Source organism: Schistocerca gregaria, chromosome 2 (genome assembly GCF_023897955.1).
Source record: "Schistocerca gregaria isolate iqSchGreg1 chromosome 2, iqSchGreg1.2, whole genome shotgun sequence".
In the NCBI taxonomy this organism is placed as follows: Eukaryota; Metazoa; Arthropoda; class Insecta; order Orthoptera; family Acrididae; genus Schistocerca; species Schistocerca gregaria.
In genome coordinates, this window is record NC_064921.1 from 657,701,355 (window position 1) to 657,811,655 (window position 110,301).

At 41.8% G+C, this 110,301-nt stretch overlaps 1 protein-coding gene across 3 annotated transcripts; it reads right to left on the minus strand.

Moving 5' to 3' along the window:
* Window positions 1-16,818: 16,818 nt before the first annotated feature.
* LOC126334700 (macrophage mannose receptor 1-like) lies at window positions 16,819-92,421 on the minus strand. 3 transcript variants are annotated; one of them, XM_049997204.1, is made up of 7 exons: window positions 92,333-92,374; window positions 74,980-75,081; window positions 69,799-69,951; window positions 55,524-55,554; window positions 41,697-41,948; window positions 22,992-23,384; window positions 16,819-17,129 (listed from the first exon to the last, which is right to left on the minus strand). In XM_049997204.1, exons 3-7 carry the CDS (start codon window positions 69,934-69,936, stop codon window positions 16,975-16,977), a joined length of 969 nt encoding a protein of 322 aa, XP_049853161.1. In that variant the 5' UTR covers window positions 69,937-69,951; window positions 74,980-75,081; window positions 92,333-92,374; the 3' UTR covers window positions 16,819-16,974. The 3 variants fall into 3 exon arrangements, with proteins under 3 accessions (XP_049853161.1, XP_049853159.1, XP_049853160.1); XM_049997202.1 differs by lacking the exon at window positions 74,980-75,081 and having other exon boundaries at window positions 92,333-92,421; XM_049997203.1 differs by lacking the exon at window positions 74,980-75,081 and having other exon boundaries at window positions 69,799-69,954; window positions 92,333-92,404.
* Window positions 92,422-110,301: the final 17,880 nt, after the last annotated feature.

A 110,301-nucleotide genomic window follows, 5' to 3' on the forward strand; every position in this document is an offset into this window, starting at 1 on the left:
GTTGGGGCGTGAGCGGAAGACGGCCTAACGGTGTGCGGGACCGTAGCCCAGCTTCATGGAGACGGTTGCGAATGGTCCTCGCCGATACCCCAGGAGCAACAGTGTCCCTAATTTGCTGGGATGTGGCGGTGCGGTCCCCTACGGCACTGCGTAGGATCCTACGGTCTTGGCGTGCATCCGTGCGTCGCTGCGGTCCGGTCCCAGGTCGACGGGCACGTGCACCTTCCGCCGACCACTGGTGACAACATCGATGTACTGTGAAGACCTCACCCCCCACGTGTTGAGCAATTCGGCGATACGTCCACCCGGCCTCCCGCATGCCCACTATACGCCCTCGCTCAATGTCCGTCAACTGCACATACGGTTCACGTCCACGCTGTCGCGGCATGCTACCAGTGTTAAGGACTGCGATGGAGCTCCGTATGCCACGGCAAACTGGCTGACACTGACGGCGGCGGTGCACAAATGCTGCGCAGCTAGCGCCATTCGACGGCCAACACCGCGGTTCCTGGTGTGTCCGGTGTGCCGTGGGTGTGATCATTGCTTGTACAGCCCTCTCGCAGTGTCCGGAGCAAGTATGGTGGGTCTGACACACCGGTGTCAGTGTGTTTTTTTTTCCATTTCCAGGAGTGTAGTAGAACTGACATGCGGTTACATTTTCACGCAGTTTGGGTGGATAGATGCTGAGAAATCAGTACCCAGAACAACCCCCTCTGGCCGTAATAATGGCCTTGATACGCCTGGGCATTGAGTCAAACAGAACTTGGATGGCGTGTACAGGTACATCTGCCCGTACAGCTTCAACACGATACCACAGTTCATCAAGAGCATTGACTGGCGTATTGTGAAGAGCCAGTTGCTCGGCCACCATTAACCAGACATTTTCAATTGGTGTGAGATCTGGAGAATATGCTGGCCAGGGCAGCGGTCGAATATTTTCTATATGCAGAAAGGCCCGTACAGGATCTGCAACATGCGGTCGTGCATTATCCTGCTGAAATGTAGGGTTTCAAAGGGATCGAATGAAGGGTAGAGCCACGTGTCGTAACATATCTGAAATGTAACGTCCATTGTTTAAAGCCGGCCAGTGTGGCCGAGCGTTTCTGGGCGCTTCAGTCTGCAACCACGCAACCGCTATGGTCGCAGGTTCGAATCCTGGCACGGGCATGGATTTGTGTGATGTCCTTAGGTTAGTTAGATTTAAGTAGTTCTAAGTGCTAGGGGACTGATGACCTAAGATGTTAAGTCCCATAGAGCTCAGAGTCATTAGCCACTGTTCAGAGTGCCGTCAATGCGAACAAGAGGTGACCGAGACGTGTGACCAGTGGTAACCCATACCGTCACGCCGGGTGATACGCCAGTATGGCGATGACGAATATACGCTTCCAATGTGCGTTCGCCGAGATGTCGCCAAACACGAATGCGACCATCATAATGCTGTAACCAGAATCTGAGTTCATCCGGAATAATGACATTTTGCCATTCGTGCACCCAGGTTCGTCGTTGAGTACACCATCGCAGGCTCTCCTCTCTGAGATGCAGCGTCAAGGGTAACAACAGCCATGGTCTCCGAGCTGACAGTCCATGCTGCTGCAAACGTCGTCGTCGAACTGTTCGTGCAGATGGTTGTTATCTTGCAAACGTCCCCATCTGTTGACTCAGCGATCGAGACGTGGCTGCACGATCCCTTCCAGCCATGCGGATTAGATGCCTTTCAGCTCGACTGCTAGTGATACGAGGCCGTTGCGATCCAGCACAGCGTTCCGTATTACCCTCCTCAACCCACCGATTCCATATTCTGCTAACAGTCATTGCATCTCGACCAACGCGATACGACAAACCACAATCGCGATAGGCTACAAACCGACCCGGAAACCTGATGGTACGCATTTCTTGTCCATTCACGAGGCACCACAACAACGTTTCAACAGGCAACGCCAGTCAACTGCTGCCTGTGTATGAGAAATCGGTTGGAAAATTTCCTCATGTCAGCACGTTGTAGGTGTCGCTACCGGCGCCTACCTTGTGTGAATTCTCTGAAAAGCTAATCATTTGCCTATCACAGCATCTTCTTCTTTTCGGGTAAATTTAGCGTCTGTAGCACGTCGTCTTCGTGGTGTAGCAATTTTAATGGCCAGGAGAGTAGATTGTGTAGAAAAATGGCACAACTGCGGCGAACTGATCGCCGTTGGCATCATGTTAACCATCAGATTCAAGCAGGGAGTTCACCAAAGATAAGAGAGATTTATCAGTTACATGATAATGTTTTATTTCACAGAAGACATCCTCAGGCAAATAACTGGTGACTTTCCATTCCTAAAGGCTGTGTAGAAAAATTAATATAGTATGCACATGTAGTATAAGGACACTGTGGAATTTATAGATGAACGTAAAAGATTTTGATATATTGTCATTTTCCTAATCTTATAATAGGTGTCTTGCAAATAATAAGGACATGTTAAACACGTCAAAAGGCTACAGCTTCAAACAACAATGCTCGATGAATTTTACATCCCATCATCATAGTAAGACCACTATGGGTTTGAGTGTTGATGTAATCGTGCTTACTCGTGTGAGAGAAAATGTTAAATACATTGTAGGTTTTTTTCCACATATTTTCCTAATAAGTAAAATTGTATCCTATCAAGATATGTGCCGCGCAGTCGATCATCAACAGGCTCGCAAATTATTATATTCCACATGTTCACAAGCCACACATATTATTGTCAGACAATACTCCAGATATTTACTAAGCAACGGGATTTGGAAAATTTTGATCTCCAGGTTCCATCCGGAAGCCAACACAATAGGGAAGTTGTGTCATGAACTGAAGAGATCTATCCGCACATATTGCCACCATAAACAAACGTTGTGGGTGAACTGTTTATAGTCATTTGAAGAAGTATACAATAATTTGAATCATCAACTGAGGCTACGACAAATAAGCTTCTGTTGAATAAAAAGGAAAATAATTAGTGGATTAATTGTTTAGTGAAGATGACGGTTGTAGAAGAATCAGTTGAGGCTAATATTCGTCGGGCATTAGATACTGTGATGGCAATACCGCAACAAAGGAAGATGTACAATGACCAGTAGCTGAATACCCAATGGGAACAAAGGCGTTACTAAAGAGTCACCCACAGGCGTCATTACTTAAGAAGAAACACAAACAATGGTCTCTTGTGTGCTCACAACCGTATCGGATTATAGCAATGCCGAATCCAGGTGCATACGTCTTATGTTATCTCACTAGTAACAAGGTGAAGAGGATGTACCCTCATCATGATCTAGTCCCATGCTACTCTAAAGACTGATGTAACCAGTGACAGTGTATTGTGGTAAGTTTTTGATTAGGTATGTATTTTGTTGCTTATATCCCATTCATATTAACATTATGTATATGTGACTTTCTTGCAACAATATTATTATGCAACTTGTTTCTTTCGTATTATTACGCCAGTGGTGTGATACAATTAGTAAATGAGGCGGTCACTAAAGGCAATCTGTGTTCTCATAAAAATCGTAAGAACATTGTTCTTTGAAGTTTTCACTAATTTATGTGGACCAGAGGCTACATTTTAGCTGTGTTAATAATTTCTAAGACTCTCGGGGGTAAACCTGAATCCGAATCTCTAAGAACCACAGATCCGTCGTATGAGAATGGATTATATAGAAGATGTCATCCATTTCTTACAGACACAATTAACAGATATTTCAAGTCGAAGTGCTAATACCATGTTATGATGACAGTTCCATGGCACAAAAATCTAGCCGTTTCCTGTACCAACCGAGGGAATATTACGGTCCATCTCCAGCGCCCATCCTGGAAACGTCTTCTTTCGATCCAATTTCTGGCCTACTGATCTACCAATTTCATCATCATCTGTCACCGACACGACAACAGAAGACTAGAGATGTATATTCAGGAGAATGTAAAGTTCAATGGTTGTGGTGTCAGACATGCATCTCAATAATTTGACTAATACTAGGACACTGAAAAGTTTTTCGAAAGTTATTCAGAAAATATAATTAGTTCAATCAATATACACAGACGCATACGTTGCAGTTCTCAATTCTGAAAGCCAGATGCGTTTTTCTGGTTTTCCCGTTCATCCATGCTTCCGTCTACCGAGGAGATGGTGCAGTGGTTAGCGGATTTGATTCGCATTCGCGAGGATGACGATCCACAAATCACAAAAATCAATAAGTAGCCATATGTGCACCTCTGCTGGCTCGTCACCAACTGGCTCGTGAACAACACCGACCATTCCTATCCTCTGTCGGTTGTGGTGATGACAATTGAGGAAGTAGTGGATGAGCGCAAACAAAGCGAGAGTTAGCCATACAATGACATGTGCGGCTGCACAAAAGGTAATCGCATGCGTCTGGTGGAACAGCGATGGTGCGGTGCACTATGATTTGCTTTCCCGAGGTGTAACCATCACTGCCGATATTTACTGTCAACAACTGAGATGTCTTGCAGAGTCAGTCCAAAAACAACTACCGGAATGACTGCGTGAAAGGACGCTGCTCCAGAACAATGCCCGCCCACATCTGTTAGACAGACTAAAAACGCTACACAGGAATTGGGTGGGGAAGACATTCCACACGCACCTTATTCACCTGATCTTATGCCCTGATTTTTACCTTTTTCGTTCTCTATCAAACAGCCATATGGAACTTCTTTTCAATGCGCTCCGAGGATGGCTCGACGGGTTGTTCGCCTCAGGTTCGGAATCGAAAAGTTACCCTAGAGATGGCAGGCAAAGTGTTGCAAATAGTGAAGGAACATATACTATTGAGGACGGAAGTTACTGTTATATATATTTATGGGAAACGCTACGAACTTATGCGCCAATCTTATTTTTAATTTTTTGTTTTTAATGACTTCCTGGTTTTTATCGTATCAGATGAGCTATTTTTGTCAGAAGTACCCAACAAGACAGAGTCCGAATATAAAGAATGCAAAATATACATAGACACATAAATCAATTGGGAATTTATGAAAAAGAAATTAAAGCAGAATGGTATAAATTTCTGCAGACCACATAACTGGACTTAATTAAGTATTTATACAATATACTAAGTCTATACAAGCTGTGGCCAGTATTTGGCTACACTGAAGACACAGCTTTCAGCCCGTGCTAGTTCCAACACTGTACACGAATTCCAAAAGAGGTGGTACTTCATGAGATGATTAGAAGTTTCTTCCTCCCTTCATTCGTAAAGTGAGTACTCATCTTATACGATGCCCCATTTCTTGGCGATATCCTTGAATCCTGCAACGGCCAGTGCACAGTCTGTTTAAGGAGTTCCACGTACATCGTCCCTCTTCATGACCAGGTTTCAATTTTTCACTTTTATAAGTACCGTATTTTCAAGATAAGTCTGTTTCCATAGTCTAACCCTGGCTCTTCTTGCAGCTGACTGAAGAGCAGAAGAATGTAAGAAACTCATCCTGGACTTCAGACGAACTGGTGGTGGCTGATTTTCCTGGTAAGGATGGTGTCAGATGTTGTAGACCTTCTGTACCTCTATATCAGCAACCACTTCACGTCTGAAATTAGGGTTGGGCTATGTCTGCAGCCTTTGATTAGTCTGCGGATTTCATTCAGGGCAATATCGACTTTTTGTGTGAGAAGATTTGTACCACGCGGGATTAGTACATTCAGCAGCAGAGAAGCATATTGCCCTTACTGTTCGTGACTGTCATGGTAGCTTTAAGAGAAGCTGCAACATCAACTTAGAAAACACTAAGCGTCAAACGGTCTACCTTTCAATAATCGAATACTTCGCAAGTGAACGTGCGTTAACGTCAACAATTCATGTCACTTCACTCTGTGGAGACGATGAGTTTTCGTCAATAGATTCCTGGTTTTCCGATATAAACTGAAGATATTTGCTAAAACGAAAGTTCTTGAGCACTTTCTGATACTCTGAATCTGTGGCGTGACGCAATGTGTGTACCTCAATATATTTCTTTATGAATGGAAAAACACACAGCACTGGTGTAATATCCTATCTTATTTATTGCTTCCCAAATCGATTTTCGGACGTTATATCATCGTCAGGTACAAAGAAAATTATATGTTTCTGTGAAAGTATTGTGGCAGCAACGGTTTTGAAATAGTGAAACTGCACGGCATCGAAGTTGGTTTCCTAAGGCGACAAGTGTCAATGTTTAATTTAGGCCTAGAATTAGAGGGCTTACATCAGCAAACATGCGATATAAAAATGTAGAGATTAGATTAAATAAGTGACACATCAAATTCCAAACTCCCTGACAAATTACAATTACTCAATGAGAAAATAACTGGAGCGATGTATAGCAAAATTTGGTTATATGTTCCAATGGGGTGACTGAATAAGATGCTTTTTTCCTTTAAAGGTCAAATATTACAAACACGTACAGTATAAATAACAAATGCGACTAAACAGGTAAATAAGACATCTGTAATAACACAAGAAAGGGTATGTGAAACAACAGTAGGGGAAATGAAGGAACAATTGGGGCGTGTGTGTAAGATGGATAATTTACGAAATGGTCTGTAAGGGGTCTTACTATTCATTACTAATCTCGAGCAAGTGGACCAACTCTATGTTTTTTTAGTTTCCATCATTCCAGAAGAGGCCCTCTGATTTTGATAAGAATATAATAAAACCAGTTCCAAAGAAAGCAAGTGCTAACAAGTGATATATTACCGAACACCAGTTTAATAAGTCATAGTAGCAAAACACTAACACGAACTGTTTACAGAAGAATGGAAAAAATTGTAGAAGCCAATCTCGCGGAAGATCAATATGGATTCCTAAGGTATGTGGGCAAACCACCCTCTCGATTTACCTTAGAAGATTAAGAAAAGGCCTCCGTAAGTCTGTAGATTTGCAGACGTAGTGAAAACTTTTGACAACGTTGTCTTAGAATTCCCTTTGAAGTTCTGAATGTAGCATGGTAAAATACAGGTAGCGAAAAGCTATTTACAGCTTCTACAGAAACAAGGTGGCAGTTGAAAGATTCGAGTGGCAAGAAAGGGAAGCAGTGCTTCAGAAGAGTGTGAGTCAGGGATGTAGCGAATCACTGACGTGAGTCAATATTTACATTGAACAAGCAGTAAAGAACCCTAAGGAAAATTTGGAGTAGAAATTGAAGTTCACAGAGAAAAATAAAAACTTTAAGTTGAGCCGTTGACATTGTAATTGTGTCAGAAACATCTTGGTAGAGCAGTCGGACAGAATGCAACGGTGTCTTGATAGAATTATATAACACCAACAAAAGCAAAACAATACATGGAATGTCATCAGATTGCTTCAGGTGATGTTGAGGTAATTAAATTAGGAAACGAGACACTTAATGTAGCAGATGACTTTGCTTATTTTGACAGAAGAAGTAGATAGGATATAAAACGTAGATGGGCCTTGACAAGAAAAGCGTATCTGTAGAAGAGAAATTTCTTAACATCGAATATAGATTTAAGTCTTGAGGAAGTCTTTCCAGAAGGTATTTGTGTGGAAATTAAATATGGACGATAAACAGCTTCAGACAAGAAGAGAACAGAAGCTTTTGAAATGTGTGCTAAGGATTAGGTGAAATTTGTGGCGCAACCTGATTAGACGAACGGATCTGTTGGTGGACGCATCTGAGACATCAAGGGATCACCAAACTTAGTACTGTAGGGAAAAATGGTGTGGAGGCAGCAAAATTCTTAGAGAGAGACCAAGTGATGAACACAGTAAGCAGATTCAGAAGAAAGCAGGCTGCAGTAGTTATTCGGAGACGAAGAGGCTTGCACAGGCTAGAATAGCATGCGTAGTTGCATCAAACCAATCTTCGCACTGAAGACCGTAACAACAACAACGACAACAACAAAAGAGTTCACCTTACTTCCTTTCTGAATGTTAAATAAGCGTATTGTACCTAGTTACTGTGGCATTCTTTAAGCAGATCGTCTGCAAAAGTAGAGTCTCATTTTATAAGTCTATACGTTCTGTGGTATTCCTTCAAGTGGACTGACCAGTATAGAAACTGCCACAATTACAAATGATTTTTCATATTTCACACTTTTCAAAGCTCAAGAGGTGTCTTTACCAATAGCTGAAAAGTGCCCAGCTGCGTTGGGCATTAAAAGTGATGTTTTAAGATTCCAGGATTTAAGCTTTTTGACCACATTCAGAGAGACTTTTTCTAACTATGGATCCCTGCATCTTTTATTAAGGTCTTGAAATGGAGGGTCAAACACAGGGTGAAGAAGACAGGAGACCTGTTATTTTCGTTGTATGCGTTATGCAGCTCAACAAGGTACGGGTGTAGCCTTTGCTTGATGCTATTCTTTAGACTGTAATTCAGTTTGGAAGTGGTCATCACTCATCGGGATGGATATTAGGCGATTTATCATAGAAGGCAGCTTGTTTGTGGGCCAATGGGTATTGATAATTGGCTTCTATAATAGTGTCAGTGGTGGTAGGGTTCCTTTACAGTTTGAAAGTACAAATATGATCACTTATATCTACAGTTGAGTATAAATAATTTTTCGAGTTAGCACAATCCCATTGTATTGTAAATTTAGCTGCTTGCAGAGCGTTTGAAGTCGTCTGGTAGTACCTGTCCATAAACATATCACCGCAGTTGTTTTATTTACCTGTTTAGTTCAAATGGTTCAAATGGCTCTGGGCACTATGGGGCTTAACTTCTGAGGTCATCAGTCCCCTAGAACTTAGAACTACTTAAACCTAACTAACCTACTGCTTTATTTCATACTCAGTGATGAAATAAAGCAGTAGGGCTTGCCAAAAATATCCACCCTTAGACAATGTGACTAATAGTGTATTTTAAATACGACAGTATGTCATCTTCGGCGCTGTATAACACTTAAAACACTTGATAATGGCACTTTGAAGCCGAAATCATAATCGTGTATGTGTAAATGTAATACTGTAAATAAACAACAGTCCAATGGCGGTACTGACTTTAAACAAACATGAACAGTCGTCATCTTCGAAAACCAACTGACATGCTGTTACCTACACTACTTTAAGGGGATATAAAAGGAAAAAAATTCACATTTTCGGATTTTTATCTCATTATAAAATTTGCAATTTTCCGACATATATATCACTTATCAACTCAGACGGAAGTTTTTTTTTTTTTTAATATAATCTACACCAGTTGAAGATGTTAAAATTTTTACGTGTATTTCTTCAAGATCTAATGTAATAGGTAATGTTGGTCATGTCCAGAAGAGGATGCACGCCACTTTGAGGAAGTTGAAACAAAGTTTGAGAGACAAGAAACTTCCTGATGGTAAACCCCTAATAGGTTGGCTGACAGACAAAATGATTGATGGACTACAGTAGTATTTGGGATGGCGATTACAAATAATACTGAGGTTTTTGTTGAAAAGGAAGCAGGCAGTGTCGGCTACCTTCTTCCAACGACTATCAACTGATGAAAAACCAGTACACCACGTTTGCCCTCCTGGACTTGATTTGTGGTGAAATTGCCGCAATGCCCAGTACTCACACAGTCATCCCAGCAGCAGTCATTGATATCATAAAACCTATTTACAGAGACTTGGAAAATTCTTAGTTACTGGTCAGACGCAAAATATCTATGAGTCGTTCAGTAATCTTATATGGGCTCACTTACCAAAAAAGTTTTTGTTGCAATGAAGACACTAATGTGTGGGGTCAATGATGCTGTTACTGCTTTTAATGTTGGCAACTTTGGCAGGATGGAAGTGCTACAGCATATGGGAATTAATCCTGGAGGAAACGGCATCAGATAATTTGAACGGATGTACAAGGTACGCATTGATAAAGCAGAGTATACAGCACAGTTGGCCACTAAGGAGTCCAGAAAGAAGAAACGATGAAAAAACTTGGAACGAGATACATAGGATGTTATACAGTATGGTGCAGGGTGCTTCTGAGTGGCTAAAAATAAACAAAAATTAAGCATATATTATGTGAGTTACAGTCTTTTGAAACTTTACAAGTTGTTTCGGAAAATTGGCATTTTCTTTTCATTTTTCCCTAAATCTTAGGAACCACTTCTAGTAGAATATTCAAATTTTCAAGGAGTACTAACATACATAACCTGAGTCCACTGAACTAAAAGAAGAACATAATGTTACGTATAATTAAAATTATTTAGGATAACATACAAAAAAGTACACAAAATTTTAACTGTGTAATTGAAAAATTAAATTTCTGAAAGCAATGGCTGAAATGCAATTATTATAGTACAGTAGACTCAGAACATAATGTTTAATGTGCTGTAAAAGTTTCAAGGTAAATGGCTACAGTGCTTCCTGAAATACAGGGAAGGCAAGTCATTAAATTTAACATTGTCGAGATAGGGTGTTTCAAGCCCCCTTAAAACCTTAGATTACACGAAACTTTCATGGCTACACATATTTACCTTTATTGCTGTCGATGGCACTACGGTCGAAAACCGGTTGGTGAAATAATAAATGCTGTACAATATTGCATCAGTCTCAGGTGTCTTTCCATACATAATATACAAAAGAACATACTGAACAGTCAATTAATGTAATACTGTTCTCAAATACGATTCTATACTCTTGGTATCGAAATGAGTCGGACTTAAGTTGAAAATTATTCCTTACACAGAAGTGAGTGTTTGGTCTGTGATCTGTCACTGTTCATGTACATGTAACACACCCAGAAGAACAATGTCGGGGCACAACTGAACAGTACTGAAGTCCGAGGGTGAAGAATAAAGTGGCCATTCTTGTTGTCAACAGCAAGTAAGATGGCTCACTGGAACAAGTTGGCTTCCAAAGAGGACACATAGTGCATACTGTCGACGGTTATAAAGTTGAGTAGATATCATCAGTGCAATACAGATACAAAGGTAAAAAGGGCAATAAATCAACGCAGTTTCCCTGTAACGAGCCACCAGGCATCATTGGTCATGGACCTTTATACCGAAATATTCTGAAAAAATAGTTCCAATTTTTGAAGTGAACAACATTAATCTTGTTTGGCAATCTAACGAAAAATACATAGTGTAGACGACAACAGGTATTTATTTTTCTGGTAACTGGTTTGAGTAACAGAAGGACAATCTTCATATCGGTAAGTAGTAAAGCCAAGACTATATACTATGCAGTTAACAAATTAGAGATACGTTGAGTATGTAGGTTTTGAATACAGTTAGATGAACAAGAACTTCTGTTTGTTTCGCAGTATACTAACCTTTGCTAGAGACTGCGCTAGATTTACTTCTTCACAGTACTTAAACTGCATTCAAATTCTGTTACAATTAACAAATTTCGAAATCAAGCTTTCGAAGCATTTCAAGAGGATAAACTTTCGGGTAGACTGACAAATGATAAACCGTCTTAGCAGTGTTGTGTATTCTCACAAACTCTGCTGAAGTGTAAGAATAATAAACAACTTGGAATCCATGTGGTTTAAAAATGACCATAGTTCTATGAGTCATTGTGTCTTGGGATACTGACTGTCAGTAATGTTAAATTAGGTCTGGGTCTAGCAACACTAGAATTGTTTATCTGAGGAGGAGGGTAGATATTGTGTTTAACATAAAATTTTGATATGTTTTAATTTTTATTGTATAGTTTTATCATTAAAATAGTCTAGTCACCATTTGTATGTTTAAATTAATCTGTTTGGTTATTTACACAATTCTAACTGCATAAGTAACCTTGATTATTGTCACTGAAGGAGATAATAAGACAGATTTCCAAAATCAGAACATAACTGAGTTAAGAATGGAAGTTGTTGTCTGAAAACGAGCAAATTACGCTAATTAATAAACAGGTAACATCAATCAGAGGAGAATTAAATGAGGTTCATTAACAACTTACATTAATTAGTGGAATGTTCGATTCTGAAGTAAGTACGATCGAAAATACTATTGGGCCAGTAACTGAGACAAATTTTTCTTATTGAAGATGATACAAATGAGCAAAGAACGATAAAGATCTTAGGTTTGAAAAACGTTGCAGTGAACCTTTAAAACGCTGTAGAAGCGCATGCAAAAGTATAGGAGAGAAAAGAAAGCAAAATTGAGGTGACAGCTGAAAATGCTACCGAAAATCTGTGCTAAATCTTTAAGACAGCATTTGAAAACCGGACCAGTGTTATATCAATAACGGTATGCGGTGCTGAACCTCTTTTAAAGGAAATGTTCGACCCTGAGAAGCAACAAGGAGGATGACATATTTTCGATTTTATTAAAAACTGTGAAAGACGTCTGCTTATCGAAATGAATGACAGAGAAAAAATCAGTATAGTTACTGACACTATGACACGAAATGTGGAGACAGGGTGATTGATTTCAGATATTTCAGATTTAACATTTCTGCCTTTCAAAGGCAAATTTATTGCAGAATTTTGGCCAAACAGCGAAAGCAGCATAATTTTCGGAGAGGTTTCGTTGACGTTTGTACGCCAGAATCTCATGAGAGAAAATCTGTGAAAGACTAACGTGAAGATTGCTTTCGTAAACTTGAATAAATGAAAGAGAGAAAATAACAAACAAAAATAATTTTAGAGCTGTAAAAAATCTAATGACACTAAAAGGAACGCTGGAAGTAAAAAGAAATTATTTTCTGCCTTCGTAGAGGAGAGTGGTCGTAATAATTTCGACAAAAGGCAGTATCGAATCATGAATGGAGTAGGTGAATGGGAATAACCTGCGGATAAACATGATATTAGGACGTGGAAGAGGAAATTGTGCAAGTCATGGTCACAACCACAAAGAACGTGCTATTGAGGGAAACTAAAAGCGGCGCAAGACATGGTAACTGGCATTATGAGAGAATGGGGAGCAGAAACAAACTATACGATAATATGTTCACTGGAATAACTAAGGAAGCTAACTAACAGTAGAAGGAACACGCAGTTCAGGAAACAGTACACAGTACACAGTGTTAGGGAAGATGGCAAAAGTGGCAATGTGAGAGACGTTAAATATGACTTCTGCAACTTATTAGTAAAATTTCATAGTGAAGGGAAATAGTTTATTATTGATGGCAGTAACAGAGAACAGAACAATGAAATCATTTGGGTTAAGAAACATCGTCATAGGCTGAGGCAGATACATGCAGAGTTCGAAGAATGGGAGTCGGAGGTGCAGCAGTTTACTATTGGTGGCAGAAACAGCAAACGGAATTGCAGTGTCAGTAGTTCTGAGGAATATATTGACCAAGTGGGGCAGATGGTAATAAGAGAGGAAGGTGGAAGCACAGAGATAAAGTAGTCACCTAAGGGAAACACCACCAAAATTGAATGTAGAGATGGAGAAGAAACCAAAAATAGTGTGCAGTGACATGTGTGGATGAAATTCAAGAATTAGTTTAGAGTGATTTATCCAGTGAGTACACGGAAAGTCCATTTGATGTAGAAAACTGAAGAAGTAATACACCATTTAAAATAGATGAAATAAGTTAGCAATGAAAGGAGTACTACAGAATCACGGGTACCTGAAAATATACCAAATGTTGAAGCGATATTTTTGAGAAGCCCAGGGGTAGGGGTTAATGTGGAAAGTCAGACACCGAAACAGGGAAAAAAAGAATAAATGTGCAACAACAATGAAAGGCAATTAACAATGTCATGATCCCAAGGAGTAAACAGGCAGTGTATATATATATAAAACGAGTGAAAGCTGGACAGAGGACTCAGAACGACTTAACATTTATCAATGGAATGAACAGAGAAAGAGACGAATAACATTACATGTCCACACGAATCTGTCAGTATATTTTAATTTCAGGGGCAGATAATGCTTTAAGAAGTCTAAAACTTCCATAATCATCAATGATGGGTCAAGCTTTATTGGGCACATGAGGTGATAAAAGTATGGGACTAACGCCGAAAGGAATTTTGTGGGCAAAAAGTGTAAAATTTCGATAGAAGAACTTTTAGACTCTCTACCTAGAAAGGAACATAGCATGAACAAAAATAAAGAAAAGCTCAGAAGAATGAAAAAACAGGCAGAAGCTCATATTAAGCAGTGCTTTAAGATCCAAGAATGACGAAATTTATAACAGGGGATTTGCTACTTGCCAAGACTCATGGCAAGTCCACTGCATTGCACAAAGAAATTTTTTAATTTAACTCCATTTATAATAGTCCTTTTAAAATGACAGACACACCACTTACCAATACTTACTTTCTAGAGCACCCCATGTCCAGTATATCTCTTGGCTTTATGTGTGTCAATGATCTCATGGAATTCACTGCCAGAACTCACAACGAAATGGCGCTGGGGAAAACTGTATCATTTTTTCAATTGTTTGAATATAATGATGAAATTGCTACTGGAAAGTTGATTGTAAATAAGTTTGTAATATGTAACGAATATTAATGTTTAAAGAGTACCTTGCAAACAATTACAAATGAAATTTTTTTGTATAAGTCATAATCATTTAGTTCATTTAGCTTGTTTCATGTTCCTTTAAACAAAAGTGGTTCTATTTATTTCTCTGTTCATTTTTCTTTAAATTTAACTTAATGTATAATGACTGACAAACCACTTACAAATGCTTACTTTCTAGAACACCCCACATCTGGTAAATATCTTTGCTTTAGGTGTTCCAATGATCTCAAGAAATACACTGCCAGAACTGATAATGAAATGGCATTGGGTGAAACTGAATAATTTTTTTAATTGTTTGAATATAATGATGAAATTTCTACTGGAAAGTTGATTGTAAATATGTTTGTAATATGTAACTAATATTAATCTTTAAATAGTAACTTGCAAACAATTACAAATGAATGTGTTTTCTTATAACATTTGTATAAATGTATAGCAAATTAATACTAAATATGGAATATGAGATGAATTAAATAAAACGAAATATTGTAAATAGTTACATTGTTGTATTGGACGGTGTGTAAGTGAGTAACAGTGTGAGCAATAAAATGAGGGACCCTGTGAGATTACAGAGTACAATACGAATAGAAAATAAAAGGTAGTATAATAAATAGCATCGATTTTGTTTAAAGGAAGATGAAACAAGCTAAATAAACTAAATGATAATGTAAATAATAAACACCTTGTATGAAAAACTGTTGAAAATTTCTTCTATTTCACTTTTCATGGAACAGTAAATAGTGTATACATTCATAAAAAAAATTTGCTGTGTAGGTTTCTGAAATTTTATTTTGATGTTATGCTCTATAAATGATGGGATACATGATGTGAAATCTATGTTTTGTGGGAAATTAATGTTAAATATTGATGTACTTTATTAATTCTAACTAAAGAAAATGTGATGCAAAAGTATAAATGTAACAAAGCATGTAAAGCTCTTGTCTTGCAGTTGAACATACTTACTTCTTTATGGTTACCTTTCTCCAGTATACCTAAAAGAAATGTGGAGCATGTGTAATGTATCTACACTAAATATACACAACATACCATAACATCTGTTTTGTCATAGCTACATTTACGTAATTTAAAATTTTTTCTAAACCTATTTTAAACAATATCTTAGTAATATATTGATTGTAATGTTAGTATTTTTATTTTTTGTTTGATTTCATGTAATTTTGTAACATTATTGCTATGCTAAAGTGTGTAAGAGTAATCGTTACTTTCAGCTATTGTGTAATATCTTACACTGAGTATAGATTAAATCACATATCTTTAAAATCACATGTCACAAAGCGCCCACTATATAAGTGTCATGCCCACTGAATTCCCCCACTGTATTAGTTCCATGCCCATTGAATTAGTAAGTCGGTACATAGGCAGGGAGTCCCGAGCGGCCAGGAGATCAGTATATAGCCAGTCAGTTGTTCCTGTTGGCAAATGAATCAGCACGTAAAAGAAAATCGTCTGTATGTGAGGAAATTTCAACAGTGGACTGTAATATTGTAGCTAAAAAGGTGATTTGTAGTGATCAGATGGGCAGTACCTTGTATTGTTCATAAGGATGTGGATTTCTTGAGATAATAGGTGAAAAAAATGTTAGAGGACACGAAAGGTGGACGTGCATTGACATAAAAATATCATAACCACTCTCAAGTTGACAATGTATCGTATACAGCTGTTGGACAAGGAAATACATGAAACGTCATATAGAGAGAAGAAGAATGTGGACTCACTATTTGATCTGTACTTATGGCAACAGATTCACGAGAAACCGCTAAAAGAGCACAAACTTCGTTGATTTCGCCCATCCGAGGCTAGACCTAAGTATTATGTTAATTAATCGTTGTTACAAGGTTCGGCTCACTCACTGAGGTTATCATGAGCAAGAAAAAGTATGTTAATTTGGACTTTCGGTTTTAGGATTTTTTATGTATCTTTAGTTCGGCTCACTCACTTAGGTAACGATGAACATGATTGATGATTATAATTAGAATGATCTCGGTGACCAAGTGATGTGTTTCATTGACGTCTTCTTGAGGAACATGCTACGGATCCTCCCGTTGTTGAAGAAAACAACAGTCTTGTTTACAGAGCAGAACAGACAACTTCACTCTTTGCCCAATACCTAGGCATCCTGTCGCACCTCAAGCAACGCCCCCTACAGCATCCGATCCTAATTCTATAGAGTATGTTCGGTACGTTTTGGAAAAGCAGATGGAACGCAGTAGCTGACATCCAAGTACTATGGTAACTTAACAAAGTCTCACCATCTATGGCCGGCTGCATCTGAATACGGCGTACCTAAAGAAACTTCTGGAATCTCTTCTTCGCTGATGTATCAGCGCTAATAGTGGCGTTACACGATATTAGCTTGCTGTCTTCTGTGAGATGACTGATTTTGTTTTTGTGGTGAGCTTTATAGTAAAGGAGAATACAGAAAAACGAAATATCCTATTGTCATTTATTAAACGTCTGATGTAACAACTATCATGAGTTAACTTCGTACTATGTCACTATTAATTTGTTTTGAAAAGTCAGAAGCCTCGTCCTACACTCGCAGCCACTCTCGACCGCATCTAGCAGCCGACCACGCAATGTCGTCACTAGGGCACGATCTCGCAGATGAAGGGCCGCTCCAATTCGCAGGAAATGTCAGTGTAGTAGCCCTCGCCATTCAGAGACAGGCAGTCTTCATCCTTCCTGTTCTTGGGCTCCCCGTATCCCCACACTAAGAACTCCATGTCATTCAAGTGCCTCCCTGGAATCGGAAAAAGTATTTCAGCGAGTTACCTTAGAGGTAAACACTTAAAAACATTGAGTGTATTTAATACTACTGTTGAGAAGAGTCAGGATTTCTATGACAACACTCTTCCTTCAACAACGTACTTCTTTCCACCACTCAAAACAATCTCTCTCTCTCTCTCTCTCTCTCTCTCTCTCTCTCTCTCTATCTCTCTCAGCCCCTCTCCCTCTCTCTCTCTCTCTCTCTCTCTCTCTCTCTCTCTCTCTCTCTCTCTCTCTCTCATACATACACAAATTAATCCATGTTCCATTGATCAACAATACGACATTTCGTTATGAGGAGGAATGTGCCACTGTAACATAAATATTCTTTAAACAAATTATTTTTTTAACATTTACTTCTTCATATCTAAGAATTCATCTATTGAGTATGTGGAGTTGTCATTCAGAAATTCTTTTAATTTTCTTTTAAATGTTGATTGTCTATCTATCAGACTTAATACTATTTGGCAAACCACCAAAGACTTTTGTGGAAGCATAATTCACTATTTTCTGTGCCAAAGTGAGATTTAATCCAGAATAGTGAAGATAATCCTGTGTTCTAGTGTTGTAGCTATGCACTTCACTGTTATTTTCGAATTAGGATCGCTTATTAATGACAAATTTCATAAGTGAAAATATGTATTGCGAAGGTACTGTGAATATCTCAAGTTGCAAGGTGCTGTTGTGTGCGCTACAGCTATTACTCTGGGCACATGCTTCTGTACCATGAATACTCTTTCTCTTAACGACGAACTGCCCCAAAATATGATGCCATATGAAAGCAGTGAATGAAAATAGGCATAGTTGGCTAATTTACTAAAATGTTTATCACCAAATTTGAAATAATCCAATAGCATAAGTACTGAACATAACCGTTTCAGTAGATCATCGATGTTTTTCTTCCAATACAATTTCTCATCAGTGCACACACCCGGAAATTTTGAGTATTCTGCCTTAGCAACAGACCTCTGCTCATAGTCTATATTTATCAATAGTGTTATGTCATTTACTGTACAGAATTGTATTAACTGTGTTTTCTCACAATGAAGTGAGAGTCCATTTGCAGAGAACCACTTAATAATTTTCTGAAATACATTATTTGCAATTTCCTCAGCTGATTCTTGCTTGTTTGGTGTGTATATTATATATGTATCACCAGCAAAAAGAACTAACTTTGCATGTTCATGAATACAGAGTGGTAAGTCGTTAATATATACAGTAAGAAAAATAAGGGACCCAAGACAGAACCTTGTGTTTCACCATTCTTGATACTTTCCCATTTAGAGAACTCTACGGGTTTTTGCATACTATCAGTACTGTTTGTTAATTTCAACCTGCTACATTCTTCCAGTTAAGTATGAATTAAACCATTTGTGCAGTGTCCCACTAATCCCACAAGACTTAAGCTTACCTAGAAGAATTTCATGATTCACACAGTCAAAAGTCGTTGAGAGATCACTAAATATTCCAATCGGTGATGTTCGGTTATTCAATGCATTAAATATATGACCAGTGAAACCATATATAGCATTTGTTTAAAAGCCTTTCCGAAAACCAAAATGACATTTTGTTAGTATATCATTTTTACATATATGTGGTGCTACTCCTGAACACATTAGTTTTCCACGAATTTTTGATAAAGCTGTCGGAAGTGAGACTGGGCGGTGGTCGTTAGCATCAGATCTATACCCTCTTTTATGCAATTGTTTAACAATAGGGTGTTTTAGTCTATCTATAAAAGTGCCCTGTTTCAGTGAGCTAATACATATGTGGCTCAGAATTCTACTTATTTTCTGGGAAGAAGCTTTTTGTAGTCTGTTACAAATGCCATCAATTCCATGTGAGCTTTTACTTTTGAGTGAATTTGTTATTTTCCTAATTTCAGTAGGAGAGGCAGGTTGAATTTCTATTTCATGAAATTTTACAAGTACTGCCTCTTCCATACACTGCCTTGCATTTTCTAATGAATAGCTGGATCGTAGTTTGTCTTCCACACACACACACACACACACACACACACACACACACACACACACGCATGCACACACACACACACACACATACACACGCACGCACACACACACACACACACACACACGCACACGCACGCACACACACTGACAGTGTCAAGAAATTTTGGGGTGACAGGACGTAGTGCATAAAGACAGGCCTGCATAAAGACAGGCCCTTGGAGAGAGTTCTTGATTTACAGCTTGTGGAATTCAGAAAGGGATAATTACATTAAAGGAAGGTGAAAGATCGTGATCGAACACTGTTTTTGGTTCCACAAGATCTTAACATTGCGTCGTTGATTTTCAGTGTCACTGAGATCATGCTCTGGTCCTGATTAAGAATAGATATGCGACTCACTATTTTTAGAAGAGATGTCTCCTGTGAAGGACGATTTGGACTGAAAAAGTGTATATTGATGGAGAGTATGTAAATGTTGGTATGCAGACGTAAACCCCGCGAATGCCTAAGGACCATTACAAGAGGAAATCTTTATCCACTTTCTGTGTTGTAAGAATATTTCTATGGAACATAACAAAACATCGTTTTACGTAAAATGTCGAAGCTAAACAACTCATAGGAAACGAGCTTAAAGTGCAGTTTATCGAACCATTTGCTAATGACATCCTAGTCATTACTCCAATTGAAATAGTTATCGGATGGTGCGCTTACTGTCTTCGACAATAACTGCATTTACAAGACCAGTTTTTTCCTAAACGGAAAATGGAATCGAAACTGACAGATGAACATTTCCGTCAGCTTAGCAGGACAAAAACTAAGACATAGCTGATGTCCAAGATAATAGCCCAAGTGTCTCACTGACTGTACTTCTCAAACTATCAGTTCCTTTTTGACTGTAACATGCCAGTGTGATTAACAGTCTTTTATTTTTCAAATCAGGTACACAGGCCTATATTTCTATGCAACGATTTCCAAAGAAAATTCTTTTTCACTGTAATGCAAAAGTGAGAGCATTTACATTTTAAATTATTTTTAATTACTGAGACGAAGACATAAACTAGTGAATGTAGAACATCTTTATGCCTTTTAGACAGTTTTGTAGATATTGAAACAAAAGGTAAGTTCATGGAAAGAGGTAAAGACTGTGATGTGATGAAACAGACTAAAGGAAGAGCTTCTCTCTATTTACGAGAAGTCACAGAAATGTGATAGAGAAAGGCGCAGCACTTTTCTTATTAATCAGTTATCGTTGGCTGCCTCAAACGGATGTAATACAGTTAAAAAGCCATCCACTGAGCTCGGGTGGACGAATCACTTTTGAAACCCCATCTGTCAGCCACGAACTTTTCTCTCGTTCACAGAGCTTCACCTGAATTTGAAAGCTATCTTTTTCATTCATTATCCTTGTGTGTGGTCATACCCTGTCGCCCGTAGTGAGCTATTTCATAAATTTTGAAAATTCGTTCTGCTTAAGCTATTTTTCGTTCATAGAAATTTCACTCAATCTCTGATCACGTGAAATCGAACTATTACTACACAGCTTTACCTATGGTTTACATAATATTTAGTTCTTTACTGGAAAAATGGATAGTAGTATGTCGTAGTTCGTCAAGTTACCTTCTGCATTTATTTACTTCTCCTATGTTTTGTTTGTGAGACATCAAAATTTCCAGCCAGAAAACGCTTTGTGTCATGTAAATGTTCAATAACATCACAAATTGTTTTCGTCAGTGCAGCCGACATTGAGGTCATGTACCGCGATTGTGAACAAACTTTCTCTCTAACCTTATACTTTGCATGTTACTTAAAAACCGTCTTGATTGCAAATAATTTTATTCATATGACCGGTTTCGGTTCATTCAGAACCATCTTAAGATCTGATATTTCGGTTACAGGAGTAACCCGTCCAAATCCAGCAGTTTTCACATGCTACGTCACATTCTTTTCATAAATTCCACTAATAATGGCTTACACGTGTAAAGCATTAAGTTACTCAGTAATGGAATTATTTCAGTGCGTTAAGTTAGTAATAAGGTTATTTCAGGGTGTTTCTTGTGTTACTGGGTGAATTATTTCTTTCTCCTAGGTTTTTCCTCCTAGTTACTTTTCTGGGAAGATCCCAGGTGGTAATCCGTGACTCGGTGTTCATAAAAGCGCCATCAATGAGCTAAGAAACTATTCTCCAGAATATGGCCAAGTTCATTTAAGTACTTTCCGTATACCATTTCAGGTGGATGATGGGTAATTTTTCTTATCTGTGACCAATTTGCTTCCCCTTTCACAGGTAATCTCAGTTTTTGCTCCGTTTTCAAGCATCTCAACAACGATTACAGGACGAGGTGTTAAGTGTGTACCTGTTTTTTGACGTAGGCTAGTGAGTAATAGATTTTCCGGGGTGGATATAATGAGAGTGGTTGTTGCGAACTTCAGAGAAGTTTACGAACACCAAAGATATCAGTACGTAGTCTGCTGAAGAATAGCACGTACCAGGTATGTTTAAGTGTTTCCCTCAATATAGGCAATGTCGACATTTTCAAAGCTGTTGGGAAATGTTATCCAACAAAGACAGGTTCCCAGCAGTGGGATCAACGTTTTGAAATCATCTATACGGTGATGTAAGCTAAGTTCGGAAGTACCACATGCTGCTGCCATTCATTCTTGTGGGCCCTCGATTCCGATTAGTCGAAGAAAAAGAAATAGCAATTTCACGTGGTGCTCTTCAGCTTTGGAAAAGGAACATTTATCAATTTGGTTACGGTACATGTCTAACGGACAGTAGGTTGTTGGTTGAGATCTTGTCACGTGCTTTCAAATTTTTTATTTTTAGATCTTTATCGAAAGGAGTTTGGTCATTATTTTTATTCATTTCATTGGGTTAAATGCAATTTTTTATTTCTATTCGTTTGTCACATGTAAACAATGTAATAACTTTTTCAGTGCTCTCAATTTTTTCTTCCTATCATTCTTTTTCAATTTGGTATCGGAATGTAATTATTTTTATTTATGTACCATAGTATTTAAATATTTGAAACTGACGATGTATGGATTAAAAAGTAAAAGATAAAATAATCTGATTATATTGACTGTGCAATGATGTCAAAAATGTACTTTTCGTTAGAAGATACCATTTTGTTGGATGTTAAAAGTGATATCAACATTTAAAACAGTCTTATTCCATTAAACACAAAGTAGAGCACATGAAGATCTAAACGAAATAACACACTATAAATAAAACGAAATTCAAGGAAAATGAATGCAATGATAGGGGCAAAAGAGTGGGATGATAAAATGGAAGAAATTAAATCGTAACTAATGATAAGGACAGCAGTATGAGATGGTAAAATGGAAGCAATTAAATCGAAATTAATATATAAAAGTAATTAAGACCGCGTGCACAAAGATTTCAATTGGCAAAAGAATGATGTCACAAAAAATGAGGAAAATTTGAAGAAGTTGGTATTCTGATTAAAATGGTGTGAGAAATAAATGGTAATAAAAATCACATTTAAACCTATTAATTTAATAAGAATAGTTCCAAAGTCACTTAGACAAAGATATAAAAATAAAAAGTTTCAATGCACTTACAAGATTCCCACTGACAACTTCTAGCACATGAGGCTTGTACCGCAACCTTTATGTTTGGCGATTAGCGTTTCAGTTGTTTCTTTCTTAAAACTAAAGAGCATCACTCGAAATTCTGAATTGTTTTCTTAGACTACTCAAACGAGGGAACACCAGGGTCAAAGGATTCCTGGTGTGAAACTTGGGACATTACTATGCATCACCATTCACATGATTTCAAAAAGTCTCACAGCTGATGATCACTCCTTGTAAGACTTATTTTGAGAGGTATGTACGTACGAACCTGTATCCGTAACGAAATCGCCTTCGACTGCCCGATCGGTGAAGCCAATGTGGTAGTCGAGGCTCTCCGGCGTGATAAGAGTGCGCAGGAGGGCTTCGCCGCGGCGCCACGTGTCCGTCACGGCCAGCGTCGCGTTCTCGGAGCGGCACACCACGGCGGCTTCGTTGTGCCTCCGCTTCTCCTTGTGGACCTTGTAGAAGCGGCCCGCCTCCTCCAGCCAGCGGTACGAGTCGGGGACTCCCACGGAGAGCAGGCGCTCGCAGAAGAACGGCGACTGCCAGTCGCAGTTGAGGTCGTTGTACAGGCCGTCGTTGCGGGTGTTGACGCAGTTCTCTTTGCCTTCGTGATCGCTTGGCTGCTTGGGCTGCCACGGCAGGAAAGGGGCTGGCCGACCTGTAGCAAGACATGTTGGGATGACTGCGTGCACAGCAAAGCGACAAGTACGCTAAAATATCGAGATGCAAATTCCTGCTGGTTTACAGAGATGTAGGACTCGTTCAGACAGAAGGCTCGATTTTCATATTTAATTATTTTGAAATTAGGTTTTGGCTCCACTAGTGGTTACCTACTGAACTGCAGTGCTGGGTTTTTAATATATACCACAACTGCGGATGTGTACAGTACCTGCGAACAAACAAAAAGGTAGTTAGGTAACTTCATCTTTTCAAGGTGGTAACCAAAAAGTCATGACTACATCTCGCACAGTTGACATTCCCGTCCACCTGGTCCTCAACCACTTCAGGTGAATATTCGAATGGTTGTTTCAAAAAGGATGGGGTCAGATTTCTTCCCCATTCTTTTCGTCCAGTTAAACTTTAGCTCCATTGCCCCCCTCGCTGACATGACAAGAAACCATAACAATGATTGTGTTGTAATTTTCAAGAGCGTATGAATAATATACACTCTAAGATACAAAAAGTGTAGTTCTATCGAAAGGAGATTCCCACAAATATCATTATAGCAAATGTGGAGCCAGTAATCCATGTGTTATCACCACAATCCACTGATGAAATTAGGACATAAACGGCCAGAATATTAGGCCTACGCAAAGCGAAGCCACTTAGCAGTAATTTGTACCAAGCGGGAAGGAAGGCTCTCACGAAGATCAATGTGGATTAAACCATCATTGAACTAACAGCTGACAAAGTAAATGCCACAGTTTTGATGAAGACAGAACGCCACCACAAGAAGATTACTGAGCTTTTGGATACTACTACTTATAAAAATCTTCTGAAGGATCTTCTAACGAAAGTTTTGAGACCCATCAATCAGCTGGTAAAACAGACTTCTTCCGCTTCGGACGATAAAAAAGAACTCTGCAGAACAGTCGACTATCCACCCAGACTTTTTGGCCTACAGAGATGCATAAGCCAAATGTTCCTCTGTGAGTGCCATAGGGTCTACCACTCGTTAGGTGCCTCGATATCTCGCCTCCTTGCGTATGTTGGTAAAACCGACAGTTACATTAAGAACTGAAGGAGATTAACGTCGGCCCAATTGACATCCCTGTCAGCTTTGACGTTGTGCCCCTGCTTACTACGGTACCTGGAACGAAACTATTTTATACCTAGCAGTTATTTTTCCGGCTAATATAATGGCTTTATTTGGACCCTGCCTTACCACGACTTATTCCCAGTACAAGAAGAAATCGACGCGTTGGCTATGGGCAGCTCTCTTACTCCAGCTGTTGCCAATTTATTGATAGATTGCTTCGAACAGTGGGCGCTGAGACGGGCAGTAGAAGATCAGCTAAGTCATGCCTGTATGGGAACGATACATTTATACTTCGGACTCACGGTGAAGAGCAGCTGGACGTCTTCTTAGTGCCTCTCAATGGTATTCAACAAAAGATGTAGTTTATAATGGAGAAAGAGAGCAACGGGTGACTGGGACGCGGTCCATAAGGTATAAAGACAAGATACACACACTGATAGATACTTCCGGAAGTAATCAAACATCAACCTCTCGTCCTAGATCAATATCAGATGTCATTAGAACCTTGATGGACAGAGCCAACAAAATCTGATATCTGGTTTATTTGAAGGATGAATTACACAATTTGCTGTCAGTGTTCAAGTAAAATGGATATGCTAGTAAGTAGACTGATCCATCAAAGAAGAGAAGAAGCTGGAAATAGCAACAACGACCGCCATCTGGAAAAAATGTCCTCCCGTTCATTAATAAAACTACGGATCGAATCGGGAAACTTTTGGCCAAGTATTGGGTTGAAATGACCTTTTCACCTAACAATAAGATTAATGAGAATTTAAGAACGTCAAAAGATGTACGGCACGCGGACAAGTGTATATTGAAACTACGAAAGAAAGTTGTAACATCCGAATAGCCGAACACAAAGGGAACTATCGACCAGGACAGACCGAAAAATCAGCCCTAGCAGAATCTTTCTGTTTTTTCTTTTTTTTAGGCAGGAACATCGATGTACAATTCAGCGAGACGAGCGTTTTACCAAAAACGTAGCATTATCTTGCACGCACGTATAGAGAAGCAATAGAGATTCACAAACACCATAGTAACTTCAAAAGAAAGGAAGAGGGTTTGAAGTCAGATGAAATATGGATGTTGACTTTGCGTCAACAGAACGACAGTCAACTGATTGTTTTTAATCGAGAATGATGACGCCATCCAAAGACAGTCATACAGTCGGCATAACGTGACGTATGGTGGTGCCCCATGTGCTTTATAAATGTGAGAGCCCTCAAACCTTAGTGCTAGTACCAGTTTTAGCGCGGAAGACGTCCACAGCATTTGGAGACGAAACGTTAGGAAACTGTTTCATACATCGACAGCGGCCTCTCACCCCGTAAGTTGTAACTGAAGAAGACCCCGGTCCGTGAAAGCCCACATTGTCTAATTATATGCATTGCTTCTAAATTTTTAGAATTAGCGATATACACCTTTCGTCGATGTTTATCAACTGACAATTTTTTTATACACAACTCCCCACCCTGGAGTCCTTTCACTTTATTTTCGACAGCCATTGGAAACTTCAAACAGTAGTCGCTGCCTCGATAATGCCTCTTTAATAGCGGTTATTTCATCATCATGTGAGTTATTGACTGCCGCTTTCTAAGGTAACAGGAAAACTTACATCTCTACAAATTCATTCGCGTTTTTCCAATGTAAGTAGCTCATATACGTTAACGTTTTCTTTTCTTCAAAAATCTTCTGTAGTCCATTAAGCTTTGTTTGGCTTTCGTAAACCATCTAAAACATAAAAATGATGGGGCAACAATTTATAAATAATGTGCTAAGTCTTTGATAAGCAACTGTGTGATACAAGAGTTCAGCTTGCCTTGATGCTACACAATCGTTAAGGTATCAGCAGAAATAGTGACATACGGAATTAGTTGTCATTTTTGTTATGAAGGAAAACTGGAGCACAGGCTCGGATTATGTCAAGTGTCAGAAAGGAAATCGGACGGGGCCTTTCAAAGGAACCATCCCGACATTTGTGCGGAGCGATTTAGGGAAATCACGAAAATCCAAATCTGGATGGCCAGACGCGGGTTTGAATCGTCGTCCTCCCAAACGCGAATCCAGTATGCTAGCCACTGGGCCACCTAGTTCGATATCTGCACTAAGGATTTCCTTAGTACAAGCACTGTGTCACTTAACATAAAAAAGCGCCACGATGGTAACACTACGCCCCTTCAATTTAGGAGGCTGCTGCTGGGCTGTGCTCGTCAACATGAATCGTTACCAGTTGGCAGGTTGGCCACCAGTTGGGTGGGGCATCGACGGTCAATGATCGTCTAAGGGGGCTGTCATTACCCGCTGCTCCCGGTACTATTTTAAGGCAATGATGTTACGTTCACAAGACGATTAGCGTTACCGCGGATACATTAGGGTGGGGCACGGATATGCAGTTTATAGGGAGGTGCAGTGGCGGTCATTTTACAGTGTGACTGTCAGCATTCAAAATACATGGTTGCATCCAACAATTAAGAAGAAAAGATAAAGGTTTCGTAACAGTGGGTGGTGTTGGAGGTCAATACTGCAGAGGAAGAGTAAAGGATGGCTACAGTAACTAGACTAAAACTTACGCAGGTTGCAGTAGTTATGCAGATATGAGGAGACTTACAGTGATCGATTAGTGTGGATAGCTGTATGAAACCTGTCTTCAGACTGAAGCCCACAACAACAACTGTGGCCTCTGCTTCTGAAGTAATGTAGTTGCAAGGCTAAAACCTATAGCGTTGCATTATAGAGATGGTTACACTAACGAACATTGCTGGGCATTCTGAGATGATAACGATGGGTTCGAGATTTATTTCTTGTGGGTTTAATGCGCAAGTTATGTAAGAGATTTTAAACGGGTCTTCACGACACAATAGCCAATACACAACTAACTGGAGGGGCAGGCTCTGTACCACTTTCTTTCAGCTGCAAAAATAACCAAACTAACAATGCACTGTACCAGGTTTTTGATAGAAAACAGATGTTCATGAATTGGATGATATTCATAAATTTGAAAGCATTGTGGTTTTTTATTTTCGTGTTGCTGTTACGACTCGACTTCTAGTTTCTAGTTCTGATGCTTTATTTTCGAGGAGCTTATCCCCTTATAAATACAGACTGTCCTAACCCTTAGTTATAGGCTATTATCAAACTCCTAACTGCATCAACACTGCTCTCTGTAAATTGAGCGTTGACTTCGATTTACGAAAGTACAATTAGAATAATGGTTGAAGACTGTTAATTCGACTGTTTATAAGAGTTCCTAGGTAATTGCTGTTAGCAGTGAATACTGTAGCAGTTCTCCATACACATGAGTCCTCCATAACTTGTAGTGAATTTACGTAGTGACTGATACAAAGTAAATCTAAACAGTGGTACTGAGATTGAATTCCCTTTTTTAACTGATCTTTTTTGATGTGCTGCATGGATTCAGTAAAAAACTCCTTTTTCTGTCTTTGTAAATTTGATACCAAAACCAACCTTTGTAAATAAAAGGTGACAAAAGTTACGGGATAGCGATATGCATATAAATTATACATATGGCGATAATACCGCCTAGAGACTGAAAAACTGTGGCCATGTCAAATGTGTCCGATTTCGGGCTGATGGTTGGGTTTGAGTCTGACTCAGATCCCACGAAGCACTGGGCCCAAGTTGCCACTAAGGCACTGTGAATGTTTTTGATGACTCCATAGTGGCGTCCACTGTATATACATAGAATTTAGTAGGTCCTATGATCCAACTGAACCGATCATTGACTAGAAATGACAATGTTTAGCTACTTGGAGACCATTTACAGGCATGCATGGATTTCGTGTTCCCAAACATGTTACTGGAGACAGTAGCACTATGCAAGGGAAAAGGAGATCAGACGTGATATGAGGAGGTACCCTATCAGTTATCACTTATGTCATCTCACTGTATACTCTTGCGATTATCAAATGATTAGGAATGGATCAGTGAGAACCGTGGGGAATTACCTTTGGCTAGTAACTTTGCTCATGGCTTTCTGAGGCAGATGGCCATATAACAGTTGTGTACATTAAGTAACATTGTAGGCCCCTCTGATCTTAACGGCATATACCTGCTTACGTTCAGGTTGTACCTGCAGTCGCTGCACGGATTGTCGGTCCTTTGCGAGTGTGAATGTTACTGCATTTTGCTGAGGTCTTCTAATGTTGCTATCTTCCTGTAGATAACAGCTCCATCCGCGAAAAGCCTCTTATAGATTATGTCGTTACCAGCTAGTTAACAGTTGCAGAGCATCAAGGATGTACTCCATATTTCCGTTATTTTCAGACACAATCAGAAGGTATTCCTCATATACAACAGATCTCAGCTGAGATATGCTTTCTTTATATCACGGTCAGAGACAGAACTTAGACTACTACTGTGTTTTATGTTGGTAACCACGTTTGTCAACGGTTGTTACATGTTACGCATAGTCATGGAGCATATACAGTTAATGGCGAAATCTGACAGAAATGAATGTACATTCCGCAACACAGGCGGGAGATCGCGTCTTTAAAACCTCTCGTTTTGAAGCAGAAGTTCCAGATTCGGCTCAGAGGTGTCTACAACCAATTCCGCCAACGGTGCAAAAGTTTGGTGCACTGAACCGTCATCCTTGGGCTCCGAGGGCTTCAAACAGCAAGGTATCGATCGACAGATGCGAAAAGAAGGCCACAGATCAGAAGTTCGTGTGACGTGTATGGTGCATTAATGCTGTCACGCTGGCACCAAGTTCTCACCACACTTCTGCCTAGCGCCATCGCGGACGTTTTAGACGATGGGAACGTCGTCACACCCCCTCTTATCCACATTTCACACCTTCTTTTGACGTCTTTGCGATGGTATCAGAACCGTGACGCCCAGCGTTCAAATCTGGTGTACTCTTGAAGTTAACAATCCATCTAATTGGAGAGTTAGTTTTGTGCCATTGATTGTGATGAGTTTGGGGGCAGTGGATTTCATTAATTAGTAACATTTTACTTATTTATCAAACAGGAGAAAGAGAGTTTAAGCATTACTTATATTTGGAATTTAGTGGTTGGATTGTGATTCAATTTAATAATTTTGTTGTCCTCTATGCAGGATTACTATGGAGTTTCATTTATCCAACTTGTGCATTAAGGTTTTGTTTCAAGTTTTTCGAGATTTCGTTTGTTTTTGTTTTCTTGCTAAATAATTTCATCAGTAGTATGTGCTAAGACAATTAGTTCTTTATGGCTTCAGTTGGCCATATCTGTAGCTTGCTTTGTATTTCCTATAAAGTTGTCTAACTTATGGTGATTAAACATTAGTCTGATATTTATAAGGCCTTTAATTTGTTCTGTATTTGTGAAACTAATGTTTCTTTTTTTTATAAATCTTTCATTGAAATTCTATGTATTAGAAGTTAAATTACTATGGACACGGTGATTTTTTATTTGTAAGGGGCTCAATTTTTTTCTATGTTTATCAAGTAGAGGAATTCAAATTTTTTTGCGTAAGATTGTAACATAGTCATCCATATAATTCATTTCTAGCATATGCAGCATTTTAGTTAACTCAAGATGCAGGTGCTAAAGGCAACTATTAAGTTCTTGTTTCTGTTTGTGCTGTAGCTTAATTTCTTTACGTAATCAGACTTTCTCAAACTGCTGCTAACTATTTTGGCTGCTTGTTAACAACATTTTCTCATGATGTTAGCATAATTTGGTATTAAACTATAAGATGCACATTCTTTGTTAAATATGATGCGGAAGGCCAGTTTGGTTATCTTTAGTTTCGTGTTTTTAAATGAATACACTGATCTTAGTGCCTGGCTATACAAATATAACGTAATTTTATTCACTGTTGGAAGTGTTCCTTTTGTGACTGTATTATTTTTGCAAAATAAAGAACAACTACCTTCAATCACAATCGTGATTTTTTTTCCAATGCCACGCGGGATTAGCCGAGCGGTCTTAGGCGCTGCAGTCATGGACTGTGCGTCTGGTCCCGGCGGAGGTTCGAGTCCTTCCTCGGGCATGGGTGCGTGTGTTTCTCCTTAGGATAATTTAGGTTAAGTAGTGTCTACGCTTAGAGACTGATGACCTTTGCAGTTAAGTCCCATAAAATTTCACGCACATTTGAACTTTTTTTCCAATTTATGATGTATTTCGAGCTCTGAGGGCTCGTCTTCAGATGCTTTGACAGTCTTCATAAATTTTTTTCATAGTTAGATGATTTCTGGTCCTCGCAAAATTACGTTTGTATATTACAAATAGACCCACAAATTTCTTAGACCTCACTATTGTTAATTGATTCGAAGAACATAATTTTTACATTTACAAGAAACAAATCTACACTGATACTATAATACACAAATTATCACACTAATATTAAAGTATCCGTTTCTCTTAACGAGACATTCACAACTGTTGATTTTCATCATCAATGATAAAGTATTCCACAGTTGTATAAATGGTTTCAAAAAGGAAAGCACCCAAACAGAGCCCTCTTTCAGGGTCTGTGTCCTATTATTCAGGTGCAACTGCAAAATTATAAATTAATAATAACACCCGTTCACATAGTAAAAATAAGAAAAGCAAAATTCTTAGAAAAAGCCTGTACGTAAACTGAAATGTGAGTACATTAAGAAATCATAACTGATGTTAAAATAAGTTAAAATATGTTAAAATAGTACATTCCTGATACATGACATGCAACAGGACATCCTCTTCAAACCTAGACCTGCCAGTAAGCCTCTCGAAGAGGGGGACCTGTGCAAAAGGACAGAGTTATTCAATTATTATTCAATTAAATGACCGGAAACCACCGTTGAATGGAACGTAAATATATTAACAGCCCGAGATCCCATACCCCCTTACAAAACTTGCAACGGTCCGGAAGTAAGGGCCTGCTACACATGGATCCACTTGAGGACATACAGGGGGTTATATGGACCGTAGTCCAGCAGGCATGTGTCAATGCAGAATGTAACTCCATGAGCACAGTTTTACATTCATAAGTGATTCATACACACCTATCAAACCCATACCAAGCTACACAGAGTTAAAATGCAGGCGCGAGAGATCGTATACCTGTAACATATGCGAGTGGGCTATTCAGTCTGTCTGACGGTAAAAATATGAATTAATGTAACCGCCAACAACAGGTCTAAGAAACCACACACTAGCATCTGCTGCAGTGAACGCTAACTTCTTTTATGTACCAGCGAGGCACCAATTACGTATTACCATGTTTGTAAGTGGATACATTGCACACCAATCAATAGGGTCCACCCAAAGTAAATTCACATAATTCGTCTAATGTCACCTAAGAATTCATATAGCACATTTAGAGAGCATAGTCACTAATTTGTACCCACACAAAACTGTGGAACAACTAATGAAAACCGAGCGAGGTGGCGCAGTGGCTAGCACACTGGACTCGCATTCGGGAGGACGACGGTTCAATCCCGCGTCCGGCCATCCTGATTTAGGTTTTCCGTGATTTCCCTAAATCGCAAATGTCGGGATGGTTCCGTCGAAAGGGCACGGCTGACTTCCTTCCCCGTCCTTCCCTAATCCGATGAGACCGATGACCTCCTGTCTGGTCTTCCCCAAACAACCCAAACCAACCCAACTAATGAAAATGGAGAGAAACCTCTAAAACACTTATGTCCTACCACCAATTTAGCAGAAGCAGCTAAGTCAGAGCAATACTGATCACATTAAGAATATCCATAACAATAAATAGCTGAGTGAAAGTTTTTTAAGGAACATTAGTCACAGCAGAATTGGCCACACCAATAAAATCCGAAATAAGTCCAAAATAATGAATAAGTGAGAACAACCAAAGCAATAGAAAACGTATTAGTCAGGAATAACTGATCCCATAAACGGGATATGGCCCTAAGAAACCAATCCTCCCTAAGAACTTTCCGTTTTAGAAAAAAAGAATTTTTAAGACTGTAGCGGATTTTGCCATTGAGACGGTCGTGGTGGCTACAATCTGGAACCGTGCGACTACTATGGTCACAGGTTAGAATCCTGCCTCGGGCATGGATGTGTGTGATGTCCTTAGGTCAGTAGGTTTAAGTAGTTCTAAGTTCTAGGGCCTCAGAAGTTAAGTCCGATAGTGCTCAGAGCCATTTGAACCATTTTTTTTGTCATTGATGATCAAAATATCCTTCTCCACAAACAACGAAATTGGACACCACTTACCTCTCACAATACAGTAAACATAAACATCCCAATAATAGATAACATTGGAATATAATAATTACAGTGTAACAGTTGCCCTGCATTTTACACATGCCAAACAGCAAGAATTTTCCGTACACCTTAGAAATAACACACTGACGTTTTTATTCTTAACCACTTTCACAAATCCACAACAGCCAGCTGCATACCTCAGGCACAGACTAAGTGAAATCCACAAGAGTACTCCGCACAGAAAACAATGGTAACAATCTTGACCCATGAGAACAACCAGAAATGAAGTTATACAAAGAATAACTTTTGAAAACGTGTTAAAGCAACAAACATTTATGAGACGTGCGTGTTTACGTAATTTTTGATAAATAATCGAATACTTTGGAACTACTTTGGAACAGTGCAACAATTTACGGAATTGAGATATAGCTTACATGTCGTAAGAAAAATCCTGTAGGAATGGGAATATCTTGGATAAGTAATTATATACTTTAGAAGATGGTGGGTTACATTTCGATTGACTGTTCCATTTTGAAGGTCTCCTTGGTATACTGTATTGTAATTGGTTGTGTCATTTCATGAATGTAAAACAGTTATTTAAATACTCATAGTGCTATTTACACCCCTTAATTATTTTGACCATCATCATCTTGGAGTTTTAAAATTTGCTCTTCGCCATTTTGGACTGAGATATCATGCATTTTCCCCCAGTCTACACCCAACCTCCAGTAGCACTTTCATTTTTCAAGGTCATTTAAGAGCAAGCTGCGTCATTTTCAGCATAATTGCACAATTCATTTAACATATTCTAACAGTTGCAAAATAACTGATAACTTGGTTTTGGAAACCAGCGGCAGTTCTGCTGATAAAATTGTCTATCCAAACAAGAAAGACATATTTTATTTCCTGCAGATAGGTTGTAACTGACAGTTATGTTTAACAGGTGATATGATGCTTGACTTAAGCAGTAACACATGCAGAAGGGTAATAAATTGATAATGAACTACAGAACAATATAACTTTTGATAATTCCTGTTAGTAAAGGATTATGTTGCAGCATTTCCTCAACGGATAGCCTACAACAGTTTCTCAGGAAAGGGAGAGAACGGGGCGACTAGTATTCAAAATGCTGCCCATGGCATGGAACGTAGTGCAGCACACAGTTCAGACTTCATTGTCTCCGCTCTATGCGGAGATTTGAAAGTGACCCTGTCCTCAAACTTACGCTGGTGTGCTAAACTTCAAGACGAAAAGTATCTTCCGTATTAAGTGTCACTCCCACGTAACACAGTGTCCTGAAACTTGGATCATCAACAGAAAGAGCTGCGACTGTAAAGTACAGAACGCAACTGTAAGAAATACGCAATGAGACCAACACAAATGATACTTTTAATCAAATACAATAATTATATTGAAGTCACCGCGGTTTATGATACTCCTCTAACCAGGGATTCCCAAACATTTTCTGTGACGAAGTGCTTGAAGAATCCTGCTATTCTGATGGAAAAACCTCCTTTATTTTGACTGTTGATAGAATTTTTAAAAATGAGAAAAACTTATTTTATTCAAGATTAATTCGGTTTCAGATTATAACTAATAACACAGCAGTCATGATAAAATTATTTTAAAAATCGGTATTGTCGAAATATCTAAAAACCAAAAACGCAATATTATTAGGAAGTTTTTTCTCAGAGCACTTGAAGAGCGATGTTCCGTGGAACACAGTTTCGTAAACATGCCCGAGACAGTAGAAAAGGAGGGACATTTATCTTAATATGGTGTGCTGACCAGTGGCAGGTGCATGTGACGGGCTACAATATGTTTCCCCAACGCGTTTTACATGTGTTCGATGGGATTAAAGTCGAGGGAACGGGGCGAATAGTGATATCACCGAATACCCTCTCGCTTCAAGAGCTCCACCGCGTGCACTGTTCGTGCTGTCGTCCACAAAAATGAAGTCAGGACTGAAAGATCCGGAAAACGCAACGAAGTTAGTTAGTCGAATGTTCCATCGATCAATAGCACGGAAAAACCGTTATGAAATAGAACGTGTGAAGTACTGTTATCAACGACTGTGCCGCTAAAGCGGAGTTACTGAACGCAGTTTTCCGAAATTCCTTCACCAGGGAAGACGAATGGAATATTCCAGAATTTGAAACACGAACATCTGCTAGCATGAGTTTCTTAGAAGTAGATACCTTAGGGGTTGCGAAGCAACTCAAATCGCTTGATACGGGCAAGTCTTCAGGTCCAGATTGTATACCGATTAGGTTCCTTTCAGATTACGCTGATACTATAGCTCCCTACTTAGCACTCATATACAACCGCTCGCTCACCGATAGATCTGTACCTACAGATTGGAAAATTGCGCAGGTCGCACCAGTGTTCAAGAAGGGTAGTAGGAGTAATCCATCGAACTACAGACCTATATCATTGACGTCGGTTTGCAGTAGGGTTTTGGAGCATATACTGTATTCAAACATTATGAATCACCTCGAAGAGAACGATCTATTAACACGTAATCAGCATGGCTTCAGAAAACATCGCTCTTGTGCAACGCAGCTAGCTCTTTATTCGCACGAAGTAATGGCTGCTATCGACAGGGGATCTCAAGTTGATTCCGTATTTCTAGATTTCCGGAAAGCTTTTGACACCGTTCCTCACAAGCGACTTCTAATCAAGCTGCGGAGCTATGGGGTATCGTCTCAGTTGTGCGACTGGATTCGTGATTTCCTGTCAGGAAGGTCGCAGTTCGTAGTAATAGACGGCAAATCATCGAGTAAAACTGAAGTGATATCAGGTGTTCCCCAGGGAAGCGTCCTGGGACCTCTACTGTTCCTGATCTATATAAATGACCTGGGTGACAATCTGAGCAGTTCTCTTAGGTTGTTTGCAGATGATGCTGTAATTTACCGTCTAGTAAGGTCATCCGAAGACCAGTATCAGCTGCAAAGCGATTTAGAAAAGATTGCTGTATGGTGTGTCAGGTGGCAGTTGATGCTAAATAACGAAAAGTGTGAGATGATCCACATGAGTTCCAAAAGAAATCCGTTGGAATTCGATTACTCGATAAATAGTACAATCCTCAAGGCTGTCAATTCAACTAAGTACCTGGGTGTTAAAATTACGAACAACTTCAGTTGGAAGGACCACATAGATAATATTGTCGGGAAGGCGAGCCAAAGGTTGCGTTTCATTGGCAGGACACTTAGAAGATGCAACAAGTCCACTAAAGAGACAGCTTACACTACACTCGTTCGTCCTCTGTTAGAATATTGCTGCGCGGTGTGGGATCCTTACCAGGTGGGATTGACGGAGGACATCGAGAGGGTGCAAAGAAGGGCAGCTCGTTTTGTATTATCGCGTTATAGAGGAGAGAGCGTGGCAGATATGATACACGAGTTGGGATGGAAGTCATTACAGCATAGACGTTTTTCGTCGCGGCGAGAGCTTTTTACGAAATTTCAGTCACCAACTTTCTCTTCCGAATGCGAAAATATTTTGTTGAGCCCAACCTACATAGGTAGGAATGATCATCAAAATAAAATAAGAGAAATCAGAGCTCGAACAGAAAGGTTTAGATGTTCGTTTTTCCCGCTCGCTGTTCGGGAGTGGAATAGTAGAGAGATAGTATGATTGTGGTTCGATGAACCCTCTGCCAAGCACTTAAATGTGAATTGCAGAGTAGTCATGTAGATGTAGATGTAGAAGTGCACAAGAAATGCGCTCAGGAAACAAGTGTTTTTTTTTACATTATAGTGTTATACCTAAATATTTCTATTATCTATCCCATTCCCTTAAATGGCACGAAATGCATATATTATATCTCCAGATTTATTTACTCATATTCAAGAATTCATATATGGTATAGAAGGAGTTGCCAAGGAGGTATGATTTAAATTTGTTTTTGAAATTTTTACTGCTCTCTGTCAGACACTTTATTTCATCTGGTAATTTATGATACAGTTTTATAGCAGCATATTTTACCCCATACTGGGCCAAGGATAGGTTAAGTAAAGGGTAGTGTAGGTCTTTCTTTTTTCTGGTATTGTAATCATGAATCTTGCTGTTGATTTTAAACTGGCCCATGTTGAGAAAAAATTTCATTACTGAGTAAATGTACAGTGAAGCAGTTGTAAGGATTCCTAACCTTTTAAACAGATGCCTACAGAATGTGCGACTATGAACCCCACACGCTATTCTAACTACTTTCTTTTGAGCAGTGAATATCTTTTGCCTAAGTGTTGCGTTGCCCCAGAATATTATTCCGTATGACATCAGAGAGTGGGAGTATGCAAAGTATGTTAGTTTACTAATTTCTGCATCCTCAAAATTGGCAATTATTCTGATTGCAAAAGTTGCTGAACCTAGTCGCTTTAGGAGATCCAAAATATGACTTTTCAAATTAAGATTCTCATCTATGTGTCCTCTGGCTCCTGATATCATTACTTCATGTGTTATATTTATTGAAGGAATTATACTTTTTGCAGCAAAAAATTGGCTGTACCATATTCAAACACGTGGAGGGCAGCATGGCCATGCAACACTATGCCTCCCCACACGATAAGAGATGGATCACCAAAACAAGTTCGAAATCAACCCGTCCTTCGGACGGCAGTGCCAGTGCTTCGGAACGCTTCCAATGTACGGGCAACGATGCTGTGAGCAGCACCAAACTCCTGCACTACGCTCGTCACAATTCATCTGTCTTCCACTTACCCGATGGCTCTTCTCCATATCAGGTCACCCACATGTTGTCTCCGGGCCATGAGCTTGTGATGAAGAAAACAACCACAGTGCACCGTTACCACTTGCTGATTGACACAAACAGTCCCTTTCCGTGCTTTCAACTTCCTCGTGTTGCGGGGCCAATTCCATTTGGCACTGTAGTCACGCTAATTTCATTCCATGTGGCTTAAGAATTTCTGTATACAACTGGGTGACCTCCAACGACATGCTCTCACACTTTGATTTGTTTCCACTACGTTTTTGGTATGTTATGTTACGTTATCTAGCTCGACATGTGTTTCAGAAATAGTATGCTGTACATACAAATGGTACATTCCCGGACATTGGTTCCTCATCAAAACATTATCTACCGAGCCCCTCAACAGCCCCCAGAAGTTTATAATTTGAATCTTGAAGTAGCCTGTGTAATTTGCTCAAAATCTCTCTACTTTTGGAGCACTGTGAGAGTCAAATTGATTGCTTATTTTCTTTCAAAGCGCAGAAGTTATCAGGAACACTATTGTAGTGGTTGGCTACACACTGAAATGAGGATGTCATACAAACTGAAGAGCCAGAGAAACTGGTACACCTGCCTCATATCGTGTAGGGCCCCCGCGAGCACGCAGAAGTGCCACAACACGATGTGGCATGGACTCACTAATATTTGAAATAGTGCTAGTGGGCAGTAACACCATGAATCCTCTAGGGCTGTTTATAAATCCGTAAGAGTACGAGGGGGGTGGAGATTTCTTCTCAACAGCACGTTGTAAAACATTCCAAATATGCTCAATAATGTTCATGTCTGGGGAGTTTGGTGGCTAGAAGAAGTGTTGAAACTCAGAAGAATGTTCCTGGAGGAACTCTGTAGCAATTCAGAACGTGTGGGTGACGCATTGTCCTGCTGGAATTTCACAAGTTCGTTGGAGCGCACAGTGAACATGAGTGGATGCGTAACTTTTGTTCTTTGAGGCCCGCAGTGAAAAATATGTCTTTTAATGACATGATGATTATTTATGAATAATATCCAGCTACACTGCTATGTAAGTTGTTTATGTTTTATCTCATTCACAATGAGCCCAGTTCGTCAAACTGCCATCGTCAGGTGCTCTGTAAACACATAGGTAAGCGATGGTCTTAATATTAGGGTTTTGTAACTATGATCTGGAAATTTATAATATATCATTAGATGTTTTACCTTACTCGTAACATCGTTGCTGTCATGTCCTGTCTGTTTTGGATATATTACTGAACAAAAATGCGACCACATTGATGATTCACTACTGGGGCTGTGACGAATTTCCTCATTTGAGAAAGTTCACGATTACCAACAAAAGCTACTGATGAAATTTATTTATTTAACAACCATTTTCGGTCCACAGACCATCGTCAGATACACAGAAGCTTTTATAACAGGCGATATAAAGTCATTGGTGTCAGATAGTGAAATCCATGAATTCGACTCGGACATCAAATAGTAATATAAATTACATCGTCAGACATAAACAGTGCGAGCAAGTGCACTTAAAGATGCTACATCCGTCACCTACGACTATGTGGTAACAGTGATGAACTCATGAATTTTATTGTCTGATGCCAATGACTTTATACCGCCTGATTTTTGTAAATTCTTTTATGAATCTGAAGGTGATCTGTGGGTCGAAACTGGTTATTAAATAAAGAAATCTTTTCACCATCCGTTGGCGGTAATCACGACATATTTCAAATATTTACGAGCTGTGGACACAATCTTTTGAAAATATTTGAATTTCCTCATATTGCACGCATACCTCTTTTTTACGACTGTCATGGAATGACGGCACCGAAAATGTTTGCCGGCCGACGCTAAAGCTAAGAATGTCAAGGGAACGAGCATTTAAGGACAACAATCGACAAGATGGACGTAATTAATTCTCACACTTTGTAACGGCGACCGAGGCATAGATATTCTACGCTAACGTAAAATCATAAAAAATTTCAATCCAGTGGCACCATTCAACTTCGGATGAAACCGAGAAAGTTCAAATAACTTAGTTACTCGAAACGAATGATTATGACTATGGTTTTCTGATAGCAAAATGGCGTTCTTTTGGATGATTTCATGGAACATAGTTCAACGCGTAAGCTGATGTATAATGCGAAAATCCCACAAAAAAAGCCGCATCAAAAATCTACAGCACGAAAAACTTTCGTGGAGGGTAGCCATCCAAGGCAATACACGTCCACAAACAGTTACCTTCATCGATGGTAAGGTTTACTATTTCCCTTGGAAATATATTGGCGGCCCACGATACAGTCGCAACTTCGCAGTCAGGCGTATGACCCATTAGACTGGTGTCCAACGGTTTGACGACAACGTGAAAAATTAAGACTGAATCGTCGACCGATTCAGTTACCAAAGGAAGAACTTTTATGCAGACGGACTGAAAGGGAGAGTACAACATTAAGCAGAGGGCTCCGAAGTGAAAGGAGATTTATAGAAAAGTGTAATAGGTTTGTAGTAAATTAAAAGAGTCACTAAAGACTTATTCTAACAAATGTATATTCCTCATGACTCAACACCTTTTACTTTTTCAATAAGGTGTTCCTAAACTCTCTCCGTATATCTTCGTTTCTTATGTACGGCAGAATTTTTGCACCAATTTTAGTCACAGTATTGTGAAGCTTTTCTTTCAGTGCGCCCGAGTTTCCGTTACGCATTAATCGTTTAGACAACCATTGTATTAGTGAGATTACCTACGTTTCATTTCCGATACAGTAGGGGAAATCAGTGTAAAGGCATGGATATCTGCAAGATAATCAACATTGTCGGTTGGATAAGTTGTTCACAATTTATATGCGATAGTATGAATTCCAGTATATCGACAGATGCAACCAAATGATACTGCATGTGATGTAAGCAGCACAGTAGATAAGAAGACTTCAACGATTCAGGTGGCAGAGTGTGGAACTCTGTATAAAGACAGCCGACTCAGTGCGGTGTTAGTGTGTGGTAACGTGGCTTTCCTGTAGATAGGAAACAGATGTCATTAGCGCCAGTTCGTGTTGGGTACGTAAACCACGATCGACACAGTGCCGCGAGGAAAACAATTACCATATGATGAAAAAGCGTAAATTATTACGTACAAGAAAATGAGACACTCTAATAATCAAATCGCTAAGCAATTGAAATGTTCATTGCAGTGATTAATAATCTCGTTACACTGGGTGCACTATATGGACAGAACGGAAAATGTGGGCAAAGGAGAAAATTATCTGAGGCATAGGAAGGACTACTTTTGATCAAAGCAAGGGCCACAAACCATTATTCTTCTCAACTTCATGCTGATTTACAGTCGCCGGTAATTGCCATATGACAGAAACCTTGCACTCAAGAAACAACTGCAGAAACCCTATCTGACACTCAAATGCAATCAGCGTAGAATGGAGTCAGCTGAAAAACATACGCTCCCGATCTCAGAATGGGATAAAGCGATTTTCAGGGATGAAAGGAAGTCTAATTTAAATGAGTCTCATAGATTTCAATAACATTGGCATGATCCGACAAAAGAGCAACAGATAAAGGTGAACAGAGATTTACTGGAATGTTAAGTCAGGCATTTATTAGTTGAACACTGAGATACTAAAGACATAACTGATTAGAATCTATGAGGACCTAGGTGACGAAAGTCTAACATTTCAAGAAGATAATGCAGCTCTGCATGTTCCTGCTACAACAAAAAAGTTATTAGAAAATAAAGATATTGGTGTTTTGTTCTGGCCTGCACGTAGCCCGGATGGTAACCCCGTGGAAAATCTTTGGGGAGTATTTTCAAGATGTGTTTTTCGCAGTAGCTGGCAATTTGAGTCCGCATGTGAGCTGAAAAGAAGATACGAGGAGAGTGGGCGACAATTTCCCTGCAAGAACAATAAACCCTAACAAAATCAAAGGCAAAGATAATTTTTATGGTAATTAGTAAGAACGGAGGTTAGATAAAGTGCTAACAAGGTAATAACACAACAGGACAGTGCATGCATGTATACCCATTCCCATAAAGAAACTGCAAACGCCTTATTTTATTTCTTGTGTTATGAAAGGAACAATGTAATTCCGTCGTGATTGTTAATGTCTTATATGAGTCCACTACTTTCACAGTTAATTCGATAAATGTATGCTTCACACATTGCACTATTAGTTTCGTGAAACCCTGCATTTACAGTGATTTCCACTACTGTACTGTTCCACCGGATGGCCAGGTAATCTTGTTAGTCTCAAGTGTTATGTTTCACCTTCACATACTAATCACCTGATGACAGCTACAATCGATATCATTCTTACCGTCAACTCCAACGAATACGCCCTCTCTGGCCTCGTCCGAGATGCCAACCCAGGCCCACCAGAGTCCGTTCTCCTTGGCGAATATCTGGTTCAGTCCGTCGACGGCGTTACGGTCTGGCGGGATCGCCAGCCGAGATCCATCAGCCTTGCAGGCCTCCTTCGCCGCCCACCACGTCTTGAACGTGCGATAGAGCTTCACCAACCCGTAACCAGGCACGAACTGGTAACCTCGCGGGATGTCCGACACTTTGGCTGAAACGCAAGTCACATTCGTCACTCCGGTAGGTTATCCATAGTTGTTCTACTACCTATGAAGTGTGTTTTCCACTATATCGTTATGTACAATACTGTTATAAGTTCTGCTGCCTCTCTTTATTATCTGCTTGGTGTCCGCAATAACTTCTGTAGCACAGTTTCCAATCACTTCGAAAATGACATTTAATTTTCTATTAATTAACAGAAAAGTATAAAATACCAAAGAAGATTATAAATCTTGTAAAAATTACACTTGAAGTCTCGAAAGAGAAAGCGGAAAAGCAAGATGGACATTCCATGTCTTTCGACATAAAAACAAGTGTCATGCACGGAGATGGAATATCACCACTATTGTTCAAGTTAAAACTATAGGATGCACTCGGTGTAGCATACAAAGCAGAAGAGGGAGTTAGCACATAATGTAACATTAATCACGGAAAGTCTAGATGACCTTAAAATACGACAAAAAAGCTATTCAGAAAAGCATGGTAAGTGGGATTAAAGATAAATGACGAGGAAACAAAATGTATCTCCAAATGATTCTAAGCACTAAGGGACTTAACATCTGAGGGCATCAGTGCCCTAGACTTAGAACTACGTAAACCTAACTAACCTAAGGACGTCACACACATCCATGCCCGAGGCAGGATTCGAAACTGGGACCGCAGCAGCCGCGTGGTTCCGGACTGAAAGCGCCTAGAACCGCTCGTCCACAGCGACCGGCGAAATAACGGGAAATGACGTCACAAAACTCGTGCAGCTCCATATCTGCGCTAGCTAACACGTTTCGTGTGAAGACGGCTTTAGGAACACACGATAATTCCCGGTCGGTGTTACTGTCTAGAGAAGGAGCGCGTAATAGAGACCCCTATAAGGTGTCTCCGATATTTTCTATAATGTATGTTGTTGTGACACATGAATTCTAAGCACTAAATTCTTACTACAATAATCTACTTCAAACAATGTTTGTCAAAATAATATTATTTTGAACAGATATGCTAAAGCGGTAAACATCACCGAAGCCTTGGAAGGCTAAGCCCTTTATTTTCTCTTCTGTTGATTCTTTGACCTTGTTCAAGAAGCAAATGAGTTTAAATACATGGGGGTTGTAGTGAAAACCGGAAATGATGAAAAGCAAGGAATGGGAGCGAAGATGAAAGCGTCTCCAAGAGTGTCATATTTACTAAACCAATTACTATCGTCCACATGACATTAAAGATGTTCCGAAATTAGGATACACTACAATGAGACGAGTTTTGTAGTATTGGCAGAAATAATACGCCGACAAACTTCGTGGGTAAGTAGCTGGTTTTTTCAGGAACAAAAGGAGGATAAGAATCCGTGTCCCGAAACTTCACCCAACGATGGTACAGTACGTCAAAGTTACAGGCATGGGCGCCTGTATACGTGTATATCGAGCTAGGAGGCGCAGTGGTTAGCACAATATTCGTATTCGGGAGGACGACGGTTAGAACTAGCATCCGGCCAATCTTATTCGTGATTTCCCTAAATCGCTGCACACAAATGTCGGGATGTTTCCTTTGAAAGGGTAGGGCCGACTTCTTTCCCCATCCTTCCCTAATCCGATGGGGTCGATGACCTCGTCGTTTAGTCCCCTCATCCTGAATAAAAAAAAAAAATGTTCAGATGTGTGTGAAATCTTATGGGACTTCACTGCTAAGGTCGTCAGTCCCTAAGCTTACACAAGACTTAACCTAAATTATCCTAAGGACAAACACACACACCCACGCCCGAGGGAGGACTCGAACCTCCGCCGGGACGAGCCACACAGTCCATGACTTCAGCGCCCTAGACCGCTTTTTTTTTTTTTTTTTTTCTTCACCAGGAACAGGGTAAATGAACAAAAGATCTTTATTGGTACAAACTTAAATACAAGAAAAATGCCATCCTTCCGGCGAAAATAACACAAGACATGATATTCGTATAAGGTGAGCAAGTTTTTTTAGTATGAACAAGGTGTAGGAAAAAAAAACTAATAATACTGATGGAAGCTAAGAGGTGTAAAGCAATTTACAGTGGAGTGAGTTAAAAGCCAGTGTTTATCTGGTGTAGTGCATAAAAGAAAGGAGGCGTGTGTCCATGCCCCTACTCCACTATGGGTTACAATGTAGAAAGCAGCGCGAGGGGTCTCAGATGTCAGCAGGGGGAGCGGGAGTGCTGTCGGCGTGTGGTACCATCCAACTGCGCGGGGGTGACGTAAAGATCGCGTGTAGGTAATTAGCGAAGAAGGCGCGGTAGCGCGGTCGCTGTTCGACTTCGCTGTGGGCGGTTTGTAAGTACTGCCAGAAATCAAGGCGTGATTTGTCGCCATCATTATACATGTAGGTGATGGTCCTTCCCTTGACCCATACAATCGCATGATTTTTTGTGGCGGGGAAATAAGTATTCTCAGGATGGATAAAAGTCCATGGGTCAATCGAGTCCGGCGGAACACGGAGGTAACAGGCAACGAACTGTCGGGCAAGTTTCCAGACGTCATTGGTGGCAGCACAAGTCAGTTGATGGACATCGTCATCCATGAGGTGGCACATGGAGCAGAGTGGAGAGTCCTTTAGTCCTATGGCGTGAAGACGATGATTTGTGGCGAATTTTTCATTTGCGACCTGGTACCATGTTGTCCGGACTTTGGAGGGAAGAAAAGGCTGGTGGATGTGACGCCAAACCGTGGGCCACCGCGTGGACGGATGTCGCAGTTCGATATTGTTGCTGGATATGGAACGAAGGAGTGGGGTGTAAAAATCTTTAGGTCGAGGAGAACGCGTGGTCGGTAAGTGTGTGTGAGCATAACTGAAGTCGACGATGAAATCAGAAATGTGCGTCAGATGGTGCTTGATGTGTCCGACTGGTACTGGTGGTGTTATGGTCGCGGGCACAATAATTTCCAGCAAGTTGCGCGTAAGGGAGGTGCCCCCGTGCCACTGCTTGTGCATGGTGGACATGTACAAGGACGCCGCGCGGAGTCGCACATTGACAAGACCGAGGCCACCCGCTCGCGGGGGAAGGGTGAGCGTGTCGTAGCGGACCTTAAAGAGCGTACCAGCCGTAAGGAAGTATCCGAAGGCAGCCTGGAGGCTACGTCCAATAGTTGATGGCAGCGGGAGGACCTGTGCAATGTGGACCATTCTGGACGCCACATGTTGATTGAGGTATTGGACACGTTGTAAAGAATCGAGTCGTCGGAGAAGATTTTGTCGCACCGTCGTGCGGATGGTTTGAAGAGCACGCCGAAAATTGATGGCAGCGGAGCGGCGCACGGTGGAGGTGAAAATGATACCAAGGTATCGTAGTTTCTGTACACACGGGAGAGGTGCTAAGTCGTCGTGTGAGAGGCCGCGTCCAATGGGCATCGCCGCGGATTTAGTCACATTTATGTTACTGCCCGCTGCAGTGCCGTACGTTGATATCAAATCAAGTACCGTGTGTGTTTCACTCCGTGAGCGGATCAAGAGGAGGAGGTCGTCCGCATACGCACGACATCGAAAACTGTGCTGTCGCAAAGTGAGACCAGAAAGGTGGCTCGTCAGACTCCCGATGAGTGGCTCCAGGCTGATGGCAAAGAGTGGGGTCGAAAGTGGGCAGCCTTGCCGTACGGAACGTCGGATCGGCACTGGTCCCGCCACACGGCCATTAACCTGAATCAGCGATTCGGCGGTGCCGTACAGGCGCCGGATTACGTCGATAAAGGCTGGTGGAAAACCCATGCGGTTCATCACGGAGAACAGAAAAGGATGCCGCACTTTGTCGAATGCGCTGTCAAAATCAATGGCAACCACTGCGGCGCGGAGTCTGCACGCCGCTGCCAGTGCAATTAAATCGCGACATTCTCCTGTGGCCGTTTGTACATTAACTGACCCGCCCGGAGTTGTCTGTTCCGGGGATAGAATGCTAGGCAGGACCTTGCGGCATCGCGTTGCCAGGAGGCGTGTAAAAATTTTACAGTCTGCGTTAAGCAGAGTCAGGGGACGGTAATGTGCTGTCGTCACACCTGGTGTCGGTTTGTGGATGGGTATAATAATTCCCGTGACGAAGGACGGTGGTACGCCGTTCCCCATCGTCAGCAGTTCATGGAACATCGTTGTCCACCGTGACGCCATTAGTGTGAAGAAAGCGCGATAAAATTCTATCGGCAATCCGTCGACGCCAGGTGACTTATTCAGAGCACCTTTTTTGATTGCATCGTGGATTTCGTCACGCGTAATGGGCTCCATCAGCTCATCCGCTTCGTCGCTGGTGAGGGTGCGAGTTACGTGTGGTAACACAGACTCCTCAGCGTGGTTGTCGGTAGTCTCCTCCTGGTACATTGTGCGGTAGTGGTCAACAAAGGCACTGACGATTTCGGCCTGGCAAGTGACGTGCTGGCCGCGACAGGTTGTGATCTCGGTGATGAGTTGTTGTCGCCGATGTTTCCTATCGGAGGCGATATGATGCATGGTCGGATGTTCCTGTTCCGCCGAATCTTGATATCGGGTTCGCACCATAGCCCCCTGCAGTCAACGGCGTGTCAAAGTTACAATTTGGGCCTTAATCCTGCTGCGTTCCCCCTGGGTGTTGGGTGTGGGCGGTTGGGCGTCCAGGTCGCGGAGAACGGCGTAGAAATAGTCGGTAGTGTGCCGGCGCCACATAGCAACTTCCTTTCCATACTGAATCAAAGTACGTCGAATGGCAGGTTTGGCATATTCCAGCCACCAGGTCAAGGTCGTGCAGTATTTAGGTAAGCGACGTTCACAGGTGGCCCATGTCTCGGTGACACGTTGAAGACATTCGGGATCATGAAGATGGGAGGTGTTTAGCTTCCACGGTGCACGACTACGCCAGACCACTTGCTTGGGGAAGAGAATGTTGCAGATGTAGGCACAGTGGTCCGAAAAGGCCAGGGGCCAAAGTTCTGCACCTTGGACTGCAGGTGTGAGTTCCCGAGAGACGTAAATTCTGTCCAGGCGGCTCGCGGAGTGACTCGTCTGGTAAGTATGTCCAGGGGTGTCGCCGTGCTGAACTTCCCAAGTGTCGCGGAGCAACAGATCTCGGACGACAAGACGCAGTTCTTGACAGGTGTTGTAGTGGGGCACTTGATCTTTAGGGTGCAAGACACAATTAAAATCACCCCCAAACAAGTAATGGTCGCAGCGTCCAAGAAACAGAGGAGCGATTTCTTCTGAATAGAAGAGAGCCCTGTCGCGTCTGCGAGTGGAGCCCGACGGAGCGTAAATGTTGACGATACGCGTCCCCATGACGGTGACGGCCATGCCTCTGGCAGATGGAAGGTATGTGATATCGGCCACTGGAATGCCTTCTCTGGCGTAGATGGCTACGCCGCGTCCCAGGTGGTCACCAGGAGAAGGATAAGTGTTATATCCCGCGACGTCTGGAAGTGTGGCCAAGTGTACTTCCTGTAGTAGTGCTATATCGACGTCTGACGCCCATATCATCTCTCGCAGCAGTTGAAGTTTCACGGGTGAGCTGATGGTGTTAGTGTTGATCGTCGCTATTCGGTAGGTTTGGAGCCGTCCCCCGCCGTGAAGGGGAACTCCACCGGCGGAGGATGAAGAGGGGCGAGGCAACGGCGAGTCGTGCCGTGCGCCACCTGACGGCGTTATCAGCGGCGTAACGATGCTTCCGTCTGGGGTAACTCTGTCCCCAGCGTGTGGTCCGGGTCCTCATCGACGTCCTCACTCCACACCATTGAGGGCGCTGTCGATGTGATGGTCGTACGTTCCACTTCGGTCGTAGAGGCGGAGGACGTCTCGGTTGCAGTAGCATCGGTGGAGTCCATTGGTTCAGGAGCACCTGAGCGAGCCAGTAGAGTTGGCATCGAAACATCCACAGTCGGCGTCATGTTGTCGTCATTCGTATCGTCGTGTAGGTTCTCTGAGGCCTCGTCGTGTCGGACGGCCTCTGGAGCATCAGGGGGAGGTGATCCGTCTCGTTCCGAGACCGTACGACGCCTCCTCTTGCGCCTTTTAGGTGAACGTTGTTTGCGGGTTCGTCCCTCTGTGTCGGAAGACGGAAGGGAGTCGCGTCGCTCTGAGAGGAAGGCCGTCGCGGGAACGTCAAATGAAGGGGTGTCCATATGTTCAGGCTGGTGGGTGTCGGAAGTCGTCGCTGTTGGTAGTGGCGCCGTAGTAGCGTCTGGCTTTGAGCGCGACGTGTCGGCCCCGGCGGTATCCATAGCAGCTGGAAGGGTCACAGGTACATGGTCCGATGAGCGGCGGCCGGTGGGAGGAGAAGAGAGTGCCGATGCGTAGGTGATCGGTAAAATCGTCGTCGGAGCCGTAGGTGCCACGGTAGCGCCTGGCAATTGGGTGATCCGTCGCTGAAGACACTCAGATCTGAGGTGGCCTTCTTTTCCGCACCCGGAACAGGTCTTGGGTTGGCCGTCGTATATGACAACCGCTCGGCACCCGCTAATTTGCAGGTAAGATGGCACGTGGCGATGGAGGTCGATGGTGATCTGCCGTACACCGTTAAGAACGGGGTACGTTTGGAATTGCGCCCAGCGTTCGGCAGTGTGGCCATGTACAGTACCATAGGGGCGGAAAGCCGCGATAACGTCTTCCGCCGGTAGCTCGAACGGGAGTTCGGAAACTCGTATGGTGCGCATTCCTAAGCCGGCATGGTCGATAGTGACCGCTCCGACATTGCCGTCGGCGTGGCAAAAGCGTAATCCATGGTTGGTGTCACGAAGTATTCTTTCACACACCGCGTCGTTGACAACTTTCACGTACACAGTACTGCTTAATATGGACAAATGGATGCCCAAGATGTCGGAAGGTGGGATCTTAGCAACGTCGCGTAGGAAGCGTTCCACTTCCAAGGCCTTTGGTCGTGCGTAATCGTTGCAGAAGTTGAATCGTAAAGTTGATTTTCGAAAACGATTGGCCATGGCTCTAGTGCACGTAAGCGACACGTAAGTGACGGCCGCTGAAATGTAAACAACAGCGAGCGCGCACGCTCCGCAGGCGGAAACAACAACACGTCCGCACTGCACGGCGGCGAAAGCCGGACTGGCTCGGCTAATCACACTGAATCAACCAACCAATGTGTATATGTGTATATGCAGGGTGATTCCGTGATAACTTTTAGGGATGGTGGAGAAGGATAAACGTATCAGTCTGAGGTAAGGGACCATGGCCAAATTTAGAAGCGAAAATCGTTCTGATATCTCTCTGACAGTGGAATACATGCACCGGTGCTGTTGTTACTAAGATTGTAGGACGGTCAACTTTCAGAGGTGGTAGTATGGACCAAAAGAAGAAAAATTGCCTAGTAAGTATGTGTTCTAAAATGCTTACTTCATGAGCTATGAGCGATTGTTCAACTACTGTGAAACACATCTGTTGAAGAAGTGCTCATATCTCTTCATGTATGCACTTTTTCGTTGTTTTGCTCCATACAACCACCTCTGAAAGTTGTCTACCCTACAGTGTTAGCAAATACCGGTGCATGTGTTCTAACGTAAGAGTTATAAGAATGATTTTCGTTTATAACTTTCGACTGGCACGTTTCTACACAGTGGTCCCTTACCTTTGACTGACCCACTTACCTTCTCCATCATCCTTGAAAGTTTGTAACATCATCACGGAATCATCAGCCGCGCGGTCTGCAGCGCCTTGCCACGGTGCGTGCGGCTCACCATCGCAGGATCGAGTCCTCCCTCGGGCATGGATATGTGTATGTTGTCCTCACCGTAAGTTAGTTTAGGTTAGGTTAAGTAGTGTGTAAGACTAGGGACAGATGAAATCAGCAATTTGGTCCCATATTAACTTACTACCACCATATACAGCCACAAGATCGGTGGTGTCGTTGGATGACACTTACAGACCCGGGTTCATATCTTCATTTTGTTCCTGGTGACAAGTTCCACATACCCTCGAACTTCCTAATTTTGAAACAACTTGTGTAATGAACCAGATATTGTTGGTATAGGGAAAACAAAGGAGAGCGAGATAGTCCAGCCAAGTGTCAGAGATGAAACCCGAAAGACCTTCAGGTTGGCCGAAAATAAGACTTTTTCAATACTTGGAGGAATAGAATGCCAAGGACGTCACGCCTCGGAGGAGGCTACATTACGACGCCAAAACTCAGCCGGCCGTTTTAACCGAGCGGTTGTAGGCGCTTCACACCGGAAATGCGTTTTTGCTACGGTGGCGGGTTCGACTCCTGCCTCGGGCATGGATGTGTGTGATGTCCTTAGGATAGTTTGTTTGAAGTAGTTCTAAGTCTAGGGGCCTGATGATCTCAGATGTTAAGTCCCATAGCGCTTAGAGCCATTTGAAGCCAAAACCCAGCAGCTGTTTGTGAGGTTAGGAGAGTAACGGTAAGAATTAATTTTTATATCCAGTTCCACTACATAGATTTATGGTCACAACAATTCGACTCTTCTGTTATCAGGACAGATAAATCTATATTCGTATCTTCTGTCTTCTTATACATATACAGGGTGGGTCACTAACTAATGTCGACTAGAATACCTCCCAAAGTACGTTAGTAGGTGGAAAGTTTATGGGACAAATGTTGCATGGGACAATGGGGCCATAATATGACGTTCGTTTTTTGTTGCTAGGTGGGGTCGCATCAGAGATATGAAGATCATTTTCTTTTTAATGGGATGCTATAGTTTGGTACATATTTTCTGACAGCGGCTATCGAGACGAATCCAATGATGTGTACAGTAAGGTATTTGAAGGTCAACTACGGTCACAAAGGTGGCATGAACGTCCATTCACAGAAGATGTTCTAAGTGATGACCATTGGTATCAATGCAGCACTGAAATCATCTTATCATGGATTGAGTGGTATTCCTTGTGACTGTGGCACTTATTGAAGCACATGCTCTGACAGTGTTCTCTCGTATATCGTGCAAATAGTAAATATTCACCGAAAACGGCGCATCCATCTAACGTACCATTGACCTGTAAACACCATTCGACGGTTTCGCAATACAACACTAATAGGAATGGTAAGACAGGTATCGCCGAGTCAAGCGAATGTGAATGAGGTATTCCTTCGAACAAGTCGAAATGCTTCTCATTTACGGCTAATGCCAACGAAATTCAGTGAAAGCTAGAGACTTATACGTTGAAAGACATCTTCAACTCACCCTACACGTCGTACATTTAAATATGTGTATGATAAATTGAGAACAACTCTATCTTTAACGCATCAGAAACACATTCAGCAAAGGAAAGTCACTAACGGGGAAACGGAAATTAGTACTCTTGCCACTGTGATTCGAGATCCTTGTGTTAGTTCGCGTAAAATCGCAACTGAATTAGGCATGAGCCAGAGTAGTGTCGTTCGTGTTCTGCATCTCCATAAATATCATCCTCACCATATCAGTCTCCACCAAAAGTTGACTGGTACAGATTGTATGCGTCGTATTGAATTCTGCCGATGGGTAGAACTCAGAGGGATGACGCATTTATTAATTTGAATTTATTTACTGAGGAGGCTACATTCACGAGCCATAGAAATGTTAATTTGCATAACATGCATTATTGGGCAACTGAAAATCCATGTTGGCTGCGGGAAGTTGCAGACCAAAAACCGTGCTCGATGAATTTATGGTGTGGGATTCTGGAGGACAGAATTATAGGCCCCTATTTCGTCGAGGATATCTTAATAGGTATACCTGCTTAAAGGAAGTCCCTCTAACTAAGGGCTCACCTTCAGAGGACGTCATGTTTCCAAGTAGAGAAGAAATTAGCATATTTCATCAAAATATAAGATTTATAAGAGATAAAGTTAGTGAACAGCTTATAGATGTTGTCTCTGAAATTGCTAGTACATCGGAGCACCACTTAAATAATTTGACAATTCAGAGGCCAGGATACAGATTAGATGGCTGCTTTTCAAGGAGTTCATTGCGGGGTAGGGGAGTGGCCATGTACATAAAATGTCAGAAAATCAATCAACAGCAATAGAGAGTTTTTTAAACATCGTCAAGGAACAAGAGTAGTAGGATGTTTATGGTACCGATAGATGACAAATATAATGCTTTCCTTAACACATTACTCATGTTCTTTGAGAGTTGCAACCCATTAGAACGTTCTAAACAGGGTACTAGTAGTAAAAGGGAGCCCTGGTGGCTGACTAGTGGGATAAGCCTATCATGTAGGACAAAGTGGGTATTAATATAAAAATGTTAGAAGTAATCACAATAAAGCTGCGGTATACCATTATAAACAGTACTGTAAGGTGCTTAAAATGTGATTAGGGAGGCAAAGAATGAGTGGTATGCAAATAAAGAAGCTAATTCACAGGTCAGAAGCTCCAAGTTGACAATATAAAGTCAGTTTGCAGTTGAAATATTTCTGTTACTGATAAATCAGATATATGTACAGTATTTAACAAACATTTTATGAGCACTGATGGTGAATTAAATAAGAATTTAATTTCTACAGAGAATGATATAACTCTCTTGTCAAATGCCTTTCCGAGATCGATGTCAGAAATACTCTTCTGTGACACAGACAAGGAAGAGATTGAGTCAATAATTAAATCGCTGAAGACTAAGGACTACCATGGTTATGATGGAGTGCCCATTAGAATATTACAGTACTGTGCTGCACATGTTAGACCTGTATTTAGCCATATTTGTAAGTTTTCCTTTAGGAATGGTCAGTTTCCTGAACGGTTAAAGTACTCAGTAGTAAAGCCGCGTTTTAAACAGGGAGAAAGTAGACAATTTTCGACCTATTTCTATGCCATCAGTGTTTGCTAAAGTTATTGAAAAAACTGTGTATGTAAGGATAGTTGATCATTTTATATCACACGATTTTCTATCAAATGTACGAGTTCGGCCTTAGAAGTCGTATAACGACTGAAAATGCTATAGTCTCTTTTCTGTGTGAGGTATTGGATGGTATGAACAAAAGGTTTTGAACGCTGGGCAAATTTCTTTTGATTGAACTAAGGCGTTTGATTCTGTTGATCACAAAATATTGCTCCAGAAGTTGGACCATTTTTGGCTCAGAAACGGGCGATTCGGGGAAGATTTTCAATAAACTACCACAAGAATTCAAAAATCTTTGCAGTTATCCACTTGCTTTCAAACCGAAACTAAAGAGTTTCCTCATAGGTCACACTTTGTATTCTGTAGAGAAGTTAAATGAAAAATTAAGCTGATTCTCGTTGTATTGTTGATTGCGTTTACTTAAACTCTTGGCTTGATTTTTCGGTTTCAAAAATATTTTATTTTTATCTGTTATTACTTTTATGTTGTGATATGTACTGACACGTTCCATGACCTTGGAGATTTGCTCCTCAATTTGCACTGACGGAACTTGAAGTGTAAATAAAATAAAAATACGCCGCATTTATGGAAGAAACATTACGTCTGTTATTGGAAGAAATAACGTTAGGAAGAAGGACAGGATGCGGCATGAACACTATGGGTGCCCGGCACATTTTTCGCTGATGGCTAGAAATTAGTTACAGAGACAATTCCCAAATCGTTGGATTGTACGCGGAGTCGTTTCGTGCCCGCGCGTTCGCCAGACTTGACGCCTCTAGATATTTTCTTGTGGGGATTCGTAAAAGACATTCTTTATAAAGACGTTCCTAGTACACCTGAAGATATGCGAGAGAGAGAATTGTCAGGCCATGTCCTTCGATAAGTGCCGATATGATAAGGAATACCACTCAACCCATGATAAGAAGATTGCAGCACTGCATTGATACTAATGACCATCACATTGAACAGCTTCTGTAAATAGACGTTCATGCCACCTTTATGAATTTTGTTGACTGTTAAACATCATTGGATTCGTCTAGATAGCCGCTATCAGAAAATAAGTACCAAACTATAGTATCACATAAAAAAACGAGTTTCCCTTTATATCTCTGACGCGACTCGACCTAGCTACAGAAAACTAACGTCATATTATGGCCACCGTTTTCCAATGCAACTTTGTCCCACAAAAGTTTCAGATCCTATCATACTTTAGCAGTTAGTCTTGGTGGCAGTAGTTATCAACTCACCCTGTATATCTCCTACATATACCAATAACAAGACGGCATAGCCGTTGTGTCCGTATGTTTGACCACACTAATCTCCAAAGCTACTAGAAAAGTGTTGATGGGGTTCACACAGATAACTTGAGCGTAGATCGTGGCAACGTATAATCTTCATTTCATCAACATCTTATCACGGATATTAAGTTTTATGGAAAACTATCGTGGCATTCTGTTTCTCTGTTTAAAGATGCTAATCTCCAAAACTACTAGATGATTGTTTGTAGGGTTCCCACAGATAATTTGAGCGTAGCTTGGGGCAAGATACTACCGTTATTGGGTAAGAATCACAACACTGTAAAGAAAGATATCTCATTTATAGTTCCGTAGAAAATCGTCTGCTCGGCTTAGTAGTTCGGTTATTTAAGCGCCAGGGTGTAGTACACCAAAGAACCATTAGATAGTGCTGTTAATTTAAATAAATGTAACTCAGTGTTAGAAATATTTTCGAGAGTGAAGTCAGTGTAAAGAATTTAGCGCCGCAATCTTATCTTACTTGATAAGGATACTGAAACACCAAACGAGTCTGTGAGTTGTAACTAATGGCCCCCCACCCAATGCAGCCTGGTTTGCTTGTGTGTCCCAGGTGAATGCATTCTGGAATAAGTAGTTAACCAGTTCTACGCCATACACGTATAGGTCCATCAGAGCGCCATTGCACTCTTCACTCAGTTCTTTCATGACGCTAACGCAGCCATCGTTTGGGGGTCGTGTTGTCACTGATAGCCTGGCCAGAGGCATACCTGATTCAAAATCCGCTGCAAGAAGACAGTTCCCAGAGATCCGAATTTCCTTGCTGGATGACGTTCGGTCGCCTGCCGCAGCTCGCATTACGAGTACGTGTCGACCTGGCGTCTGTACTTCACAGACGTCCATCACCTGCTCCAGAGGCGTGGTAGTGTGCCACATTCCACTGTTGAAAGCAGTACGCGTCACCGATACATTGTGCTCAGCATGTGCAACAATCCACCTATACGTCCACCCAGCTTCCCGCAGGTTCACAATGCAATACCGTTCAAATTGCTGCAGCTGTTCAGCAGGAGTATATACTCGTCCGTGGAGCATGGTTGTGCCCTATACAGAAAAATGCAAACGCTGTTCACATCTAAACTCACCACCGTCAAAAATGATGGTGCGCAGATAGGCGTCTTGAGCCCCATCTGAGCGCCGATGACGACGACAAATGAATATCTAACACAACAACACACAGTATATAGGTATTGTACCTTGATGCCTCTGAACACAGTCCTTTATGGTATTGCATTATTTTTCGTCAGTATATTATCAGATAAAAAGATTATAAATGAACATGTGTGTGTGTGTGTGTGTGTGTGTGTGTGTGTGTGTGTGTGTGTGGTCCTTAGCGTAAGTTAGTTTAAATAGTGTGTAACCCCAGGGACCGATGACCTCAGCAGGTTGGTCCCATAGGAATTTACCACAAACACAACACAATCCAGCGTGCTGGATTTACATTGCAGTGAGTTCCCCGCTGTGATTCTAAATATTACACCTTTCTTGCAAGACAAGGTTCATACTCACATTTTTGGCACGAAACTTCAGACGTCGGAGCCTGAAAATGGGCAAAAATGGGCTGCATTATAACTCAGTCAAATGTCCAGAAAAATAATTTTTTGCTTTATTGATATTACGATTAGCTAAATCATTTTTGATATTTTTCATAACAAATGGAAACTGGTAACATGTACAGATTTACTAGTTTACAATGAAACAATGAAATTAAATTATTAATAGATTTGCTACACAGATTTCAAAATTCATATTCAATCAACTAACTGTGCCTGTAAGAGAATCTTATTGATATTTTCACTACAGTGTTTTCAACGGTTAAAGCAAATTGCTATCCGCTGTACTCTTTCTCCCAAGTTAGCCCCCCAGTCAAAGAAACGCTGTTTGAAGCAACACAGGTTGTTCTCACTTAATTCATTCCGGTACTCAACTTTTTTTCCTTTCTTGGTAAAACTTACCTGCTTCGAATATTGCGCTCCGTTCACACATCAATAAACAAAGAAACTACAACTCGGAGACCGCCTGTTTGTTCTCTACACACTGTTCTACATACACTGAGGGACAAAATCCATACCATAGCGATAAACACACATAAAATAGCTGTGGTATCGCGTACAGAAGGTATAAAAGGGCATTGTATTGGCGGATCTGTTATTTGTATTCAGGTGATTCATATGAAAAGGTTTCCAATGTGATTATGGCCACGACGGTAGTTGGAGCTAGAGCATAGAACATTCCATTTTTGAAATCGTCATCGAATTCAATATTCCGATATCCACAATGTCAAGAGTGTGCCACAAATGTCAAATTTCAGGCATTATCTCTCACCAATGACAAAGCAGTGGGCAACGGCCTACTTAACCACCGAGAGCAGCGGTGTTTACGTAGCGTTGTCAGCAATAAAATACAAGCAAAAGTGCTTGAAATAAGCGAACAAATCTGTGTGGGACGTACGATGATGGCATCCGCTAGGACAGTGTAGCTAAATTTGTCGTAAATGGGCTAACAGTGCGGCAGCACCTGCAGCGCGTCTCCTGGGTGCCTAATCTGTATCTTTGCGCCATTGTGCCAATCGTTTCGGTACTCAAGAGCACCGAACGGTCTAGTACTCGAATTAGAGTCCCTGCATTATTCAGTATGCATTTCGGTAGCGATACCGTTCGGGTCTAGAGACCGAAGCGCTGATGTCGGTTCGTGTCACGCAAGCCAATCAAAAGCAAGCGGCCGCAGATCGGCGCATGCGTACTGAAACGCGCACAGCGCCACGAACATAAAGCGGCTAACAGACGACACAGGCGTGCTATTCTTCAAAGTACCGAAAAATGCGTTTACGTTGCCATGACGCATGACGCCGCATTCCATCGAGCTGCCGGGCCCGCCTTCATCGCCCTTGCCTCCTCCTTAACAGTATCAGGTGCAGTAAATCCATTTCCATGATTCTCAGCTGAAATGCATAAAATTTTTTACAGTTTTTTCTGGCTGCATATTTCTATACATGCTTAATAGCGATAGTGTATTTCACTCTATTCTGCAGATTGTCATAAATGCCGCATTCTCATCTTATTCTCATTCACACTGGAATCGTGTTTTGGATTTTACGTTTCGGAAAACGAGTTAGGAATAGTGTGTAGTACCACATAGTACTAATACATCTATAAAAACACCCGAAATATTTATTCTGAGAGTTTCAAAGAATAAGAAGATAAACAGAATGTGGTTATAATTCGCTTCCAGAGATCCAAATGATTAAGTAGCCCACTTCCCTATATGATGAGTCAACGATTTGGGTCTTAAAACAAAACGAAAAAAAAAAAAACACATTTCCGAGAGCTCCTGCAGTTCGTGGAAGTTTATAACATACATCTCATGAATGAAAATGTTTCGTATATGATGCTACAGTCTAAAAACATTATGGCAGAGACCTTTCATCTCTGTCTCCTGTGGTTGAGGATTCGACTGCAGAGAAATGCTTATGACAAGCAAGAATACGAAGTTGACTGCTGCTAGTTATATTCCAGTATTTTAAGTTGTGCTCTTAGATTCCTGTCTAACCGTATATTCGGCAATCGCTACATATTCATCAAAAAATGGTAAATTATTTCTGAATAGGATATTTCGATAAGGAACCGAAAATGACGTCACTACCGAGACTAACCTACTACACCGATCGGTATGAACTATACAGAATAGGGCCCCTGACCTCATGATCATATCGGCCGGACCCCTGACCTCTGGAAATCTTGCCACGGTCAGATGAGTACCGATTTCAGTTGCTAAGAGACGATGGTAGATTTCGACTGTGGGGCGGACACCACGAATCCACGGAACCATTTTGTCAACAAGCCACTGTGCAAGCTCTGGGCTGTGTTTATATTGAATGGACAATCCAATTTTGTAGGAACCCAAGAAATGGGGGTATGCATCCTAAGGATAAGAGTCATAAAACTATTATAAATTTAATTTCAGTTTTTGTGTTTCTCGTTGGGTAGATTTGGTTTATGAAGAACAAATTTGTTTGCTTAAATAGTAAAACTATAATAAACCTTAGTAGAGAATAAATAATAAAATATAGTTCTTAAGTGTTTTCTGTAACGGTTAACGATCTAATTATTCGTCCTAAATCTCTAATTGAAGAATATGCTAGAAGTTGTCGTACTGATGTTTGATTTAAACCTATGGTTCAGCTTAAAACCGATCATTGACTGGAAATGGCTATGATCGCGGACTTGGTGGCTATTTGCAGTGAAACAACGATCTCATTTTTATTCATGACAATGGTCCATGTCACCAGGCTCCTAAAAGAACATTCTGAACAGTTGGAGGAAATGATTTGACTATTTCCAACGACTTACCGAGTCCACGCCACGTCGAGTTGCTGCACTAAGATTGGCAGAATCACGTCTGACACGATATTGTGAGATATCCCATGACTTTTGTTACCTCATTGTAAATCGTGGAAGTTCTACACCTGCACTCAAACAGACGCTGTGAGTTCTGTGAACAGCATTCTAGCATAAGAGCGGCCTCAGTATGTTATTTTATCTGTTCCTAAATAGACTGCGAGCGAATGACTGCTGTAAAGATATACAACACCACCTGTCCCGTGTTACAGTCATCCTTACGTCATCGACATGTTTAACGGCGTTTACAAGTCCAGCGGAGGTGCTGTCTCTACACTTGTCACGCGAGTCAAAGCCACCGTTCTCACACGGGACGAGGCAGCTAACGTTGACGTGGACGCAGACGAGAAATCCAATTTGAGACACAGCACTGGCTGGCGCCACACGGGACGTGTCAGTTAACACGATCCGCGACTGTAGCGCTCTCCAGCGGCAGCTCTCGGCTGTATCTGGCCCGCAAACAACACAGTTTTTTTTTCGAAACTGGACTTGCTTCAAAGTACATCACCTGTTGACAGCAACATTGTGTTAGCGTGTTAATTGCTAGAAAGGACTATCAAAAATCAAAAAATCTAAATGCTGTTTTACGTAATGTGCAAAAAAACTGGTTATTTCTCAAACTGCGGAACAATCAGTAATGGGGTGCCTCAAGTTTCGGTCTTGGGTCCTCTGCTTTTCTTACTATATACTAATGACAGCTGGTACTTTTTGCCGATGATACAAGTACAGCTATCACACCCAACAGACAAGAATTAAATGGTGAAATTGCAAACAATGTCTTTCAGAAAATCATTAAGTGGATCTCTGCAAATGGGCTCTCATTAAACTTTGACAAAACACAGTATATACAATTCCACACAGTAAATGGAATGACACCATTAATAATATAGCTGAGGTAGAATATTCAAAATTTCTAGGTGGATGTATTGATGAGGGGTTGAACTGGAAAAAACACACTGAGGATCTGCTGAAACGTTTGAGTTCAGCTACTTATGCTATTAGGGTCATTGCAAAATTTTGGCGATATACATATCAGTAAATTAGCTTACCACGCCTATTTTCATTCTGTGCTTTCGTATGGCATCATATTCTGGGGTAACTCATCATTGAGTAAAAGAGTGTTCATTGCACAAAAACGTGTAATCAGAATAGTTGCTGGAGCTCATCCAAGATCATCCTGCAGACACTTATTTAAACAGCTAGAGAACATCGCTATAGCCTCACAATATATACATTCACTTATGAAATTCTAAAGTTATAGCAGTGTACATGGCTACAACACTAGGAGAGTGGATGATCTTTACTACTCAAGGTGAAATCTATCTTTGGCTCAGAAGGGGTAAATTATGCTGCCACAAAAGTCTTGTGTCACTTACCTAATAGCATCAAAAGCCTAACAGATAGCCATACAGCATTTAAAAGGAAATTAAAAGATTTTCTTAATGGCTACTCATTACATGACTTTTTGAATATAGTAAGTGGGTAATTTCCCCAACACCTACGCACAAAAGTAATAATTAAAAATATTAAGTGTTACGTAATATTCTGTGTAATGTAATATCTTGTATAGACACCTTTCATTAACCTGACACGTTCCACATCATTACGAAGTGTCGTATTCATGATCTATGGAACAAATACTAATCTAATCTAATTTAATCTAATCTATTGCATTAATGATAAGATTGATATACTAGATAAGAGAAAAGTATTGGAAACGGGCGAATTTATAGTTCAGTCTTTAACCTCCTTCCACCTCTATCTACAGTTTAGTGTCTGTATCATTTGCGGGCGACACGTGTTAATTTAAGTGGCACCATTTAACAATGTTTTCACGTGCGAGCTAACAGCAAATGGAGGTAGCCAAGGACAATTTAAGTGTTAGGAAACGTTAAAAAAAGATACCAGAAAGTGAAAAAGAGTGGTTTGTTGAAGTAATTAAGTAATGAATTTAAAATGCACGATCTCAACTTGCTAAAATGAAAAACAGATACGCGCAGAAGCTCTTACACAATCCTCACAAGAAGAGCTTACAGTAATTTGGAAGGACATGGAAGCGAGGCGAAGAAACTTAAAGCTAAATGTTGTAGAGAACAGTTCCAAACAGGCAGTTGTTGGTTGGCTGATTTGGGGGAAAGGGACGACACAGAGGTCACCGGTCCTGTCCACAATGGGGAAGGAAATTGGGCGTGCACTTTTAAAGGACCCCCCCCCCCCCCCCCTGGCATTTGCCTGAATAGATTTGTTGAAATTACGGGAAGCCTAAATCAGGATGGCCAGACGCGTGTTTGAACGGTCGTCCTCCCGAATGCGAGTCCACTGAAAGTGGAGTGGTTGAGACGAAGATAAATAATATAAACCAAATGGTTGTAGATGTGATCTCTCAAGTTTTCGGACAATAAATGGAACTGAGGACAATGACACAACAGATAACAATGTGATCCTTTCAAGCAACATCGATGACAATAACCATTCCGTAGATTTTAATGGAAGGAGAAAATTTATCCCACAGTCGTGAAACTCGCCTTTTTTATTTGGAGCTTATCAGAAATCATAAAAAAAGGCGGTTATAGTGTAGAACAGGGAGTTTTTGAAAAAAGGAAGACGAGCTTCATTCGTTGAAAGTGCGTTTAATACGAGAGGAATAAAGTGTAGAAAAAATGTTGATTGAAAGACTAATCTTTAGACGAAGAGCATAACCTCAAAATGAAAATTAACGAAAAACTTCAAGAGTGGAATGGAACAAAGTTCAGGTTCCAGTTCTACATGCAAGTACTCGAGCAATTTAGGAATCTGTGAATGAATATGATTTATATACACTCCTGGAAATGGAAAAAAGAACACATTGACACCGGTGTGTCACACCCACCATACTTGCTCCGGACACTGCGAGAGGGCTGTACAAGCAATGATCAAACGCACGGCACAGCGGACACACCAGGAACCGCGGTGTTGGCCGTCGAATGGCGCTAGCTGCGCAGCATTTGTGCACCGCCGCCGTCAGTGTCAGCCAGTTTGCCGTGGCATACGGAACTCCATCGCAGTTTTTAACACTGGTAGCATGCCGCGACAGCGTGGACGTGAACCGTATGTGCAGTAGACGGACTTTGAGCGAGGGCGTATAGTGGGCATGCGGGACGCCGGGTGGACGTACCGCCGAATTGCTCAACACGTGGGGCGTGAGGTCTCCACAGTACATCGATGTTGTCGCCAGTGATCGGCGGAAGGTGCACGTGTCCGTCGACCTGGGACCGGACCGCAGCGACGCACGGATGCACTCTAAGACCGTAGGATACTACGCAGTGCCGTAGGGGACCGCACCGCCACTTCCCAGCAAATTAGGGACACTGTTGCTCCTGGGGTATCGGCGAGGACAATTCGCAACCGTCTCCATGAAGCTGGGATACGGTCCCGCACATTGTTAGGCCGTCTTCCGCTCACGCCCCAACATCGAGGATCGCGCCTCCAGTGGTGTCGCGACAGCCGTGAATGGAGAGACGAATGGAGACGTGTCGTCTTCAGCGATGAGAGTCGCTTCTGCCTTGGTGCCAATGATGGTCGTATGCGTGTTTGGCGCCGTGCAGGTGAGCGCCACAATCAGCATACGACCGAGGCACACAGGGCCAACACCCGGCATCATCGTGTGGGGAGCGATCTCGTACACTGGCCGTACACCTCTGGTGATCGTCGAGTGGACACTGAATAGTGCACGGTACATCCAAACCGTCATCGAACCCATCGTTCTACCATTCCTAGACCGGCAAGGGAACTTGCTGTTCCAACAGGACAATGCACGTCCGCATGTATCCCGTGCCACCCAACGTGCTCTAGAAGATGTAAGTCAACTACCCTGGCCAGCAAGATCTCCGGATCTGTCCCCCATTGAGCATATTTGGGACTGGATGAAGCGTCGTCTTACGCGGTCTGCACGTCCAGCACGAACGCTGGTCCAACTGAGGCGCCAGGTGGAAATGGCATGGCAAGCCGTTCCACAGGACTACATCCAGCATCTCTACGATCGTCTCCATGGCAGAATAGCAGCCTGCATTGCTGCGAAAGGTGGATATACACTGTACTAGTGCCGACATTGTGCATGCTCTGTTGCCTGTGCCTATGTGCCTGTGGTTCTGTCAGTGTGATCATGTGATGTATCTGACCCCAGGAATGTGTCAATAAAGTTTCCCCTTCCTGGGACAATGAATTCACGGTGTTCTTATTTCAATTTCCAGGAGTGTATAATAAACCTTTTGATGGAATGGCTTACAGTATGTGCTTGTGCGTGAAATGCATAGTGGTAGATGTCATTCACCTCCACAGCAGCAGGGTGAAACAAATCTCCAATCTCTTTAAAATAATTTCGCAGAGCTGCAGCAGCCACAATAACAGTCCCACATTTGTGTTGTTAATATCACATTGTTTTATGAGAATCTCCTGAACAACGAAGGTACGCACTATTACATATCTGGTTGCAATATGGGGTCTATTGTAGCACCCTCCGGCTCCTTTTTAAGGTTCAAAAACAGAAGTAATATGGTGGCCGGAGGGAGCATATCCGCTCTCTTCAACTAGCAACCCATTATACTCTCCATTTTCAAAATCTGCAGCACCATGTTGAAAATCTTCATATTGCCATCACAGATGATTGGTGTGTATAGTTAAGAAATTCTTGTGGTATCTGTATATTTATGCTAGTGCTCCCGAAGTACAAGGTATGGTTATAAGTACATAGTCAGCACTAGCATCTTAAATTAAAATAATAAACTACTGTTTCCCCGCTCTGTGTCTAATTCACGATATAATTATTCAAACTGTCAACAAATATCTGTACGAACATGATGTCCACGGAAAATGGCATACCGTTCGACGGACAACCACATCAACGATGACCTCACCAGACCTGTCAAATTGTATAATGTTTGCCGGATAGTCCCATATCCATAATTGCTATGTACATAGTCACAGACTGTGCTGTACGGCACAGAGAAGGTGCCAACCGAACTCTCTGCAGTGGTGGGCCATTAAAGGAATGGAAATAGGAGAGTCGCAAACTGATATGGCTTAATGTCACTCGTTTGGTTGTTTCTAGGATTGGAGAGATCGAAACTGTATCCCGAAGACCAGGGCAGATACGACCACGTGTCACATCAAACAGAGAGAACCATTATTCGGCTGTAAGTCCCTGGCATCGCACAGCAACTGGCATCTGAGCTCGCAGCATTCACTGGACGTGTTATATCGAGGCAAACGGTGTACAGAAGGCTTCAGTAGAGTGACCTTTATTGTTGGAGACCTGCTGTATTTCTACCTCTGATGCGTCTTCACAGAAGGGAACGTCTAAAGAGGAGTCGTCAAAATGCCAACTGGACGGTCGAACAGTAGACATGTTCTTTTCACAGACGAGTGCCGATTAGGTCTGGAAAGTAATTATGGGCGGTTTCACCCCTGGAACACATTTTCAGGGCCAAACGTTGTGGAAAGAGACTGATATCGAGAAGGAGGGACAGAGATTATGTTGACCAGTCGAATGCCTCTTCATGAAATTGTGCAGGTAAGTCGCCAAGGTTTAACTGCTATCATATATCTTTGAACATCAAGCGCGGTTGTTGCAAGGTTCTGTGGGCCCAGACGTCGCACTGATAATGGGCAACGTCATAAACCACGGGTAGTTGATGTTTCTCCGGAAACGGAAGATATTACATACATGGCTTCGCCTGCTCGCTCTCCCGAATTGAACCACGTAGAGCATGTCTCGGATGCACTAGGGAGATCGGCTGCATCACGTCAGCATCCACTAACCATTCTCCACGAGTTGTGAGCAGCTTTGCTGACAGAAGGGGCGTTATTGTCTCACATAGGATTGATGTCATCATTCACAGGATGCCCCTTCTTTGTCAGGCCTGTATTGTTGCCGGAGGTGGTCACACTCCATACTGAGCACACTAACCAGTGGTCGGGATGTGTGTGAAAATCCGTTGATTCGAGGAAACGAAGAATATTTTCATTCTCTGTTATGTAAGTTGCAGTTGGTTAGGTTCTGTATTCTTTACGCTGTTTCTACTCTACTACCACATGTTTAAATTATTTTGCGGCAAAATAAACGTAACTATGGATAATATCCGTTTGTTGCTTTAATTTTGCACACCAGTGTATGGCCCCAATGAGCCCCGGGAGTCCACCAGTGCATAGAATTCCCTTTTGTTTCTGATATATTTTCTTTGTTCTGTCGCATTGACATACGTAGTGGCTCTAAGTCAATTAAACTGTTTATTACACAGTTAAAAGCTTTTCCAGTAGTAGTACGAGGGATGTTAATGAGATTCCCTGCTACAAATTCCATAAGTACGAGTGAGAAATATTCGCAGTCTCCAAAGAAGTCGCAGCTTAGAAGACATGGCATAGTTACTGTCAGTATTATGCTACGGTAACAGCTCCAGTTTACCAAGAAGTGACTCAAAATATGCCCTACTGAACCTAGCAAGCATTTTGAAATCGTTGTCGATATACACAGCAAATGGCTCTCTTCCCTCCAATAAAAACCTAATTCTTGAGATGTCTACCTCCTCCTCTACTACCATATATTCTTCGTAGCCGTATAATTCGGTATTTAACATGCAGAAACCCAAGAATACACCTTATTCTCTATCTTTAGTTCTACGACTGCTTAGGGGCAGATTTTGGTCTTATTTCCTCCATAAGGTACAAACGTAGTAGCGTATCCTTTGATGGTGCTATCCATCACTTACAGAACAAAAAAATTTACTTTGTGAGTAAAAGAAAAATTTACTCCTATAGTAATTTACTCTTTTAATTAAGTACCCTCGACTGGACTTCATCGATTTCCTTGACTCTTAGTAATTTTCTACTTTAGTTTCGCTGAGTGCTGGCTGGTGCTGATCACACTGTGAAAAATGTCGGGTACAGTAAATCGCAAACGGACAACACCTTCTTTTGTACCTCGCCTCCCCCCCCCCCCCCCCCCCAACTAACTGCACTGCGCTGAATCTCGACTGATGTTCGCCTTGTATTTTACGTTACGATCTTCTGAAGGTTTTAGTCGCCGATATGTTATTGGTGGCATTTCATTATAAAAAATCCTACCAAGAACGACATGTTTTTGACGAAACTTCAGTGTGCCCTGGGCTTAAAACGGCGTACCTTTAAAACACGAAAATAATTTAATATGAAACTGCATCCCTCCCTCTCCCCGCCCCAATCTACTCCTTACCCCCACCCAGTTGGCTCTCCCAACACGCAGTGCTGCTTCTACCAGAGACTGTAGTCATGTGCATGTGATGTGACGTGAGTTGCGTTTGCTTGACTCTATGTGTGTGTGTGTGTGTGTGTGTGTGTGTGTGTGTGTGTGTGTGTGTGTTTGTCGTCTATTTCTGACGAAGACCTTGTTGGCCGAAAGCTTATTTTGCGACAGTATTTTCGTTGTGCCTATCTGCGACTCACCTTCTCCGTTATATGGTGAGTAGCAACTATCCTATTCATAATGTTACCACCTATATGACTTTTCCACCACTTTATTACAGCAAATCGTGACAATAACGACACGTTATCTAGAGACACTCAATGTACTCGTGTTTAGAAATAGCACACATTCGTACGAACTTCTAAAATAAACTTAGCACGTATAGGCTTTTAGCGAATACGACAAATACGGTACGGCGTGTCGCAAGCTCTGACTGTGACATAGAGGGCGTTTTTGCCTCTATTGAGGCACGCTGCACTTACTGTATGTATCACGCGAGGTTATAGTTCCTCAACATGAAATAACAGGAAGCGGCATCACAGAACTTGTACAGCTCCAGGCCAACGTTAGCCAATTCGTCGCGTGTGAGGACGGTTTATGACTCTGTTATTCGTCACGTTTTCCCTCTAAAATGTGTCTTAGTGTGTTGCTGTACTTTTCCAAATGTCACTGCCAGCCTTGTGGTGAGTTTCTCGATATTGCCTTTAAACTAATTTCTATTTAATCTGTATCCTTGGACAACCCGAGAGCTAGGTAGCACATTGGTAAGGCACAGGACTCACGCTCGAAAGTTTGGCGGTTCCGCCATGCCTTCCAGGCTCGTTTCGTAGTTTCTCTCATAGCTTGAGGCAAAGGACGGATGGGTCCTTTGGAAAGGGCACGTCCCATTCTCTGTCCTATACCTCCCCAAATCGGGGTGGTTCTCCGTCTCTAACGATCTCGGCATCGAAGAGTACTAAATGCTACAATTGTTTCTTATTCTAATTCAGGAAAAACCATGGTTCACGTTTCGAAACTGTGTATGTGTGTTCCTGAAAGTACCGTAACTCTTGTCAGGCGAATGAAACTTTCTGCCAGCTAATGATTCTGCACTCCTCTTCAAGCCTTCACAGAGGCTCTCTAATTACTCACGGACCAGTAGCACTTCCGGAATAAAGAGAGGGTTGCAGAACATTGTGATACCATACAAGGTGTTCCAAAGAGATTCATCCGATTTCACAACGCTGTACCGTGCGGTGTATTTTGACTTATGCATCGAAGCTAAAAGATTACCTTGGCTGCAGCTATAAGCCGGCGTTTTATGTGGTTGCTGATGCGTCAGCTAACTACCTAATTAGCGCCTTCATTACCCAATGTGGGTCGTGTCGAGATTGGGGATAGCGGTTATCGCTGAAACAACCGCTTTCGGATTATATCGGTTTTCTCGCATGCCAGTTGTTCCTGAATGTTAAAACCGTTAATAATCCTGTTTCTGAAATAAACGATTTGCTGTTTTTTTTCTGTTATTTCCTGTAATAAACATGGAAATTGAACAAAGATTGAAAAATTGTAACTCACTAAGTTTCAAGATACATAGAATCAAAATATTTAAATACACAAACAAAAGAAAACTTAGTCCATCCACGATGAACAGCTTTTCTCTAAAAGTTACAATTGACTAAATACTAGACCAAATGATCAGTATTCTCATTTGAAACTATGCTCAGTAGTTATGTTGTAATTAGGGATCATAACACTATACGGGCATTTCTGCTAGTGAGTGCTAATGGGTGAAAACTGAGATTGATAAACTACAGTTTTCATGTTAATTTGTCCGTTTTTAAGGGCTGCAAGCAGATAAGACTTGTAACGTAGACAAGGGAAGCAGATCAGCTAATTTCTACTTTTATTGCAGACAAAGAATGAAATGATGTGAAGCTTCTAATTTATTACTGTTTCATGAGTACCTTCCTCTTTCGTTATTTCATAGAAATGACAGACAAATCTTTAATCCTTTACAAACAAACAAAAAGTTGTACTTCATAGCAACGTCACTTGGTAAAAACATTTGCAGACACCGGATTGGTGCATTTCTGCAACACAATGGATGTCCCTCGACGACAGAAACTACCGTATAGACCAGGTTGAGGCAAGTCTGGCATACTGCACTACACGCGTTCCTTAAGCCATGACGCACGGTGGCATGGACACTATCATCTCAACAATGCTGTACCAATTCTTATGCCGTGTGTTTCTTGCTCGTTTCAATCGGAATTGTTATTAAATTAGCGCTGGTTGCTTTTCATGTTTTCAATACTAAGGAATAATTCAAAGCAATGCAAGTCTTAGAAATAAAAATTACTCATTGAAATAACGTTAATTAAAAAACCAAAACCGGGTACGATTCCCGGCTGGATCAGGGATTTTTTCTGCTTCGTGATGACTGGGTGTTGTTCTAAGTTCTAGGGGACTGATGACCAGAGATGTTAAGTCCCATAGTGCTCAGAGCCATTTGCCCCATTTGAAAAAACCAAAAATCTTCGCACTGCTGCTATGGCTACCTGGTATTTCTTTTTTCTGCTCGCTTGTTAGTAATAACAAATATTAGTACAAAATTGAAAGTACCTAAAACTTCCTAGGAGATTGAAACTGTGTGCCGGACAGAGACTCGAACTCGGGACCTTTGCCTTTCGCGTGCGAGTGCTATACTAACTGAGATACCAAAGCATGCCTTACGACTCCTTCTCACAGCTTCAGTTCTGCCAGTACGTCGTCTCCTGGGTTCCAAACGTCACAGAAGCTCTTCTGCGAAGTTTCATATCAACGCATACTTCGCTGCAGATGAAAATCTCATTCTGCAAACATCCGCCATGCTGTGGCTAATCCATGTTTCCGCAATATCCTTTCTTCCGGGAGTGTTAGTTCTGCAAGGTTCGCAGAAGAGCTTCTGTGGAGTATGGAAGGTAGGAGTCAAGGTACTGGCGAAACTGAAGGTGTGAGGACGGATTGTGAGTAGTGCTTGGGTAGCTCAGATAGTCGCCGGCACGGTAGCTAAGCTTGTTCGGTCAGAGGGTTAGCTACGCTCTGTAATAAAAAACTGAGTAACTAGATCAATGATGAACGTAAACAGGTGTCACAGAACGTCCGCCTAGAACGAATGCAACCAACAGAATGAGATCGGCAAGAAAAAAAAAAGAAGAAGTTGGTAGAGCACTTGTCGAGTTCGAGACTTGGCCCGGCACACAGATTTAATCTGCCAGGAAGTTTCACATCAGCGCTCGCTCAGCTGCAGAGTGATAATCTCATTGTTGAAAATACCTATTACAAACGAGACACACCAAATACCGAAAAATACTAGTTACTCGGTGGGATTTTCCCTTCGTCGTCGAGATAACGATAACACAGCAAAAAGACGATGTGCGTTCTTCGTTTCAACAATTCAGTTACGCCTACATGTAAGGGCATTTATTAACAGTTGATATGCCTCAAACATGGATCGAACGTAAAGGGCGTAGAGAACTCCGAGCTGTTTTTTCCCCTTGCTTTTCTGCCTTCGTTCATATTCATGTGAGGCGACGTGGACTATAGAAAACTGGTGAATCTTTGAAACATCTGTAGATCTTTCAGGTATGTAGGACGGAACTTTCGATAGGTGTCGCTATACCGTTTGAGTGCTAACTTTTTTTTCAAAAAAACTAATGAATTGTTATTTAAATTAATGTTCCAGTCATTGGGAACAATATGAAAAGAATGTATCCTACCATTTAGTTTTCCAAGGAGTTTGGGGAGCGTCACATACGGGATTGTCTGCCGGCCAGTGTGACCGAGCGGTTCTAGGCGCTTCAGTCCGGATCCGTGCCACTGTTACGGTCGCAGGTTCGAATCCTGCCTCGGGCATGGATGTGTGTGATTCCCTTAGGTTAGTTATGTTTAAGTAGTTCTAAGTTCTAGGGGACTGATGACCTCAGATGTTAAGTCCCATGGCTCTCAGAGCCATTTTTGAACAGGATTGTTAATAAGTTAATAAGAATCCCCAGCGTTTCAGAAGACGACTGCCCAGAAACTACAAATATACATACGTAGTCAAATGATTAAGAAGAGAAAGATGTGCCCAAACGAAAATATCCCACTTGAGCCAAGAGCAGATTCGTACCTCTCTTCTGGAGCAGTGGAGGCTGATCGAGGGGTCTCGCAGTTGCCACATGCGGCAGTCGCACGTCAGGTGGACGGTGGCCAGGCTGCGCTGAGTGGCGACCGTCGCCAGTACCGTCCACACAGGCAGCAGCTGCATCTCAGTGGCGCCCGCCTGCTGAAAGGACACAGCGATCCTCAGCTCTCTTACGGAATCGGCAGAAGGCGGCGAAGACGTGATGCCACTACTGTTCACTCTAGTATCACACCGATTCTGGCTCCGGTATCTTGACTTATGGGGGGACGTTCATGAAAAACAAACACTACTTAAAAGATGCACCAAATCTATAATTTCTAAGATACGGCAACGAAATCTTGTACCATGCTTTACATGAAATTAACACATGTACTGTTAAGATCCTTGGATTACATATATTTGACTCTTTTTTTCTATTGAATATAAAAGTTATATTGTCAAGAATCAAGGTAAATACCTCTTTCTAGGAAACTATTCAAAAGATTTGTAAAAACTTATTTCTGTTTAATGTACTTGCATATAGTAAGCGTTTCTCATGAGATTTTATGATGAAATCGTATAGGAGAATTTTAATAAAATTTAAAATATCATTCTGTAGGAATAACATAAAATGCACACAAAATTCCAAGCACTTGCCTCATATCTCAGCCTACACTCAGAATTCTAAAATTGACTCTTGAGACAGCATTCATAGGGTTTATAGAAATAAGTGTACAAAATTTCATAATTATAGCTTTCATAGATTTTGAGAAAAAGATATATTTACTTAAAAAAAGTAATTTTAGGACATGCAGTATGACGTTCAACCTAACGTTGTTTCTTAAATGACCTCTTTAGAAGGCCCCAGATCTGTACTCAGGGTCCTCTTTCCCTTCAAGCCTACTCTTTGTGTTTCTTCTTTTCTGCCGTGTTTCCTTTATCAGGTGGTCATCTAACTTTTCAGCTGCAGAGAGACGCTATATTTCTATTTCTTTCAAGATGTACTCAGTGAAATTTCGTATCTTAAAGTCCATTCTCTTTAATATCTACATCCTCCATACCTTTCCATCATTAAATAAAGAACTGTATCCTACTTTGCGATGTTGACAGCTGTAGCAGATGAATATGTGGTTTTAGATCGTCGTTTCTATATTAGTGACTTTAGAAACTACTTTGGATTCTGGGTTTTGGCACGAACACACATTTATAGAAGTTAAGGATCGGCCAGAAAGCTGTAAGTGGGGTTGACAGCATCCAGGATACAACTTGGAAGCCTCTACTAGTAAATGTAGGAGTTGTTATCTCCCTGAGCCTGGATACACTTACCTCAGCTAATGTGGCACACAAGATGAATGGGATGTCCATATGTTGTCACCATGTGGAAATAGGTGGCCCATCTGCACTTTTCATGTCACTTGAAAGGTTCCGTCTGATAATCTTCCCATAACACACTTGAAGAGTGTCTGTCATGTTGTAAGTGAGTTTGTTGTGATCGCCAGTCCCAAATCCATCGTAGAACTTTTTGCCCTTTATATCACTGACAAAAGTCACAAATAATATACGAAGCCCAAGTGTATACATCACAGCCGTTTAAATGTATCCTGTGCAAGTTTGCCTGAAAGTATTCAGTGGAATATCTATTCAGCGAGTAAGTATTGAAGTACTGCTTCAAAAAGTGTGTGTGTCATGAAGGTCGCGTCAGTCATTTAATTTCTTTTCAGGAACATCTGTTGCGATTTCATCACTGAAACTTTGAGAACTTATTGTTCATTAATTTCTACTAATATACAAAAAATAAATATAAAATTGACATTTTCGTTCAATTCCATTAACGTCTCTCATTACGATAGTTCCCTCAATTTACTTAGTTACGTTTTCGATTTAGACCATAGTCACATAGACAACAGTAATGTCTGTGATGATTCTGCGTCTGATTTACACAAATGGCTAGTTTTCCGGCTCCTCACGTGACAATGTCACACTTTGCGATGATCAGTGAAACATTTCTAATTCGTATTCATAGCTGATTACATCAATTCCTTTGTTTTCAAAGTGAATCAGTAGCTGCAGTGCAAGTGTGTTGTAATTTGGTATAATACACGTTGTTTCTCTCTTTAGATTTTTGTGCTTTCTTCTGTCCTTGTGGAGGTGGGATAAGCTGTGATTGTATGGCACGAAGTTTTCCTGTTTCATGCGGGCTGAGAGGTTTTGATTCGATTTAACTGTGTTTTAAGATATTTTATTGCCCATTAGTGTAAGCCTTCGGTTAATTTCGATACCTTTCCAGATAATGATATATCCTATTAACATCTATATTAATGGCCAGAGGGACTCATGAAGTTATCTCCACTGTTCCTGCAAAACAATAAAAATTGTAAATACTGGCTACCTTATTTTCTGCTTCACAAAGACAACTACAACCACAATTTCCCTTCATCAGGACATGCGCTTTATCTTTTGAATATGGGTAATGTATTTCAGAGCGTGGCAGTGTTGCTTCGGACATATGAGCAGTAAAGATGAGTAATCTCATTTCTCACTAAGAACATTTCATCATATTCGTTTTCTTAAAACATCGAAAACGCTTTGTATCAAAGGCACATTGAATCTTGTAATGGAGTGAGTTTAATCACGCAGAATCATCCAGGAGTATTCTTCACAGATGAATCGCCTAAAACATGAACCGCAGATTTTGTGGAAATGAAAAGTGTTATTGATGTGCAGTTTTCACGGAATGAATTGGTAGTCAGGATCTCGAATTGTTAAGCCGAACAACAAATTGTAATAATACTTAGAAACGGTATTTTTTGTGCTAGCATATACTTTTTAAAATGGAACAATGCCTGTTGACATCAACAAACTAAAAAGTACTCTAAATTAGATTTCCAGTGATGTTTATTGCAGGAATCTAATGCGAGTTATTCACGACGTATCGTACACTGGAAAGCTTCCACTTCGACATTTGTTTGTGGCATTCAATCTGTGTTGTTGGTAGGTTCGATGTGGCTACGTCTGCTTACAGTGTGCTTGTGTGTTCCTTGAGTGCAATGCGACTTGCTAGTGTGTGACAGTTCAAGCAATGAGTCTTAAGTGAACGATGTGGTTAATCAACGCAGAAAAAGCCTAAATGCTTATGGAGTATGGAGAGTGTAGGAAGAATACAGTTCGTTATTGTACGAAGACTGCGGCAAGCTATCAACGTCAACCAACTCGGCACATATTCATCAATGTCTACAACCAGTTACGTGAAAGTGATAGTGTAACACCTAGACAACGTAACAGAAGGAAATAAGTGACGCTAGAAGAGTGGAAAATTAATATTCTTGCTGCTGTTGCAGTCGATCTGCGCGTTAGCTCAGCGAAATCACATGAGGAAGTGGCATGAGTCTGGTAAGTATCTTACTAATTCTCCATCGACATAGGTTCCATCCCTAACACATCTCTCTCCATCAAGAGGTGCTTGGAAACGATTATGAGAATCGTGTTAATTTCTGTACATTTCTGACATTAAGACAGGATACTCCAGATGTATCATGTATCTTGTTTAGTGATGTAATCATTGCTACCTATCAGGACCAGGTAAAGTATTGGTATGATGACGATCCTCGTTGGCTGCTTCAGGCGTAGCGTCAGTGCCCATAGAGTGTAAACGTGTGTTGTTAGCGAACCGTCAGCTAAACGGACCGTTTTTCATAGATGAAACACTGAACACTCACAAGTATCGCAGCCTACTGACAGATCATTTTCCACGAATGCTACAAGACGTTCCTCTGCAGCCTGGAAGGAACCTGTGGTGCCAACATGACTGCCGTCCAGCCCATAGCGCACGACTTACTACAGTATGCCTACACGAATTATTTCCTAATCGTTGGATTGAACACATTGAACCTTGGCCTGCCCGTTCGCCGGATTTTAGAAACCTGTGGACATCTTTCTCTGGGGAAAGCTGAAAGACGCTGTCTACAAGTGAAGTCTAATGATTAGATCAGCTTAACAGATCGCACGTAATACTCTATAAATTCTGTAGAACTCAAAGGGTAAAGAAATCTGCTACTAAAACACAGTTACAAAACGAGCTGCAATGCATAGGCCCTTTGGTTTTTAATACCAACTGCACCCGATGATATGCAACGATGTATTACTATCCCCTTCTTGGACATCTCCACTGAAATGCTAACACGTGTGCAGAAGTCGTTCCATATCAGACTGGAAGCGTGTATTGCCGCTGCCGGTAGTCAGTCTGAACACAACCGCTGCTGTCAGCTGTCTCGTTACTGGTCAGAATTCATATAAATAGTGTATGCATTAGTGTTATTCTTTAGTGTACAAGTGTCTGTGTAGGAAGTTTTCAAAACACGATATCTCTCAAACGACTCGCACTAGACTCCTGCAACAAACACCACTGACAGTTTGATTTACCCCACTTCTAGTATGTTAACGTTAACAGACAATGATCCATTTATAGAAGTGTATCTCTGCATAAAAAAAACTTTCTCAATATTAATACAATCTGTTTTTTGGCTAACAATACGAGTCCCTGATTAGCAAGCCATTCTGCGAAAACGGTGCATCAACAGCACTTTCCACTTCCGCAATATTTGCAAAGTAAGGTTTACGTGACACATCCCATAAATGGTCGATTGGCATTAATATGACCACCACATGTGTGCGACGTCAACTTGTAATAACCACTCACAGACGAAACGTAGCAGCACTAGCAGTGGAGAGAGTATATAAAGCGTGCCGTGAGGGGGGGGGGGGGGGGGGGCACGCGGAAAACAGTGCTGTAATTCTCGTGACGCCGAAACGGAACTGTTTATCTGACGTTCTTCAAAAGGATGTAATAATTTACTTTCGCTCCACGGGTGGAAGAATTTCTGAAATGGATGATTCCATAAACTGTTCCCGTACCACCGTAGTTAAAATATACCGTGCATGTTAAAATGGTTTTGTCGAAAATGGGCGCCCAGGCGTGATGTAGTACGGACTATACATGACATAGGTGAACGACAATTGCGGAGATGTGTACAGGAGAGTGGAGTGCAACTAATGAGTAACTGGCCGCTCGGATGAACCAAGCGGCTACCAAAAGTGTCTCCAACACCATTCAGCGCTTATGGGTCTATGCATTAGGGGCCTGGTTCGTGCATCCATTCACAAAGAAGGCTGGAATTATCACACCAGTACCTCGGCTGGTCGTCCACAGGCGGCTACAGGTGGCTTTTGTAGATGAATCACGTTTTATGCGCCGTCATACAAACAGCTGTTGGCGCGCACGACGTGAAACATCTGTAAGCAAGTAAAGACTGGAAAGTAGCACTGGTCACACCAATATTCAAGAAAGGAAATATGAGTAACTCATTGAATTACAAACCCATATCAATGACCTTAATTAGCAGTAGGATTTTGGAGCATATACTGTACTTGAACATTATGAATCACCTTGAAAAAAATGCCTTGTTGGTATATAACCAACACAGATGCAGAAAATATCGTTCTACGCCAATACAGCTAGCTCTTTATTCCTATGAAGTAAAAAGTGCTGTCGACAAGGGATCTCAAATCGATTCCATATTCCTAGATTTCCTGTAGGCTTTTGATACCGTCTCTCACAAGCGACTATTAATCAAATTGCGTGCATATGGAGTATCGTCTGAGTTGTGTGATTGGATTCGTGATTTACTCTCGGAGAGGTCACAGTTCGTAGTGATAGATGGTAATTTATAGAGCAGAACAGAAGTGATATCTGGCGTTCTTAAATGTAGTGTCATAGGCCCTCTGCTGTTTCTGATTTACATAAATGATCTAGGTGATAATCTGAGCAGCTCCCTCAGATTGTCTGCAGATGACGATGTAATTTACGGTCCAGTGCAATCATCAGACGATCAATTCCAATCACATAACGATGTATAGAGAATTTCTCTATAGTGCGAGAAGTGGCAATTGGCACTAAACAAAGAAAAGTGCGAGGTCGTCCACATGGGTACTAAAAGAAATCCGATAAATTTATGGTATACGATAAATCGCACGGATCTAAGGGCTGTCTATTCGTCTAAATACCTAGGAATTACAATTGTGAGCAATTTAAATTGCAAAGACCACATAGATGACATTCTGGGGCAGGCAAAACAAAGACTGCGCTTTGTTGGCAGAACACTTAGAAGATGCGACAAACCCACTAAAGAGACAGCCTACATTACCCTTGTCCATCCTCTGCTGTAATATTGCTGCGCTGTATGGGATCCTTACCAGGTAGGATTGACGGAAGACGTCGAAAAAGTGCAAAGAAGGGCAGCTCGTTTCGTGTTATCACGGAATAAAGGTGAACGTGTCACTGTAATGAAACGTGATTTGGGGTGGCTGTCACTGAAACAAAGGCGGTTTTCTTTGCGGCGAGATCTATTTACGAATTTTCAATCACCAACTTTCTCTTCCGAATGCGAAAATATTTTGTTGACACCCACCTACGTAGGGAGAAACGACCACCATAACAAAATAAGAGAAATGAGAGCTCGAGCGGAAAGTTTTGGGTGTTCCTTTTTCTCACACGCCATTCGAGGGCAGAATGGTAGAGAAGGAGTATGAAAATGGTTCGATATACCCTCCGCCAGGTACTTAAGTGTGAATAGCAGAGTAACGATGTAGATTAGATGTAGATGTAGAAGGAGCAAACGTTATGTTTTGGGAAATTTTTGGGTGGCATTTCCAGGATGATTTTGTCATTCTGGAGGGCACAATGGATCAACACAAGGGTACCACGTCTACCCCTAAATGCAGTTTGTTTTTGCTGGGCACGAAGACATCTACCACCAGGGGCACTGCAACATGTTGCACAGCTCAATTTGTACGTGTGTGGGTCGAAGAGCACCGAGATGTTTCTGACGTACTCCCTTGCCATCACAGTCCCCGAATTTAAACGCAGTCCAAAATCTGTGAGACAATTCCGATCAGGCTGTTCAAACCTACATCAGCTATCCACCGGCCTGGAGTCGGCTTGGCTCCACATCCCTGTCGGTACCTTCCAGAACATCTCTGTCTTTCTTCCTGCACGTCTCGCAGTGATCCGCGCTACAAAAGATAATTATTCAGGCCATTTGACAGGTGGTCACATAAAAGTGCCTGGACAGTGTACATTATGAATAATAAGCAAAAGGAGTACCATTTCAAAAGTAATCCATTTTTTCGGCCATGTTCTTACGAATTGTATATCTAAAGAGATCGAATACCGTTGAAAGTTCAGTTATCTTTTTTGTTTCAAAAAAAAAAAAAAATGGTTCAAGTGGCTCTGAGCACTATGGGACTCAACATCTTAGGTCGTAAGTCCCCTAGAACTTAGAACTACTTAAACCTAACTAACCTAAGGACATCACACACACCCATGCCCGAGGCAGGATTCGAACCTGCGACCGTAGCAGCCCCGCGGTTCCCGACTGCAGCGCCAGAACCGCACGGCCACCGCGGCCCGCTTTTGTTTCACTAACTAAAAGTGACCGAATATAAGAAAGCAATTACAGCCAAAAACACAATACTGTTGATAATATTCATCTTTAACAGTTCCTCGATATTCTAGGAAATGAAAAATGTCAGGTGATAAAAAGAGTAGTTGCTTTCATTGCTCCAACAGTTTTCTAAGTTCATTTGGTTCATAGTTTGTTTTTTTTCTGTCTGAAGTTAGTACAGGAGACTGCTATAATGTAATGTATGACACCTTCAAACTATGGTGAATTTCATTTACAGAGTTAATAATATATGTGTAGGCCGTGCGACGGCCGTTGGCGATGAAAGAAATCAACGTTGCGAAGTAGAGTTGTGTACTGCATTCATGAGCCTGTAATTGCACAGGCGCAAGAGAAGTGCAGTTAGTTCTCACACGCTCCTCGTGAACAATCGAGATAATGCGAAGTAACTATCGAACAATTTTGTATCGGTACTGACGAACTGACACCAATAATGCTCAGTCGACGAGGACAAGAATCAAAGACACGTACAATGCGAGATCGAGGTAATGGGACCAATCGCATTTCAGTTACGACCTGTCGTTGCTGAAAATGTCGGAAGCGTGATATTATGGACTACCACACACATATGTTTCTGGACGGTGGTATATGCACTAGACGAACAACTACATGCTTAATGACCTATGAGGAAATGTCCACACATATGTGTTCGCTGGAGCACACACAAGCGAAGGCGTGCTTCTTCGTGGATGGGCCGACAGGCGATACGAAAAATGAGGGCAGGTGCTTTTTTAATCTGTCAGAATGGTGGAATACGCTACCGTACACCAAACATTAGCGTCAGAGTCCATTCCAGACAAGTAAATGTATACGTGTAGGGTCCCGCAGTCTTCCGTGTCTTTGCAATTGGAACTGTAAACAAGAGAGTTGGATTAAAACTTTACGTATCGTTGTCAATTATATATTTGTCGGTGAGTCACTGGTCAACTTAGCCAGGAATGCAAAAGATCCTTCTATCTAGCCAACAACTGGATGAACCTTACCCAGTTTCTGTTGCCTGAAAGAAAACAGATCACTGAATTTGGAAATGCTAATTCTTCTCCTGTTACTACGTTCTTCACACCTCTCTCGCTTCCACCAGCTTGTTCATCCGTTCATATGGGATATTTCTTTTAATTCATTTTCTGGGCCTTCTACAGTTTTGATTTTCTTAGTTGTGTTGCAAACATTTATGTCTTATTATACTTTTCTCTTTTAAGAAACTCGTCAGACCCACTCAACGATAGTTCACGACTACCATCCGCAAAAGCAGTGTAAACTGGTCGTGAGTGCCCGATAGAAGTAGAATGAAACAGCACAGTTCATCTCACAGACCGAATTAAGAAACAAAGGTCTTATGAGTTGAAGCGCACTCTCCGATTGTTTTAGTGGCATATTTCTTTGCCTTTATTTCAGTTCTACAGCATTTCTATGGTATTACGTGTGATCTGTTAAACTGATGTAAGCAACAGACTTCACTTGTAGCGTAAGAGAAGAAGAAACTGAGTGAAGTACTGGCCTCTAGCAACATAACATATGAAATAATTCTCTAATGGTTTTCAGATTAAAATATTTGAATTCAGAAAGTAAGTCATTACCGTTGGCGGATAAATTTTTATTAGAAGAGATCAATGTTTTTCGCAATAAAACTACATATTTCAGAGAAATATCTCATTAAAGACAACTTGAGACAGGAAAGATACTTCTTTCAAGAAAGCCTGTTACACTATGGGGAGGTTTCATAATTGTTGGCCGGCCGAGGTGACCGAGCGGTTTTAGGCGCTACAGTCTGGAACCGCTCGACCGCTACGGTCGCAGGTTCGAATCCTGCCTCGGGCATGGATGTGTGTGATGTCCTTAGGTTAGTTAGGTTTAAGTAGTTCTAAGTTCTAGAAGACTGATGACCTCAGAAGTTAAGTCCCATAGTATTGAGAGCCATTTGCACCATAATTGTTGGTGCATGCAATTTTACACAAAGACGTCTGACTTTGCTCATAACCACTTTTGGGATCACTAACACACAAAAACCTAAGTCACCGGGAATTCTGCTGTAATTAAAGAACACTGAAGCGAGCGTCTTCCATGTTGGAATACGACGAAGCAATCAGGCAGCTGCTGGCAGACAAATGCATTTACGCTACTATCGCTATGGATTTCGCTTTGGTGGTCGCAAACCTTGGTTCTTCGTAGCTGCCTTTACTGCGCCGCTGCTGTTTCTTACACTGGGAAACGATGTCCACTCTCATTTCTGTAGATCGGGCGCACAAGCCGCTTGTGTGCCGGGGTCCACGAGGAAATGTTCACGACCCCCCCCCCCTCCCCCCCCCCATCCGCGCAACGAGCTTGTGACGTCACACTATCCGGCTTGTCCGCCACACTTCGCGAAAGCTCGCCTCCGAGCAAGAAGGCCCGCTGCAAGTGAATACGTAACTGCAAGGGTATCCACTGAAGGTCAAGGTCTCAACTTTGTCGAGTGCTGTGGAGACCTTACAAGCATTTCAACGTGCAGTGTGTAAAGTTTTTACACTCGTCTGTGTTACTCGCTCCCCGTCGGAGACGGCTACTGGCACTCGTACAGCCTGCAGTCTCACGTGCTGTGACGCACGCGCCACTGCCTGTGCTTCTCGTGAGCCTCGGGTGCGCGAAGTGACGTCGACTACGACTCGGTGCTTTTTTGGCGTACGGCGCCGCCACGCGGTTATTCCCCTGTCAGAAGTAAGTCTCACAGTGCTAGCAGCGGCGGTTCAAGGCTTTATAGCGAAGCTCGCCTCCTGTTGGTGGCCTTGCCTGTCGGAGAGTTCTTGCTGAGCATTCGCAGAGTAGCCAATGAAACCCTCCGCACATATATTCGTAAAAATTGATAAGCACGAGATATCTTAGCCAAAGTTAACTGTAACATTCCGTTTAGGAATGTATGTGACATGGCTTAGTCACACCTAAAATACACTACTGGCCAATAAAATTGCTACGCCAAGAAGAAATGCAGATGATAAACGGGTATTCATTGGAAAAATATATTATACTAGAACTGACATGTGATTACATTTTCACGCAATTTGGGTGCATCGATCCTGAGCAATCAGTACCCAGAACAACCACCTCTGGTCGTAATAACGGCCTTGATACGCCTGGGCATTGAATCAAACAGAGCTTGGATGGCGTGTACAGGTACAGCTGCCCATGCAGCTTCAACATGATACCACAGTTCATCAAGAGTAGTGACTGACGTATTCTGATGAGCCAGTTGCTCGGCCACCACTGATCAGACGTATTCAGTTGGTGAGAGATATGGAGACTGTGCTGACCAGGGCAGCAGTCGAACATTTTCTGTAACCAGAAAGGTCCATACAGGACCTGCAACATGCGGTCGTGCATTATCCTGCTGAAATGTAGCGTTTTTCAGAGATCGAATGAAGGGTAGAGCCACGGGTCGTAACACATCTGAAATGTAACGTCCACTGTTCAAAATGCCGTCAATGCCAAAAAGAGGTGACCGAGACGTGTAACCAATGGCACCCCATACCAATCCGCCGGGTGATACGCTAGTATGGCGATGACGAATACACGCTTCCAATGTGCGTTCACCTCGACGTCGCCAAACAAGGATGCGACCGTCATGATGCTGTAAACGGAACCTGGATTCATCCGAAAAAATGACGTTTTACTATTCGTGCACCCAGGTTCATCGTTGAGTACACCATCGCAGGCGCTCCTGCCTGAGATGCAGCGTCAACGGTAACCGCAGCCATGGTCTACGAGCTGATTGTCCATGCTGCTGCAAACGTCGTCAAACTGTTCGCGCAGGTGGTTGTGGTCTTGCAAACGTCCCCATCTGTTGACTCACGGATCGAGACGTGGCTCCACGGTCCGTTGCAGCCATGCGGATAAGATGCCTGTCATCTCGACTGCTAGTGAAACGAGGCCTATGGGGTCCATCACGGCGTTCCGTATTACCATCCTGAACCCACCGATTCCATATTCTGCTAACAGTCATTGGATCTGGACCAACGCGAGCAGCAATGTCGTGATAGGATAAACCTCAGTCATGATAGGCTACAATCTGAACTTTATCAAATGCAGAAACCTTATGGTACGCATTTCACCTTCTTAAATGAGGCAACGCCGGTCAACTGCTGATTGTGTATGAGAAGTTGACTGGAAACTTTCCTCAAGTCAGAACGTTGTAGGTGTCGCCTCCGGCGCCAACCTTGTGTGAATGCTCTGAAAAGCTAATCATTTGCATATCGCAGCATCTTCTTCCTATTGGTTAAAATTCGCGTCTGTAGCACGTCATCTTCATGGTGTAGCAATTTTAATGGCCAGTAGTGTACGTCGCCAGAAAAGAAGTCAGACCAATCGTACCAGTGGTACATTGAAATGATAATTCTTCATTGTTTGCAAACCGATACTTATATGTCCATTTGCTTGATGGCCATAACGCTCATTTACAAACAAGGCTTGTACACAGTAATTATTGACGTAAAATATTTGATGTAATGGAAGGAGAGATGAATCAAGTGAGTTGCCGGGATAATCTCATTAGAATGACTCTTGTAAACCACCTAAGAATGTTCCGCAACGGGCTCGGCCGTCTGCACAATTACACAAATCGCTCCCGCCTACAGATGTTGTTGCACAGCCCGCATCCTGAAAGACACCATTTCTGTTAACCATAACTTCGTCGGCTGGTCGTCGCGAGGACTTCAAATGTTGACTGCGTACGAGATGGTGGTAGTAGGACGGTCTCTCTTGCCATTCTCACTGTCAATCCTTAAGCTCTTCAAACACATCATGTAGTATATGCAGGTCTCATTGTCTTCAGCTACTGATTCAGTGACAAATTATTCCTTGGGTGGCGTGATAGGCAAATATTTGACAGAAAAGATTATAGTTACGGAATCCATCGAAATATTCCACTGATAACTTCATAGTTTCATTCTACCAGGGCAACAAGTGGAAACTTCACAAGCCAAGAGCGCTGAATGAAACATTTCTTTGGGTGACCTGTTTGGACAGAGTTACGCTGCCGTAATCGGATCTTATGCTTTAAAATATTACAACACATTGACCATCACTGTTGCAACTCGTTTCACGTTGCTTGCACACTTCCCAGTTCCATACAGATCTCTACATATACTTGCACGTACTGGGAAGTGTACATGCAATATGAAACGACTTGCAACACCGATGGACAATATGTTGTAATATTTTAAAGCATAAGGTCCGATGACGTCTACGTAGCTTATGTCGAAACAGGTCATCCAGTAAATTGTGAGGTTTTCTTCAGTTATCAGATCGCCCTCGTACTGAGAATGGCAGGAATCTGCGACTTCTGATCTTTAAGGACCAAATCATGCTGATTCCGCGATTCAGTCTGAAACTGCTCATACACATGCCAGAAACAACGTTTATGAGAGGAATGGAGGATACAAATAACTTAAATGCTGAAGTAGCGATGTAAAAAAAGGGAGTGGGAAGAAAACAATAGGAGCGAGGACTCAGATAAGTGTAAAGCCCCCTACGATTCTATTACTTTTTGACCTCATGGTAACCATAACGCATGGGTGAACGTCTGTTCAGTCACTGTGCTGATCTACGAACTCAGTGATATTACTGAAACGAATTAACTATACCTCAAGATAGATTCACAAGGAAGCACTGAAAACACAACGTAAAATGAAAAAGAAAAAGAAGGAAATGTGTTCAACCTGGGGTAACAATTAAAAAGCGAATTGTTACCTAAGAAAGATTTTCTTAAATTTAACGTGCTAACTATATTAAAAACAAGGAGGCTGCGTGAAATCCACATAATCCTTGAAAACATTTTCCGTATTCTATCGACTAATGTATATCTTAACTCACTGGTGAATTAAGTATAACGATACTCCATAGGACACCAAATGTGTGTCACGTAACATATACAGTGTACTATACCACTTCCCGTACCCTTTCATGTAGGATGGAAAACTGACAATACCCCTCTCTAATAATTCGAGTTTCACTTACTTTATACTTTTGGATAATAGATACCGAGTCCGTTGTAGGAAGTAATGAGTTTCTGCACTCTTGGAACTTGTACTCTAGTAATTCTTCAATCTAAAATTCTGTGCATGCACCACGCCTTTTTACTTGTAGAGATCCTATCCTAAAAGTGTACAATGTGAGTTCTGAAGTAGACATTGTTGCACATGCACAGTAACCATTTGCCAAAGGAGAATTCCACTCAGCTGTGTTATTATTCGCGAAGTGGCCACACTGCTTACGACGTTTTCCATTATTGAGTTAGTGAAGCCAGTGCTGTTGTCTCAGAGCAGTCTGTAATTAGATGCAGATTTAGTAGTACATAGACGTTGTCTTACAAGAATGTGGTATCGACGCTTCCAGGACAGTCAAAGTGAAAGGAAAATATATCGGATGGATCGCAGATTTCTGAGGAAGACGATAGGACAATCTGGGAGTTTTTCAAGCAGAGCACACAGACACCTAGTAGTCGATGTGTTATCCTAAAACTCAATTTTTGGTTACTTACGTTGTTGTTGTTATGGTCTTCAGTCCTGAGACTGGTTTGATGCAGCTCTCCATGCTACTCTATCTTGTGCAAGCTTCTTCATCTCCCAGTACCTACTGCAACCTACATCCTTCTGAATCTGCTTAGTGTAGACATCTCTTGGTCTCCCTCTAAGATTTTTAACCTCCACGCTGCCCTCCAATACTAAATTGGTGATCCCTTGATGCCTCAGAACATGTCCTACCAACCGATCCCTTCTTCTGGTCAAGTTATGCCACAAACTTATCTTTTCCCCAATCCTGTTCAATACTTCCTCGTTAGTTATGTGATCTACCCATCTAATCTTCAGCATTCTTCTGTAGCACCACATTTCGAAAGCTTCTATTCTCTTCTTGTCCAAACTATTTATCGTCCATGTTTCACTTCCATATATGGCTACACTCCATATAAATACTTTCAGAAATGACTTCCTGACACTTAAATCTATACTCGATGTTAACAAATTTCTCTTCTTCAGAAACGCTTTCATTGCAATTGCCAGTCTACATTTTATATCCTCTCTACTTCGACCATCATCATTTATTTTGCTCCCCAAATTGCAAAACTCCTTTACTACTTTAAATGTCTCATTTCCTAATCTAATTCCTTAGCATCACCCGACTTAATACGACTACATTCCATTATCCTCGTTTTGCTTTTGTTGATGTTCATCTTATATCCTCCTTTCAAAACACTATCCATTCCGTTCAACTGCTCTTCCAAGTCCTTTGCTGTCTCTGACAGAATTACAATGTCATCGGGGAACCTCAACATTTTTATTTCTTCTCCATGGATTTTAATACCTACTCCGAATTTTTCTTTTGTTTCCTTCACTGCTTGCTCAAGATACAGATTGAATAACATCGGGGAGAGACTACAACCCTGTCTCACTCCCTTCCCAACCACTGCTTCCCTTTCATATCCCTCAACTCTTATAACTGCCATCTGGTTTCTGTACAAATTGTAAATAGCCTTTCGCTCCCTGTATTTTACCCCTCCTACCTTCAGAATTTGAAAGAGAGTGTTCCAGTCAATATTGTCATAACCTTTCTCTAAGTCTAGAAATGCTAGAAACGTAGGTTTGCCCTTCCTTAATCTAGCTTCTAAGATACGTCGTAGGGACAGTATTGCCTCCCGTGTTCCAACATTTCTACGGAATCCAAACCGATCTTCCCCGAGGTCGGTATCTACTAGTTTTTCCATTCGTCTGTAAAGAATTGGCGTTAGTATTTTGCAGCTGCGACCTATTAAACTGATAGTTCGGTAATTTTCACATCTGTCAACACCTGCTTTCTTTGGGATTGGAATTATTATATACTTTTTGAAGTCTGGGGGTATTTCGCCTGTCTCATACATCTTGCTCACCAGATGGTAGAGTTTTGTCAGGATCGGCTCTCCCAAGGCCGTCAGTAGTTCCAATGGAATGTTGTCTACTCCGGGGGTCTTGTTTCGACTCAGGTCTTTCAGTGCCCTGTCAAACTCTTCACGCAGTATCGTGTTCCCATTTCATCTTCATCTACATCCTCTTCCATTTCCATAATATTGTCCTCAAGTACATCGTCCTTGTATAGACCCTCTATATACTCCTTCCGCCTTTCTGCTTTCCCTTCTTTGCTTGGAACTGGGTTTCCATCTGAGCTCTTGATGTTCATACAAGTGGTTCTCTTATCTCCAAAGGTCTCTTTAATTGTCCTGTAGGCAGCATCTACCTTGCCCCTAGTGATATAAGCCTCTACATCCTTACATTTGTCCTCTAGCCATCCCTGCTTAGCCATTTGCACTTCCTGTCGATCTCATTTTTGAGATGTCTGTATTCTTTTTGCCTGATTCATTTACTGCATTTTTATATTTTCTCCTTTCATCAATTAAGTTCAATATTTCTTCTGTTACCCAAGGATTTCTACTAGCCCTCGTCTGTTTACCTACTTGATCCTCTTCTACCTTCACTACTTCAACCCTCAAAGCTACCCATTCTTCTTCCACCGTATTTCTTTCCCCCATTCCTGTCAATAGCTCCCTTATGCTCTCCCTGAAACTCTGTACAACCTCTGGTTCTTTTAGTTTATCCAGGTCCCATCTCCTTAAATTCCCACCTTTTTGCAGTTTCTTTAGTTTTAATCTACAGGTCATAACCAATAGATTGTGGTCAGAGTCCACATATGCCCCTGGAAATGTCTTACAATTTAAAACCTGATTCCTAAATCTCTGTCTTACTTATATAATCCATCTGATACCTTTTAGTATCTCCAGGCTTCTTCCATGTATACAGCCTTCTTTTATGATTCTTGAACCAAGTGTTAGCTATGATTAAGTTGTGATCTGTGCAAAATTCTGCCAGGCGGCTTCCTCTTTCATTTCTTTGCCCCAGTCCATATTCACCTACTACGTTTCCTTCTCTCCCTTTTCCTACTACCGAATTCCAGTCACCCATAAATATTAAATTTTTGTCACCCTTAACTATCTGAATAAGTTCTTTTATTTGATCATACATTTCTTCAATTTCTTCGTCATCTGCAGAGCTAGTTCGCATATAAACTTGTACTACAGTAGTAGGTGTGGGCTTTGTATCTATCTTGGCCACAATAATGCGTTCACTATGCTGTTTGTAGTAGCTTACCCGCATTGCTATTTTCCTATTTATTATTAGACCAACTCCTGCATTACCCCTATTTGATTTTGTGTTTATAACCCTGTAGTCACCCGACCAAAAGTCTTGTTCCTCCTGCCACCGAACTTCACTAATTCCCACTATATCTAACTTTAACCTATCCATTTCCCTTTTTAAATTTTCTAACCTACCTGACCGATTAAGGGATCTGACATTCCACGCTCCGATTCGTAGAACGCCAGTTTTCTTTCTCCTGATAACATCCTCTTGAGTAGTCCCCGCCCATGAGAACGCCATCATCATTTAATCATACAGTGAAGCTGCATGCCCTCGGGAAAAATTACGGCCGTAGTTTCCCCTTGCTAACTAGAGAAAAATGAGACTGCACAGATTACAGCTTCTGCAGGCACTTGCCTGTAATGCCAAAGGGAGCAAATACAATGAAGAGCCAAAGAAACTGGTACGCCTGTCTTATATCGGGCCGGCCCTCCAAGAGTACGCAGAAGTGCCACAACAGGACGTGGCATACACTCGACTAATGTCTGAAGTAGTGCTGAAGGGAAGTGACACCATCAATCCTGCAGGGCTCCCCATAAATCAGTAAGAGTACGAGTGGGTGGAGATCTCTTCTGAACAGCACGTTGCAAGGCATGCCAGATATGTTCAATAATGCTCATGTCTTTGGAATTTGCTGGCTAGCGGAAATGTTGAAACACAGAAGAATGTTCCTGGAGCCACTCTGTAGCAATTATTGACGTTTTGGATGTCGCATTTTCCTGCTGGTATTTCCCCAGTCCATCGGAATTAACAAGGGACATGAATGGATGCAAGTGACCAGACAGGATTTTTACGTACGTGTCACTTGTCAGAGTCGTATCTAGACGTGTCAGAGGTCCCATATCACTCAAACTGCTCACACCCCACACCACTGCAGAGACTCCACCAGCTTGAACAATCCCCTGCTGACATGAAGGGTCCATGGATTCATGAGGTGGTCTCCATACCCATACACGTCCATGTGTGCGAAGCAATTTGATACGACACTCATCCGACCAGGCAACATGTTTCCTTTCATCAACAGTCCAATGTCGGTGTTGACGGGTCCAGACGGGACGTAAAGCTTTGTGTCGTCATCAAGTCTACACGAGTGGGTTTTCGGCTCAGAAAGCCCATATCGATGATGTTTCGCTAAATGGTTCGCACGCTGACAGTTATTCATGACCCAGCACTGAAATCTGCAGCAATTTGAGGAAGGGTTGCAATTCTGTCACGTTGAACGGTTGTCTTCAGTAGTCGTTGGTCCCGTTCTTGCTGGGTCTTTTTCCGGCAGTGGCAATGTCGGAGATTTGGTGTTTTACCGTATTCCTGATATTCCCTGTCACTCGTGAAAAGGCCGTACGGGAAAATCCTCACTTCATGCTAGTTCGGAGATGCTGTGTGCCACCGCTCGTGGTTCGACAACAACACCACGGTCAATCTCACTTAAATCTTGAAAACTTGCCATTATAGCAGCACTAACCGATCTAACAACTGCGCCAGACACTTGTCTTAGATAGGCACTGCCGACAGCAGTACCGTATTCTGCCTGTTTACATACTTCTGTATTTGAATACACATGCCTATTCCAGTTTTTTTGGTGCTTCAGTGTAAAACTGCGGAGCTGTCCTGGAGATGATATAAGAAGGCCTTCCTTTCAACTCCAGTTCTTGTTAATGAAGCCACGGTTCAAGCGAGTGGTCAGGTGAGGGATTAACATGTTTCGCTCTTGGAAACAGTTGCTCATATGGAAGAAATGAACATCAACGATGTGGGATCTGTTTTGTTGATACGACTACAACTGTGTTTTCCTACTTTACGAAGTCGAAATCACAATCACACACCGAAACCTCACCACTGAGTTTCCTGAATAAATATGGACATCAGCTAGCCTTCTAGCAAGATGACGAACAGCATCATTGGTATGGCATGAGCTGTCTGTTCATTTATGAATGCAATTTTTCCGCAATGATGGATTCGTCAGAGATATGTATGTCACCGATTACAGGTCACTGGAGTCAAGATCCCTCACATCTCAATCGTATGCCTGTTTATGTAAGCAAAGCTCATGCGCAGATCTTGGGTTCAGGTTCAGTATTCACACTTCTTTACTACTTCGCTGCCCCACAAGAACACTTTGAAGACAATAAAAAATTACGATGCACCACTAACCAACAATCCGAATGGGAAATCGGTAGATGCGACGTACACGCAGAGATAAACAAATGAGTACAGTTTCAGAAATATTCGATTATTTATTCAAGAGAAAGTGCTTCAAAAATTGAGCAAGTTAGTGAAGCGTTGGTCCACCTCTGTCCTTTATTCAAGCAGTTGTTCGGTTTGTCACTGATTGGTAGAGTTGTCGGATGTCCTCTGAGGCACATTGTGCCAAAATCTGTCGAGTTGGTGCATTATATCATCAAAATTCCGAGCTGGTTGGTCTTGACCATAGCGCTCGAAACGCTCTTAACTGGGGCGAGATCCTGCTATTTTGCTTGACAAGGTAGGGTTTGGCAAAAACAAGCCAAGCACTAGAAATCTCACCATTTGCGGGAACGTGTTATCTTGCCGCCATGAAGGACAAAAAAAATGGGTCTTAGATTATCGTCGATGTAAAACTGTGTTCTAATGGTGGCACGCACGACAACCAAAGGGATCCTCCGAGGAAATGGAACGGTACCCCAAATCATCACATCTGGTTGTCGGGCCGTATGGCAGGTGACAGGTTAGTACCCCTCTGCTCTCCACGACGCCTCCAGACGCTCCTTCACTAGTCATTGGGGCTTATTTCGAAACGGGACTCATCAACGAAGACAGTTGTAATCCAGTCAATGAGATTGTAGGCCCCAATAACTGCCAAAGCCGTATGTGAAGGCTCCCAGGAGAACGGTGGGATACCAACTTGACTATCACCTGCCATATGGCCCAAAAACCAGAAGTGGTGGCCTAGGGTGCCATTTTATTTCATAGCATGACCGCTCTGGTTGTCATCCGAGGCACCCTTACAGCGGTACGTCGACGATATTCTACGCCCAGTTTTGTCGCCCTTCACGACAAGCCATCCTGGGCTTACATTTCAGCAAGATAATGACCACCTGCACAAGGCGAGAGTTTCTTCTGTTTGTCTTCGCGCGTCCCAAACCATGCCTTGGCCCCCACGGTCGCCGGATCTCTCCCCAGTTGAGAAGGTTTCGAGCATTACGGGGAAGGTCCTTCAACTAGATAGGGTCTTTGGGAATCCAACACAATGACTGGACAAAATTTATCACGATATCCCTCAGAACGACATCAAATATTTCTATCAATCAGTGAAAAGACGAATAACTGATAATGCCAGAGATGGACCAACGAGTTATTGACCTGCTTAATACGTGAAGCTCTTTCTCTCGAATAAATTACACAAATTTAATGAAATTGTAACCATTTTCTTGTAAATCTACAGATTTCCGTAGTGTTCGGATAATTCCTTCGTTGTGTGTCGCTTTATTTGTCTTAGACTGTATAACTTGCGCCAACCCACATCAAAATTACACAGATATCTACGATTTCAACAATATTTGTGATAAAATATCTGAAATGTTTTAGTATAGTATTAATTTCTATACAGCAATGTATATTATATCGCTGTAGTATGGCTTACAAGATATTTAAATTTAGAGAAATCTAGCAAATGAACATTACATATATCCGAAAATCTGAGAAGTAGATGTGGCATACAATTAATTTGAGAACTGTAATAGACACAATCTCGCATTACACTGACAATGTAATTATTTCCGCAGTATGCATCTAAGTGAGTGCCAATCATATCCAGTACATCAGTAAGCACTATGGCTGTGAACACAGATTAGTAGTGAATGGCAATGAAGCGTGTAGATGAGGGGAATGCGGTTTCTTTGAGTTATTTCAGCCTACGGTTAGGAGATCATACTTGTTTTTAAAGATCCGTGCTTCAAAAGGTCAGAAGGAAACGCTGACAGGGCCACTTTATTGTCCATTTTTCTGTCTGTCCCTCTTTTAAAACCCGTTTTTCCAAGGAACGGGTAAAGGTATCAATTTGAAATTTGTATCAAACAGTAAGTTTATTGGCGTAGTAAATAATTTAAGCTTATAAGTTAATGCAATAAAAATATACGGCCATATAGGTCCCAAATTTTGATACCCACAAACTAATTCAACGTGTAGATGAACAACATGTATCCTTGTCGAGCATGATCATGTAACTGTACCGGCTCGGTAGTTCAACGTGTTGCCATGGGTCTGGTAAATGAAATGATCGCATGGCATTGCTGGTCACCTAGTGCAAGTCTTATTTCAGTCGGTGCCACAATAGGCGACTAGCAGCCGATGATGCTGACAACACAACACCTACTCCCAGAGCGGAGAAAATCTCCAACCCGGCCTGGAATCGAACCTGGGTTCTGGGCATGGAAGGCAGGTACTTCATCACCCAGCTAAACAGGCGGACAGGGGTCTGCTGACCCTCTGTAATAAAAAGAAACTGAGTTAAGTATTGAACGCTCAACTAGGTGTGTTGTCATGTGACATCCTCCCAGACCAAATGCCGAGAACAATAACGAACAGAATGGGAAAAAATATTAAGTTCCTGACCGAAAAGAGAGGTCGCTGGATCGAATATCGATAGGACCAAGAACGTCTTCGTTTTAACAGAGCCTTCAACTGTTAACGACATGAGGAACTGCATGAAGCAACGTGTAGTTCGAATTCCACATTAAACTGTGAGTGGCCTTACTTCGGTTCAATGCTTGGGTTGTTAGGGACAAGCAGTTCCCCCAAGTGGCGTCGGATTTGTTGTTGACAGCACGAACAGTAAGCCTGTGAATGCGCTCCTTTACCTACCTAGTATGTGCGCAGGACATTAACTGTAAAGTACCATGTGAAATTTGGAAAATTGTGGATACAAAAATGCAAAGTCTTCTAAAATGTTTTGCCATTTCTTGGATGGGGAACGGGGTGGTATAAACCACCTCATTACCCCCACTCCCCCCATCCCTTCCACTACGGATCGGTCCCTGGGACAGTTCACAGAAAATGCTTGTGTTTTGCTGGCCGTAAAGAAGAAGCGACAATACCCGATGAACACTGTGTATCACCGTAAGGTGCAATGCACTTGGGAGGAGTTCTTTAAAATTTGATTTTCTCTAAACAATTAGGCGGTTATACTGAACTCAATCGAAGGCTTTCCCGACGTCAAGACTCACGTCGTCAACTTGGGCTTGCCAGGTCTCTGTGTTCTAGATCACGTTATAAACATGGCTCTGAGCACTACGGGTCATAATATCTGAGGTCATCAGTCCCCTGGAACTTAGAACCACTTGAACCTAACTAACCTAAGGACACCACACACATCCATGTCCGTGGAAGGATTCTAACTTGCTACCGTAGTCGTCTCGCAGTTCCAGACTGCAGCGCCCAGAACCGGTCGGCCATACCGAATGAAGAGAGCTATATTATCTTAACGTGGCCTGTGGCGCAGGTGATGGTAATTCTTCATTTCCTGAACTCTATAAGTAAAGTGACAGAAAAATGTATGTAACTTGTTCGGAATGGTGTTCTGCTTATCCCTAGCAACACGCAGTTTCACGATAGCATTCTTTCTAACTAAATTTGAAAGATAAGGTTATTAAGGCCTTGCATTCACGTCTGAAGATCACAAATTAATTGAGTGGTTGGTGATGAACGTAATCTGAAAGTGAGGCGTCTACAAGTCTACAACTTTTGGGAGATTCTGACGCACGCATAATGTTGGATGAAACAAGAGGTACATGGATTGGGCGGCTCAAAGCCCCATACCACATTTCGTACGCCAAAGCAAACAGCATGTGTACTCACGGGCTGATGTGGACCGCAGGCGTCGCCTTGCTACCTGCGTCTGGTGCGCTGCTCCTCGCTGCCAACCTGTTCTGACGCTCACCCGTTGCCCCCACCATTTCGCAGAGCAACAGCGCTGCGTTTATCTCTTCCCGTCTTTGGCCACACTTCCCGCTAGCGACTGAGCCATACCAGCGTTCAGTGAAATGTTTTCTTGCAACAGGTTCTTCAGAGCGCTGGTGCGATGATGATGATGTTTGGTTTGCGGGGCGCTCAACTGCACAGTTATCAGCGCCCATACAGAGTCCCAATTTTTTCACAGTCCAATTTTTTTTACACACTCCAAGCTAGCCACTGTCATGAATGATGATGATGATGATGATGATGATGATGATGAAATGATGAGGACAACACAAACACCCAGTCCCCGGGCAGAGAAAATCCCCAACCCAGCTGGGAATCGAACCCGGGGCCCCGTGAGTCCAGATGTAGACACGCTAGCCACTACACCAGGAGCTGCGGACTGCAGGAACGACAGGTGCATATGAAGAGAAAAGCTTATGTTGATAATTGCAAATCCTATCGACATGTAATGTGTTTACAGCTGTAACACCCCCTTTATAGAACCCGTAATGAACTCCCTTTTCTTGCAAAAAGAAGCAGAAACATCAGTCATCTTGACAGTGATGACAGCTACTGATAACCAAATTTACACTCTTGACAGATTAACAAGAATGTTAAGTAAATACTAATGCTTATCATAAAGAAAGGACTTGATGGAAGAATACCATATGATACGAAACAGAAACTTTAAAAAAAGAATTCAAAACTTGTTATTTACGAAGGTTAAAGTCCAGATCATAAATTGACCAAAGACAACATTTATCCTAGAAGAGAGTTGTAGCCGCATCGAGCTGTAAGTTCACTGTGACTACAGTTTAACTCGGCAATGGAGATGTTAACTTCACTTCTCTCTTGTACTTTGGCAACAGTGGTAAGTATTAATCAGAAGTCGGACTGAAGTAAATCATCTTTACCGTTTAGACAGATAACGGGATAGATGATATACGTGACAGAAAAATAACTCGTATGATTTTTGATTTGTGATGGGACTTAACCTTCGTGATAATAGTCAGGAACATAAAAGGACACGGAAAGAGAACGATCGCCGACGTAGACTCAGTTATTAGACTTGAGTAGCCAACAGGTAAACGCAATCACGAAGAACTTACAATTGCGCCGCGTTCTCAGAAGCTATCGTCAAAGTCACAATTGCTGATGTTAAAAGACGCAATTCCCTGAATGAAAGAGTAGTGCGTATGAATCAGTTTAGGGACAAACAATTACGAAAAACAATAAACCTTAATTCAACTTTAATTTTTCGTGTGCCGGCCGGAGTGGCCGAGTGGTTCTAGGCGCTGCACTCTGGAACTGCGTGACGGCAGTTTCGAATCCTGCCTCGGGCATGGATGTGTGTGATGTCCTTAGGTTGATTAGATTTAAGTAGTTCTAAGTTCAAGGGGACTGATGACTTTACAAGTTAAGTCCCATGATGCTCAGAGCCATTTGAACCATTTTGAACCAGTTCTTCGTGTCGCACACATCGTTTAATGGACATTTAAAGTGTATTTGTGGAATTAACTGATTCTTCGTACAACATAAAAGTGAAAAGTGATTTAGTGACAATTTAACTGTAAACAGCAATAAGTTTACACCGAAATATGACGCATTATGAACATTGTTCAAGGGTGTGTTATCTCTGGAATTACGTCATGTAGATGTTGAATACGCGACGTAGTGACGCCTTGACGACGGAATAATAATTTACAACTCAATATTCTAGCAAAACTCATGATGTGCCATTGGCTTGGATGGTGGATTGATGATTGAAGACATTATATTTTCAACGGTCGAATATCCATTCCCAAACCGACATAAGAACTACAGTCAGCAAGTTCGCGTAATCTGAAAAGTCTGTCGAACTTTTGGTTATCATTTCCGATCGAGGGAGTCATGGCGTTATCGATTTGTGCAATCGCTGTATTTATAAGTGGAGAAGAACGATAGACATCGAACACCAGTGCTTTAATTACAAGCAAGGGCGGTGCACACACTCCTGCGTGCTGCTTCATCGAGACGTTGAAATCAGTTTTGGGAGGGAATATCTGAAACATAACCACACCGCGCGAGGAGTTTGTTTCTATAATAGTTACAGATTGGCGTTGTCGTGATCGACGGACGCCGTTCCACGTCATCACGACAGGGACACCCATCACCATCGAGCCGAGACTAAACGAGACGTCACACAGCATCTTCGTCGGGGCAGTCACAACCACTGCCTGCAGAAGTATTCGAGTCACAATGTTTCCTCTCTCCCCGAGGAGCCTCGAAGAATGTAAAGTGCAGGATTACCTCGCTTCTTAACGTCCTCTAGCGCCTGCCCTCTCAAGGTTGTTGTTACGGCCAAGGCCTTCTGAGGTCACGGTTCCCACAGGTCTCCAAACCGATCAGGATCGCCGCCAGACTGCTGCCGAAACAACATTTTCGTTTGTACTTAACTCACTGCCATTTTAATGAAGGAGTGAACTAACATCAAATACAGCCCATACCGCACGCGCAGGCTGCTGTGACATGACTTGTGAAGTATGCATGTGGCGCCACGTTGTCAGAGTAAAAAGGAGAATGGGGTGCCGAGCTATGGGAGAGCCATTCCGTTAAAGAGAACCCAGCCAACATCTAGTTATTTAACGAGGATGCTCTATTTTTGCTTTTCAAACATAAACGTCTTTTTAAAGCAGGAGGCTGTGTTTCCAGTTGATGACAAGTGAAGAAGAATGTACAGCTTACTTGCTATAGACTCTTCAATCCGTTTGCAGTTTGACTTGTCAGTCCATTTTCAAGTTAAACTCCTTTTTTACCAAAAAAATAATAGTCAGGTTGCACGTATCTACGTCAGTACACCAAAACCCACCTAACGGTGGGTGTCGGAGAGTACTTCTGGCACTACCAACTGATCACCCTTTCCCTGTTCCATTCGCGAATGGGGCGTGGGAAAAATGATTGAAAGGTAGCCTTCTGCCTTACCTCTAATTTCTCGAATTTTCTGTTGTGGTTGTTCGACTCTTCCTGGAAAGTACTCTCTCGAAATTTGAACAGGAAACCTCTCTGTGGTTCACAGCGCCTCTCTTGTAGCCTCTGCCGCTGGAGTTTGTTGAGCATCTCTGCAACGCTCTCGCGTGGACTAAACGATCCTATGACGAATCATGCAGCTCTTCGTTGGATTTTCTCTGTCTCATGTATGAGTCCTAAATGGAAAAACTCCCACGCTGATGAACGACACTTGAGAATCTGTCGAATGAACGCCTACTAAGCAACTTCTTTAAGGTATGAGTTGCTTTACTTTTGGTTCTTCTTATGAATACCGTCAGTCGCTCATCTGCTTTTCTTATTATTTGTTTTACGTGATCATTCGGCCTAAGGTCACTCCAGATAGTTATTCCTAGATATTTTACTTTTTACTGTTACCAGTAACTTGTCGTCAACAGTTTAGTTGTGCAGTAGCAGATTTATTTTGCTATTTATGTGCAATATGTTACATTTACTTACGTTGAGGGTCAACTGGCTCTCCTTGCACAATTCATCAATCCTCTGAAGGACTTTTAGCAAATCCCTACTGTCTTCCGGAGTTGCGACCTTCTTACAAACAACCACACCATCTGCGAACAGCCTTAAAGACCTTCCAACGCATTCTACTACACCTTGTATATACATTCTTAACAGCAACTGTCCTATCACTATCTTTACATCTGTCAGTTGTGTTCCATTAATACCGACCTGTTGAATTCTATCTGGAAGGAAGTCTTGAATGCAGTCTCAAATCCGATACTCGGTTAGGTCGTATTTTCGCACTAATCGGCAGTGCGTGACGATGTCAAATGCACTCCTTAGGTCCAGCAACAAAGAATAAACCTAAGTGCCGATGTAGTAACAGAGCGAACTGAGTTTCGCAGGATCTGTTTCTGCGGAATCCCTGTTGATTTTCATAGCGGTGATTTTCGTTCTCCTGAAACGTCAGGATACATGGGAAAATACAATGTTCCATAACTCTATATCTGATTGGTGTCATTGAAATAGGCCTATAACTGAGTGCATCTGTTCTACCGTTCTTGAAAACGGGAATGACCTGCGCTTTTTCCAGTCGCTATGTCCCCTTCGTTGTTCCAGCGACCTACGAAAAGCTGCTGCTAGAAGGGGAGCAAGCTCTTTAACTTAAACTCTATGGAATCTTAGAGGTGTCTCCTTTGGTCGTGATGATTTCTGCTACAAAACGATTGTTTTTTCTGTTCCGGGATCACTTATCTCAACATCTGCCATCTGGAAATTCGTACGACGATTGAAAGGAGAGATCGTGTTACGATGTTCCGCCGTAAAACAGTTACGGAAGAGCGAAGTCTGATTTCGTCCTTCTCTATGACGTACTCCGTTTCAGTGCAATAGGTGTCAGTGAGTGTCTGGATATGTGGTTTCGAACCGTTTACTGATTTTACATAAGACCAAAACGTCTTAAGTTTTCAGTCAGATCAGTTGACAACAGTGAACGCTTTTCTCATTGCTCTCCTTTCACACATTTTCATAGTCGTTCAGCTTCTATTTTTCTGCTAGGGTCTGACTTCTACCGGATCTGTGATGAAGGTCTCTCTGTTTACGTAGTCATTTTCTAACTCTTCTATCAAATCACAGTGCGTCTCTCCTATTCTTTAAGACTTTGCTGGAAACATACTTGTCGAAGGCATGTTGAACGATGCTTTCGAATTTTTTTCCATTGGTATTACGGAGATAGTTGTTCTATTGGTAAGATGCTGCTCTTTAATAAAAACCAAAATACGTTAACGAAACTTATTTAAGAAACTCAATACCCGAGTTGTCGGAACATATTTACCCTTTCCTTTATAATAAAACTCCACTATAATGAACAATAGCAAATAATATTCTTGACTAGAATGAATTTAACTAAAAGCAAGTCCAAATAAAAGCAATTATTAAACTATTAAAAATTTTAAGCTAGTTAAATAAATTTTGCAGCAAACGTTAGTGCTTGAATATGACAAGAATCAATGTTAAAAGATGTTCTTTAGAAAAGCAAATAACAAATATTGGTTTACAATTGTAATTTCCAGAATCCGCGGTCTTGCAAGCTTTCATGAAGAAAGTAAAAACCGAGTGACAATGTGGTCACAACGAAACACCTTTGTTTATTACGGTATACGATACAGGTTCCTTGTAACCGTCACTGGACTCGTATTCGGGAGGACGATGGTTCAATCCCGCTTCCGGCTATTCCTAATTTAGGTTTTCAGTGATTTCCCTAAATCACTCCAGGCAAATGCTGGGATGGTTCCTCTGAAAGGGCACGGCCGACTTCCTTCCCCATCCTTCCCAAAAACAGCCCAACCCAACCCTTGTAAACGATAATATTTTCAAGGCTTTTCAATCAATAAATACGCTACCTATAATACACCAAACTTATACACTGCATGTAAGCACAAATATAGACGCACACATACAGTAAGACAACTCTTCCTAACTTCAACAACCGAATGTGCTTGAAACAGTCTTTGAATTATTATACAACAACCAGAGCTGAAAGAGTCACCAACTTTAAAGTACTTTACTTGACAAACTTCAGAACAAGAAGCACTGTTTATCTGTTACCATACATATTCGATCAGAATTTTACAGCAACTTTTGATAAAATACACTCCTGGAAATTGAAATAAGAACACCGTGAATTCATTGTCCCAGGAAGGGGAAACTTTATTGACACATTCCTGGGGTCAGATACATCACATGATCACACTGACAGAACCACAGGCACGTAGACACAGGCAACAGAGCATGCACAATGTAGGCACTAGTACAGTGTATATCCACCTTTCGCAGCAATGCAGGCTGCTATTCTCCCATGGAGACGATCGTAGAGATGCTGGATGTAGTCCTGTGGAAGGGCTTGCCATGCCATTTCCACCTGGCGCCTCAGTTGGACCAGCGTTCGTGCTGGACGTGCAGACCGCGTGAGACGACGCTTCATCCAGTCCCAAACATGCTCAATGGGGGACAGATCCGGAGATCTTGCTGGCCAGGGTAGTTGACTTACACCTTCTAGAGCACGTTGGGTGGCACGGGATACATGCGGACGTGCATTGTCCTGTTGGAACAGCAAGTTCCCTTGCCGGTCTAGGAATGGTAGAACGATGGGTTCGATAACGGTTTGGATGTACCGTGCACTATTCAGTGTCCCCTCGACGATCACCAGAGGTGTACGGCCAGTGTAGGAGATCGCTCCCCACACCATGATGCCGGGTGTTGGCCCTGTGTGCCTCGGTCGTATGCAGTCCTGATTGTGGCGCTCACCTGCACGGCGCCAAACACGCATACGACCATCATTGGCACCAAGGCAGAAGCGACTCTCATCGCTGAAGACGACACGTCTCCAATCGTCCCTCCATTCACGCCTGTCGCGACACCACAGGAGGCGGGCTGCACGATGTTGGGGCGTGAGCGGAAGACGGCCTAACGGTGTGTGGTACCGTAGCCCAGCTTCATGGAGACGGTTGCGAATGGTACTCGCCGTTACCCCAGGAGCAACAGTGTCCCTAATTTGCTGGGAAGTGGCGGTGCGGTCCCCTACGGCACTGCGTAGGATCCTACGGTCTTGGCGTGCATCCGTGCGTCGCTGCGGTCCGGAGCCCAGGTCGACGGGCACGTGCACCTTCCGCCGACCACTGGCGACAACATCGATGTACTGTGGAGACCTCACGCCCCACGTGTTGAGCAATTCGGCGGTACGTCCACCCGGCCTCTCGCATGCCCACTATACGCTCTCGCTCATAGTCCGTCAACTGCACATACGGTTCACGTCCACGCTGTCGCGGCATGCTACCAGTGTTAAAGACTGCGATAGAGCTCCGTATACCACGGCAAACTGGCTGACACTGACGGCAGCGGTGCACAAATGCTGCGCAGCTAGCGCCATTCGACGGCCAACACCGCGGTTCCTGGTGTGTCCGCTGTGCCGTGCGTGTGATCATTGCTTGTACAGCCGTCTCGCAGTGTCCGGAGCAAGTATGGTGGGCCTGACACACCGGTGTCAATCTGTTCTTTTTTCCATTTCCAGGAGTGTATGTGTAAGCAGCAGAATACATATTACTTAACATTCCATTTCGTTCTAAATACAGCTTACATTGCGTTAAACTCTCAGTGAGCTCTTAGTAAACGACAATACAACAGACTGGAAACTATGGTGATGTACACTGGTTGGCTCTCTATAGAAAACGGATAACTTGTTGAAAGAACGTACTAAGCCATATGCCCTCCATTCTATAAGCAAATCAGTCCGCTCAAAGTAATCTGGTCATATATCATAGTAGGATCTACAACGAGACAAAGTGCAACATTGAGTACGGTCCACGAGCCGTAATGGATTCGCAACGGCTCCTGACGAGGGACGCCACTGTAGAGGTAAGACCATTCCGTCTGTCCCTAGCTAGCGAACCATCTCGAAGAACCACTTCTCATCACGAAAGCTGTTGCTTGCTGCTGACTATCAACTGCACTACACGCTACACTAGGCATCTCCTGGACTATGTCAAACCCGGAAACTCTGCCCAGTGTTTTTGTTGAGAGCCCGGTGCTCACACTGGTTACAGACCAAACCACGATATCATCTTACTGCTCGAAGAGCACTGTCGGCAGACGGCCACGGCTCATGCCCCACATGTTCGGGGACGATCCCAACACTGGACTTTTTATGTTGACACTTTGCAATTTGTATCCTGTCACTCTTCGTAAGCAAAAATACTTTCCTCCTTTCCTTAACACTCTTTGTATATATCCTCAGTCATAGATACTACAACAACTTCATGATCACTGATACCGCTCTCTGGTTGAACTATATGGAGAGTTCAGGTCTTTTTGTTGCTAGAAGGTCTTAGACGTTACCTTCACGAGGTAGTTCTTTATCAGTCCGAAGTAATTTTTGAACAAGACATTCAGAATATTGTCATATCAATCCCTGCCTCTGGTTCCTGTTTTGACAGCAACACTTTCTCAACCTATAACGGACAATTTGAAGTCCCAGCCTTATTACAATAGCATGGCCGGGAAACATAGTCACGAAATTCTGTAAGTTCTGTCAGAAGTGCTCTACCACCACACCTCCTGACGCAAGTAGTCTGTAAGTCCATAAAAGTATCTAAATACCATTTATGGCTCACCTCTGATGCTTCACGTCACCTAGATCAATTCACAATCGGAGTCGGTGATAACCTCACTAGATGCTATCCAACTCTGTATTGCAAATAAATGCGTCGGTACATCTTGCGACTAACCTATGCTGATAAATACTCTAATCTAAGTTTAAGATTTTTTTGCCACTCACTTTCAGTTTCAAGCAGCTTTCGGTCCCCAAACCTACCTGAGCATTATAACCATCAATGAGCGATACTAGTTAAAATTGCTCTGAGCACTATAGGACTTAACTTCTGAGGTCATCAGTCCCCTAGAACTTAGAACTACTTAAACCTAACTAACCTAAGGACATCACACACATCCATGCCCGAGGCAGGATTCGAACATGCGACCGTAGCGGTCGCGTCGTTCCAGACTGTAGCGCCTAGAACCGCTCGGCCACCCCGGCCGGCGAGAGATACTAGTGTTGGGACCTTACCGTGGATGCCCCTGCAGTTTACTAATATCATTTTAACCTTTTCTACTTCAGATATGCGACAACGAGCATTCTCCGAGAATAATGTGACAAATGCATCTTCGATTTTGGCCGACAAATCACTTCTGACCTCAAAGGTGGTAGGGGTTTCCTCTAACCTAAAAATGGCTAATTTGCTCGCCAGACGTACTCCGCTAATAGGCCTGTTGATATTTTTAAAAATATAGGGAATCCAATACATCGATATAAAAGAATGTCATTTGCTTTCGATATATCGAAATTAGTGTCGATTAACTGCTGAATAAATATCGACGGCCTGCCCATATGAATATCGGTTGCACATTGTAAACATGCTGCCGGATATTATAGTACTGATTTATTGTTAGATATTCTGTAAATCAACAAGCCTGCCTATCCCCTTTAGAGCAAGAATTGAAAGGAAAACAATATATGTTCAAGCTTTACTAACAATGGCTATTGCATGTAAGTGGCGCAATAAAATGTGTCTGATGGGTCCATCGTTCGGTTTCGTCACATATCGTGTCTGTCTGGAACACTTCATGATGACTTGCCTGTTTTTTTTTTTTTTTTTTCAATTTCTTCAGACGCCAGGAACCTAGCGGTAGTGGAGTCAGAATTGCGTGGTGAAGCTAAACATTGGAGTTTCTGCAGGTAGCGTAGAGCACCGATTACGTCAGCATTTTCCCTCATACGTCACGTAGATCATTGTTCATCATTTTCAGCAACTGTTTTCGAAGAATGTCGATGTGAAGAAATAGCACACTAGGTGCTTTAAAAATTATTTTTTTTAACACAACTGGTGTGCTGCTTCTTCATATCGAAAATCTTGTTATTCCACTTACACTGCTTCCCCCCAGTGCAGTCGGAGTACTTCTTTTGTGCCACATGTAACTTCTTCATATAGTCAAAGAGAAAGATTGGACTTGATGAAAGCTCAAAACATAGTGAGACTCCTTCACACTGTGAAAGTAAAATTATGTCCTACTGCAATATTAAAAGAACGACTTCAAATACTTTCCGAAAATTGTGAACAATATATAATATAAAATAAAAATATGGGCATCCGATATTGCTGTTTTGATATCGATATGTAAAAAATGATGTGCCGATGTATACATACATCTCACTGGAAAAATATCGACAGATCAATATTTTATCGTCATCCCCAACCGCTATTCTAGTTCCAACTTAGTAGCTATTGTAGACACATGAACAGGTAGCGGATGTCAAGAAATTTGTGTCCGATACATGCGCAGAATAGTCTGCGACTCATTTTTAGACATTCCCTTTTTCTCCAAACCACAAGATTGCGAACCACCGTGGTTACCAGTAATGGAAGACAGTTTTTGGCCGATCAGCACCCTACCGCCAAATAAAGACAACTCTGGACGTGCCAGGAGGCTGTTTCACGGTCACGTTCCCTTGTTTAAAACACACTACTCCACGTAAGTTTGGCTCCCATGCATGTGAGCACTCGCCAAGCAACTGCTCTACACAACTTGACACCTCATGTACACATTGTGATCACAAAAAGAAAGTTATCCCGGAACAAATCAATGCATCATATAGACCTGTAAAGTTGCGTAGGCCTTTCGAAAACATAGTATCTGATGAGAGAATACAACAAGCAGCAGACAACGAACGACTAACCTCATAGAAATAATTTTGTGCATATATTTTATTGACCAATAATGCCTGTCATCTGCTTCAGTGTTTGTCACAGGTACCTCTTAATTCCGTACCTTACACTGTTGTTGTTTTATTTTTAGTCTTGTATTACTACTTTTAATACCCTAACTATACTTTTGTTTATGAGACTGGCATGTAAAATAAAAATAAAACGTAACAATGCCGTTTAATATTGTTGCGTATAAAATATGCGGTATATATAGGAGCGTCATAGGCAGTATTTTAAGAATGTGCACAAGTACTGTGCCCTCTCTATTACTTTCTTTCTTAGCTTTCATATGCAAGAACTAATTATTATGTATCGAATATCTGTACAAATGGAAGTCTCTTGCTACACCTTGAAACTGTATCTGTGCAGCACTTACTACAACACGTCAGTCTATGATTTTTGCAGCCTCCTTAATGGAAAGCGCCCTGATAGAGCGTCTATCGTTTCCATAACAACATTCTGCTGTTCAAGGTACGTCGTCTGACGTGACAGTGTTTACCTACAGATATTACAACAACCTCATTGGAGAGTAGCGTGCTGCACATCTTTGGAATGGCGTCTATACTTACCATGGCAACCAGTGGCTTCTATATCGTTCTGCAACAGGCCCAGAGAGAGCAACCCATGCACTGTCGAAACGGTGTTATTTATCTCAGATGTTTAATATTTTTATATATTTCATCTGACAATAGCTGGTGAACCCGCTAAGTTCCATGTATTTTTATTTTTTTCATTCTTGTCATTGTTCTTTTAATGACGAAATTTTACGTTGTTATTTGACTCTTAACCCACTGGCACCCGTTGTCATCATTGTTATAAGTGGACGGAGCCTCCAGTATATAAGTAAGACGTGCACTGCTCTATCTAGCAGTGATTTACCACCAGAAGGAGACTCCTGCTCATACGGCATTTTGGTAATTCATCGTTTTATATCTTTTAATGTAATTTTCTTTAACGTATGTAGCCCTCTGATCAGACTTTGTATTTGACTTGTAGGTCTGAAGATGACCACAGGCGTGGTCGAAACCGGTTACCAGAATAAATAAATTTGCTATCAAGACTGATTTTAATAGCAACTATTAGTAATAACATTGATCGCTGTCTGCTCCCACGATGTATTCAAAAGTAACATTTCGTATAACATTATAACATTACGTAAACACAGTAGCCTTGCAATTGTCAGTGTATGGAGTGCTTCTGTGCATTGGTTAGCATTCTGTATGTCTGCATGTGTGAAATGACCCTGCATTTTATTAACTCCATTAGGTAGTACTACACTAGTATTACAAATTTACCAAAACAGCAATATGTCAGGTGTTACTGAGCTCGTGCTCAGTTCATAACTTCGCAAATAGAGAACGCACTCGTGGTCTCTTCTTAACAAACTAATGCACAATAGAATCAAATGGTGAGAGGATAACTCCTATAAATTAATTCCGGATGCCATAAGCCCATTTCTATGACGACGACGTCTTTCCAAAACCAAGACTCAGACATACAGAAATACTCGGATGCATATAGAAATGGATTTAAAAAGTAAAGAAAAGCAATGTTTCATCTGCTTCGTGAACTGAATTCAGGATACATTGTTCGCACTATGGAGACTTGAAAATAGTTAATAAACACTCATAAAACTGTAACTCATTAATTTGGAAGCTGTTTCCAATGGCCCCTGCTTGATGCCTGTTGTACCCGGCAAGGAAGATATATAATATATAAACACGTTTGACGAATAATTGCTTCTACAACCCCGTCCTCTAATATACTAGTCGCACAGAGGTGCTACACCGACTTTCTAAATGAATATGAATCCACCAGCTTAGTGTATGAACGATTTTCAGTGCTACTAAAGCAATGTTTATTAAACCATACTACTCTATACAGAATGCTGAAAGAATGCCATGGAAAAATATGAATGAAATGGAGACCACATAAACGTAGCAAATACTTATTCCATTGAGTCACATTGGTTGCACTCCTCGACAAAAAAAAAATGTTCTCTGCTGCCAAACTGTAATTAACCTTTTAATCCTGATATAATTGTAGCAGTTCCTTAGCGCCTTAGTTTTCATATTCATGATGATTTTTGTAAATCGTTGAAGCAGACTATGTATTCCATTTGTTTGGCAATATTACACGCTCCCACAAAGGATATCCACTTGTAAACTGCAAGACAATATTTTATTGCATAAAAAATTAAAGAAATATTCAACTAAGGAATAATTAAAGAATCACAATTAAAATAATTTTCCTCCCAATTTCCCGCAGAATAGTCGCTTTTCAAGGACCATCTGAAATGTCCCCTTAGAAAAATTATACAAGACTGTGTTTAAAATGACACACAATATTTTTAGCGCAACGCAATCTGACTTCCAAAAATCCCTACGAAAGAATGGCCCTAACTAACATTAACCTATACGTTTCACAAATCACTTACCTCACAAAAATCTTCGTTACTCCAACTACTGCAATACAGCGAGCACCACTACTGCCACTTAAATAAAAGATTCAAACTAGTGAAGGCACTAACTACTGATAGGCGTAGTTAGCAAATGAAAGATATTGATAGAGAACAAACGATGTATTTACCTTAATATTCATAATATATAGAGCAGTTCATGACATCCAGTCTTACAAATTTCAAAACTCCGCCATCTCTCTCCCCACATCCACCAGTGCTGGCGGCTCACCTCCAACTGCTCAACGCTACGCGCCGTTAACATCCAACTGCCCAACGCTACAATGGCGAGTATTACAACAATGCCAACCAGCCACAGACTGCACACAGCACAGCCGTTGATTTTCATACAGAGATCTACGTGGCGTTACCAATAAAAAATCCTAAACAGCCTACTTACATAACCCCCATGCTCCCCAAAAAAAAATTACAAATTGTTTTGGGCAGAGGCCAATACAGATTTGAAAAAAATTTTCATAATTATAATAACAAAGAAATGAAATTCACACACTTATCGATACAATGTTGGTCAAAAGCTAAAATATTCTCACAGTCCATAAAGACAGTCCTGATCGTTCATCACAGTAAAATAGCAGTGTTTTTGCTCAAAGTCTGAGTAGTAAAAGAAAATGCACACGGAAGTACTGGATTTCCATGCAGTCTTGAAGAAGTAGTGTTGTTCTTCCAATGGAAAGACAGTGCTGACTCTTGACATGTTGACAGGTAATGGGCCACAACAGAGCAAACACACAGCAGAGTCAGTAGAAGTTTTGAAGAATATTGGTAGGTTGGTCATCACAGAGCAGACCCTCTCCTAGTAGAGATTATGGTATTGGTGGTCTACCAGAGGTGCAGACCCACTGCAGTCCTTGTAGAAATAATGGTATTGGTGAGTCATCAAAGGTGTAGACCCATTGTAGTCCTTGTAGAGATGGCTAGCAGCCAACTGTTGCGACTGTGCAGGTGCATAATCACCATCGAAGGGTGTTGTCGACAATATAGCAAGTCCATAAACCACCACTTGTGCACCCACAATTTTTTTTGGAAATGCCCTTAGAATGAGCAATGCTGTTAACCAGCCCCTTGCTGAATTATTAACACATGTGCAAACACTATCAGTCCCTACTTCTCACATATTGTCCATATACTATGACCAACAGAAACGTGCGCAGTGGAATTTAACTTACAAGTTACTTAATTTGATAAACTGGTGTCAATTACAATTTTATAACATGAGAATACAATGACAAAGGTACAAAACACACTCCTGGAAATGGAAAAAAGAACACATTGACACCGGTGTGTCAGACCCACCATACTTGCTCCGGACACTGCGAGAGGGCTGTACAAGCAATGATCACACGCACGGCACACCGGACACACCAGGAACCGCGGTATTGGCCGTCGAATGGCGCTAGCTGCGCAGCATTTGTGCACCGCCGCCGTCAGTGTCAGCCAGTTTGCCGTGGCATACGGAGCTCCATCGCAGTCTTTAACACTGGTAGCATGCCGCGACAGCGTGGACGTGAACCGTATGTGCAGTTGACGGACTTTGAGCGAGGGCGTATAGTGGGCATGTGGGAGGCCGGGTGGACGTACCGCCGAATTGCTCAACACGTGGGGCGTGAGGTCTCCACAGTACATCGATGTTGTCGCCAGTGGTCGGCGGAAGGTGCACGTGCCCGTCGACCTGGGACCGCACCGCAGCGACGCATGGATGCACGCCAGGACCGTAGGATCCTACGCAGTGCCGTAGGGGACCGCACCGCCACTTCCCAGCAAATTAGGGACACTGTTGCTCCTGGGGTATCGGCGAGGACCATTCGCAACCGTCTCTATGAAACTGGGCTACGGTCCCGCACACCGTTAGGCCGTCTTCCGCTCACGCCCCAACATCGTGCAGCCCGCCTCAAGTGGTGTCGCGACAGGCGTGAATGGAGGGACGAATGGAGACGTGTCGTCTTCAGCGATGAGAGTCGCTTCTGCCTTGGTGCCAATGATGGTCGTATGCGTGTTTGGCGCCGTGCTGGTGAGCGCCACAATCAGGACTGCATACGACCGAGGCACACAGGGCCAACACCCGGCATCATGGTGTGGGGAGCGATCTCCTACACTGGCCGTACACCTCTGGTGATCGTCGAGGGGACACTGAATAGTGCACGGTACATCCAAACCGTTATCGAACCCATCGTTCTACCATTCCTAGACCGGCAAGGGAACTTGCTGTTCCAACAGGACAATGCACGTCCGCATGTATCCCATGTCACCCAACGTGCTCTAGAAGGTGTAAGTCAACTACCCTGGCCAGCAAGATCTCCGGATCTGTCCCCCATTGAGCATGTTTGAGACTGGATGAAGCGTCGTCTTACGCGGTCTGCACGTCCAGCACGAACGCTGGTCCAACTGAGGCGCCAGGTGGAAATGGCATGCCAAGCCGTTCCACAGGACTACATCCAGCATCTCTACGATCGTCTCCATGGGAGAATAGCAGCCTGCATTGCTGCGAAAGGTGGATATACACTGTACTAGTGGCGACATTCTGCATGCTCTGTTGCCTGTGTCTATGTGGCTGTGGTTCTGTCAGTGTGATCATGTGATGTATATGACCCCTAGGAATGTGTCAATAAAGTTTCCCCTTTCCTGGGACAATGAATTCACGGTGTTCTTCTTACAATTTCCCGGAGTGTAGATCATTAAAGAACATAAGAATACAGATGACATTTGTAATAAAACAGGCTTTACAAAAGAATAGAAATAAACATGGACATCAGTGTTACAGGAATTACAACATGAGTACATACATAAAGATCAGAATAACTTTTGGAACATCAACTTCACGTATGAGCAACAAAACAGAACAGACAAATAATGTCTACACATCTTTACAAATTAAATAACATATTATTAAATAACTTCTACATTATAAATCTTATTAGTTAAACACATAAAGACAGGCCAAACACAGATTCACATAGCGTAATAACACAAAATACGAGATAGGGTTTGTTTTCAGTGTAACATTTGGTACTGCAGTCCAACCCCAAACTTCGTTCTGTAGATCTTACATCGTATCTCAACATTTGTTTCCACCAAAAATATCCTATCCAAGCATGCTTTCTGTATTTTGTTCACATCCTCTTTAAAAAATATTTTTTTCCACTGTACACTACTTTTTTGGCCAAATAATTTTATTATATTTTCTCAATGCATTTCTTCCAATTCCTCAAACTTAGTTTCTTATATAGTCTACCCCCTCTTAAGATAATTTAAGATCTACTGAGCTCAGATGCTAAACTAAGGGACAATGCAATTCAGCAGCACAAAACAATTAATACAAACATCAATGACAAAAAAATGCATGTAAGCAAAGCAAGCAGCAATAAAAACCCACAAGCAGAAAAAATAGTACACTAAGGACAACAATGCAGGTAAGGGAAATGTATATTCACATCTTAATGTTTATATAATTAAAGTGGTGCACCACAACTTATGCTACAAACGAAATTACCAAGTACTTGAAAAGAAAATTCTGTATGCAATTCTTGTGAAGGGGAAATGTCTTTTTGTGCTCCCTCGCTTTTTTTGAAGTAGGTTATTAAGTTATTATGTACTGGATCTGTAGGCGTAAAATATTTATATTAGTACATCCATAAAATTTTATTTTAACCAATGCTGCAGTGCATCTAGAAACTAGATATTAAACAAAATAGACAAAGCAAGGCGTGAAACGTCATTCACTAGCCATATAGCGTTTCATATTGCAGTGAACAAGCTTTCAACTAGCAAGACAATAGACGTGAAATGTTTCTCATCATTTCATTTCAATAAATATCATAAATTAAGAGCTCCACAGTGTAATCATATGTTTTCAAGTTTGGGCGTGTCGTATTTGCAATGCTTCTTACAAAGGAATGTCAATAGAGAGATTAATGGACTCCTTTTTTCTCCACCTGTGCCTCTGAAAGGCACACACTAACGACTTTTTCTCAAGGCGGCTGGCACACCTGGCCGCTCACAACGAATCACGTCACGGTCACTTACCTTTCTTACTGAAATATTTATGACAGCAGTTTCCGCTACAGTGACAGTATCATATAAAAATATTTTCACAGGTTGAGAATTTGCGTTACAAATTTGTAGAAAATAAAATCCTATAAATATAACAGTGTCCAAAAAATTTTCGTCGGTATTGTAATACATTCACGCATGTACATACATTTCATAACTCTTAAAGTACGATTCTTGGTTTCCAACAACCTTTTTCACAAACTAGAATCCCTACCCACTACTCATTATTCCTTACCTTATTCGTCGACACTTCTTCAATATTTCATCATAACAGATGCATAGCACAATCAAATAACTCAATAGCATCAGCTTATTGATCATAAACATACCGCAACAGCGTAATACACATCGTCGTCATAACATCATAACTCAGCCAAATCTCAAAACCATCGTAGCTTTCTGCAATAACTTCAAAACCTAAAAAATATTCTCTGCTCATAACAATAGTGTCATCTACCTCAAACGTACTTTAAAAATCATGATCCCATACCAAATACATAATTCAAACCTCTCATAGTATCACAATGGTTCCGAAAAGATATGAACATTTCAAAAAGTACAGACAAAATAGAATTTCATAAGTGTGAAATTATCCAACTGTGTAATTGCGTAAACATGTGTCACTGACGTAATAAAAAAAAGTTTGTCTCTCAGTTAAATTATCAGGTGGCTGTGTAATTTATGTCTTAGAGAAATATGGTACCGATGTGTAAAGTTGTATAAGCAAATACCATATTAGCTAGGGCTCCTTGCGCTTGCCAAACACATGGTACACAAAGTAATTAATGTAATTATATCCTCAGGTGTTACAGATTACAGCAATGGAATGAAATGTATCACGGAAAACCTTTATATCATTGTACTTCAAATATCTTTAAAAATAAATGTTTTAAGTACAAAATTAACCACTCAAATATGTGTACTGTAGCGCTAAACTGTGCGTCTTGTTGTAAGATAATCTCTGTAGAAGTGTAGTAGTTATCGTCCTCCGAAAGCTAAGTTCTGCAGAAGTCAATGTACTTACCTCATGATGAACAAAAGTG

What these genes read in the sequence shown, in the direction of transcription:
- LOC126334700 (XM_049997202.1), bottom strand. Translation starts at nt 69,936, where the DNA reads ATGCAGCTGCTGCCTGTGTGGACGGTACTGGCGACGGTCGCCACTCAG. An exon ending in TGAAGTTTCGTGCCAAAAAT is followed by an intron (nt 41,949 to 55,523) that starts GTGAGTATGAAC and finishes CTTGCGTTTCAG; the next exon opens with CCAAAGTGTCGGACATCCCG. An exon ending in CGTATTCGTTGGAGTTGACG is followed by an intron (nt 23,385 to 41,696) that starts GTAAGAATGATA and finishes GTCTTGCTACAG; the next exon opens with GTCGGCCAGCCCCTTTCCTG.